The sequence below is a fragment of the Passer montanus genome, unplaced genomic scaffold (genome assembly GCF_014805655.1).
Source record: "Passer montanus isolate IOZ18808 unplaced genomic scaffold, ASM1480565v1 scaffold10, whole genome shotgun sequence".
Lineage (NCBI taxonomy): Eukaryota > Metazoa > Chordata > Aves > Passeriformes > Passeridae > Passer > Passer montanus.
In genome coordinates, this window is record NW_024356505.1 from 20,841,435 (window position 1) to 20,985,613 (window position 144,179).

The window sequence follows — 144,179 nt, forward strand, 5'->3', positions numbered from 1 at the left end:
CTGTACACATGGAACTGTTTGGGACCTTTAAATTTTACAGAGAAAATACAGGCCGTGGTGCTTCAGGTAAACCTAGAGGCCATATTTAGGAGGATGGTGGGATGCATACATGTACAACCAAATTGACATTTGGGTAAAATGAAGGTTGAGGGTGGGCAGCTGAGTCAGAAGAGAGAATGATCTGACACAATGCATCAAAAAAAAAAAAGTCTGTCTTTTGGCTGTAAGCTATTGTGAAAGCAAAAATAAAAGCAATTTGTCTGAGTAGTCCCTTTCCTTTTCAGATTATCTTACTCTTAGACACTGCAAGGGGAGGAATGAAATTCTAACTCTTCTTCCAAAGTGCATTCAGCCTTTTCATAGCACAAATATTGTGCTCACAAATATTCCTCTTCATAACACCCAATTATTTGGACCGGCCTAATTTTTACAAAGTAGGCATTCTAAACAGCAGACAATACACATACACCAAGTCTGCAAATGACTTTTCTCTGACACCCAGGCAGGTATTTAATGCACAATGAAGAACGGCTGCTTATATAAGCACAGTGTTTTCCATGCCTTCTAGAAGAAACTGTTCAAAATATTCTTTATTTTCATTCAATTGGTTTGAATACAAAATAATGATTAGAGATGAATACGAAAAGCTAGATATTAGACTGACTTAACAGATCAGAGGGGAGGAACCAGGAGGGTTACTATTCCCTCTCCATGGCAGGTGACAGAGAGGCCACTTTGCTCAGTTGTCCTATTCCTCTCCATATCTTGGGGTAGATAATGGGAGATTCTGTCAAACATGCAGCGCACTTTGCATTTCTCTGGTCCCTCATTGTTTTAGTCCTGAATCTGATCACAACAAAACCTATATATAAAGTCATCTATTTTGTAGTGGGATTTTTACCATTTATTCCTCTCTTCAGCCCAGGAACATATTGGAAATATGGTCTCTGCAAGGTGGTGACTCTGTTCAGTTTGCAGCCTGGCAACTCTTCTCACTCTACATCCTAAACCCTGCAGGTACCCTCAGTCAGCCTTTCTCCAGGACTGGCATGGAAATGTTTCTGTAGCCCGAGCCCATGATCCAGCACATGCTGAAAGGCAAGTCCCTATTGCCTCCTTGGAGCATTCCATTAAAACCAAGATTAGATTAATCCGATCTAATTGATTTCCTCCTTTGATTGTACTTGCATCTCCTCAGCTGTCCCTACCAAACAAAGGTTGGTGTTTCAGAACAATGCCCAAATTCAAACTCCACTAACACAAAGGGCAGGCAGCAGAGACTGGCTGGTGATTTCATTAGGAGGAATGTCCTCCCTGTGCACTGTGACAGAGAGCATGTGACCCCCTGAGAAAGAGGCAGCCCTCTGTGTGGTCCCCCAGGCTGCTCCCCTGCTTCAACAGCATGTGGAAGGCAGAAAAACAAGCCAGAAGATTAATTCCTCTTGGCAGTCAGGTGTCCTCTGGTCACCAGCCCCTGTATCCTTGTCAGCCAGCCTGGGGTTTTTGCCCATTTTCTCACAACCCATCTTTGGCTGGCTGGCCCCACCACTTCCAGCCCTCTTCTTGGAAAATCTACACAGCCAGGATGGGTGGCACAATTCAGGTCACAGAGGTCCCATGAAGGCATGGCTCAAGACCTCAACAATTGCAGGGCTGGATTCTGCTTTCCACTGCAAGGGCTGATGTCTCCAGCCTCGGTGACACCAGCACTAACCTGGCTCTCTTGACAGAAGATGCTCTCGGGGTCAATCTCTGGGGAGAGGGGAGGGAGGCATCTCCTCTGGGTGACTGGCACCCCTTTGGGAGGAGGGATGAGGGGGATTCTGTGCTGTGGGTAGACACAAGCCAACAGAGATTAGCCAGACTTGGCTGAAACTTGTGTTATTCTTAGATTCAAGCCCCGCTGAGGCCAAAGAATCATTAATTCCGTATTTTAACTGAAACCCCAGCAGGGTGATGATGGTGTCCATGACCAGAGCTCCCAAGTGCTGTTGGCAAGACTTATGTAAGTGGGAAGAAATGCCCATAGAAAGAGCTTTCCCCCAGACTGTAACTGACCATTGCTATGCTCTTTTTTGTCTTGCAGTGTGCAGTAGAATGCAAAAGAAAAAAAAAAATGCCCAAAATTTACCTGTCAGTTATGTGCAAAAAGAAGCTAATGCTTTAATCTCTATTCTCCTCCACACTATATAAGTAAAGCAAGGTAAACATATTAATAAAATATTTAAAGAAGTCCAGTGTTCTGCATTTTTTGTAATTTTTTTTTTCCTAAGAAGTCAATGTTTATAAAATAGCAAATATGAACACTATACCATTTTCATTAAATCATGTGAGAGTACAGAGTAGAAGAGCCCAGTCTGAAAATCCTTCACTGACCCCATGAAATAGTGAGAGCAAAAAGGTTCATCACAAAGTACCAGATAATCCCAGAGAATATTATACTTCTATTTTTCAGGTTGTGATACAGGCACAGACTGACCCCCAGAAAATTTTTTATCAACTTCATTTTTTTCTCATTCCTACAAAGAGCACAGTTCAAAATGTCCCACCTGTATGTCAATCAGTCCAATTTCCAGCTTTATTGACCATTCATTAGAGGTTAATGAATGTGTTTTAATTATTCATAAAATTCCCTCCTTTCAAATGCAGAAAACTGAAATTTAATAGAGAAATTACTCTCAACCTAAAGGCAGGAGATAGAGTTCCCAAGATAAGAGATAAGATTTCCCAACTTCCACCCAAGTTCATGGGAACTAATCATATAGAATTTTCAACAGAGCCTACCAGCTTAGAGTCTGCACATTCATCCAGGAAACCAAAGCTAATCAATTTACTGCCGCAAAAAAAAAAAGTCTCTCGAGATATTATCCCATCATTTCCCATTATTGAAGACATAAATCTTAAAAAGCATGGATAGGCATAGAAAAAAAATTCCCCTATCTCTTTACCTGATTATTTCATTTGTAAGAGTTTCAGATATGGGCTTTACAAAAAAATAGTATTTGTAAAAGAAATAAATGGCCAAGAATTTTATGTCCTAATTTTCTTGTGAGCAAGCAAGATTTTACATCTCATCTACACTCTCCTTGAACCTCCTGGTCTAGCTGTTTTTGCATATTAATTCTGGTATTTAGGTCTTAACTCAGCACCTTAAGAAATATAACTAGAGCTTCAAGGAAAATAAAAATGTGATCCATGTTGGTTGTTTGCCTATTGTTCCCCTGTGAAAAGAACCAGCTCATGTTTCAGCTTCCCTAGTGTTAAGTCCCCCAGTGGCTGCTAAAAGTACAACTTGTGCCTATGGAACCACGGCCTAACAGCACCTCACAAAATATTATAGATAGTGCCATTTCTTTTATACTTATGGGAGTAAAGAACAGGAAAATATAACAAACTTTTCTACATCAGGCACTGAGACAGAGCAGAACCCGAATCAAAGCTCAGGATGCCTCTGTGACCTGGCTGCTGTGGTATGCAGCAGTTCCAAGGTGGTCCCACAGGGACATCCTTTCTCCTGGCCAGGGCAGCCACAAACACCAAGAGCTCTCTGGCACACAAGGCAAAAGCACTCGTGCATCACCCAGAGCCCTGCATCTCACCACAGACATTTGGAGCAATCGAAGGCAGAAGTAAACACCTCACTAAAAATAAACAGAACTCAGCATAAAGGTCTGAGAAGGAAATGTCTTTTTGAATAGCAGAGACACCAGCACAGCACTGGGATGTGTCTGCAAGGGGGGAAGGAAGGGCTAATGGCATTACAACCATGACACACCACTGCAGTTCATGGCAAATATTTCCTCTAGTGAAATGTAGCATGTTATAAACCACCCCTGACCACTCAGCTGGTTGGAACATTTGGCTGCTTAAATATTCTAACTGTGCTGGAGAAAACAGCTGAACTAGCAGCTGAGGGCCGGGAATTACCCCCAGGTCAAACTCATTTACATAAATGACATTTTCCTACACTTCTGGAAATAAATGGTCCTGAAAACTCACAGATGCTTAGTACTGTGCTAATAACTGTATCCGGTATGTGAATTCCTGCATTTATTGGGGTGCGAGGTCTCAAGAGGACAGCAAGCTCTCCCAAAGCAAGCTACTTTTTCACCAGGCTGCCCTTCCACTGCATTTCAGCTCGATCCACCCATGCCCTGACCCAGAAGTGTTGTACATCCAAAACAGGTATCCTCCCCCAGCAGCCAGGACAGCAAGCATGACTATCCATGAGCTTCCCTCAAGGGCAAGAGCAACATGCTCCAGCAAGTGTCCAACCTGCTGCTTTCAATGACTTGGGCTGTGCTGGAGCTCCTCCCAGCAGGCTCACGTGTGGTGCTTCCTGCAGACCATGCATCAGCAGCACACAGGCAGTGGCAGAGGGAGCAGAATGGTAACTCAGGTGTACTCCAAACTCAGAATTCCGACTCAGATTATAACCTTGTTCTCAATGGACACCCATTACTCCCACAAGAAAACACCTCCCAGTGTCAATGACAGCAGAGAAAGCAATATCATGTGGCTTGTTCAATTTTACCATTCTTTTTTTGTAGTCCCTAATATTTCACACAAAGCTCTGTGTATATATTTACATTATAATATAAGGATGAATTTCAAGGAACACAAATTCGTGGTGCATATTCCACATGCCATCCCTACAGCTCTCAGCAGTCCCAGGATTATTTTCCTATATAAGGATCCTTTTTATTTTAAGGCTCAAGTGACATTTCTTTTTTATTGTTTACTGAAATACAATGAATGTGATGACCATCTATATATGAATAAAAATTACTAGTGATATAGGGTGGGAAATACATACAGGTATGAACTATGGATTTATTTGTAAAAAAGATCTTCAGAAATACCAGCAGTCATTTTGCACATCTGATCATTCATTTTGTGCCTAGTGACAAGAGGCATCTCTTCCCCTAGATCTTCAGCTTGCTTGTATACTTTGTTTTTCAAAGATTAACACATTTAGACAGGTATTTGACAACTTTAAATCTGACAATATGGAAATCTGTGCAAGATAATCCACAAATGTAACACAGACCTGTACATCTCTGCTCTGAAAGTAGGTTTTCTTTTCACCTATGTATCCAGAGCTACAGACCAAACCAGCACAGCTGAGGTACACTGTAGAGATTTTGTTTAGCAGAATAGCCAAGCAGACTCAAGTTAAGTTCACACACAACCATTTTTAATGTAGCTTATAATGTCTCTGTGACTGGACAGAATACTCTGCAAAATTAAGCAATGGATCCACAACACAAAAACCAAGGTTACTCGTGTCATCATTTGTTTCTCAGACATGTATTTTATCATATGGCATGTTATTGATTTATGCCTACTTTAAAAAAACCAAAACACGTGTTTGTGAAGCCCTGAGTATTACTTAAAGATGCTGTAACTTCATGATCTCATGGATGAACAGGAGATCCTTAGAAACCAAGTCTCTACTGTGATGAAAACCAGCTCTGGCAGAGTAAAAACAACACATTCACAAATATCCTTAAATAGCCATCAAGCACAGAAACCTTGCAGCTTGCAAATGGCATTATTTCCATATTTGCACCATAATCCCACTGTCGGTACAATGTTTAGCCTTTATGCTACGCTGTTTCAAACAGTGGTTAAAAACAAAATAGATAACATCAAAAATACAATAAATCTGCATTTTTTGGACATCTCCATTTGTGTAATTTACAATATAGGAGGTCTTAAACAGGAAAAGACCCCAAACAGATCAGTTTCACAGTAAGAAGAGGGGATCCTTACAGTTTTGTGCATTCTGTGACACAGTAACAAGCACAACTCACATCCACAGCTTTGCATTTAGTATCTATCACAAAACAAACCTTTATCATTCATATCTGAAAAAAAAATTAAGAGGGAGTGCAAACTTTTCACAGAAGCTTTGAGACAGCCATTGATCACTCATCCTCTTTTGTACCCCAAGGGGATAAGGGCAAAGAAGGGAGGCTGTTCTTTCAGTGAACACAAGCTATAATTTACATCCCACATCCAGGGCTCGCTAAGCAGACCTGGACAGGGCCTGGTTTTTCCCACTGAAGATCAGAAGTCAGCCAAGTTTTTATTGTACACATGGGAAGGCTCCTAGCCATGGAGAAAAACAGATCCTGGAACAGTCAATTACCTGAAAATGTAGCTACTTGCCTGAAATCATGGAACAGCCATGCTCCACCCACATGAGCATTAGAATTCACACCTCCAGGGGCTGCTCTGTGTGCTGTCCCATCAGCTGAAGCACTACTGATCCAAGATGGTCTTTCCCATCTGCTTTGAATAATTAAACCTATACCAAAGCAAGGACCTCAATCGTACATCAGGGCCACACAAGCAATCAGCTGGCTTCCTGCTACTTTTGTCCCAGTTCCTTGCTTTTTGGAAGAACAGTGTCACCATGAGATACAACTGAGAGCAGTTGACAGTAGAAAAGCCAGTTGTGTGCTGACCTGTGTGGGTACAGGCTTTGCCTAACCAGAGACTTGAAAACTGCTCATCTATGTTGCAGGTGAGTTTGACAAATATCAGAGGACTACTTATTTTCTGGGCACTAGGATTTAAAGTCTTCATCAGGCTAAAGAAGAACTGACAGATGCCTACTTCTGCACTGCTGGTGAGTGTTCTTGGAGACTGAAGGCAATTTTTTTCTATTATTAAAGTTTTGCAAAATATTCCTCTAAAACACAAAGGATATTTAAGCTATATTCTCTACTGCAGAAAAAGCAGTATAAGAGGCTGGTTGCAGAGGAGAACGAAGATGCACGATGCTCAACAATCAATTTTATAAAAAAAATCTCATATCAAAGGATGGCAATTACCAAACATACCCTAAGATAACAATTCAGCACTCAGTGAAAACTTGGCTACATTAGTCAGTCAGAACCAAGCAATATATAGAATATTCTGAGTTAGACCCACAAAGATCAATGAGTCCAACACCTGATTTCACACAGGGCTACCTAAAAACATGTATCTAAGAGTGTATGTAGGCCATTTAGCTATGTGGCTTCTTGCCACATCAATCCTGGGCAACAAGGAAAAGTTCTTGTGGAAAATATGATTTCTGAGGCATATGTGATTGAAGATCATACAGTTGTTAGGTTTAAAACTGCTTCTAGCACATTATTTTGTTTGAGGGCTTACTTAAAAATAACAAGTCAAACTACAGATATACTACAAAAAATCACTCCTGATTGTGGTTCATTGCTCACCTTGACCCTGCATTCCAATGACTACACCTCTACCTTTTGGTAAGCACTAAAATTACAATGACTTAAGTAGCGCAGGAGAAATTAAATGAGTTCAGCTCACTAAATTTCTGGCAAAGATATTTGAATTTCTTATGTCATCCAAGAGAAGAAAATGAAAAGATACTTTACACTAATAGTCCCTAATATGTTTCTGTTTCTTCCAAGAGCTCTCGCTCAGGATTTGACTCCAGGGCAGATAGGCTGACGCAAAAGTCCACACCTTCATCTGTCCCACCTTTTTAACGAGGATAAAAGTGATTCAGCTTCAACATATATGGTGACAAACCTCTAAGCAAGTTTTAAATGGAACTGGGCAAGACAGCTCGGTCAATAAAGAACAGTGTAAATTTTGTTTTAAATCTTATTTCCTTTAAAATACAGATAAACAAGGAAGCTGAATACCACACAGCCAATGTTTAAAATGTAAATTCTGTCATTCTTCTAAAACTGTATACAGGCTTTCTCTAAACTCACACAATGATGCTCAGTACACTTCTGAAGAGGAAATCAGGCCACAGAAAAGAACAATCATGATGACTCTATGAGGCAACTTTCTGTCACTGCATTACTGCTGATATACACTAACTCCAGGTTCCCTCATGTCTGAATTAATGCACAATGGCAAGTATGAATCCTAAACTGAGAATTTAGCATGCTGTACACACCAGTGGATTGCAGCCTATGTAATTTATTTTACATATTAGCTCAAAGTTTCCTTTAAAATGGTCTGAGAGCACTCCAGAAAGTCAATTGTGTAATAAAAAATAAAATTCCTCAAACTTTACATATTGAAAACCAAAGGTAAACCTGAAAATTTCAGTAAAGTCAGTGGTGCCCTGACAAATTGATTTCTAGGGCACATATGCAGCCAAGACATTTTACTTTGCTCAAGATCACTCAGGATGCCTACAGCAAAGCAGGAAATAGGAAGATTACCTTAGTATCAATCCAAAACTTCAGTCAGAAAAACATTACTCCAATTCCCTGGCATTATTGCTGACATTTTGCACTGTTGAATTGAAAAAACAAAGTCTCACCAAAAAATCATATTAGCATACAATGTTTATTATCTTCTATTAATCTGAAGTCAATAATTTTGATATGACTAAATTAATTCTGAAATAAACAGACATTTTTAAATACATATGAAGATGATGGGCTTTAACATGAGAGTACTTAGTTGATCTGCACTCTTAATCCACATGCAGGATACATAGATCAAATTATTGTACATATCCTTTCACTTTACACTGAACTATAATACAGCACAATTTCTGGAGGTGAAAGCAGGGAGGAAAGAAATAATATTTTCAAGTATCTCTTTAATTTAAAAAGAGCATCAATGATATATTAAGCCATTGTGTTTCTCTCTGATTTTGATTTTACTTATAGTATACACTTTTGTAAAACATATAGCTCATCAATGATACACAGTGGCCCTTAACTAAGGGCAAGTAACAAAAAAAAAAAAAGAAAAAAGAAATATGACAGAAAAGAATTCTACAGATTAGAAAAGTCATATTTTAGAACATCGTCACTTCACAGTGCCTCCAGTGTTGCTAAGAAAGGTCATGCACAACATTTCTAATGCTGTCATTAGTCCATGAGAGAAATGTCTGCGTGCTTCACATGAACAGAAAAAGGTACAAGTCAGAAAGAAAGCAGCTTTCTCCAGTTATCTCTTAGGCCTGTCTGTGTCATCAATGGTAGCTAACAGCTTCTGTCTTGCCTTTTTGTTGATGTAGGTGCCCAGACAAATATTCACCAGATTGGTCAGCTGCTTAGCAGAATATTCCTGGCAAATGAAAACAGATCACGTTAGGGCAGAATAAAACACCAGACAAATACAGAAAATTTTAAAATACACAGACATACTCAGTGTGGATTTCACAATTGATAGAAGCATCAGTACACAGGGGAGATTTAAAGCTATAGTTCAGTCATGTCTGGATAGTTTTCATAGTTGAGGCAGAGAACAAAAACTGTATTTTTCTACATGGTGGCTTATAATGGAAAATGCTTATGACTTTAAAAGTACTGGAAAGAGTTCACATAAACTAACTCTGTGAACATGTATATAAATCAATTTTTAATGTATTTTCCATTCTTTGCGAGGTTTGGTGGGAAAACATATGCAAATGATTAAGCTTTCAACACAAAAACTTTTTTTTTTCACTAACTGTAATAAATGTTGGTGATCTTTTTTTTATTTTGACTTCCCATTTCCAACAAGCTTCTAAATGCTTCTGTCTGCAGAGTCTCCAAATGATTTTGATTTCAGTATATGACAAAGGAGGAAAAAATGTCAAAAATGTGAAGAAAACAATTCTTAACACCTGTGGAAATACCATATTTTCCACTATTACCTTTATGTCTTAACACTATCCAAACATAGCTTCCACCAATGTGTTTTAAAAAAGTTTTTCCCTGTAGGTCATCAAACCCTGTAACTCACAATCTCTCTTGGGGTTCCAGGCAATACAAGGAAAATTCAATCAAAGACACATTTCTTTCCTCCATGTCTAGGAGGATTTAATCCCAAAATACAGATTTCAAGTACTTCACTTTAAAAGACTTTTTACTTCAAAAATGGGTATCTCCAATAGCATGTGACTGTTACTAACACAGAACTGTTGTAAGTGTTAGTTCATGGTAGAGTGAAAGCATCTGAATGTTTTCAAAACACAAATATAGACTTATCTCAGCAAGAAATGCTGATTAAGCATTATCAAATGAAGAAAAGAAAAAGCAATGACTCTTTTCCATTGTGCCTTACAACTTAGTTTAAGCAATCTACTCCAAAAGGCAATACAAAACCAAATGCTCTTATCCCAAAACGTAATTCTTGATGATCAAGTTGTGCACTTCGGCACATTCTGAAGAGCTCACAAATGTTTTCAATTTCCCTTTTCTCTAGTTATCTACACTTTTTGATACAATAGGCAGACGTGACTGGCTTAGTCATCCTCCCCACTCATCAGATGTTGAACTAGGTCAAACACATCCTAACTTCATATGATAAAAATGAACACGTACATGCACACATACACCTATATTTATACTGCTTCCATTACAAAAAATATTATTATAATAATATTTATTATAATGAAACTTGATGTAAGTTTCATTATAATAAATGCAAATATAGTTATATATTCCTATATTAATTTTTAGCATTAACATAGAAGGATTGATTATATAGTTAGCATGTTTTTATCTTCAGAGTGAATCTTCTCAATAGAGAGAAAAAGAATGCAATTTTAACTCCTACCCTATGTTCTTTTATCCAGGTTTCCATATCATTTTCTGTCAGGTAGTATGCTTTAATGTAGGTCTCCACAAATTCTTTATCTGGAATAGGCCTAATGTCTGTTAACTTTTCTAGTTTCATTAAGAACTGTTGAAAATCCAGCTGCATCAAGGCACGTCCTTCATTGCTGCACTTCTTTACATTGGCATAACTAAAAAGAGAAACAGTGCAAAGCAGAACTTAGAAGGAAATAAAATTAATTTTGCTTCTCAAAGTTAACTTAGTATTTTGAACCTTGAGGAGGAGAAAAATTATGGTTTTAAGTCAAAACAGACAAGAACTTTTCTTAGGAGCAGACAAGAACTTGTCTTAGGATTTCTGCTGCACAGCTTTATTTGCATTAGTACAACACATTTTAGCCCAGTTATCAAACAGAACCCCACTGCACCCAGTGATACTTAGAAAAATCATACCCTCCTCTCCCAAAAGCCATAAAAAATCCCACATTGAACAGCTTACTGCAAGTAAGTTAGAGGAAATTAAACCAATGCTATTTAGCACACTGGACTTTTCAAGTGATCACAACCACTGGAGTCTGAAAGGTACCACAGCAGCTTTAGGAATGGTCATCAGGAGCTTGCTGAACCAAATGAGAGCAGCAAAGCTACTTGCTCAAAAACAGCCACAGCAATGAGAGGATGAAAGGTGGCAGCACTGGCTCATCTCTGTGAGAAGTTGAGGATTTAGCAAGAACAGGCTGCCAGCCTGTTCTTGTGACAGGTTAGAAGAGACAGTAGATGAGTTTAAGAGCAGGGTAATACCAGCAAGGATCACAGTGGAGTGATAGGCAACAAACAAGGAAAACGATCTTTGCAGTTCCTCAAATGGATAAGGAACTGCCTTTGTCAAGATCAAAGGAAATGACACTGCAATGCCCTTAAGAACACCAATTTCAACTGTCTGCAGGGTCGGGGGGCACTGTGGCTTAAGAGACTTAATCCAGCTCATCCACCAGTTGCTCCCACAAGTGACAACCCTGTCTCACTCTTCCCTTCTACCAAATCTAAAATAAGCTCAGTTTTCACTGGTTCGTGAAGTTGATCCTAATTATTACACACTCCCTAGCTGATTAGGTTTGATGCAAAAGAGGCTGCAGAAACATGCAGCTGGAAGCTGGATACACCACAAGGTCAGGTTAAGAATATGAAGAAATTTCACAGAGTTGGTACACAGAAAAACTTTGCAGAATGCAAAAGGAACAGAGGCAAAACAAGAGAGAGCCAATGCAAAAGTCCTCTGGAGCTTCATAGAAGACTTGCAGATGATTTTCAGTAGGCTTAAGAAGCCAGCTAGGAAACAGGAGAGAACACAGCACTAGGAGATAGGGAAGGACTAAATTTAAAGAAAGATATAGCTGACTGCAGTGGAGGTAATTCTTCATTCAGTGATGAGCCTGATGAAAGCAATTTCAGTTGACTGGATGAGAAACATCTCCTTCATGGCTTTTAACTCCATACATTCATTGAATGCAGAGATAAAAGAAGTTACAAATTCAGAGAGCCAGCTATTCAGATCACCTTCCTTCCCTTTCCACAGTGGGAAAAGAACCTACAAGATATGTAAAAATAACAGAACTGGCTAAGAATAAGAAATTACAGGCAAATGTTTGAGACAAGATGATAATGAGTACTTTTTACACTCTCAGAAATGGTACAGGACAAATTATATCAGGAAAGTATTCCTAGTCCAACCTGCTTAGGCAAAAGTAAAGGTCAAAGTTTCATGGTAAGTCACAAACATGAACCTGAACTGCAGCAAGGAGCAAGACACATGAGCGATGATCTTCACAGATAAGGATTAAAGTGATGATCTTCACAGTTAAGGATGAACACTGAAGCCACAAAAGATGAGATGTGATGTAAGAAATGGAATCAAGTTGAAAACAAACACAAAGGCTGAGGTAGAGGAGGTTGATAGTGACTGACAGTGTTATCAACTTGAAAGGTAAGGGGAACAGAGAGAAGACAAGATAGGCTTTTGTTTCACTTCCTTACATTTGAAAGCAGAAAATAAATTTCAAAAAGGAGAGCTAGTTGTACAGGCCGTATGTTATATGAAGGAATTGAGAAGTCAGACACAGGTCATGGATAGATTTAGTTACCCTGAACATGAAACTGATCTCTCTAGAGACTGCAAAAGGATGATGGCATGAAAAAATGGGAAGGAGATAAAAAAGGATGACTTTATTGAAGCAGTGGAAGCTGATGATTCTCAATAGGCAGCTAACAGTTGCAGAAGAAGGGTGGTTTTTCTTTGAGGTCCTGATTTAGAGCAGACAGCAGGAGAGTGGGATGCAAAGAAATAAAATAGGTAGTAGGGAGTGAATAGGCTAAAGATAACCAGGAAAGAAGTATGGAAACATATAGAAGGAGTGGAAGACAGCACATATTCTATGATGCAGAAGAAGTTCTGGTAGGAGCCCAATCATATGTAGTAGGGGGACAAAACCATAAAAATAAAATGCAGGGGATAAAAAGACTACAACACTCAGGTGACAAAATTGAATCCAAAAAGACTGGGACACTGATTACAAGAGTAAGGGATGAGCAAGGTGTAGGTTCCTGACTAAGGTGCTCAAGCAAGCCAACTAAGACATCTCTCTGTTCTTGATACATTTGGCAAAACCATGTTCCATGGCTACTTTAAGAAAACTGATAGTGTTGACAACTCCATCTTTCTTCCTGGCAAAGATAAATGGCATCACCATGGAAGTAGTGACTATTATATTGTAACTTCCTTCTTTGCTTTGCTGGGAAATGATAGTTTTCATACAGAAGTTTCTTTGAAAGAATACTGTATTTTCAAATGCTTCAGTGTCATTCTTCAGAAGTATCTAGGATCAAGACCACCCTCTTTAGGCTTAATGCTGCACCAGACTGTGAAACAACTGCTAAGGTGTGTTAAGCACTGATAATTTTTAAGGTCCCCAAAAGCATATGAACGCACAAGGACACTATAAAATTAGAACTTTTAACTCTATAAAATAAACATTATCATTGTAGACATACCTACCCAGAAGCAAGACTTTAATAAATACTTACCCTTCCACAAGAGTTCTATTGGCCAAGCGTATGCAGTGCTCCCAAAGGATGTTGGAGACTGGCAATGGAATACGGACTCTCTTAGACACATCATTCAACCTCCTGTTAAACTCTTCAAATTCCTAACAGAACATAAAAGATGTTTATTCTTTAATGTAAAAATGGATCATAGTCTATACATCCAACAACAGCAACAACTAATTAGAAATGCACATGAAAGAGTATACTGAGAAGTAAGAGCAAAGAAGAGAGGCTTAATAGGCACAAACTGTAGACAACTCAATGTGTAAAGTAGAAAACATATCACTTTCTAGTATATCACTCACAACATTACCTCAGTGATTTTTTTAAAGGAACTATTGCTCTGTTCCCCAGAGCTGTAGTTCTCTGTGAATCCAACACCTCTGAAAACAAACCAAGTAGCTTATCCTTCAAATGCCATTTTCATTGCCTCACTCCCTAAACTCATATTTAACTTAAGTCAAAATATAGCCACTGAAGAAAATCCAGTGATGATCTCTTTATCCCTCTAAATACCTACCCCACCGGTTTTCAAAGCTCAGAAACATTGTAACCACTTTTCATTCTTCAACCTTTCACATAAGGTAATTCCTAAATGCTTTAGAAGGAGCTGAGAGAGGCCAAATGGAACAGTTTAGGACCACACTGCAGCACAAGATAACAATTCAGGTCAAAGGAAGGCACCTGTTTCCACATGAATCATCAATGGCCTGGATGGATTTCAGCTGGTATTTTGAGTGAGAAACTAGTCATGACTTAATGCAATTACTACTACAATGATTTTTGTGACTTAAAAGTGAAACAGAAACCCTCTGCCAATGATCAATGTCTTTATCATATAAAAAAGTATCAAATTATTTCAATATCAAGCAGAATGGTAATGAACTCCTCTGTAAAACCAGCAAAAGTCATTTGCTGTGCAGTCTTTTAAGACCATACTTGCTCAACAGAGATTTTATTTCCAAGGCTGTTAGTATAGGTTTTTTTCCCTTTTTTCTTACAGACCCTCTCAAAAATTGAGTAAGTGAAGAAAGTCAGAAGAGAACTTCAGTTAACTGGCATTTAACACATATTTTCTGAAAGATGAATTTGGCAAAAAGATGCAGGGTACCACAATGTCATGCTTTAATTGGCATACAACTCATTCTTCTAAAGATGAAGATGCCTAACGCTCCATAACCTATTTCTTCAACAGTCTTCTTTCCCCACTTAACCTGCTTCCAACATACTGTGACTGAATATAGAACTTTGTATGTGTGCACACGACTGAAAGTAGCTGATTATTACTTTCATCACTGTGCTCATATCTGATGTTCCTGGAGTCCCAGTGTACACATAAAATAACTCATTGCTTAGCAGTTATTTAAAAGCTTTTGTATCAGCTAGTACTAGCTACAGAATAGAGAGACTAAAATTGGTTTTAAATGGTATTAACTCTGATTGTCCTGAAGCAAATTCATCATCAGTTGCATACTCACAGAAGAAAAAAGTTTCGCCCCAGAGATCAACTATTTTAAGCACAAACTGGTATCAAAAATTTACAGCAGCATAAACAAGAATAATCACAACAATTCCATCAAATTCAGTGCAATGATATCCTCCGTCAAATTCTTCCTTCTTTGCCTTGATTTTTTAGCAGAGAAGAGCTACAAAGTATGAAGGTGTTATCCAAACTGTTATTTCACACAGATGTGTAGCTTTTTCTGCGATTCACACTTCACACATCTTTAAAATAAAATTTTCAGTTTCTCTAAAAATAATTAGTAATTAATATAGTATAATTAATTAGCATAATTCTACCACTGCCAGAAATTACCTCTGAAGACCTTTAGAAACATTAATTAGGCATATATAAAAGGATGACAAAGGGATTGTCCCAAGAACTAGTCCTGTATGCCATAACACATGACAATTGTATAATGACATCTACTGAATGCAATTGTTGGGTGAATAAATTCCCTTTAGCTTCCTTTTCAAATGCTAACTTCTAATATAGCAACTTCAATTAGATACTGCATGATCATCATTGGTGCTGATTCGACCTACAGCTCCTATGATACATCTCAAAGACAATCAGCAAAATTATTCAGAACAGCAGTAGTGCGGTTTGGGGATTTTTTAAAATGATATCTCAGGCCACAGAATCTTCCTCAGTGTTACTCTGTTTACTACACATTTCTCTACCAGTCAAGACTTAAACATGAGACTTATTAAACTTCTTTGGTCAATTTCATACACCATGTAGTCAAAAATCATCACTGAAAACAAGCCTTTAGAAGCAAGAATAATGACACTTCTGGACAGATCTCATAGGAAATTACTATGAGAAATTTCCCATTACAAATGGGAAATTACTATTTCCCATTTGTAAGGATGATGTATTGTCCTAGCCATGCCACTTCAACAGTTTTTGTGAAGTATTACAGCAATTCAGTGTTTATATAAACTCTAGCACACCATTTCCCATAAACTATTCACCTTTAAAAGAGCATCTACATATACATTGTGCTGTGACATGATTTCCTTCACATCCCATTTCACATTAGCCATGAGAAGAAGCATTTGTTCATAATCAATGGCTTTAGCAGCAACAATCCAATAAACTGGTTTACGTAGTTCACTGGCAGTTGACACTGTCTGAAATAGAAAATAAATAAAATTCATTTCAGTAAATATCTATGGTGTAGAAGTATTTTCACCATAATGTACAAGTTTCAAATTTTCTATATGAAAATCAGCTGTGAATGCCACAATTCTGACCTGAGAATAGAACTGCTGAAGAAAAGGCTTCTTGGCAGCTGGCATCACTGCATCAAGATGAGGCTGAAGAAATTCAAACTGCTCAGCCAGAAATACCCTTTGAAAGCAAAGAAAATTTACTGTGAACTAAGTGTAACATTTGGCATGTCTCTTTACAATTTTTACTCTACAGCTGACATATCTGGCAATAACAATATGCAACCTTGGAAAATTTTGTCCCAAGAAGAACTATCTCAGTTGCGCGCCAGCATATCAACTAGCAGTCTCAATTCTGACAATTTTAAAATGTATTTGCAAATAAGAAAATATTTAAATAAAGAGACTAAGGCTTGAATATCAAAAATTCATATTTCTATTTTTCTGAGGATACACTGCACAAGTCTGAGCCAGGGTCTAGTAAAGTCAGTGACCAAGAGTCACATAATTTACATTGCAGGACAGTCAACATCAATATTAATAAATCCATCTTAGAATTTCAAAATAACATTCCCAATTAATGTTATGCTAGTGATTCTATAAAACAGAACTTGATCTCATATTCTTCCTCAGGGGTAGAATTTGTTAATAACGACATTATAAGGAAATATATTTCTAACTAAGCATAAATGAAAAAAAATTTAATTAACTCCTAATCTTTAAGTATCATCTCATGTGAGGAAATAATAATTCCTAGCTGACTCTTACTATTATTCTTCTCAAACAAAAATCACTTTGTTACAGTTGCATTAATTCATTATTATGTCCTCTTCTCCTGTGGTATGACACAGGTATTCTTCTATCCACTGCAAAGAACATGGTGATTCAGGCCAAACTGATATGAACTAAGGAATTCTGAGGCAAGTATTTAATATAAAATCAGAACGAACCATACAGATTAAATATTCCCACTAGCATCTTTGAAATTAAACTTTTTTCCTAATAGATTTGGCCATGTACTGTCAGAAATTACTGGATCATCTGCAGTAAAATTTCATTTCTTGTGTTTACATGTTGCTAGACTAAAGAATTAGACCCCAGTACCTTCAATAAAGAATTCACCTGTATCGTTCATATTTAAGATCACATTGAGAGGTAGGAATTTTTGACCTGTCAAGAAGGCTCTGGATTATAACCACAATTCCTTAAAGAATCAATAGCTTTCAGTGATCACAAATACAGTGTGTACAGTAAACAACCTACAAGGATTCTGTGGCCACCACTCTCTCTGCCAAGCCATACAGCGAATTGCCAGATGTCAAAACTACGAGATGACTGAGATGTGGGCTTGGCACCTTCTCTTTCCTCTCTTCAGCAGCTGTGAGAGTTCCTGAAGGATCAGCAGACACCTCCTGAAACAAAGAATTAAACAAATTAAACTCACAAAACCAGCAAGGATGGCTCCAGCTGAACAGTTTCAGATGCCAGATAAGATGAAGGAATGTTTCAAATTCTAGGGTGTAATTTAAATCAAGCTTATTTCTATTTAAACAGTATAGTGAAATGGGTGAAAAAAAACCACCAGATCATACAAATCAGTAGCCAAGGGAAAAATAAGTCAAAAGAAAAAGGCAGCAAACAATCTTCTCACTACACAACACCCAAACAAGCTTTAGCCAAAATGCCTTTCGGGAGACTGACTTCTCACCCTTGGAGACAGTGTATCTTCAATCTGACAGCAATCAAATAAAGAGGCAAATCAAAGAAATGTTACTTCTGCATAGGCTTTACTGCTTATATGAGCAGTAGCTAACTTAGGTAAAAAACAACTGATGTTCTCCATCACAGAATCACTAGGTTAGAAGAAACCTTTAAGATCATCAAGTCCAACTCATACCCTCACACCTCAACTAATCCATTCCATGAAAACTTCTACCCTGAAGACATCTTGATGCTAGAAAGCAAGGAAATATTCACAGCAAAGGAGTAGAATCTGTAGCGAGAAACAGGTTATACCACTGCCTTGTTCCAAAATTAAAGGAAAAAAAAGAGGACAAATTCTACCCACACATTTAAGGAATCTAACTACAGGGTACAGTTAGAAGAGGAACCATAGAAGGAAGAAATTCCCAGAGCAGGTGTACAAAGAGACACCCTCTGAAGCCTGGCTATTTCCCAGTCTTCAGAGGGCTTCAGGGCATGAAAACATAAAGGTTGTCCTGGTTGGCTTAAATTAATTATTCACACCATGATTATACACAGGCCACAAGAAGATGAGAAATGCTACAAAAGAAAGGCACAGCACCCAGAACAGGTAAGAAGACAGTCAGGATATGGCACCAATTTTATTAAAAGGCTTTCAAGCCTTTCAAGACCCTGGGGATAGAAACACTGGCCAGCGTACAGTCTATGGATGCTACAACATATCAGCCTGTAAGTATGGAATGACAACAAATAACAATAACTGCAACAAAGTAGTGGAAAAATAACTTTTACAAAAGTAAAATCAGTGGTCCAACATGGCTGCTGTAAACAGCATAGGAACAACCAATCATTATGACAATAATAATACTTAAACATAACGTTTATGTTTGGACTCAAAAAAAACAAATTAATGTAATTCTGAAATTGCTGTTAAACAAGGGAAAAAGATAAAGACAAAAACAACATAATGAAAAAAAGCAGCTTTCAAGTTTGTGAATTGTTTGTTTGTTTGTTTCAACTAGAGACAGAAGTAAAACCAGAAAAATTGCAGTGAAGTAACTACAGAAAGAGGGAGAAAAACAGACTCAAGGTAACCACAACAGTAGCCATTAATTTCTTCTGGGGTCCACAGCAGAGAACAACTGTGAGAAGTGGCCTGAAACAGAAAGCCTTTATTCAAACAGGTTTTGTTCAGACACTTCTGCTTAAGGAGAAGAGGAAAGCAGGGAGCACCTAAAACACTTGTGGAAATCAGCAGTGGTGTCACTTATTCTATATGTCAGGATTGAGACAAAGAGGAATATTTCATTGCAGACCTTGAAACACCAAGAGAAGCATTGCACATAGATCAGAAAACTGGAAAATCAACAGGGCAGTTATTCTCATAGCAAAATATCTGACAGACCAGACCCGTTGTGGTAGTGTTGCAGCAATTAAAGGTGGGGCAGGTGAAAATTGATTATGTCAAAATGTGTAAGGACCTGGTGAGAATTTAAGTGACACAGGATGAGCAGAAAGATCAAAACTTTGCTGCTATAGACAAAGCAGCACCAGAATGTGTTTACTGCTTGGATGAAAGCCAAACCAAAAGTGACATTAAGAATATAAGACAACTGAGAAGATAATAGCAGCCAAGCTGTTAAAAGTGGTTTGAGGTGTGGAGGAACAAAAATTCACAAGTTCCACTTTAACTCTCTGAGATTTTATTTGGCAGTTTCCTCCTGTGGTGTGACGGCCCAAGGCAATAGGAGGTGGATTTGTTAAATAAGAAAGGCTCTTTCAGTTCTGCATCTCCAGAGACATCAAACACAAACATAAAAATGGGCTACAGCAGATGGAACAATGCACAGTCTGGGAAAGCAGAGTTCTCACTAACAAGGGTGAGGAAGTACTTTCAGACTTATTTTAAAAATATTGTAATTAGGTTACAGACGTAAAGAGCCAATAAAGCAGGGAACCTTGGTGGTTCCCCACAGAAATTCTGACACTAAAAACAAGGACTGCTGACTGAGAAGTTCCATCAACACGTGATTTGTAACACTAAAAAGATCTCACAGAAATACATCAATGAGCACAAGATAAAACTTCTAAAAGAAGCTTATGGCAAATGTGATCACTGAGCATAGGAACAATTATAAAGGCTTATAACAATTATAAAATGTTATGTTATTTGAAAGATTTATTTTCATTGCTCTGATTTGTGTTCACACTCAGCCAGATAAATCTGGAATTAAACTGACTAGATGCTTCACAATACTATGCAGTTTGCATTCTGCTGAGGTTATCAGAATAGATAAGCAAGCCAAAGGGCCTGGATATTTGCTAAAGATCCTGAGACCTCTTTCAGAGAGCCCTAAGGTACTTCCTGAGCACATCTACATGTTTACTGGAGATAGGCAATGACATCTAGCCACAACAATCAATTTTCTAAAAACTTTAACTAAGGAAAAGACAATATTGATTAATTACTAAAATTCCCTCTTTATCTGTCCACTCTTTTACTTTTTTCACTTCATTCCATTCTCAAAAACCCACATTAAAAAAACAACAAAAAAAAACCAGAAAAAAAAAAACCCTCCCCCCCCCCCCAAAAAAAATCAATTTTGAAGTGTTTACACATGACAAAAGTAGCCAAGCCACAGCTCACAAGCAATGCTGTATCCTTAGGAGAGATAATGAGTGACAGAGCTGGGGGAAGAGTATCAGTAGTAAATATTTAAGAAGCTTGCTTTCTTTCTTTCAAAGACTAATTAAAAATTATGTAAAAACCAAGTACTATGAAGACTTCATTTTGTATTTATCTCACTTCAAAGTTGCCTGCCACTTCAAACACATTTTAAACCTTTTTTTTCTTCCCATGAAGGTGACTAACATCTTTTAAATGCCACAGTTGTGTTGCATCTGAAGAACACAAAAGATACGTGAGAACTGGCTAAGTCAAAGGCATGACACCTTCATCTGGGGAGTCAAACTCTGGTTCAAATATCGTGGCCAAACAGCATGAGCATTTCATTCTCCTAATTTGTTCTAAAAAGCAGGCACTGCAAAAGCATGTTGACAGAAAAAAAGCAAACAGCCAGTGTGCCAATACCCCAAAGAAGCACAGGATCACTCTGAAAGGCCCTCAGTGATGCATGTGTTTTTTCCTCCTGCTTTCATTAACAGAAATGATCCAATGACTGAAAGAGGAAAATAAAGGGACAAAACACACAGGCTGGAACAAGAAAAAAGGCTACAGACTATTTAAAGAAATCAGATGTTTTTCAGTGTACTGGACTTGCTAAAGTTAACCCTTCCAGTAATGAAGAAAATCTTCAAGAAAATGTCTGTTGCCAGAGATTCTCTTTGTGTACCATGGCAAACAAGCAGAGTCCTGTAAAACTGCCAGCCTCAAGAGGAAGAGGAGTAGAAGCCAGAAAATTAAATAGCAGCCAGTCGAACTTTAATTTCAAGAAATGTCAAGTTACACTGAGAACATCTTGTAGCACCCAGCATAAAGCATGCAGAGAGCAATACTAAAGCAGAATAAACTTGTTTAGCTCCTCCCTGCATCAGAGCTGCAGGTCCTGCTGATCCAGCAGAACTGGGATATGTCAAAGACCTATCACAGCCCACACAATATCCATGTAAGAAAACTGCACAAAATAGATAAAATTATTTCAAGGTATGGAATGGAATGTTATACATGGAACTGGTGCAAACTACAAGATGCTCTTCTTCCTTGCCAAAAAAGAAAAAACCTAAGGTGTTAAAAAAAATTTAAAATAATATTAAAAGCACCAGACTCATCTGAACAATAACCAAATGAGCTGTAGTAGGCACAGCAGGACAGGCTAACCAGTATTGCCTGCAGACACCTTACAGTAGGTCTTACTCATTAAATTTTCTCTAGTCTTAGTTTAATTTCCTCATACTGTCAAAGGAAAAGAACTGCGTGTTCTAATGCTATACATGATAGGTATACCCAACTAGCAATTATTTTTAAAAGCTGCTTTGCTATAAAGACCTGAAAATATCAGGATGAAGTGTTAAAGCAGGCTTATGGCTGCTTCACCTATTTAAGGGTTGCTAATAACAGCAGTATGAGCTATAGTGTATGCTTTGGGAAGTATCTTTGCAAGAATCCAGTTGAATTTTAATTCAACTGGAACATGTTTTTACAACAAAAAGGTATGTATTAGCAAATAACAGGTATCAAATTAATGGGAGTGTGATATTGTTTAATTGTTGGGCATTTCACTTGATTATTTAATTGTTTATATGCAAGAAGAAAAATTTTTTTATGAACAGGTAGAAAAATAAAATCTACCTGTGGAACAAACTCTCATCTAAAGACGTCATCTGTAACGAGTGAACATTTTCATTTCAAGTGGCAAGCCTTTGTTAAGCCTTCCATCTCAATGGGAAGAGAAGACTCTAAACTAATTACCCAAACTGGAAGTGTAAACTACATAAGACAATTATCTAAGTTAAAAATTTGACATTCAATTTGCAAGAGACATTTTTACAGGGCTGATCTCATGAGAACAGAAACACTTTTGTTTCAGTTATCCAAAAGAACTTATGACTTAAGCAACTGATTATCTGCCAATTATGGTGAAATAGTTAATTACAATCCTCCACCTCCACTAATTTTAAGCAAAAACCAGTAAACTCCACAACCTGTCGCCAGCACACGAAGTTCTGCAATCACACTCATAACCAATAATCTTTTAAAACTGCACTTCTTCTAGCCTAATACTTTTTGCATAAGATTTCAGTTTCAGAATTGTTTTGATTTAATATACATACACAATAGCAAAAATTTTGGATTTGATTTTGCAATAACTCTAAATGTTAGTGAAGAAATCCCAATTTTAAAGGAGTAAGTGGTGTTCAAAAAGCATGGGCTAAACTGTACTATATGAAAAGGTTCTGGCAGTAGAACAGTCTACAGCTGCGACATACCAACACTTCTGGCAAGAACTTGATGTGTGCTGATGGACAAAGAAAAGCAGACTAACCCCAAATGTTTACATAAAACAGGACAGCTCCATCATCTCTGTTTTAAAAACTGTAATTAATAGTTTCTGTAATATCATGAGCATCGATTACAAGAAAACAAACTGATCAAAGAAAGCATCAGCTCTTATTGTATTCAAAACCTGACAGAAAATAGTTCAACTAACTCCAAGTTGATGCTTAATATACAAGAATTTTTTATCACAAGAAATGTACTGAAAGCAACCAATCAGGCTGTTTTTTCTCCCCTTTGAGTTTATACATCCCTAACTGTTCTTGAAGCTGAATGCTGAAAAGTACAGGCAGGGCCAATTGCAAAAGCACACTGCTTTCAAGGTAAAAGTACTTCTTGAATATGTTGCAAATGTGTTAAGGTTTTAAATGGTATTTTATAATACTCCTACTCGGTTTTAAGTTGCAAGATCCATATTTTCTTGCTGAGGGGCACAAAACTTACCAAGCAGATAATCTTGCCTCAACTTGCAAGAAAGTAAATCAAACATAAACAATGTAATCGCCACTCTACAGGCTTTAAAAAACCAGATCTTTAAAAACCAAGCTACAAATTATCTTGAGAAACCATGATATTAATTTTCCATTATTTACAATCCTTTTCATGCAAATGGTATCTTTATAGCATTATTGAAGAGCCATGAAAGGGATCTCCAAACTTCCCAACGTTTACAGTGCACACATTTCACATTGTCCTCAGAGTTGAATTGATCAGCATTGCCTCACAGCAGGCATGAGGTTCTAGTTTCAAGAGTGGGGATCCTCCATGCTCTTTGTCACAAAACAAGCATGTCCCAAACCTCATTTGGGTCAGTTGCACTGACTTCAGTAAAATAGTACAATTAAGTTTGCACTGAAACTTCTGGGATCTTTGACATTGATTTTTTTTTTGTTGTTGTTCAAAGGTAAATGGCAGAGTTTTTGCATAAAACAATTACAAGAATTAGGAAGGTTTATTTACTACTGGTTGTCTCAACCAATGCAACAATGCCTCTATGACGAACCACTGTGTGGTGACAGACAGAAAATGAGTCATGAACTGTGCCCTAAAAAAATAAATGAGACTCCACAGAAAACCATATGTACAAGCATCATTAGAACCTGAACCACTACCTCGCAAAAAAACCACATAAGCTGGTCTTGTCGTACATTTTTACTGCACGGCTTTCTTGTACACAGAAATTTTCTCAGGAATAGCTGTTGCTGGTTCCCAAGTGCTCAGCTGTGACGCTGTGGACACCTGCACCCCTCTGGAAACAGCCATTTTTGGTGTCCAGCAAGAAGAGTCTGAAGTGACAAAAATGAGATATCCTAGAGACTGCTTAAAGAGAGACTAAGCAATTGCCAAAACCCAAAGAATATATCAAATTAAATAAGCTCAAAAGCTTCAGTAAATTAATCCAGTCTACTTGGTAATACAGTCAAGTAAACAAAAAAAAAAGCTGTATGAAGAACTCTAAATTAATAACATGAGGAAGTAAAACACCTACTGAAGTCCTAGGATAATTTCAAAGCACTTGTCTTGTCAGAACTTTGTATACACAGAGTTCTCTTCCCTTGACAAGCAATTCATACAATGCCTTAAAAATTGTCATTATGTACACTTAGAAATCTCTTTTAAAGAGGCAAAAGAGAAAACTCATAAACTGTATTTTATTCTTTTTGTTTTGTTTTTTTTTGTCCTTTTAAGCAGCAGGAGACCAAGCATAGATTAGAAATGTTGCACAAGATCTTCATCTAAAGAAAACCTCACCAAGAATCACAGTTACCATTTCACTGAGGACCTTAGCTGAGCCCTTTAGGAGTTGCATCCTGTGCTAGGTACAGCCCTGTCAGGTAAACAATTCCACAGCCAAGAGCCTCCACAGTTTGCCACTAGTATTTTGCCAAACAATACACAACAGGGAACCCACCCACACTATGTAATGCAGACCCATGATGTCACATTTTAAGTAAAACTAAACTATTTGTTTCCAGCACTGGAACTAATGTCACTGAATTGTACCATTCCACAGGATAAAAGAGTCAAAGCCAAAATGGGATGAGTTAAACTATTTGTTTCCAGCACAAATGTAGTCCCTGTTTCCAGGGACTAATGTAACTGAATTGTATCATTCCACAGGATAAAAGAGTCAAAGCCAAAATGGGATGAGAAGTCAGACATGAAGAAAAAAAAATATTCCTACCAATCTTTATCTTACTTGTATATCTAAAAAATCTACATTTTCCATCTCTGCACCATCAATCTCTAACCTGACTCTGCCAAAAGACATATATTTCATGGGGAAGGAGTCCAAAAGCCAAAGTAAAGACAGATTCTAAAATACATTGACCCATACTCATTTATATTAGTAATTCCTTCCATCTACTTTACTATACATTGCATTGCAATGCTTAGATACTTTACTACAGTGATTTTCTACTGCTGTAAAACACAGTAACTTTAAGAAACTCCATTCTAAATTTTAGTTTTGCTTGAGAAAACCTGTTTGCAATTAATTATTTATGTGTATTCCATGGTTATTTGGTCCCCAAATCTTTTTGCAGCAATATCACTCAAAGCAGCTATCTACATACACGGGACATTCACAAACAAGATCAAGGCAATGGCAATATCACGATTACATTATGTTTTTTGAAGATAAGGAAGCTGCTTAAAAACAGAAAAAGCAAGGAATCAAAAGTATTTTCCTTCCAAAGCACTAATTATTCCTACCAAAACACACACAACAAACTGATTGATGCCTTGTACTCAGGGGCTTAAAGCTCTCAGTGAACTAATATGGACATCATTACTGTGTAAAAACACATTCCTGTTAGAAATTACAAACACAAGGACACAATGTGTGTAGGTACCTCTACATAGTGACTAGAAAACTGCCAGTGAGGAGGTACAAAGAACTCAAAAAAGAGGCTTGTTTTGATGTATTTAACCTAATCTAAGCCACATCTGAGTGAGGCTGAAAGAACAGCACTTCTTCATCCCCTTTTCAGTCTTCTCTTTCTGTGTTTTCTTTTTAATACAATCTGCTTACATGAATGAGCAGAGTGTTTGTAGAGTGCTACTACTGGAGGATCCAGAAGTAATTATTAAATTACTAATTCTGAAGTTGCTGCCTAGCAGAAATCTGTACAAAAGCTATTCTGTGCTAGATGTGCAAAGACCTGCTATGAAATTCAGGTACACATATGAAGTTCAGTACGGTCTGGCCAATAAATCTTTGAAAGTCATACAGTTCTCTTAACTCTCAGAAATGAAACTGGACCCTAAACTACTTTAAAACAAAGACTCACAGTGTTTTCTTTCTCATACTTTTGATTTAGCCTAAAGGTATTTCTTTAAGGCAAAGACAAGGAGGTTACATACAGAAAACAGCTTACTCAATCACTGTAAGCTGTCATCACACTTCCACAAAACTTAATGTAAGAAAGTAAATAAAGGTTTTCTAATTGGTAATCCCCTTTTATTTATTTTTAACTAAGTCTATTTATTTACCAAAAGAAATTTCAGATCATACTTAAACCAGTATCTGTATTAGCAGTACAGTGTTTTAAAAAGAGCCATAAGTGGATTTCATAATTATTAAATTTGTAACAGTCTGAGACTGGAAGCATATCTAAAGCACTAGTGTTTTAAGAACCTGCTTGCTCAATTGTAAAGAGTTAAGTCCTTTTATCATTGTCATAATGAGGACCTTCATCACTGTAATTTTGATTACATTATACAGAATATCCAAATTTTAGAAAAGTTGAAATTAAAAATGTTTTTGTATCCCAAGTATGACCAGCAGGAGCACATTTATTACCAACTGAAGTGGTTTGGTCACTGTTTATTGTTTGGGGGTTTTTGCTTACTGTAATGTGGTTTATCATTTATCAATGTAGGAGAGACATACTGACATTGAATAATATGTATCACAGCTGAGGTCACATCATTGCCTTGCAAAGAAATTAACAGGACTAAACACATGTTCACATTTCAGCTATTTCCTGTTCATTGTGTAAAACATCAATCTAAACTGCAGGAGGAATTGCTGCAGTTTATAGAGTACAGTTGGTTTTGCTATGAAGTATTAGACTGCAAAAAACAGTGGAGAATTTATTCAGCTATAGTTGAATCCTGCTCAGAGGGGCAAGGACCCCCAGCAGCAGCAGGAGGCATGTGATGCATGAGAAGGGATGCAGGGAAGAGTAGAGGAAGTGCTTCAAATTGCTGCAGCCTTTTCCACACTGGCCACAAGTCAGAAATCTGACTTAGTTGCTCAGCGGTCCAAATAAAATCCGGGATAGTACTTCTTCTCCAAGTATGGTTAATATACTGTAAGCAGAGTATATATTAAAGGACAGAAACTTCTTGCACTGTAATAATGGGAAAATAGAGCAGCTCCATAAAGAGTTACAGGGAATGCCTCCAATCAACCCCCATACTTTTCATACTGAACACACTACAAAAATGCAAGGAAGAACACTTAGTGCTTTAACTTGCCAGAAGTGGAACTCCCATTCCACATCACTTTTTCCTTAACAAAGGAAACTTAAAATTCAGTTGAATAACAACAAAAGTAGTATTATTTTTAAAAAAGGTATCTGGTATAAACTAGATAGCATTAATTCAACCCCAAACAGAAACTACCAGAATTCCACACAAAGCTGGAGGGGGCGGCCACTCAATCCTCCAATTATTCCTCTAACTCCTGACAATAAATTTGAGCAAAGAGGCCTTCATTCACTCATATCTCAAAAAAATGAATTGAGAAAGTCCAAGAGGAAAGCTAGAAATGATCCAGTCTAAATTACTGGAGTCTTGATATAGATCACGTAGCTCAAACTTCACAGACACTGACAGAGTTGTGAAATTATTCTGATCTATATGCAAGTCCGGCCAAGTTTTGGTCACAGACTCAGAATTGTCAGATTCAGGCCATCTTTATGGAAATAAAACATTGATGCTGCCATCAGGAACTGAAATGTGACAGAAATGAACCTCTTAATAAAGTTACCATGGGTAGAAGACAAGGCAACAACCCTAAATTCCCAGGCCATGAAACCAAATGCCACAACACAAACATGAATAATTTCAGAAAGCAATTTACAAAAATTTAAAATAAGATAGGAGAATCCCTTGAGCAGTTCAGAACTATCCATACAGTCTTGAGAAATATCCTTTTTATGACACAATGAAAATGATCCTTGACTTTCACAAACTCTTAAAAATAAGCAAACAATAAACAAAAATATCCAGAATACTTTTACTTCCTCATAAATAAAAAAGGGAAAAAAACTTCCATTTACAGTATAAGATTGGCGTAAATTCATAAGATATTCATAAACTTCATGAAATGTCTTTAAGCAGTTAGCTAAGATTACTTTCTTCTTTCAAATCTTACATTGAACAAAGCTACTAATTTCAACTGGCAATAACATTATATATTACAGTACTCTTAATGACTGAGGAATAAAACAAACTGCTGTTATTTTTCCATTTCACTCCTAGAATTTTGTTTTCAATTATTTTAACTGCTAAAAAAAATGAAGTCTGTAAAGTACTGTCAGGAATCATCACTACAGAGAAATTTAAAGAATTAATTCCATAACTTGACATTTTTCCATAATCCTTAACTGATTCATTTGCAAGTACTTCCTGTAATTAATTTTTCTTTCTGCATACACTGCCTTTGAGAAGAATATCAAGAAGCCTTTTTCTCCTTTACAGAGGCCTAGGGTTATTAGTTATCCTATGCTCCCTCTACTGACTGTAGAAGAAATGGCCTCCAAGCCTTTTAACACGCTTCTCTGAGAGAACAGTTTAGGATTTGATATAATGATTCAAGGAATTAAAAAAGCATAAAGTACATTTCTTGGAGTGTCAAATCCTTGTGCAAGTCAGAGCAGAATATCTTTTTCTTCTTTCTAAGATAGAAGCCTCAGAAAATAAAACTTTCCCGTAGCATCCATGCTATAAATGACTACACAAGCCATTTATGATACCCTGAGGAAATTTCTTCACAACGTTTCAAGGGTATGAAAACTTCAAACTTCCATTTCTGGTGTAGTTTTTAGCAATAGTTTCTTATAAACTCCGTTGTTTAGCTGAATCCACAAAAACTACCTACAGTTTTCTTTACCATCCTCCTGTGCAGGACAGTAATCTACTACCAGTGTGACATGAGCACCATATTTACTTTTCACACTTTGAAAATAAATCACAAAATGACCAATGAGATATAATCAAAAAAATACATTTTGGAAAGTTTCCCAAAATTAAGGAAGGTCTTCTTAGTATACAACCTCTATTATCCTGAAAGGTGAACAATCTTCAGGAGAGCTTACTCTTTTGCTATTCTTTTACTGAAGAAAAATGAGTCATCTATTTCTTTTTATAAAATGTCTCTTGGTAAGGATAATACTGAATGTCTCTCTTTATTACATGAATCATAATAGAAGATTTAAATATCGAATTTCACTGTTACATCTAGCAAAATCTATTTAATTTGTTGTGCTGTACATTGGAAACAAGTGATTTCATACAATAATGACCTCTACATCAAGAAACTAAGCCTTTGTTATTAGACAACTTATTAGATACATTCACACTGAATGTGAAAAGAGGAAAAAAATCAAAAAGCCATGATGAAATATAATTCCTGAATGTCATACAAAGACCTCTATCCCACTGAGCATTAACAACATTCAGGTACTTACCAGATCAATCAGACTCTCCTGGATTCTGTTCAGCGTGGTGCGTAATCTGCTGCTACTGAGGCCCAGTCCTGTTGATTCAAACTGGAATAAATACATTCTACTTAAGTTGGGAAAGGAAATCTCTTTGGTTTAAATTTTAGAGTTATACAGCAAAACTTGAGCTTGCAAAGACTATCTACAACTTACTTAAAATTTTAGCACAGAATCATAACCACACAAAATGAAAAGAAAATCAACAGAGCTCACAGCACTCAACTCTGCACTGGTATGAGGAATGACCTAAGTATCTTCCATGAAGATGACAGTGTATCATTCACTCCAATAAAAGATCCAGTATCTTTTATTGTTATAATTATGTATTTAATTGCAGGACTCTAGATTTTCTCATTTGGGTGATGAGCCTGGAATGGTGCCCCACAACAACATCTCTGAGCCTTGCATTCACACCACACCCAAGTCAAATGGTTTTCACTCCTCTTTCTAGCTATACAATCTCTTGTAATCATCAAATATATATCTTGCACCAATAAAAATTATAACCACTGATATTTATAAACAGTCATTACTTAATGTCTACAAAGATCTACCTCAGAAATGTGCAATCTTCATGTTAACGGCTCAGGAGTGTATGGGGCTGATGCTCAGCTGGGATATATAGTTATATATATACACACACATATATAAAGCTACACTAATTTCCTGCTAAGTGCAATGGATTATACCAGCTGAGGGTATGATTTAACATGCATAATTATTGTAACTTATCTTCCACTGTTAATAAAACCCCCCAACAAATTAATACAACAAAGAAAGTGGAAACAAACTTGGGACATGTAACAAACACAAATTTAAGTTAACAACCTGGAAGGATTTGAATACAGTTCTGGTATGTGATTCACACCAAAAGGCAATTTGCTGAACAATATTTAGGGCACTGTTGTACACTGCATTATTACACTTTTTTTCAGTGGGCTGAATCAAGGAAGGATTATTTGAATTTACGTGACCTCCTCCCCTCTGTTTGAATACAGACAGGTATAATTTAGGTCCCCATTTACTGCATCAGAAGTTTCCAATTTAAAATGTCCATCTGCCCCAGTCCTTCTATATATTAAATGAAAATTTACATCTGAGTTGAATTCCCACTGGAAGTACACTCTTGATGAAATCTAGAACCTGATCTAGGAGACATGTTCACAAGAACAGAACCTCATGGCTCCACCATGAACATTTCACTCATCAGTACAGCTGACTCAATTCATACAGTTTTTTGCTATTTCTATTTGCAGAACTATAGATTTTTAAATTCCATAAATTGATGGCCTAGTACGGCTAGTAAGCAGAGCATTAAACAATTTTCAGAGTAATTCTGTTCATCACCAATTTTATCTCTTATCATTAACCTCTTATAGAAATTACCTCTTATAATAACCTCCTATAGTTATTTTTAAAAAGTAAGTTTATAAATTAGTGCAATGTCCTGTCAAAAAAAAAATAAAACTCACCTCAATTTGTTTCTGCTAAGGAAAACTATTTTGTGGCATGTTCATGAATGTCTTAAATTTTAGTGAGTAAATTTTAAATACAGGCAATTTTTGAATTTTTTTCTTGATCCATAAGATCAAGATCCTTGAGATAAGGCAGGCTTAATTTGCAGCCCACAAATAAAAAAAAGTTTTGAAAGCAATTCTGGTTACAATAGTGTTTAATTTTTGGCAGTGAAGAAAGCTAAATGCTGATTACACAGGATAATGATTTGAATAAGGTTTGAAAGCAGTGACAGCATCATGAACAGACATAGAACTCAACATTTATATTTTAAATCCCTGGTTTTCACTGAGCTGGCAATGAACTCTGTAAAACCAATCACCCACTCTCCTTATACGTGTACTAACATATACCAAATAACCATAATATTCACAAAACTTTTTAAACATTTAAGGAAGTTATACCAGCAAACTATAAGAATCCCATTTGACATTATTTTCTGAACAAAAATAAAACAGGAACTCTCTAAGTGGTCTAAATCACATACCATCACCCATCTCTAATTTCTAAAGGTTTAGAAACACTATGGGGAGTGAGGACATTTAAGCAGCATTACAAGAGGGTTTCTTACAATCATAAACCTTTGTAAGCATTGTGTTTCCCATGGAAAACAATCTGTCAAAACAAATACTAAGCACAGTACAAAAACATCACAATTTTACCACCCATTTGCTAGAACATTTACCTGCCTAGCACTGTGCTGTTCTCTGTTAGAAGCACAGAGTGAGGAAGCTGGTATGGGCTTTAGAAACACAAAACAGAAGGTGTAAAAAAATAACAATAAATGCAACACAATGTGAATAGCAGAGCAACTAAGCCAATGGAAATCAATTATCTTAAGAAAATAAAACAAACTAGACCCCAAACAAACAAACAAACAAAAAAAACCACAAAAACCAACAAAAGGAAAAAACTCTCCACCCATCTTGTAAACACAAATTGCAAATAAAGTTGTCCTGCCAAACAGTTCAAAACGTTTTAGAACCATATGTTGAGTCTGAAAATTCATTACAATTTGCCAACAAATGATGATGGATTTGGAACCCCTCGATACTGTTACTTGTGCAGTAATTTAGGGGCCAAGATATGAGAAGTTGTTTTTACATGCAGCTATTAAGACAATTCTATTGACAGCTGATCTATGTTAGGTAAAGACATTGCCAACAAGCATTTTTTTCAACTTCAAGATCACTCAAAAAATCATTGTTTTCATTAATGCAAGTAGTTTGGCAGAAGAATGCTAGATATGAAAAAGCATCTTTCAAGTTTCTTAAACTTAAGTTACTGCTTAACTTTCACGGTCCCCTTTTCCTACATTTGCTGTTCATATGTAAACTAGAGAAATACATACAGAAAAATTCAATCACCTTATACTGTCTAGGATTAAACCACCCTCCTTCTGCAATCTCCTTTGCTACCCACTTTCTACCACTACTTCTAGGTATTTCACATTGTCTTTCCTCCTTTTCAATAGTGCTGGAAAAAAGAATAGAGAATCTATCTATTCAAATCATACTATGATTAATGTCTCACTGACAATAATGCTCCCAGTACTTCCTTCCCCTATTGCTGATCTAATCAGCCTTTTCTTACTCCTACATTCAAACCCATTTTATTGCCACTAATTTTTCTGGGAATTACGTATTTTAAGCAAACAGATCTCCTCTGTAGTTTCATTCTCTGTGTACAGTGATATTTGAAAATTAAAAGTGCTTCTACCTACCATGTCATTTCGGCCAAAAAATGTATAGACTGCATACAGATAGTAATCAAAGAGCTGGGACATGAAGTGGATCACATCAAATGCAATAGGTTTCAGAATATTCATCATCTGCATGTATTTCCCTTAAAAATCAAATAAAGAAGATCAGTTTCCTCAGCACAAGTGCTACAAAGACAATTTAGACAAATTCAAAGCCAACTTTACCAAGAGTATTATGTAGCCTTCATTGTTTATTAACAACAATTAATAATAGTTTACAGATTGGAAAGGTTTAAAAACAGAGCTAAAATGATGGCTTAAGACACCACAATTGTTCCAAGACTTCTCAAAATATAGATGTTAACCCATATCAAAATGTCTTCAACTGTTTTCAGCCTTCTGGTACCAAATTCAATGCACAACTGTCTGGATCCTCTAAATGAAGTTTCAGCTTCATTTAGGTAAAAAATAATAATCTGCTAAAGCAGTGTCTGGTAAATGCTATATAGAACCACTGAAGATTTTATGCTTGAGTGTGTTTATGCATGCACATATGGATATTTTTCAAGCAATAGAAAAACACAGTATAAAAATGATATGCCCAAGGCTGGATTTTACCCAACAACTGTAGGGATTATGTGCTTCACATCAGTGATACAGCATCTTCTGCTCTCCTTCCTTTCTATCCTATGGTAAGAATCTCAAGTAGTTTTAAGTTTGAAATGTTTCCAGGAGGAGAGACTATGAGTAAAGAAGGATGTTGGTACCCTGGCACATCCAGGAAGAAGAATAATTCCTTCACTTCCTTACTATTCTGTTATAACGTTTGACTTAGGAATTTTTTTTTTTAATAATTTAAAAACCCAACCCTCAGGATCGTCATCCATATGTTATCTGAATCAAACTGATGATAGATTTGGAGTCCAGAAGGGCTTTTTCCCTACAGACCTTGTTCACAGGGCCTATAGTTTTCACTTATTTCTGTTTCCAGCATAGGAAATGGCTCTTCATTGGGTCATAAAAGAAGCACACTTAATGAAAACCCTGATATTCCAGAGACCCATATTTCCTGCTGACTACATCAAAAATGACATCCTGCTTGCCCTTTTAGTGTTCTAAAAACATAACATATAACAAATGTTATTTTATTACCAACAAACTGTTTGGTTATTACAGTAAGAGACAGACAGCAATTTTTAAACCAAAACACAAATGTAGTCCACCCCAGCACGTAGGATACAGCAGGTCATTTCACAAATTGTCATCCTCCAGACATGCTTAGATGTGACAGGTTGGAAAAATTACAGGAAGATACTAAAACAATTTATTTTTCCTGTAATCAACACCACTCATCTTCAAGTTAATACTATGCCCAGAGAAGTAATCTACTAATAGACAGAGAAAATATTGGTTTAATCAGAGAAATTGGGTAGCAAAGAAACAAAAGCTAGCTTTTAATAAAGGGGGAAATATTTTAATTTTTCAAGCAAGTAATTGTGTAGGTCAGCAAAGATAACTAAGTAGAAACATGCATGATACAGCTACATACCTGACAAAATGGTAGAGCACTAGAGTAAGAACTATGCAGTGGCCTGACATTGCTACCTTCCAGGTTTGTATCTGATTTAGACTCCTTATTTAATACTACATGACTACGCCCCTGTTTGCTAAGACATGCAAGAATATGTTTTGTTATTTTTAGAGATTTGACACAGGTTGTAACAATTGATATTGTCACTTTAGCCCTTTTGTTAACTCTATACTACTTAATTACTAATGTTTTGACCCATAGCATTATGAACAAACTGAAAAGTGGACTTAAAAATTGTATTTGCCTTCCAAAAGGGAAAATCAAATGCACAGTCCAATGTGGAAATTTTTGCATATTTGTGAAAGGATGGTGATGGTACCCTAATTAAAGCAAGTGTCACCTGCATCCATACTTATCTGAATATTCTGGATTGGACAGGCTGACTTTTCCCACTTACTCTGTGATAAACATTTTTTAAAGTTGCCTGCAACCCAATATGAGTGATAAATCACAATCTGGACAGTTAAGATTTCCAAGTATCTGTGCAGCTGGCTTCAATATTGGAGGTAATCCCTTGGGCAGTGTCTTATACTTTTCCAAAGGGCTATGCACTACACACTGCCCAAGTACTGTACCTATAAAAATCTTCCAGCGCCAAGAACATTTCTCTATTACTACATCACTCAGCATCTTGACACAACAAGTGTTCCAAGAACATTTCCTCCTCATTGCTCTCTCCAACAGGACACCAGCTTTTAATGTCTACACATTGTTACCTACACTTGGGCTGAAGTTATTGCTCTGGGTTAAAAAGGGATACCTAAGAATATTTCCAAACAGCACAAACACAGTCCAAAGCCATATCAAAATAGAAGTTTTCAGAAATACTTGAAAAGAACACTTAAAGTTTCAGCAGCTGAAACTAGCTTGAATTTCTAGAGGCTCTAGACAGCTTAAACTGCTTAACATTTGCCATGTTTCTCTGGAAGTATTGCTTGCAGAACTCCTTCTACCCTTAAGGATAGCAAGCAGAGAGTATTTTTTATCAGACTAATCTATACAAAACTGATGCACCTCACAGATTAGCACACACACATTTTTGCCATAAATCTTTACTAAGCCAACCTGGTAAAGTGAGCTTTAAACTAGGAAAGATGGTGTAAGGGGAGAGTTACAGTGACCATGCATGCAGCAAAATAAGGTTGAAGTGGGGATACCTCCAGCAGGTACAAGCAGCCAAAGACATAAGACAATGGAACACCCCCTTGCACTCCCCCTGAGATAGTGACACACTGAAATACCTCTGGGAAGTGCCTGTACACCAATGCACACAGTAGGAACAAACAGGAGAAATCAGATGTGTATGCAGTCACGGGGCTTTGACCTCCTTGCAGCTATGGAGGTATGTTGGGATAGCTTGTGTGACTGGAATATTGTCATGAAGGGCTGCATGCTGTTTAGGAAAGGCAGACCTGGAAAGCACAGTGGTGGAGTGGTGCTGTATGTCAGGCAACACCTGGAATGTATCAAGCTCTGTCTTGGGGTGGATGATGAATCAGTCCAGAGCTCAAGTGTTAGGATAACAGGGCAGACTAGTAAGGGTGACACTGTCAGGGGTGTTTGCTACAGGCCACCTCATGAGGAGAAGGAAGTGAATGAAGTCTTTCAACAGACAAGTGGAAGCAGCCTCATGGTCATAGGCCCTGATTCTCATAGGGAATTTCAGTCATCCTTACATCTGCTATAAAAACAAAACAGCAAAGAACAAAGAGTAAAGCATTGACAACAACTTCTTGACAGAGATGGTGGAAGATATCAGGGAGGAATGGTGTGTTGCTCAACCTTAGACAAATGAACAAGGAAGGCCTTTTTAGAGGTGTGAAGGTTGGGGACAGCCTTGGCTACAGTGACCACAAAATTGTGGAGTTCAGTATCCTGCATGAAGGAAGGAAGGCAGCAAGCCAAATTGCACCCCTGTGCTTCTGGAGAGCTAACTTTAGCATCTTTGGGGATGTTTTTGGAAGAATCCCATGGGGACAGGCTCTGCAGGAAAAAAGGGTCCAAGAGAGATGGTCAATATTCAAGCACCACTTCCTCTAGGCTCAAGAATTGTGCATCCTGATGAGCAAGAAAGTGAGCAAAGGGGACAAGAGACCAGCATGGATGAACAAGGAACAGCTATCAAAACTCACTAAAGCAGGACATATACAGGAGGTAGAAGTAGAGACAGGCCACTTGGAATGAATATAGAGATATTGTTGGAGTGAGCAGACATTAAGACAGAAAAGCTAAGGCCCACCTGGAATTAAAACTGGTCAAGAATGTCAAGGACAACGAGAAGGACTTCTTCAAATACATCAATAATAAAAGGCCTGCTACTAAATGGAGAAGGAACCCTGGTGAGGGGACACAGGAAAGGCTGATATACCAAATGCCTTCTGTGCATCAGTCTTCATTGACAGGACCTTGGGAATCCCTGACCCAGGTGACTGGGAAAAAGGAATGGTGGAAGGAAGACACACATTAAGAGCTAAAATGCTGCTTTGAAGGAAGAAGTGCAAAGTCTGTTGAAAGACTGTGATTTAAGGTTTTTTAAGTCACATGAGGTTCTGTGTTATGTTATCAATTACTCATTTCAGGTAACTTCTGCTGTGAGGTTTTTCATCATTATTATTATTTTCTTGCAAGGTAATGGGGTTTAAAGCAAGCAAAATCTAAATTTTTTTCCCTCAAAATTTATTCTTAACACAAGCAAAAATAAGGCCAAAAAAGTATTAAAACCCATCAATATAATAAACATCCACTAAACTATTTCTAAGGTCAGAATTATATTAATTAAGAGATCACTGAATCAATATACACAATGACACAGTTATTATTAATTATTCTTGTTGATATATAGTGCTTAGTCAAACTATTCCACACAAATTTAACACAGGTTTATTCTTCCTTTGTATTTTAAGTCAACATGCAATGGCTTGGTAGGAAAAATTAACCTTATAAATTAGTCTAATGGCTACTTTATACTATAAAGAGAACTAATTACCTTCATTAATGTAAGAGAAATCTGATAAATTGAACTGTTCACTTGAGATTCAAACACAATTGTAACTGCTCCCACTTCAATTATACATTAGCAACTCATTTATGTAGTTTATAAATATTAAACTACTTCTTTTGTTATTCATTTAGCCTCCATACAAAGCATACAGCACATAGAAACAGTTCAAAATGGTTAACAAACACTGTCATACTCATTCAGTATGACACAATAGGCACTACTACTTTCCTAAAAGTAGTAGGGCACTACTACTTTCCTAGAAAGTAAGGCAATTATTTCTGTTATTGACTGGGCAACTTAAACCTGCATCTTCATCACTAAGACTGAAAAACAGCAAAGAAAAGCATATTAAGGAGAGAAAATAGTAATCCAAATAACTACTGATCCACTGTTTTAATTTTTAGGATGCAGAACTTCAGATTGTTTTGAAGAAATTATGGAAATAACAGAAACAGAAATATGGAGGCAAAATTAAGATAAATCACGGATCTTACAGAAGTGAACTGCACCAGACACTGCACGTGAACCAGAACTGCACACGATTTTCTACACAAAGGACACAGTACATTTCATCTATCTAGGATTTGGTAAAAGTATTAATATAACAACATTGCACAGTAAGGGCACTGCTACTTTCCTAAAAGTAGTAAGGCAATTATTTCTGTTATTGATTGGGCAACTTAAATCTGCATCTTCATCACTATGACTGAAAAACAGCAAAGAAAAGCATATTAAGGAGAGAAAATAGTAATCCAAATAACTACTGATCCACTGTTTTAATTTTTAGGATGCAGAATTTCAGATTGTTTTGAAGAAATTATGGAAATAACAGAAACAGAAATATGGAGGCAAAATTAAGATAAATCACGGATCTTACAGAAGTGAACTGCACCAGACACTGCACGTGAACCAGAACTGCACACGATTTTCTACACAAAGGACACAGTACATTTCATCTATCTAGGATTTGGTAAAAGTATTAATATAACAACATTGCACAGTAAGTAAATGAAGCTAGAGAGTGTTGAGTAGGAAAGTAACTAAGAAAAGCTATCAGTGGACTTCCCAGCAATCAGCAACCTCTTTAACATTTTTATTAATTACTCTGGCACAACAATAAGAGTGATAATAGAAAAAAGTAAAGAGGCACCATCAAAACAGAAAAGTACTGACATAATGTACAGGAGTACTTGATGACTGTAATAAAAATTGGATGAAATTCAGTAGCACAAATTGTAAATCCATGCATTTAGGGGACAATTAATTAAAAAACATGCATCTTTCTACTATTAGCTAGCAGCTTCTATCTTGGAAAAAACTGGGAAAGTGAGGGATCTGCTGGCTATACAAGGTCATTACACTCTACAAGGAAGCTGTAAGAAATCTAAAGAGGTGCAAAATGGAAGGAACTTCGGACCAGGGTGCAATGATGTAAGAATTGGACAATGCAGGAAGATCTCATCCAAATTACTGATGATTTTGGTAAGATTACAACAAGAGCAGAAAATTTAAGTTTCTGGTGGATAAATAGAGAGGACACTAGAAATCTTGGCACATTGTTTAGCAAATCAAAGACTGAAAAGAAATAGGATCACTTCCTGTGGAAACAGCAGAACAGTATGCATTGAAAAACAAAATGATCTGTTAAACCTCAAAATTTATTTTGTCATAAGATCAAGTCAGCAAAAAATAGGAGGATAATTTTTTTTTCTTCTTTAGGCTGACAAGGCTTCTGAAATAGAATTCCTGTTAGAATGAGTGCTGGGAATAGAAGTATTTTTAAGCTGGAGCTCAAAACAAGCATATTTACAGACAGTACTAAATGATATCTTCCTCCCACAGGAGGTCATTTCCAATTCCATGTTTTAAACAACACTTCTATCACTCATTACCAAAACAATATAAAACACCCCAAACAGCAGTAAATTTGAAAATTAATAATAATTCCAGGAGAAGAAAGCATACATATGAGCTTTATAATAATGTTTAATTTTGGGGTTATGAACATAATCCTCAAACAGGATTCCTTATGTAAAACTGGAAAACTAGAACTACTGCTTCTCCTACTGGTACAGTATTTTATGGCAGGAACAGAAGCTAGAGTTTGCATGAAAGTGCCATGAGTGGTTTCTATATTTAATCCTCCATTTTCTCAGAGCAAAACCTTATAGCAGAAAGGTTGGAGAGATTTGTTTGCTCTAAGTCACAGATCAATCACAGAAAACTCACAACAGAATGAACTCTCACTTCAGGTCTATATGATAAATGCTTAAGGAAAAGAAAGGTTTTAGCAAACCTGCCAAAAAGATTTAGAAAATTAATTCCTGACTTTCATGCCGCCCTCGAAGACAGCAAAAGGTGCTAACCAGGTGTTGGAGTAACCTTTTTTAAAAGGGCTTACTCTGAAGTGCAACAATCATTTTCAAACTTTGAAGACAATCCCCATTAATGCAACACATACAGAATTCCTCTATCTCCTGCCTACTCAGATATATTTAGGCAGTTACTTCACCTTCTTTACAACTAAAACAGAAGTCAGTAGCAGAAAACTGCTATTGTATCTCAGTTAGATTTAGGCAGTACTTCCCCTTCCCTACCTCTAAAACAGAAGTCAGTAGCAGAAAACTGCTATTGTAAATTTATCTAGATCATCATAAAGAAGGCATGATCACAGAAAATCAATCCCATCACTAGAATTGGAGGCCAGTGTTTTCATAGAAAAGTCTGGCAAAGAAAGACCTCAAGAAGTGGCCTAGTGCAACCTCCTGCTCAGAACAGCCCTAGACACAAGGCTGCTCAGCAGCCTGGCCAGTCACATCTCGGTGGCCCTGCAGGGATAGAGATTCCCTACACTCCCTAAGGATTGCTAGGCGGTATGAGAGCTCTTTTCTCCTAGTTGATTACTTTGTAGTAAAAACAGTTATTCTGAGTGTGAGAACTTGAATAATGAAATAGAAAAAAAACGCCACAGTTCTCAACTTCTTATTTTTGCAACTATTCTACTTTAAATCATTTCATAAAATACATCAGCAACATACAGCATTAATCTTTTTGCTTGCTATATCCACTCTTCTAACACATTCAATATTTCAAACAAATAAACTACCATTATTGGTTAAAACCAACATATGCATGCAGATTAATTTTCCAAGTAAAAATAACTCACAAGATATAAACAAATTTGTCTATTTAATTATTTAAAGAATTTTTTAGTGCTTTATTTCTATTTTATTAATATTTTCAAAGAGTAGAAATAGAGCCTAACTAGGTATATTTTTCAGGGCCTTAGATATCATTTAACATATTTGCTATAATCCATAAGTTTGCACAAAAATCAAAAACACTTATAAAAATAACAATTATTCTACATACCAACAAGCCTTATTACATTCAGTGTAGTGTTGGTTAGAATAGGTGCATTCACTTTATTGAGGTTATAATCTGATCTCTTTCTGCTCCTCAGAGTTTCTCGAGAAACACTTAAAAAAAACCAAAACAAAATACAGCAAATGTGAAAATATTCAGACATACAAAGGAAATTTAGTGGAAAATTATTAGGATTATTATTCCTCCCCCGTTCTTTCACCTGACAGTATGCCTTCCAGTGCAGAGTTTTATTTATGCCAAAGCACAACAGGGTTAGGACTCTAACATTTAAGAAAGAAGCTTGATCTAATTTACATGGAATTGTGCTAGAGAAGGAATTTTTATTTTTATTCTAATACTGGAGTTCCTCAGGCCTCTGTCTTGCCCCAACAGTCATTTTCATCACTCTGAATCAAATTCATAATTCATTAAGAGAATAAAAGCAACACAAGTCACAACAAAACAGAGGCAGATTTGTCAGCTACAGCTGAAAGTTACTACCTAGAAATAGAAGCAATTTTGAGGAAGGTGAAACTAAAAATGTCATTAACTTATTCATAAATTTTAGTCCTGAAAGAGTCAGGAAGTTGGACTCAATGATATTTATCCAACTAGACACATTTTAATTTTCTTTAAGACAAACCCTCTGTCAGCTGCCACACCTCAAAATTATATTCTTCCAAAAATTTCAATTTCACAGCACAAACCTATGGACAGCAACTCTTGTTTGTTCCAATTAAATGATTTTTAAGTATATCTCCACCACTTCTATGAAAGGAGGCAGTTTACATGGTATACCTTATAGAAAGAATCATGCCAACAATATTTGATCCTAAAGAGTTATCTTGTAACTACTCTGCTACTCTGCTTTGATCCAAGTGATGGCATTCTAGTTGTCCTGCAAACCCTACATAAAAAAATGTTAGGCTGCTTCACAAAGTCTGAATGTACACCTAAGTTTTACAGTGTCATAGACAGAAACTTGTTTTCAGACCCTTTTAGAGGATACAAAGTTGTTTTTTTTAATACGAATATATATAAATAAAATACTTTATATATATATCAAAATAGAATATGTATATTCATTTATATATGTCTATGTGTGCATTAAAGAAAAAGAGAACTTAAAATTCAAAAGTACCATCTTCAATTTACGGAATAATCTTATGTTTTTTCTTAACCTGTAAAAGTTTATTGTTCTGCAGAAGCCCAAAACTCAAAGCATTTGTCTGCAAACAAATGCTTTGACATTTGACACCACTTTTGACACAACAGAAAATACACATATACACAAGAGCTGCTATAGAAGGACCTTCAGTTAACATCTAGTCCTTACTAATAAGTTTTCCACTACCTTCTTCAGAGATCCTTTATCTGCTTTCAAAATGTTCCTTTCTTCAGGTTTTCTCTGCAATAACGATGAGTGGTTTAATGTTCCTTCCCACTCTGGAGATCTAAGTGCTGAGCCTTCTAACTGTGCAGGCAGCATAATGTTTATTTGATTATTATTCCACAGTTGTAGATTACAGAAACTGAACTAATTAGAATACTGAGATGAAAAGCATGTGAATTAGACCAAGGACCCACACAGCCTACTTACCTTTTTATTGGGGCATCTCCTGTCTGCTCATCCACATAATCTCTTTTCAACTCTTCAGGAACATCACTGTCACTATCATACTCTTGATATGCACTTTTTTCTTGTTCATCTGATTCATACTGGCAAAAGAAAAAGAAAAAAAAAATTTACTTTTTTCTTTTTCTTCTAATATTATCACTCATTTAATGCTGCACTTGGGTCACTTTTTGGCTTTTACCTTGATTGGGATACAAATAACTTTGCTGGTTGAAAGGCTGCTATTGATGTTCTTTAAAAATGGAGCAGGCAAATTATATTATGTCGATTAGTTAAATACCTGCATCATTCTATTTCAGCAACCAATAATTTGTATTGTGTGCTAGTTGATGTATAAAGTACCCACGTATTTGAGCATTTATTATTTTCTTATAATCTGAAAAAAACCCAGTAATAAATGTCAAAATTCATCCCTACAGTGGCAGTAAAAAAATTTTAAAAAAGGAAAAAACCCTGGCACTGCATAATAGCTAATTATTATTGAAAGAAGAACTAAGCTATTGCTTCACAAAAATACTTCTTTATATTGTACACATTTAATTAAGAAAATAACCCAATACCAAAAAAATAACTTGCAGTTATGCAGAATGCACCTGCACTGGAAAAGAGACTTGAAGAGAGAAACTTTTCCTTAATACATAGATTGCTTGGAAGCTACTTTAATCACATAGTGACACAGGTAACACACTCTGGCTCCAGGATCCTTAAGAAATGGCAGCCAAAACACACTAGGACATGTATTTTTTCAGTCACACGTGCCTTGGCCCCAAGTTGCTGAGAGTTTTCAAGGCTAGCACTATGTATAAAAGCAAGAACCCCACAGTACAAATTCAAAACAAAAACAGCTCAGGTGGAAAAAAAGAATGTAGTATGAGACACTCAAAAGAAATGTTCAGACCATTAGTATTCCCAGGCAAAATGTTTGCATCATGAACATTTTAGACAAAGGAAAGTTGTAAAGAAAGCAGCTCAGTTTATTTCAAAAATGAGCCGAGGTCAGCCTTAACTAAGGACAAAAAGAACCACAGTTTAACTAACTTGGCTGGAACATTAGCACAGAGTATTACCACCACTTATTATGCATTAATAACGTGCTGATGCAATTAAAACTTAGTGACAGTAAAAAGATACATTGACCACAAACTGTTAACCACAATTCATACTGGTGTAAGAATCTGTCAGTTGACATTAATTAAATGTCTTAACATCATAGAATAAGAGGGATTTTGAGAATTTTTTTTTTTTTTTTATATGGAAAAACACTTTTATTAAGTCTCCTCAATCTAATTCTATTACTGATCTGGAACAGCTATTTATGGGATAAATGCATTTGTATTTTAAAGTATGCATTAAACCACAACTATTAAATAGTGACCTCAATCTGAAGAGACCTTATAAATCTATTTTGAGTATACACAGTCTGCAGTAAAATTTTGAAGTGGTAAAATGAATTCAGGTATCTTGCAGCAATAACAAGTGTTAAGGCAATCCACTCAAACCAACCCACAGGAAGCGGTAAGATTCATCAAATTTGAAGAGTGTTACAATACTGGAAGTTAACTGTATCACAACGGACACATTTTAGGAAGCTACAGAAAAGGGGCATAAATCATCTCACCAAAGCTCAAGATACAGAGCTGAGCTAATTGGGTCCAGGGGCCTCATTTGGCAACATCTAAGCACTTAAAAAGACTTTAAAATTCTCAAAAGAAATCCTGACAGGTCTTCCCACCCTACAGATAAACTGACAAGTAAATTAAATGTTTATGTCCTTATCATGCTACTTCTTTCTATATTTGGCAACATGCCTATATTCTCTGGAAACAAAATTTTGCAACCTCCATCTGAAATAATTCCAATTTTCAGTGCTAAAAGGTGCCTCCACCTTAACTGGTCAGTCAAGACACTGAAACACAAAACCTTGGTAAAAATTTTATCCTTCATTATTTAAGCAGGTTATCTATCATTCCATGTAAAGTACAACAAAATAGGTGAACCGTCTACATTTTAAACATTTCTGTGTCAGCACTTTGGAACAGACAGTTTTGAGACTGAGACATTAAAGGTTAATGGCTCAAGCAATTGGCAATTTGCAAGAGCAGCAGGTTCTCTGCTGAGGCCAGGTTTACACAGAAAAAAAAAAAAAGTGTGCTGGCAAAACCTCTGATCTCCATAAGATAGAGGAGGTGCACAGCTACCACCAGAGGATGCCCATGAAAAAACAGCCTTTGTTTAGAAACAAGCTGGTTTTTGACCCAGATAAGGAAAAAGGTCAGTAATAAATAGTTTCTGTGAGACAGGATAATGCTTTTTATCATAACAATGTCCTTCCCATGAGGAGGTATCACATAGGCCTTAAGGTATTCACCCCTTCTGAGAATGCATAATTGGCTCATCTCAATCAGGTCAAACAGCAGTCATTTAGAAGGGGCCACAAACCATCAAAGACCCCCAAAATGCCACCAGACTCAATTCTGCAGCCTTCCACCAAAGGACTGCACATGACCCACAGTGTTGCAGCAGCCAAAAACACCCCTCCAGTGGAGGTACCTGGCTGCTCCCCCTGAACATGACTGTCTATTAATCAAATGAACTTTCATGTTTGGTGGTTTCCCTCAGCCCCAACAGATCAAGACTATGGCCATCACTTTGACCAATGGACACTGAAATTGTAAAAAACAAGTCCCATTGGATTCATGAGTTGTGTTATCTTTCCACTATCTACTCTTACCTTTTCCTTCTTTTTTCCTTTGTATATTTCAATAAGTTATATCTTGATACTTTTATATCGTTCTATTACTGTAGATAACAACACACGAGATAAAATGGCTACATACCTAATTTCCACTGAAACCAAATTGTTCTAAAATAAATCTGCCATTTATATGTATGTATAAACACCAATCATTCAGTATTGTTTTACTCTAATCCATCCCAAAGGATCTATTAACAAGTACCTCACTTAACCTGCCTCTGGGACCAGAGAAGAGACTGAAAATGTCAAAAGGGAAAGTAGGATGGTCATCTGTACAGCACTGACACCTCAGTCATAAAATACCTTCCTTCCAATACGAGCCCTGGGAGATATCCTGTACACAAGTTGTTCGACTGCCTCCATTCAGAGAGACAAACTTCTGTCTGTTTTACACTTATGTTTTGTAACTCCTGCAGGTTTCAAAGGGTGCCAGTAACACCTGCAGGACCACTACTTCTCTCATGAGCCTGCAGTCTCTGTACCAGAGGTCTCTTCGAACACTAACAATTCAGTGATTTTGTCTTACTGACAGAAGGCATCAGTGACACATCATGCTGGCAAAAGCCAACAAAGCAGTGTTCATGTTCATCAGCATTTGCTACCTCATTTTTGATCATATAATTTAATGTTCGCAAAAGCTTAGCACAGAGTAAGACAATGTCTTCCAGATTCTGAAGGGTAAAATGTTAGAAATGGAAAGACCAAAGAAGGTCTGTCCTAACTTGTATGCAGAGTTCTCATATCTCATACAAATGTGCAGAGAGAAATAAAAACACCTCAACCTATCTATAGCCAAGAAATGAAGGCAATTCTACAAACCCCTTCTACAAGTGTAAGTATGCTGCTTACTAAACAAAAAATATGGGAACAATGTAGGCTCTCATTCACTAGCAGTAACCTGCAAGGTATCAGAGGAGTTTGAAATCACTAAGCAGCGATTATTCTTTTTTGTTCTTAAGATGTTATCCAGCCTCAGTAGCACAAGTTAAGCCCAAGAAAACACCACTTATCAAAGGGATAAACAATAACAAAAGCTTAAACAAAAACAAGATAATGTAGCACTTAAGAGAATGATACAAAGTTTTACATTGAAACACATTTGATCACTGATAAATTTTGACAGACTTCTGAAAAAAACCTACACAGTTATTGTTCAGTTTTATAGAAGAACCCACAATAAAGAGAGTGTCCTGAGCATTTAAATTACAACTAAAAATGATGCAGCAAACATCAGAAAATCCATGGCAAATCACACAGGAGTGAACAAAGACAACATAAGGAGCAACCTACAACGATTCTTTCCTATGCAGCTGGAAAGCAAGTCCTAAAATGATAAAATTACCTCCTCAAAGAAAGCTAACTTAAACCCCTGGAAAAATACTAATTTAGGTGGAACATGTCTTGCTAACCTTCAGGAATACTTGACTTCAGTGGAAAAAAAATGCTGATTTAGTGCAAAACAAACCGAACTTTAAAACAGGATGCCTGCATTTCTGGCACTTTTAAAAGCAAAGCAGCACAGTACTGCAGGCAACAGAATCTTGCAGTAAGACACTTTATCATCATTGCCTCACAAAATAAATCATCATTTACTGAAAGCATTATCAGATTTTTTTTCCTGAAACACTCCATACCCCATTGGAAGCTAACACGTCTTCTGTCTCATCGTCTTTGCTGTCGGCCTGGATTTCGAAGGGGTTTCCTCCGGCGCAGTACTGCTCGAACAGCGTCACCGCCGATGCAGCTGCCGAGGCAGGCTGCTTACTCGGTGACACGGATGGGGAGCGCGACTGCTCCAGGAACTTAAACTCCTATCAACAGAAAGAAATCACATTTTTTCAGGCATTTTCAATATTATTATGACTCCAGTTCCATAAAAACAAAGGATAACAACAAACTTGTGGGCAATTAACTTATAGCCAAAGTTTGCTGCTTATTTAAACATGCTTTTCACACTGGCTCAAGTTAACCTCAAAAGTGACAACCTTATGCTGTTTGTCGTTGTACTTTTAGAAGTTTTCTGCTACAACATGCAATACATCTACATTCTGAAAGTATTTACAGGCTCAAACTAGGTGAAAACTAACTGTGTTTTTTACTTCACAGAATTAAGGAGATAAAAAAGACTAAAATTCTATCCAAAAATGCATTTCTCTTTACACAAGTTACCTAGTAATTTACTAGAGCTGAAATTTTCTTGCTGGTATTTTATTTTTTAAAAATTGTCAAGATTTTTTACTTCTCAAACCCACTGCACAGTTTCAGATCACTGGGTGAGTACACAAACTTTTGCAAGTGTATGGACCAAGTAGGATCCAAAAGGCGTATTTTTTTTTCCTAACCAAACACAACTTATCTCAGATGACATACCATTTCTATCTATTAAACCCTATCTAACAATACTCATAATGGTAAAATGTGCATTTTCATTTAACTAAAGGTGCAAAGATTAAAACACATGCAGCTAAAAGGACTACAACGTTAGATTTCTATTTGCTTAAACAAATCAGTAACTTTGTGCCATTTTCTGCTGCTCCAGTCCCTTGAGCAGTATATGTAGGGATTTAGAATCCCATTTCTTCATTAAAAATATTATTTCTTTTGCTGCTGGATGCTGCTGAGAGTCCTCCCTTCCTTTCCCTCCATACTTTTAGTGACCCAGTAGCCTACTGCTTACTTCTACAGTTAACTCCACAGAGGCTGCAAAATTATCTTGTTCAACATTGGTGTGCTAAAACATTTCTGAACTTCAGTTATAGCTTTAATCACAGGCACCATGTTTTATTTGGCAGAACAAGTTAATTTCATCCACCACATGCTAAAAATAAAAAAAAATCACTTCAGATGATTAGAAGGTAAGTACAGTAATTACTTGCTTTCAGTTGGACTTCACCACAGAAGAATATTTTTTTTCCTGTCCAAATGAGGCGGTATCACCTATTTTTTCCAGAAACAGATGCCAAGTTGGTACAAGCTAGTGAGTGCTCATGCAACTATTTTCAGGCACTCATGTTTTAGCATCTTACTGTCAGATAAATAATTTAGAAATTAAAAACAGACATATTAACAGTACATTGACACAGGAAAAATAAAGGCTAACATTATGATTACAACTCTAGCATCTTCCATAAAAACCCCTGCCTGCCTGAAACAGAAACACTACTCTTTCAAAACTCCTAATATCACGAAGTAAAACTGAGGAGCTTTTAGAAGTTAAAAACATTTGTACAGCAGTTCATGGATCTTACTACTTCTTAGAACACCTCAACTCTTAGTTATTAAAGTATTAATACATTTGTGCATTTCATCCATAGAACGTACATGAAGCTGCAAAATACTAAAGCTTGATTTAACAGGACAAAGTTCCCAGGTCTCATTCTCCAAAAACATTCTTAGCTCTTCAAGACGGGTTCTGAAACACAAATGAATATTCTTAATTGGCAGAAAGAGTAAATCACAAAATTGGCAATTACTTCACTTCTGCAGTGAAGTAATTCTAAAACTGTACAAAAAGTTACTTTAAAACAAGTATTTAAGCAATTCTTCCAACCGACAAACTACTCAAAAGCTGTGTCTACCAAAGCAGTGCATTTTTTATGACACCTCTGCAGAAAGATATTCTTTGAGACTATCTCCATAAATTTGTAAACTAGTTCTTTTAGTCAAAACCATTACAAATTATGTAATGGGACACCTACAATTATGCAGAAATACTGGATCTTTTTCCTCTGTAAACTGTAGAAAACAATACAATATACACAAACACTCTACAAGCAGCACAACAGCTTCTGAGAGCCCACAAAAGATAGATGCTTCTTTCAAACACACTGAAGCCAACAGAGAGTAAAGGCAAGTGGAAAGAAATAATATTCTACAGACACACCAGCCTTTCAAAGATAAAATTTAAATGGCTTTTAGTCTCTAATTTTCTTCATACTTCTTCAGCAATTATATTTATATATATATATATTACTGATACCAGCTATTTGGTATCAGTAATATATGCATACTGATTTGGTATCAGTAATACAGTAATAAGGAGAAGTAATCAAGCCACTGCATCTCTGCATTTCTTCTGTTGCTTTTAATCACTAGAAAAGACTCCACTCTGTCATAAGCAGAAACATCTTTGATAAAGAAAAAAAAATTGTCGCATAAATGGAACAGCAATGAATGCTTTTGGGATCATATGGCTCTATATTTTCCTCCTAATATAGGACATATTGTTTTGTTTAACAAGTAACAGTTGGTAAATTATGCATTGGGTTTCTAATTAGGCAATAAAATATTCTAGGAATACCACAATTTCAATAATAAACTACAACCATCACTACAATTAAAATTTGCTCGCCGTGATGAGATAAGCAGTATGTTGACTACAGTTTGCTGTGTCTATTTAAATTCACCAGTTAAATACAAATAGACTATAAGTGCTATTTTCAGGACATTGAGCACCCATTGAGCTTGCAGATCTTCTCACAGTAAAGCCAACAGAAACAACAGAGATGCTGTGAAAACTAGCATTAGAGATTAAAAGTCTTTGTGAGGGAGACTGATGTGAAAGTCATAGAAAAGCAAACATTAAAAAGCCATACAACAAGTTTCGTAGCATTTAGAATCTGAAACCAAAGCTCTGACAGAGTACTTGAACAAATGCTCTTAATTTTTACCAGCATATATATCTAGAAAGGGGAATGCAGGAAGACCTGATGCATTCATTCTCTGAAAAGCTTAATTGTATCAGACACACTTTTTTACAAGTGTATCAGTACAAAAAGCAAATTGCATTTCAAAAATCATCTTACTGATGCTTTTGCCAAAAGCCCATTCTGATTTATCAGAACAATCAATTGCACCAAAAAAAGGCTTCCTGTATGCTCTAGTATTATGTTGTCTTCTATGTTTTTTGAATCACACAGCCAATTCCTTTAAATATTTTCTCTATATTGGCAGTTCTCTATAACACCACACTGCTCAGGAGGCCACGTATGTCAAACTACACAAAGAACTGATTACTCCTGGATTCTAAGCATTCATTCAGCTTTCATGTACTAATGCATCCTTAAAAGCACTACTGCTTTTTTTCCCCCCCTCCAATTAAATGCCTAAGAGAAGTGAAAGCCACATTAGCTTGATCTGAAAAGGCAAGATGCATAAAGCTTTATATAAAACAACCTAGGGGATATAGCTGTGTGACAGGGCTTTTTATGTTTTTCCTTCTGAGAATGAAAACATCAACCAGTTAATCTTCACAATACCCATGCAGCATAAAACACGTATAAATTAAAAGGTTTCATATAATTTAATTAATGCCAATGAATATTTAATTTTATTTTCACAAGAATTACATTATCTTAAAAATCACAAGTTATTACAAAAAATTACTATTTCTCTACATATTCCAGCAGTGTTCCTCAACTTTTATTTTACTAAAAATAATTCAAAAAAATTGCCTATAATTACTTAAGCTGTTAAACATACACAGAACTGTAACAGTCAAAATTATATTTACTTAACCCAACAAGGTATTATGTGGTAAGTCAGTGTAGTAAAAGATGGTTAGGTAGACCAAAATCAGTTCATGAAATTCTGTCTAGGATTCAGAAAAATTTCAAGAAATAAATAGGTGGCATGTCGTGACAAGACATAATGTGGATCTGATTAAGGCTCAAGTTTTTCAGACAACTGGAACTGAGGTCTTCATCAAATGACAAGAAAGAATTCCTAGCTACCAACTACCAAGATGGAAGAAATTCCAAACCACATTCTCGCCTTCTGAATTTAGGCACTGTTTCATGCTCTCCTGCCCTAATTTTCATACTTCATGGACTTTAGGCAGAAAGTCTCTGACTTTTCAAATGGCTCTGGATGTATTACTTGTATGACAGCTCCCAAACAAGAGGACAACAGATCAAGACTAGAAAAGTAGGCATTTCCTCAAGCATGGAAGGCTGTATTTCTTCTCGTATCTTCTTAGGTTTTACACCCAGAAAGAATATAATGCTAGATGACTAGAATCAAAAAGTTGTCAATCACCCAAACCAAAACATTTCTAAAATCAAGACAACTAAAACAAACAGAAAGATAAGTCCTGATGCCGTTATAGCCATGTATCTTGTCTGAGTCCTGAGAATGCCTGTCCATGACAACACATGACTGTCCTCGTGCGATATGACATTAGAGCTGACTGAAATGTAATTCCATCCTGCCAATGATCAAGCCATGAAGACATGACTCAAAAAGATGGACTCAGTTCTAAATATCTTACTTGATTCAAAACAGAATTGCATATTGAAAAAACATTTCATAGTAATACATGAGTCTTCTTAAGCAATTGCATTGAAAAAGAAGACACAATTTTGCTACAAAGTATGGACTTCAGAGGCATTCCTTCTCAGGATGCCAGGAGACAAGAAGCAACCTAAAAAACTACTGAAACTCTACATTAAAAAGTTGTTTGTCTTTATCTGACCTGCCTGCTGCAGAACTACAGTTTTCCACAAACACAGTGGAAGCAAAGGCTTCTCTATCCTCTCCCCTTCTCCAGGGTTCAGAGACCTTATTCTCATCAGGAAATATACTCTACAGTCAACCTCAATGCAGGAACATTATGCAGTGGAATTCCTTTGGAAAGGAATCCGTTTACCCAACACCAAAAAATGTCATTAGAATCATCTACTGCACATATAATAGTCTCACCTGTGGTATGTTTTGAAATAGTTAACACTTTGCTTTCTGATAGATTCTTGCAAAACTTCAGACTTACTGCCACAAAATTCTTCTCCAACCTGCATCAGCCTAAAGTAATAAAACAAAGTTTAGACATATTTATTGATTTATTAATACTGCTGTTCTAACTGTGAGTGTAGATTTACCTTCATAAACACAGAGTACCAATGTTACATTGCAACGTTAAGGCTGCATTCCACAAAATTCAAATCCTACCATTGTGTGCCATATGCATAGAGACAAAGAGCCATAAGCAAAATAAATGTATTTTTGAGAGCCCGCTACACAGGACAAGCTGTCAGTTCACAGTCTCAATGTGCCATTTTATTGTTACAAGAGAAGGATATAATATTGTACAGGTTGGCAGTACCACAGTATTTTTCTGCTTGACTCAGACACCCTTTAAAAGCTCTTAGAAAAAAATTGCCAGGCCTGCATACCCCATACTTTAAAAGGAGACAATACTGAAATCATACCACACTTAAGCATCAAAACAGTTCATGCTACCTCTCCTAAATACATCCTCATAAACTCTCACATACAGAATTACTCTTCAAGCTATCAGCACATTTGAATGAAATTTGCATCAAAATGCAAATATCAGCCTTAATGAACAGTGGTATCTGATCAGAGCTCATCTGTGGACATGTACTTAAAGCTATTACAACCACACCAGCATACCTGCTGATAACATCAAGTACAAATATGAAGTCATCATATTTGAAGTTAGACAGATCTGTTCCCAGAAGATATGTTTTCACTTTCAACTGAACATCCTACAAAACACAAACAAGTTTTTAACAAGTATAGTTAATACACTGAAGACGAAAAGTGAAGGCTTGGATGCCTGGTTCATTAACACTTGGTTGCTTGCACTTAAAAATAAATTCTTTTTTTGAGATTTAGAACAGAATTTCACTTTTGGTAACATGGGTAATTTCTTTATAACAATTTTATAATCAGTTTCTTTAGCACTGTATAACACAGATAGAGTCAATCCTAGATGCTTTATTGTCAATGCAAAAACAGAACTCAGCTTTTTTATCAACATTTTGGGTGACACTGCACACTAAACCGATCAAGCAATCACACCAGGAATACCATGAAACCAGCCAGGTTCAAAAGGCTCCAGGTTCTCCAGAGCTATGGTTGTACCAGAAATATAAACAGTATACAGAGAAAAGCACATGAGAAGAAAATAGATTGTGTGGCAGCACACAGGTTGAAAGAAACGGGTTGAAAGTCCTATTACTATGTTTTGGTATCTTGACTGGAATTGGAAGCATTGCAACCACTGAGTCATAGAAATTAATTTCTGTGGTCACTTTAAAAAAATAACTTTAAAAAATCTGGCGACATTTCTTTAAGAAAATTAGTATAAATATAACAATAATTAATATTAGAGAGATGGAAGGAGGGAGAATAAATACCTAGGGGGAAACAAAATTCAAAACCCATACCTGCCATATTCGTGAAAGCCCATGCTCCAACTTCTTTTTTACATAGTTGCGGTCAAAACTGTTCTCTTCAGTTCCAATCACATTGTTGCCATCTGAAACTTCAGGTTAAAGGTATTGTAAGTATTTCCAAAAGCTTTAAAAGTTATCCTACACAGAATTACATTTCCTTAGATATTGACATATTATTGATTATACAAACTCCAGAAGAGCTACTTTTCTCTAAACTTCTGAACAGAAACTAATAACACACATATAAGCATATAAGCCTTATGTGCAAATGCAGACCAGGAGAGTTTCATCCCCTGCATACCAAACACCTGTCCAGCAGTGTTCCTTAGGCAGTAATGTACTGCAAGGATCACAGTGGGAGCTAATCCTGACTGATCCTTGCAGTTGTTCATTACTAGGCTTCACAGCTTTTTACAGAAAAACTCCTGGCTTAGTTCCACCTTCCTTAGAGAAAAGAGCAATTTTTCATGACTAATTTTGTTGTCTACTGAAGAAGAGTCCAGAAACATAACTGTACATATGTCATCCATCTGTCAACACCAAGAAATTTTATCAACAACGTAAGTGCTCTTGCCTTGTCATGCCTCACCCTGAATCCAGACCTTGCAGTCTAGATGGACATCATGTAAATATTGTGAGCACCTTACTAAAGAGGCCAGTAAGGAATGGGACACTGGATACAAGATTATTATCAGCCTTTTCAGATGTATGCAGAACAGACCCTGCAGCATTGTTTGAACTACCACATATTTAAGAGAACAAAAGAAAAAAACATCCACTAACAGTAATTGTTATGATTTGTATTGGACACTGACAATTCAATTAAACCAAAATAACAACAGAGCAGTCTGAACATGTTTTGATTGTATCTTCTTCAGATCATCCAGTGCTCACTGTCAAGTGAGCAATTTTCCTTCTGTAAAAATCACCAATTATAAATAGCACTTAGCAGTGCCTCATTCTCCCAATCCTAGGACAGACTCTTTGTAAGTAGAACAGTTTCATGTACATCATCCTTCTTCTCATCAACCATCTGGTTTCTGATTTGAACCTTTCCAGAGTATGTTTCTCAGAATAAGAATGTTTATATAAGCTTAACAGGAAGAACAAAAATATTATATCTTCTACATCCGTATCTCCATTTAAATTCAAAAAACAGACATGGGGAATATGAAAACTGAGAAGGATGCTGGCCTTGTTTGATTTCTTTCAGATGGAGCTATAAGGTGTGGCTCGACATTATAAAATTATGAACTTTACCTAACACTAAAAAAGCCTTATCTGTAAACTAGGGATTACAGCAGTGAACATACAAATGCTACCAAGAACTGGTGGCAAGGTAGCTGAGCTAGTGTGCCCACAAGGCTGGAACTCAAGAACACAGAACCAGCACAATAACCAGCCAGAATGTAAAAGCTCCAGTAGTGTGAATTGAATAACTCCTCATCGAAATTAAAAATATAATAAAATACAGTCCAGAACTTGGGTTTAGATTAGGGATATTCATTTGTCAAGGCTGCAAATCTGTGTTCAACTTTGTCCTGTGTTAAGACATTGGGACTGATTTTGCAAGTTAACTGAGACTCTACCCTAATAGCTCAAAATGAGATGATAAAAGGCTGTTCTATGTGCAAACAAGACATAAACATAATTCCATACTATATCTACTGTTGCAAGGCATGCAAAAAAATGTTCCTTATGATCGAAAAACCACAGAACAAATATTACCCACTGCCAACATAAATCAAAATTTACTAACTGTACCTAAATATGATCATCTTCTGAAAGTAATAATTCTGACAAATTTATTTTCCTGATCTTCCATGGAACATTAAATGAAACGCAAACAGAAAGAATCTAAGAATCTAATTTCTATGAACAGAAAACCTCTACGTGGATTTAACCTTTCCCAGACTATCAAGGAAACAAAATCAGCAATCTTAGCCACAGCACACTCTTTGTGTGTTTCTGCAACCTACTCTCTTTTGAACATCTGCAGACTGAAGGCAATGCTAAACAAGTCAGTGTCCTTGACCTGTTCTCTGGATTAAGATCATAGTCCCTGTATTCCCAAACTGCCATTCATGAAGGAATGGCTGGACAGACACTGCAATACACATGTTATTGTTCGCTTAAAAAAAAAAAAATCAATGGAATATTCTCTGTCAGTCTCCCAATGGTCTTGGTTTATGGCCACTCATGCCTAAGAGGTCTTGTTTCCAGTCCTTAATTAACTGCACTGCAGCTAATTTCACACACGCAAATGCATTAGTTTAGGATAACTTCCTTGAAAATCAAGGGCTGCAAAAGCATTTACACATTTTGTATTGAGGAAATGAACAGGCAGAGAACACATATATTCATAACTACACAGAAAAACAAGGATCAAAACCACCCAGGAGTTATTATTCTAGATGCCTGATTTAAATACAGTCATTCTTCAGGTTTTTCAGTATTTCTCAAAATTCAAAAAGGCAACTTTCAGTCATAACAAAAGGTTTTTGTTTAATCTCTGCACAGTAGACGAAAGCAAAAAAAAAAAGGACTCAATCAAATCTCTGCCTTCTAGATTCACTCTTTGAATACTAAGCAGGTCTTGCACAGAATTTACATAGAACTATAAAGGAAACATTTTGAAAATTAAAATGGTTGAAATTGAATTTACACCCTACATCATTTTCTTCTCACTTTTCTTTGAATCTTTTATAGATACTAGAGCTATTTACCAACTTTTACCCCTAGGATTACACATGTGAAATCAGAAGTTTAAATGCTATAGTGATCATTTTACCACTCATTTTCAGGTCTTCTGTTAAATCATTGTCTCATGAATACATGTAAATTACACCAACACCATAGTAAATTTCATGCTATGTGAAAATCCAGCTGAACAAGGCAAGCCCCCCCACAAAACAGTGTGACTTTGAAGATCACTTTGCTTTGAGCAGGGAAGACAAAAATTACCTGCATAGGTCCCTTTAAAATTCATTTTCTGTTTGATTTTTTACTAAAACATAAACAATGCTCTGACCACAACAAATGATGTAATGGAAAATTTTCCAGTAAGCAGTTTATTTTGAGGGATGAAACCCCATATTACAGCAATTTTCTGTTTAGCATACAAACAACAAAATCATAGACTAAGTAGTAGCTCATTAAATATGACATAGATATAGATAAACACGACATTCGTTTCATGTTATGTTGATAATTTTAGTTCACTAATTTTATCTTCAGTTTGATTAAACAAGTTCTACATCTACTTAATTCTGTCTTTCCAAGAACTTCTTTTGGATAAGTTTCACTACTAAAATATAAAGAGTTTTATAAATAATGTCTTTCAAGTCCAACTTCTCACTTCAACACTTGTACTTGGTGCCCTAAGATCAAGAGTCCCTTGACACATTTAAGGTACTTTCTAAGACTGCTGAGATGGACTGGGACAACACTGGGACAGCCATGAGTTCCCAAAACTATAAAAGCCAGACACAGTGGTACATCTACTTCTCCAGTCTGTGGAGCTTATTTAAGAAACAACTTCAGCATAATCTCCTGAACTGCCTCCCTGGTTCCCTCTGACATACATGTCCATTTTACAGGAATTTTACTCTTTGACATTACCACATATCACAGCCATCAAATCAATGTATGAAATAAGAACTCCATGTACAGTTTTAATAATTATAGCAGAATAAGCAATGAGTTTAGGAAAAAAAACAGTAGAGTCCCTCTGAAATTAAGCTGTACTTCTAAAATTCCCTTCTGTGTGCTTTATCATTACTGAGGTATTTGAAAAAGTGATTCAACAGATCACTACATATCAGCTGTACATTGTAGCTAAGCCATATGTCCAGAAAATTAAAAACTGAGTAACAGAAGGCTAGCAGTAAACATACCAAAACACTTGGGCATGCATTTAAAAGCAGTGCATCTAAAACTATGTATCTGACTGTATAGATCACTTTATCCTAATAAAGTGCTTAATAGCTCCTGTAGAAGGCTTTAGAGTGCAGATTGTCTTCCTTCCTCAGGATGTCACAAGTAACAACTCTAAGGAGAACCAGGTTTGTAAGTGCATATGTGGCTGAATTAGGAGTCTACTGTGGTCATTTTTCCATGAAGTTCTTTATGGTACCTGCTTGATTTTACATCTGCAAAAACTACAGCAAAATGGACACGAGAAGAAAATATAAATATCTTATTTAAACTGTAAATGTAAATATTATTGAGAATGGGCAATTCAGCCAAAACTCTAGAATCTTTCTTCACACCACAAAAGCAAATATTTCAACTCTGAATTTTACATCTGATACAGATATAAAAACTTTCAATTCAAGCAATAGTTCCAACACAAAAAAAAAACAACTCCAGCAATCCAAAATATTTTTTTTTACTAAAAAACAATTTATTATCTCTTTTTAAGATTCTACACAATAGGGGAAAGACATTTTCCCTAAGCACGTTTAAAATTAAATCATTTATATCTGCAAGACTGGCACATACAAATATTCATTAAAAATCAATCTTATTGAGTAAAAAAAATCCAGTGAGTGCTTTAGTCCTTACTGCACACTGTCAGCAAAAATGCTGAAGGCACTGAGTCAAGACCACAAAGATACCAACACATAAATGAATAACTTGAGCACAAGAAAAGTTATTTCCAAGTATCAGAAGTTTTGTTCCCAGAGGTTTCTTACCAGAAGACACAACTGCTGCCTCATCTGGGTCATGGTTCTCATGCCACTGCATCGTTCGGTAGTAACTGAGCATGACTTCCCAGAGGGCTTTGCAGAGATCAGCAAGGCATGGAATGTAGCTGTCTGATGTAATGTGCTACAGAACAACAAACAGCATTAGGAAACTTCAAAATGGTGTTCATTTTTTGCTGCAGCAACACAAACCATAAGAAAGTCTAAATTCATACAGCTGAGCTGACGTACATCAGTTTCATTTTCAAATGTATTTTAAGAAGTGACAAATTCCTGATTTTGGTCAACTAATCAAAAGCATAAAGTGTTTTTGTTAACATCTTCTTTTTAACTTTCTCAATTGGCCTGTATGTTAACTACCTCTTATATTTATTTTACAGTCACAGAGATGCAGAAGTAAGGCCATCTCACTATCAGAGGGATGCAGCCGCTCCTGTGTGTCAGTTCAAGCACACACTTTTGTACAAAGAAGCCTTCCTGGCAAGTACCCCATTGGGTTAAATGATCTTTAAAGTAGTAGGTAAAAAGCTCCAAAGTTGCTGATTCAGCAATTTTCTCTACTAACTTATCAAGAAATTTTATTCTTACTGTATTTCAGGGCTTTTAGTATCTAAAATCTAAAGTTTTCTTGTGCAAATCACTATACTTGAAGACGTACTGACTTTCAGGTAAACAGGAAGAAAGGATTACTTACTAAATACCAAGATAATTCAATTTAAACTAAGGAAACAACTGAATTTCTTTGAGATTATAGTAGAATAAAGAAAATCAAAACTTAAGATTGAAGCAGCAAAGCTTTGCCCTGCTCCAGAAATATTCAAAAAGAGAAAACATGTTTGTAAAACCATAGCATATTGCTAAGAAAAGAAAGACTCAAAAATGAATCAGTGACTCTGAGTAGAGAGGCACTAACTTTCACAAAGGCTTAAGAATTTCTGAAAACATTACTCTTTTTTAAAAGATTCACATTATTATAATGTCCAGCATCTGCCTTCCAAAAAGATGCAAACAAAACAAAGAAAAAAGCCACTATCGTCCCTCACTACCCATGTACAATGGAAATAAGCTATATGAGTTCATTTTGACAGATTTTTAGAAACACACAGCAGCATACCTGCCTCAAAAGGAATACTTCAATTTTATATTCCCTTGCTTTATTAAAGTACTTGATATCCCTTTACATGTTAAGGGCATCCTGGCTTAACAGCATAGGCAGCCTGAAGAGGGCTCTCACTTCAACTAAACAAAGAGAAAGAGGGCTCATATTTCAGTCTTGAACAATTTGTTCCTCAACAGCTGAATGCATGAGATGAAAACCTGCTTTTTTTTCTACAGGAAGTTACAAATTGAATTGCTATGATAGCTCATCTTATTCAGCACCCTGATTTTACAAATGCATTACAACAGGCAACAACCAACACTGAACAGCATGGTAAGAGACCAAAATTTCCCGCAGCCAAGGTAACTAATGGTTACCAAGATAGTAATGAAAAATTTTTGAAGTAAATTTCAATGCAATTGCAGCAATATTCACAGTAGAATCAAGTCCCAAAATCTGAGTACCTTCATTTATACAGAATGCCAGCTATTACAGGGTCACATTAACACATTGCATCATGTCATGAACACTTGGCATAAGTAAAGACTAACAGAAATAATGAGGTAATAATTTTGTAACCACGCAGTTAAAGCCACCCTCTTTCTGTGTATTATAAAATGTGGTATTTCCAAGTGCCTGAAAGATTCCTCCACACACTCAAGTATAAGGATAAACAGCAACATACAACCTGGATTTTAGAACTTGTCAGAAGCAGCTCAGTAGTAGTTTGTAAGTGTAAATAAGCGGGCTTAGTATCATTAGTATTAGCAAGGAATGAGAAATAAACTGAAGAATATAGAGAAGAATAAAGGAAAAAAAAAAACTGGAAGATAAGTTCATAAGAAACTAAGAAACAAAAATAAAACCACACTCTGAAGGCTTATGGCAGAAAGATGAAAGGACTGCAGTCTGGAGAACAAAGATCAGGGTTTGCTGGCTTTCTGCAACTAGAATTCACCTCAGTGAAGTGGAAATTGCAACTATCCAGAAACTTACTCATTATATTCATGAATACTTAAGTCAATTATTGCCACTAAATTTATTTTGCTCATCACACTTTCATTTATATGAAGGTTCTTAGATAATGTAAACTTTTTAAGTCAAAGAGGCACCTCTTTACAATGAAATGGTTTACAATGTGCTGATTACTAGTGGCAGCTACATGATCTCAGGAGATAAGAGAAGGGAAAGAACAGAAAATGGATCAGCATATGAACTTGAATCTCCTTGTGAGTGTATTTCAATTTAATAAATTGCAACTGATGGGGTGGGTCCTTAAGTTGATGAAGTATGATGAGGGCTTCATCTGTGACTGAAACAAACATACTAAAGAATATTCAAGATAGAAACATAATTTCAAGTTGTAATTCAACATTAGAACCACCTAAAATATCTCACATTCTTCTTCCCCATCACTGAAGTTTTAGAAAATTTCTCAGGGTGTAACAGTAAAATCCCAAGTGAAAAAATTTAAAGAGTGAATTAAAAAATGCTACATTTGTTCTAAAAACACCACAAAATATGCAAGAAACTGCACTTAAAATTTGCAGTAGAGGAAACACATGTATATTCCCAGCCCATGATTTGCCTATCATCAGGCTTTTATATCTCAATATTATAGCTGTCCCTTATCCTGGTATCAAAAGTGCAAAATTAAATGTGAGAATAAAATGTGAATGATACAAAGTCAGGAATAATGGGACGACATCAATTAAATTAGAATCTTTACAGGAATTCTTGGCAGTATCAGAGAAATTGTGAATACTACCTAAATGCACTGGAATAAAATTCAAAGATAATAGCTATTCCAGTAACAAGTATATCATACTGAAGACACACTATTTTGAAATGATGGTATTTGTTAGACACAGTGCACAAAATCTCCAAGGTGCTAAGATTTATGCAATTGAAACCAACATTAAGTTATGAGTAACAAATATTTCAAACAGTCATAAGCTGTATTAAGAAACTAGAGTAGCTACAGGGTTAACAAATTAGTCCCCACTGAGAAAAGGTACACCTACAACAGTAAATGTGAAAAAATTCAGATTAAAAACAATACATATATGCAAGAATTACATACTGTACAGAGGTCTTTGTACTGTAACTTTTGAAACTTGGTGTCTGTGTTTCCTGCACACAGCTCCACATATCCAAGGACTACTTGAAACACAGTGTTGTGAATGGCTTGGGTGAAGTGCATGTGTAACTGGTCCATTGCTGTCTGAAAGAAATAAGAGTAACATAAAACCAAACAGTAAAACTCAATTTGTCATGTGCCAAACCATCTTTCAGTCATTTTAGCCATCATCTTTTAACATAGATCTTTTTCAGTACTGAATACTTGTAACAATGTCCTCCAATCTCTGTCTCAAAAATACCTAACACAGATCTTGGTAATATTACAATATGATCACATAAAAGAGTTCAGGTATTGCAAGTAAAATCAGTTTCCTCTGCCATCTTCCCTCTTTACCTTTTTTTGTACACTGTCACCACATATTAATATAATATAGCTAATTATAGAATTTACTCACTCATTTACCCTCCTCCCAATCATTGGTAACATGTCAAAAATAAATTAATTAGGATTCATGCTCTTTCTCCCACTGGAAACACTGCCAACTAAATAAAAAATATTTCCTTCGCAGTCATTAAAATTAAAAGCACAATCACAAAATCTTCACCCACTTGCCAGAGTGAAGAACCCAAAGTACAATTAAGCATTACAGAAAGGCATGCACATCACATAAATAAATTTCCTATAAAACTCCTCTTTTTGGTAGGGAAAAAAAGGCATTTGTTTAAAAAAAAAAAAAGACTACCTTTTCCAGGAAAAAGTAACATGTACTAAGACTAATGACAATGTAACATATTTGTTTTGCCATAATCACGTCTGAGTTTCAGGTCAGAACATTTCCCTGTTCCAGAAGCGTCCCTGTTCTTAATAAATTATCTGTAACATTATTTCATTTCAGAAACTGAATTTTATCACTGTTTTCACATACATGTAATCAGCAGATTTGAAAGTACTCAGTTTCATTACTTCCTATTGGACATTTTTAGCTACCAACAAGAGCTGAAAAATCAATCACTCCACAGAAATGAAGAAGCAATTCTGCTTAAATCCTATTGACAACAGCCCATTTCCTATAGGTAGTCCTAACCGAATTAGCTAAAGAAAATAGAATGACAAATTAAATAATGAAAAGTACTGAAGATACTGAAGGACCTCGACATTTTGTTTACTGAGAAGAGGTCAATATGGGAGAGATTTGAATAAAAATGCAACTAAATTATTTTCAGAAAAAGTTCAAAATACTTATTTTACTAGTAATAAAAAGAATGCCAAAACCAAGTCACTCTATAATGGAAAAAACAAGCAAAACCATGCAGTAACAAATAACACCTTTGTTTTGTCAGAAATTTCATTCCTCTCCAATAAATATCTGCCTTTCTCAATATGTCATGTACTTGACATGCATTGTACCTATTTTTCTCCAGTAAATAAGAAACTGAATACAGTGCACTAAAAAAATGAAAAGTCTAATTAAACTTCTCCCCCGATTTTAAGTTGCAGTCTTTAGGCATTCCAATAGTTCTGCACATAAACAAAGTATGGGAAGATAAATCCATTTCTATCCTATTGCAGACCTCCACTGGTTTTACAGTCAAGCCAGGAAAAAAAGAACCCAACTTTGCTAGAAAGGTTCTAATTAGAAAGAAGCAAAACAAACAAACAAAAATTAAAACAAACCCAAGAAACGCAATCTTATATCAGATATTCTCCTGAAATCTGGAAAGAGCATTAAAAAAGCCAAGCATAATAAAAAAATTATGATTGGGGTTCTTGTCATGTCTTTGCCAAGGGCAGATGCTTTGACTTGGTCTTTAGCAACTAAAGCCTTCTGGGGGAATCACTTCTCTAAGTAAATCAATCCCTGTTACACTGGCATCACCATGCTCAGCCTGTATTATGAGCACTGATCACTGACAAAACTCACCTCCAAGACTTTCATGTCTCCTTATCCCCCTTACTTCACAGGACCTTGATATTAGCTGCCATACTTCATACCTTCTGAAGGAAACCGGCTAATTGCCTTCTCAGAGAAACAAAGTATGAAGCCTCAAGACAGTGCACCAAACAGAAGAGAACTCCATCCTATGGGAGAACCTAGGTCTACTCTTATATACACACAAAGTGCTCTAGGCACACACAGATGTAACTTTCAACACATGTCCACAGCATGTGTTGGACATGCCATGGGATGTACTTTGCTGCAAAAATCTATCTCCTCACATGTTACATTGCCATCATGTTAACAGTACAATACAAAATGGAAATACTCAAGGCAGAGGTAGTGCACAACCCCAAAAAACAGACTTAGCTATAAAAAATAGTATTCACATGACCAAACAGAATGAACAGTGCAAACAGCAGTATAAACAGAGCTGAAATATGCAACTGTTACTCTTATAACCTGTCCAAAAAATTACATGTTGCAGTAACACACAGCTCACCTTTAGCAAATACTCTTCAATTACATGGGCACTCTAAAAACCTTTGTATACATATATTTGGCAAGATCCATCAGCATTAGTGTGCTGGTTTTGGCTGGCATACAGTTAATTTTCTTCACAGTAGCTGGTAAGGGGAATGGGGCTATGCTTTTGATTTGTACTGAAAACAGTGTTCATAATTCAAGGATGCTTTAGCCATTGCTGAGCATGGCTTACACAGGGTGTGCTTCTTACCCCAACCCTCCAGAGTGGGCTGGGAGTGCACAAGGAGCTGGGAGAAGACACAGCCAGGACAGCTGATCCCAACTGAGCAAAGGGATATTCCATAACATGTGGTGTCACGCTTAGTAATAAAAGCTGAGGCAAGAAGAAAGAACAGGGGGATGTTTGGAGTGATGAAGTTTGTCTTCACAAGTCACTGTTACACATGATGGAGTCCTGCTGTGCTGGGGATGCCTGAACACCTGCCTGCCCTCTGACTTTGCCATGCACCAAGGAGGAAGAAGCAAGCAGCTGTGTGGGGCTTAGCTGCCACCTGGGATTAAACCACAACAATTGGGAAAATAAATTTCCATCACAGTTCTCAAAGCTTCATGCTGTGACACGACTATTCTTTGTGACTTCCTCAGAAAATACGTACTAACCTGTGTTTTTCCAAGCAGCCTGTAAGCCTGCTGAACCTTTGTATAATGATTGATATCAAAATTCTTGCATATTTTGGAAAGCGCTACGTCCAGTTGTTCCTATAAAAATGGAAGAAAAAAATGCATTAAACACTAAAAAAAAACAGGCCAAGTAATACATTACTTAAACAACAGCAAGTGAGGAAGATGTTTATTTAAACAGTGTGATAATTACAGTTGTAAAGTAACCAAGACTTTGTGTGACTGGACTGTTCTGAGGTGCTTAAGTGTTACTTCTTGCAGCATAAGTACTTCAGTGTCAGCCAAAGAGTTCCACCACTCCCAAGAAGAAGCAAAAACACTGCAGTCAAATTCAAAGTGATGTTTACTTTGAGAAGGCCAGGAACATCAATATGGGAGAGCTGAGATTTCCAAGCTGGTCTACTTCCACCCCTAAGAAAAACCCAGATCTGGGAGTTTCAGCTCAGTCAATTCCATTACAGACTTCTTAACCCTCTGACTGTATCTCTTAAATGGAACTAACACTGTCTGAATTAAAAGTTCATTGGCAAGACAGCCATTTACAGAATACTACATCAGTACAACAATCAGTACCTGAGAGAATCAAAAAAGAAAGGAGACACACAAATACAGGTTCTGCCAGCAGAGCTGTGTCTGAGCATACTGAATAGCTCTGCAAAAAATGAAGTTTGCCTACTATGTAAATTAAGTGGAAAAAAAACTTCAATAGGAACATGTATTTAATAACTAATAAAGCTTTCAAACATAGCTTAAAAATATAATTCTCATGTAGACACTGTAATATATTCAGATACACAACCTAACTCTAGTTTTTTCCAACCAACAATGCAAAAAAACCAGAATGAATCAATAACATTACATACACAGTTAACAATATTTTCTTTCCTTGCTAGATATTAAAACCACTTCAATCTTATTATTTAATAAAGTATTATCAGAGAAAGACTAAGGGAACAAAAAAATGCTTTGCATAAAAGCTGAAGTACAAAGACATAACTGAAGGAAATTGCCCAAAATTTTAATTTTACAGGGAATTAAATAACAAGGTATGATAAAACATGTGGTAGTCTAACTTTCTGAATAGCATGTGACAACAGGTGTAGACAGCTGCTCAAATAGCTAATTCAGGTTCCTGCTAGACATTACATGTGTATGCATTACATGCATCACATACACATTATACATACCTACATTACTAGGCTTCCTACAAAAAGCTTGCCAAGTTCCAGCTCAAAATTACCTAGTAGTGGAGTTCAAAGCATTCCCTTTTTTTCCACCAGTTTCCAGGAAGACACTTAACATTTTATATTCCTTTGCTTTTGTGATGTTATCTCTTTTGTGATACCAACTTTAGTCTCTTCCTTCACAGCTATTCAAGTCTTATTTCCGCAGCTTAGCACTGGTCCTATCCAGCAGCTTCCAGTTTGCTCACCTCTAAAATTTCCTGTGAAACTGTGATCTCTTGTACAGCTTATCCAAACCTACTGGCTTGCTATTAATTTACTTTTCACAACTCTTTAGAAGTTCAGGACTTCAAATGTTACTTGACTTTGTTAATTTGACTGCTCTACCACTTTGAGTGAGTACAACTACTGAACTGAGTAATAATATATTATAGACCATTTAGGTTGATTACAGCACTAAAGTCTACATGAATAGCAATGACTACAGCATCCAAAGAGAGTACTTGAAAGAAATGTACACATTTTAACACATTCTGTAATTGCTAACAACATTTTACTAGAAAGCTCTAGTACTTAGAGATTAAATACTAGCACACACTTAAATGTTAAATATTAACATATACTAAACATCAGTATATTAATTCTTACCTCTATTTGTTCCAAGGTGTCTTGCAGTTTTGAATTTAACTCACTATTGACGAACAACAAAAAATGTTTAGAATAAAATTACTGATTATATAAACATTCCAGACCATTTCTTAGTTCCAAAAACCCTGCTACTGAGCCACAACACAGCAATTCATCATAAACCACTAAGCTGTTGCTGCTATGTCAGACTATCACCATCACACCACTGCTATGTTGAAAAGCACATTATTCTAGGTTTATAACACAATGGTGTTAAGAGGGTCTAGACAAACCTCCATCCTGCTAGGATTTAACCAAGAATTCAAAGACATTCCCAACCCCCAAGAAACTTGCATTAAATGTTTTGGTTTGGCACTGTAGTCTACAGCAGAACATACCCAGAAGGGTCAGGGCTGTCAAGTCTTTGCAAACTACAGTAATTTTTATTTGTTACTCAGGAACCCCTTGCAGAAATGCTATTGGAAAAAGAGAATTTAAGCATTCTCAGAAAAAAAAAAATTGAAGTTGGTATGAAAAATTAATCGAAACAGCTACCATAAGAGAAACTATTTAGGACAAAGAAAGGCACCACTGCACCTTTGCAACAACCAGCTTTAAAGATTTCAGAGCAGCAGGAATAAAAAAAGAAAAAAAAGACTACTATGTTTTTGTTTGGAAGGGTCAAAGCAGCAAAGAAATAGGCAGGATATTATCTTCTTGCACGGAAAGCAGTTTTCATTAAATAATCACCATATCTGATTTTAGACAACTACCCTCTGTGCTGTGAATCTTCTCCTTAGGAGCCTGCATTAATTATCAAAAGACAGATTCTAGCATCTCTGCTTAGTTCTTTACACTTAAATGATACACCCATCACCCTCCTTTTTTGTTTCCTTTAGATAAACAGGGTACAACACCCTGCAAAAAAAGTTTAAATGGAAAAAAAGGCATCAAAAAGAACTGCCATTAAACACTAAAGAGAGTAGCAAGTATTGCTTTATTGTTTCTCCACATGCAATGAGCCTTCAAATAGAAGGGCTTCTATAATACTTACGCTTTTATAACTGCCTCAATTTTACTATTCTAAGCTGAAAATTGCTCTTCAATTAAACTTTCTTTAGAGAATGAGAATCAATGATCACAAATAAAATCAAATGAAAGCTGACATCTGCACAATATCATCCTACCTTATACAACTGTAGTGTTTGAAAGTGCTGGCAGCTTTCTGGCATTCCAAGCAGAGTTGAATAGCTCCTGGATAATCCTCTTCCTTAGGATAAAATACAATTGAAAGCTCATCTGAAGTAACAGTGCAATACCCATTTTTCTTGCATGCTTATGTACAAACATTAGGAATAAAACATTTGCCTCTCCTGTCTCTACAGTAAAGTTAAAGAGTGAGGGTCTACTGCAGCACTTGATGTGCAGGTAGTTTAGAATGAGCAACATCTGAAAACACTAGGTATTACATTACCTTATGCAAACAACTTGCTGTATCGTTTCATACATTAAAAATACATCACAAAGCTTTTATTATAGAACAACTAACATCTTCCCAGTAATCTATTCATGAGCATGGAAAGAGGTTAATTCAGGCACTGGCTACTCCCATAGTTTATAAAAGAGACAAGGAAGACACTCCCAACATTACACCCAAATAAAGACTATTTAAATTGACACACCCAGCTCATTAGAAATTAGCTTAAACACAATTGACTCACAGAAGGCCTCAGAAAACAAAGAACACACTATGGATGCATTGTCCTAATACATAAGAATCATATACAGGTAGACAGCTCAATCAGGAAATATTATGAGGATAAAACAAAAACATACACACAAAAATGTAAAACCCAAGGATCCTACCAACAAGACATGGGCATTGCTTCAGATATACCTATTATTTTTGTATTCTATTAGACATGAGACCCAGAAAGAACTTTGGAAGAAGAGAAACACTCTTTAATACTTAAGAGCTTCTGGGTTTTGTCATAATTACATCTGCTATATTACGTGCTTTAGAGAGCTCAAATGCAAAGCTGTTACTGGAATTTCAGTCATTGATTGAAGAGCAAAAACGCAAGGGTAATTTATATTCAGCTATTATCATAGAGGAGTTTCTGAAATGAAATGGGTTTTACCAGAAATGTTCTAATGCAGATCAAATTTAACTAAAAAACATTAAAAAACCCTAAATACATTATCCATTAGATGAAAACAGAACAGCATATTGGTCTAAAAGGACTGCTGCATTTTTAGCTCTTTATATTTCTCTCCACTGGAAACCTAGTATTTGCTCCATTAAGTCTAACACGGCTCAAATCAGAAAGCCTGCTTGCATAAAATATATTACTAATATATTCCAGATGCAGCTCAGCCCTGTAAGCTACCATAACTTCATTCCAGGTCTTTTTTTTAATTTGGAACCCTTTCAAAATGCTCTTCTCTGAGTGGCTACTAATACCTCTCATGCATATTCCAACCTACTAACTTCTAGGAGTAGAGAAAATAAATGGGCCAGTAGCTGGAATAACTTATTGGGAGCAGACACTAAGCACAGCTTTACAACTGCACTCTGCCAAAAGAGCAGTTCCAGCCCTTAAAAATCACTGACCAATTATGGTAATCGGACATTAGGGGCTGTGTGTGATTGTAACAACCACACTTCCTCACAGGACAATTCCTGCCAGTAGACAGTGAAGAATTAATTTCCTGGGAAGCAGAACAGCACAGAAATTAAAAGCAAATCATTGTACAGACACAGAGTAATTCTTGCCAGTAAACAGTGAAGAGTTAATTTCCTGGGAAGCAGAACACAGCACAGAAATTAAAAGCAAATCATTGTACAGGGCTTACTAAGCAAAAAGCCTTTATGCCACCTGAAAAGGAGTGCCATTTTGCTTGGTAAAGAGTAAGAAAGTTTGCTGACACAAGGTGACTTACTCAAGATGGAATTAAATTCACAGAATCTTGAAAGCTGAAACTATTAAGATTCCATTTACAAATCTAATAACTGGGGATTGTCATCATGACATTCCTTCCAGTATTAGCTGAAAATATCTGGTAAACTTGCAAGTAGAAATTGTTACACTACAAGTACTATAGCTGTTAATAAAATCCTGAGGCTTTCTTTCATACAATTCATCACCTTAAGACAAGATCCTATTTTGCTCTGTACAGTATCTACTGCATTTTTAGCCAGTATACATAACAGCATGAGAATTTTCAGTGTCACAGCCTGCATGTTGCAATGTTTTCTACAATTGAATTAAAAAGCCAACCCAATGAATAAGGACAAAAGGCTACTGCATTTACAAATAAAATGCTAAGCAAGGAACCGATCCATAAATTTGCATTGTAATATATCAATAGAAATTCTTTATCCAAACCCAGCTTATCAACAATCAGCTAAATCTCATCTTTTTTTTTCTTCCCCAAATATCAAGCTAAAGAAAACAGGTATAAGTTGAGAGCAGGGCTAAGTGAAGACCCCACAAAATTTTACTGAACTAACTCAAGCTTCAGTGCCCAGACATAAAGGCAGCAATGAGTTTTTGATAGAAAATACTGTCCCCTGGCAGCAGGGCTATCTAATTTGATATGTAGCTTTTCTCAATTTAAAAGAAGAATAAAAATATAATTTTATCCTATGCACACACCCTGTTTGCAAGACAAAAATTAAGATGACTGACAAATGTAGACTTAGAATAGCCTTAAGTTATACCAATAGCTTCAAATTATACCAGTCTGCTAGGGACTTACCTCCAACATCTCACTCAAACGCACATCAGTTCTTTGCTAAAAAAAAAAAACCAAAAAAGAAAAAAAATCCAGTCATTACTATGCAGGAATTAAGAAAAATATTTGTCACTGAACAAAAACAACTGTGCATACCAGTGTTTTTATTGTTCTCAGAGATTTCAGCAGTCCAATAAGCAATTGTCGTTTCCTCTGATTTGCAAGGAGCCCCAAACTAGTTTGTGTGAACCCTTCCTTTGCTATATTCAGGTGTCTGCAAGGTAAAAATTAACATAATCTTCAACAATTCATAAAATAAAACTTAATTCTAATCAATTCTAACAAGTCCAACAAAATACATTGTAGAAGATAAGATTGACAGCATTGTTAGGGGAACTAGGAAAATGAGATTGTACCAACAGACTACTAAGAAGGTACATCCTCCCTTCTGCAGTTGTCTGTGTATCTCCAAAGTTTTCTGTTTCAAAGAGAACTACCAATTGCAAAAGTGAAAGCTGCAAGAGTTTGCAACTGTTTTAGTATCTCTAACTACTACTGCTAATAACATTGAGCACATGAACAGGAAATGTCATCAGCAAGCAAACTTCCTGGGTTTACAGATTTCCTGTTAAATACTTCCCCACTTTCAATCTCTGTAGTTCCTTAAGCAAGATACCTTCTTCCATTTGTGCAAATAACTGCTGCTAGCTGAAGGCCAGTCTGCAGTGATGTAACACGTTCAAGTTCCTACAGAGAGACAACAGGTTAAACAAATATACAAGTTAAACAAATACACAAGTTACACACTAGTGAAGACTACTGATTAGTACATTTCTCTTGAGATATTACAATGACTTTGTGGAGTTACTTCATATATTATTTGTTCCATCATTTTATATACACTAAGTACTGCAATGTAACATTCACATAAACCTGTATTTTGAAATACAATTCCCTTTTGAAGATAAGACAGTTGAAATCTGTTTTTGTAGCAGTGGGACCCTCTACATTTATATAGTCCACATTTAGCACAAGAATTTCTATACCATTAATACATTACAACAGAATAATCAAAGCTTCAGGGATAGAAGCACAGGGCTTAATTTGTATTAATATGCAAAACAAAAAACTCAAATTATGTTTCACACAGCATTTTCTTGTTTAGAAGCACTTGTGTTTACCAATTTAATAGATGCCACATCATAATGAATGTTAATTGTATCCTGTTGACTTTCAGCTGAAAACTCTTCAGCAGAGGTGACCTGAATTTAGCTCGATCTTGACTTAGTGAAGTGAAGCATAATATCAACTCCTTGAAAAATATAAATGTTTTAATATAACTATTAGGATTTCTTTTGTTAGAACAGCTCTGCAGAAAAGTGCATTCTTTCCCCAGGCTACAGAAAAAAGAGTTTTGTTTGTTTCTTTGAGGGTTGTTATTTGGGGTTGGTTTTTTTTTGGTGGGGGAAGTTGATTTTATATTTTAATTCTGCTCATCAATTCAAAATTATCAAGTGCTTTCCATGAGAAGGGAGATTTTCGCTTTGAAAACTCATCTAACTATAATAATATGACAAACAAAAATGAATTCAAAGTTCAGTTCAGTTTTAGAACAGCTCCCAGTCAGTATCCAAATCACTAAACTGCATCTTCCACCACAACCTGCTCCTTTATGTTACCAGTGTTGCGTTCTTATAAATGACAGCCTAGTTGCAGATATGCAAAATACCCTAAGAAACAAAACTTGAAGATTACTTTCCCCAATACCTACTTCTCTCTAAAAACATACTTTGCAAATACCAGAGCTATTCAAAAAGCCATTGTTCCCTTATTCATGAGGAAACACATACAATAAGGAGCAACTCCACTCCCCTTCTTGCAAAGACTGTAAAATCTCTCCTTCGAACACAACTGGATGGAGAGGAATGGGAAGAGAGTGCAGTCTAAATGTTCCCAAAGAGGGAGTCTTCTGCCCACCATTTAGGGCTGAATACAATTTTTCTCTTCTCAAAAACAGCCTTTCATCCAAGAACAGAAAACTGTAAATCCCTTACCCCATCTCAGTGCCATGCATCTTGTGGCCACAGGAGTGCCTGTTAAACCTGTACTTCACACTAGACATGGGCTTCAAACCATGATATCCCTAAACTACATTTTGCACAGCGAAAATGTGTCCAGGACATGTGTTCAATTGCATTTTTGGTTGTTGTAATGATTTGTTACTGTAGTTGAAAACTGAACTGGAGCTGCCATTGCAAGTTCACACAACACAACACAGCAGGATGTTCATTTCATGAATCAGTGGGAAAGTGAGACCTACAATGCCCACCAGAAATCTCCACTGACTACTGACATGAATAACGCTGTGCAGGCCTGTGCCTTTAAGTAACACTGAAGGATTATTGACTTAATCATGCACAAAAGCATTTAAGAAAAGTTTTTTAAAGATTTTTACTGGCACAAGGGATTTTTAACTGTCTTTTTGGAATATCTGAAAGCACTTCTAGGTATGCAACAGGTTCACCTCCCTAAGATGTCTGCAATAAGAACATTAGCATTACACAGCAAAATGCAAGAACATTTGCTGCAGTTCCATTATGCAGTGAGAGGTTTTCAAAGTGAAGCTGCTGGATTCAGGAAAAGCAGCACTCACTCAAAACTATCAATTTCAAACCCACACAACAGTGAAATAATATCTGAATATTTTTATGCCATTTTTTTACCCTTTCTCCCCCTTCTACATGATCTTGTGAAGACTCAACCAGTAGCCCTTACTGTACAGTAGCACTTACCAGCCTCTTTCTGCAATAACCTCCCACCTCATCACCCCTTTAACTAAAACTGAAACTTTACTGTTACAGCCTTTTTCTTCCACCTGCTATCACAGGAGATGATGCAAGCAATGGTCACTTCTCCCACCCCACACTGTTCTTTAAACAGCAGCACTCCTTTCCCCAGGCAATGATGCCAGAGCACAGATGGCAACTTCACTAAGGCTGGATGCACTGGCCATAAGAACAAGAGAACAAAAAGGATGTTGTGTCCTCTGGATAAGAGGAAAATGATTGCAGCTCCATGACATCTACCACAGGTTAACAGCCAGGAAGCCATCTTTGCTCTTCCACACTCTCTCCACCTTCTTGCCCAAAGAATTGCCATAATCATCAGTACAACAATGGTGATGTAAGGTGCTGTACACAAACAAAAGTATTAACCACAGGATCATTCTTACACTAACTTACTAACAATCTCCATTTTCACTTTGCAGAATTGTTTGGACATTACTCCTGGGCACATGGTGTGACTTTAGGGGATGGTTCTCTGCAGGGACAGGAGTTAACTTGATGATCCTAGTGGGCGCCTTCCACCATGACATATTCTGTGACTCTGTGACTCTCACAACTGCCTGTGATTACTGGCAGTTAAGTGATCTTAAGAAAGATCACTACTGCTTTCTCTTATGGAATAAGATGTGACACCACTCCTAAACAGTGGAAATAAAGCAGCTTCTGCTCCAAGTCTGTTACAGGTATTAGCCAAGCCTGTGAATACCTGAATTCTAAATTCTTCAGAAGGCCTTGTAAAATGACCATATTATAAAACCTTTATCATCTTAAGGACTTTCAACTCAATACACTGTTGGTTTTCACTATAGAGGACAGAGCTTTAGCATACAAAAATAGCTGGTTATAAGCAGGCACTAGCACCCCTACTACAAATCACTATAACGACACAACTGCAGCATTATAACAGCACAAAATTGAGCAGTTTATTCTTGAAAATTGTTAGTTGTCTTACCTCAACATATGCAGGCTGTTTTTCAAGGATTAAATCTGCAACTTTCTTAGATACCTTAAAAAGAAGAACACTCCATGTGATACATAGCAATCTCAAGTATGGCCTACTACATAAGCTACATAAGCTTCTACAAGCTTATGATTCTCTACCATTACGTTCTGCATTTTTCAAATTTATTAATAAATATTCCACAACAACATATTAAAAAATTGTAAAAGTTATGATGAACTTTCCTTGGAACCAAGATAAGAGAAACATTCACAAGTCCATCTAGCAATTAGTGGGCATTTTTAGACTACTCACTTAACTCTCTACTTGTTAAGGAACATGCTAGAAAAGCAAATAGAAATAATTTGGGGCACTGCAAGTGTTTACATTTTGCTCATGCTATCGCTACAGTACAAATTTAAGTCAATGATATAGAATGGTGTGCTGGCTGGGCTGGGGTATTCAATTTTCTCCAAAATACTTCAGCTGAAACCAGTTTTGATAGCACAGAGGTGTTTCAGTTGAGCAGTGCCTGCAGAGAATCAAGGCCTTTTCTACTCCTTGAACTACCTCACCAGCAAGTGAGGTGAGGGTGAACAAACTTTGAGAGGGGACATAGCTGAGGCAGCTGACCCAACTGACCCATGGGATATCCTAAATGTACTGTGTCATGATCAGCATATGCAGTTTGGGGAGAAGAAGGAAGGGAAGGATGCTCAGAGTGATGGCATTTGTCTTCACAAATAAATGCTACCCATGATAGAGCCCTGCTCTCCTGGAGAAGCCTGAACAGCTGCCTGCCCGCGAAAAGCAACTAATTAATTCCCTGTTTTGCTTCAGCTGCTTTTGCTTTACCTATTTTTAGCTATTTCTTCTGCATTATCTACCTTTATCTCAACCCATGAGCTTTTCCACTTTTACTCCTCCCATTCTCCCCCCAACCCCACTGGCAGAGAAGCAAGTGGCTGTGTGATACTTCATTGCCATCTAGAGTTAAACCACAACACATTTAACATAAGGACACCTACCTTTGAGACTGATACTGCATTAAAGTAAAACTATGTCAAAACGAATATGCATTCTCTACATATTATACTCTTTCTTTAGAACACAGAATATGTATATTTTAAAATTTTCTCCATTCTCTGAGTATAATTCTAAGTAGAACGCTCCTGAGAGCTGCTGTCTGTATTGAATTTAAGAACTGGGCATTACTACCTTAATCAATCTCTTGTCCACAAACACAGAAGCTTAAAAAGAAATCCAACAGTAACAGTCTTATAAACACCAGCTTGAGAATAGTGTATTTAGTTTTGTTTTTCATCAGGGACTAAAAATATTTAAGAAATGGTTTCATACATGACAAAGAAATTATTGGCATTGCTCTATATCCTTTTGGGGGAACAATACTCCCAGAAGTGGAAATAAAATAAAACTGGCTATGACAGCCAGCCCACAATGCACTACTGGCAGAGAGAAACAAAGAGGTTTTTGTAAATTTGACTGCTTGACTGCTATGTTTGCCTAAACGTAGCTCAGATTTGAGCTCTTCAGGCACTTTCTTTCAAAACAAGGTCAGACATCACCAGATGTCCTCTTAAAATTAAAAAAAAAAACAACACTACCACCATCACACAAACAAACACACAAAAAAAATTACTACCTCTCACGCACTTCCAAATTCTTTCCTTATAAACCTTGGTGAGAAACATGGAATACTCATTTCCTCAACTTCTCACTACCCTTTCACAAAATTTCATAGGTATATTATGGGGAAAGCAGTTTACAGCAGCAGGCGCTTGATTTACGTATTGTTAACAATGCAAGATTCTCCTATACATTTCATTTATTTGAAGACATGAATTAGGATTATTACTTCTATTTTACTTGCAGATACTCTCCAAATGCCAAAATTAATAGATTTGTTTCCTGTAGCACGTTATTCATCTCAAAAGAGTAATGGAACAACAATTAATACATTAATAGAAAATTTAAAATTCTGTAACATAACAAGCACCTTTCAAATGCTGCAACTCCGATTTTGCCTCATACCTCGTAGTTACTACTCATTACATTTCATTTGGTTTATTACATAATAACTCTCTATCAGTGTTCACTAAAAACCCTTGTGAACAATTAACATATTGGCAAATGAAAAGTAAGAGAAAATAGCATCTTCAAGGAGGGTGTTTTTAAAACATTTTAAGTCTAACATTGCCAGAAATCCCTCAAAGAGATACTAGTCCACTATTCAGCACTGTGTCGAACATTGTAAGATAAACATTCAAAAAGTCAAGTTTCTAAAGAAATAGTTAGCACATTTGATCTTTGTTGCAATACTTAACATTAAGATTTACTTTCATCATTTCACATGATTGTATGATTTAGTGATGATTTTCCACTATAAAGGCACACAACATGATGCTAAAAAAATACTTAGTTAAAAAAATCTGATGTGTTAAGAAATTTTTTCAGTTACACTTCTTGCTAGACTTATAGACAAGACAACAAATTGTGTAAGGGTACAGAGGAAAAAACTTTTACTTACAGCAGCTTGCTGTTGTTTTAGTTTGTCTCTGTACTCTTCCAGTTCTTGAAGACTAAGTACTGGAGGAAGCCTCTGCATTTAAATAATAAATTAAAATCAGTGAGAAATTAAAGTTTGTTAACTCACACATAGCATTAGCTAGGCAATCAGTTTCATTAAAGAAACATTCTGTAATCTAATCTGGAGAATTAATCCATTTTTCCAAATGATGGATACTGCAATCAGTGTTAAAATATACAACATATGATCATAATTGCCTCATGTAGTATTATAATTACCTCCAAGTTACTCTATTTTATGTCATATATGTATGCACACAACCACCCAATCACAGAAATTATTGTCTCCGTCAGTTTGCTAAAAAAATACACAAAATATAGAGCAGATTTGTTTCCTCACCTATCTTGACTTTTTCACTTCAGTTTAAATTACAATATGCCTGTTAGCACATTCTACTACATTAAAAGAAGAGACTATATACTATATATATGCACCAATAGTCTATGCTAGAAGCTGCACACAACTGCAAGATGACGTAGGGGAGTACAGTGTTATATTCATACAAGACCTAAGAAAAAAAGTAGCTCATTGAAACAAGCATACTCCTGGCCTTCATTTTTTGTTATGTTGCCATTTTATCTTTCAAGATGACAGCTTACCTCTAACTCATACTTCACAATATCAAAGGAGTCACTGGAAAAATAAACTTCCTCAATGCTGTTAATTATTTCCTGTTGTGCCTGAGGATCAGCTGGTTCTTCATGTAGTTCTCTGAGCTCCTCCTGCATGAAATAAAAAAGAATTTCCATAATGTAATAACACATTCAAGGAAGAACGGCCTTTTAACAAAACTAACATCTTCCAAAAGGCACTTCCAATATTAGCACAAGAAGCAATGGCAAAATACACAGAAAGATCAGTACACTGTGGCTTGTACTTCCCATTAGGGAGAGCAAGACATTTAAAACTTTTCAAAAAACATAGTGTAGACTTCAACGTTGCAGTCCACTTAAACATTCACTGATTTATGGCACCAAGTGCATATTGAGTTCAGTTTTTTCCTCCTCACCTGAAAATAAGAAAAAGGTGGGGCGGTGGGGAAATAAAAAGCAACGACTCCGATACAGAGGAAAACGGGTTTCAAGCGCATCTCGCGTCCCCGAGCGGCCACACGCGAGGCCGCAGGAAGGCCGCAGGCGCGGCCGCCGGCGGTGCTCGGGCGCCCCCGCCGGGCCGCGGGCCAGGCCGCAGCCGGGAGGCTCCGAGCCGTGACGGGGCAGCGGGGAGCGGCAGAAAAACCATCGAGGAGGCAGCGGAGAAAAGCCCTCGAGCAGCCACCTTCTCCCGCCCAAGCGCCTCCGATCCCCCCCTGAAACGCCAGATGCAGTCACTGCCGCCAGCGCAGGTGAACGCAGCAACCCACGCCCAGCCAGAGAAAAGACATGGACTGCACCCACAGACCAAGAGAAACAAGGAAATAATACAGTTATATCGTTATATAGCATAATGATAGCTTTATAATGTACATCCCACTGTAAATCAGTTTCACATCTTACAGTACATTGAGTTTTAGTTATATGAAACTAAAATACTATTCAAGACAGGCAACAGGGTCCACTGAACACTGCAAATGGAAAAACTTAATTTATCATCCAATATTTGCCTACAAGTTTCTGCATGGCTGTTTCCTAAAAGAAAAAAAGATTAAACACTAACCAAAGAAGAAATGCTTAGGATCATTTGAAATTCTGGACTACTGATACCTTGTCATGTTGGCGAAAAAATATCTCAATACCATAGGTCAGTGGTGATTTACATCTGCTAAAGATGCATTAAGAAAGCCATTACGGACACATATTCTGGATTTCATGTTGGAGTGCCTAGGAAAATTGCTAAGAAACCATTTTATTCTGTCTCAGAAAGATCACTCATCTGAGTGTTTCTTGCCAAAACACTAATCAGGAAAATATTTATTAAATGACAAGGTTTTTCTTTTCCTTGTCCATTTTTTTCTAGAATAGCAGTCTAGTTATAACTCTCCAGGATAAACTTTAGCTCCCCCATAAATGGCATTATAACTGACACCAGACTTTCTGCCATGATAACCTGCAGCTTTCAGCACATCATGCTCCAGTAGCTTGAAATAACCAACATAGTGAAGGAAAATTTATTCACTCACCTCTAAAAAGGCAACTATCACTAGCTAAAGTTTATTTTCTGATATTCCATTTTCCTCATCCTTTCAATCTGATACACAAAAACAATTTTACTATGTAGAAATAAGTCCATAGTTTCAGGGGTCTTGGCAAAGGGCCAGTTTAACTCTGTGGACTTGGTACTCACACACTTAGTAGAAAGAAAGAGAGAAGCTCTATTAAATCACTCAAGGTGTTTTTCCACCCCAAAACTTGTCTAGCTATTGCCATATAAGTATCCCCCTTAAAAAGAAAAAAAGTCAACACTAAAACACATTTATAATTTTACATTTTATGTTAATTCAGCAATTCTGAGTGCTATTCTGAACAGAAAAACCTGTCAAAAATTGTGACAGCAGGGATCTCATGATAATACCCTTGCAGAGAACTTTGCCATTGCTAAACAGAATTAATTCAATACACAGGAGGTCAGGAAAAGCAGCATATTAGCAAGGTGGATTCCACAACCTTCACTTCAATCCACCTGTCCAGGTTAACACATGCATTCAGCAGCAGGAACTCTTCAATCAATAATGGGCCAACACAGCCTGGTAAGATACTGTTTCACAGGCTACTCATTTTCCCTAAGTTTTGTTCAGCAAGAGGCCTCATCTCCTACCTAAAACTTGTGTCACTATGGTTCCAATTGCACCTTTTTTTCCTCAGTACTTCAGGATCATACTTTCATGGAAAAACAATTTATCCTGTTAGGTTTCTAGTGCAACCTTCAGCAGCAGGCCTCTCTCATTATGTCACCTAAACAGATCAGTGAAAGACAGCATCTGGGAAGGAAAAGAAGGAAAAAAAAAGTCTGACAGCTCAAAGAAGCCATTGCTAAATAAAACACAGTGCTTGCATCCACACACCTCACATAATTTTGTCTTTCTGTTCTATGGAAATAGGAGTTTACAGTCTAGAAGCCTGTGGCAATTCCTTGAAATGTATTTCAGAAGAGTCATCTCATTGCAGACTCATCTGAAATGCAGTTCAGCAAGTTTTAGACATCTACCCAGCTATTTCCCAGTGCATCACACTCCCACTCTCCTTGTATGCTGTTGCCTGTAGCAGCAAAACCAATATTGCTCTGTTGAATGAAGCATTTCTTGTAAGGAGTAGAAGCAAACACTTTCTGCACTCCAGTCACTATCACCTAAAAGACTAGAAAATTAAGACATTGAAAAAAGTTAACTGACACTACTCAGAAAAAAAAATCTAAACAGTTTCTAACCTAGTTAAAAGCTGAAGTTCAGAAACAGCCTATGCTGTTTTTTTATCTGGAGATTACCAGGGGCCAAGTCTGCACTATACTGATTTGGACACAGCCTCCCTTTATGTCATGAACCAAAAACACACCAATGAATATGCTGCTGATTTATATCCCTCCATTGTGAGCATGGATAACACCTGTGCTAAAATCCAATCCTAAATATCAGGATAAGGGCCGTGCTCAACAGATTCCATCAGCAGCTATACTGTAACACTGCACCACTGTGAAATACAAGTATTAAAGCACTTATATATGTATCTGTATACACACATGCAAACACCATCTTTGAATTCTATCTATATATAAAGATATATTTAGAGATTATATTTGTCTTATAATCACAGAATACACTGAGTTTGAATGGACCCACAAGGATCATCAAAACCAGCTCCTGGCCCTGCACAGTACCATCCCCAAAAGTCACACCATGTGCCTGAGAGCATTAGCCAAATGCTTCTTGAATTCTGTCTGGCTTGGTGCTGTGACCACTTCTCTGGAGAGCTGTTCCAATGCTCAACCACCCTTGGTTGAAGAACCTCTATCTAAAATCTTATCTAATGTATATATATTATACTATAACAGTATATATTTAATATAACAATATACATGTATAACTATATATATAAATCTGATTTTCTTTGTATGTTTTATATAACAATTAATGTCTATAATACCAATACAATATATAACTATATCTATATATATATATACACACTTTGCTTTTCCTCCCTGCCTCTCCCTCTTCCCCAGCTAGGAAAGGCAGTACCAGAGAGAAGTTGGTGGTATTCCCTATCTTTCATAGAAAAAGCTCAGAGCCTTCTTTTGATTTTCCCTTGTACAGTATGTGCAGAGAGTACCTACTAAAAAGCTCTTATTCTACCAAAACAAACATTATACTTTGGAAACCACTCTCCTAATGGAGAGAACAACAAAGCCTATCCATAGAACACGTTAGCCACACTACTACTTAATGCACTCCTGAAAAGCATGCAGCTACTGCTGGGAAAATAGAAATCCACACTTCTATGCTATAGGAAAAAACATTTTTTTAAAAACTCAGTTATTTACCATGATAAAATCAAAATCAAATATTTGTATATTGCATATGAGCTGATTATCATCAAAATAGACACAACCTAATTCAAAGTCAACTCACCATTAATCCAACACACTTGAATTCAAGCATGCAAAATACCTACCTCAGACTTTTGTGACAAAACTGTTATCAGCTTGGGAAACAACAATAACAGAATGATTCAAAAGGAGTTAATTTCCCTGGGTAATCACGGTATGCCAATGAAGTGAGGTATCTCAGTCAAAATAGATGTTATGTCCTTCTACAGACTACCTTCTCTTCTAGATGTCATAGAATCATCAAAGAATCATCACAGAATGATGGAAGGGATCTTGGACATCATCTAGTTCTAACTCTCCTGTCATGGACACCTTTCACTAGACCAGGTTGCTCAGAGCTCCATCCAAGCTGGCCTTGAACACTGCCAGGAATGGGGCATCCACAACTTCTCTGGGCAACCTGTTATATCCGGCCTTGCAGTTCAGATTTGGCTTCTCCACTTTATGAGACTTTATCAGACTCAAACTATTACACACTTACTTCCTACTGAGATACTTCCCTATGTGAGTGAGTTGGCTGCATGAATCTGTATTAACAAGTTAAGCAAGTTTGCTGGTGATTTGCCTTCATATGATAAGAAATTGAACTTTTTCAAAATAGTTGCAGAACTTATTGAAGTACCAGTTAACATGAGTGAATACACTCAGGTACTCACTAAAATGTCCAAATGCCTAACAATTTCATTGCCTGAAAATAAAAAATTGAGGAGTACAGTCATCACTTCATCATGCTGGACACAGTCAGCAAACCATCAGCAAATCAACAACTTTCAGATATCCAGACCCAAAAGAATTTTGCTGGTTTTGCTTTCAGGGGATGGAATGTCAGCAGATTCTTCTTCCTGTCCTCCATATTTCCCATTTGACCTCCAAACTAGTGTGGTAGTCCCTCATCCCAAAAAACATGGGTTTGTACCTAGGGCTATCTAACAAATGGCTAGTCCTTTTACCAGTAATTCACACTGGCCCTAATTAATGCTGATCCTGCAGCCTTTCATTATGTATACTCCTGTACAGCTTTAATGCAGCTTTTGAAGTTTTCAGTATCATTTGCCCTAAATCAGTCTGGAAATACCAGACTGAATGTGGAAGTGTGACTATGAAAGTGCAGCATCATAACCATTCCGCCATCAAAACAGCTTGAGACTTTCATGATTCAAGAGTTAAATAAAAACAATTATTGCTACACAGTGTAGACTTATCAGACATATAACATCAAACCATTACAGAATGGAAATCCATCCAAGATACCCTACATCTGCTTTTATCTGGAAAGCCAACTTGGCAAAAAACTGATTGCTCAGGGAGTGGCGGGAATCTGCAATTGTGAAATTTAAACAAAGGAGATGTGACTGGTTTTTCAACATTGCTGCAACTGAATACTTTTGCTCTTTCATATCAATACATTGGCCACTGTTTCACAAAGTATAATGTGCCAATTCAGAGACTCTTACCTGATTTTTCAAATATATAGCAATGCTAATTTTCTGATCTGCCTCAGCCCAATCAACATATTACACTTATACAGAGACAAAGAAACTCAAGGGGTCTTTCGGTCTGATTTTTTATCTATTGTAAAATAGGTCATCTAAATTAAAGACAGTAATTTAAGTATCTCATTGGTTAAAGGCAAAGACCAAATTCATAGAAAATAATAGACAACAACTACAGAAGTCTTGTGAATCTTCCCCTCAGATCAACAGAGAATAAGGAACAGCCAATTATTGTGACAATTGTACGCTCACATACAGATTACTCAGCATGACTTGTGAGATGACAGTGAGCTGGCTTCATTTAAATAGTGAGATCCAAAAAAATACCAAAAACTATTGCTATTATAAAGGGCTAACTTTTAAAGCAGAACATGAAGTTAATTACATATGCTGAAGATTAAAACCATGAAATTACAAAATATATTTACACCACCCAAACCATGCAGAAACTAAATGTTAACACTAGAACTATACAGGCCATCCACACAGCCTCTACTTTCCAAAGTAAAACTCAAAAAGGCTTTTTTTTCCCACTTTTTTTTAAATTCACTCCATCAAGAAACCTAAATAATATTAAGATCAGCATCCAGTGACAACTGAAAAGTTTCAAGAAAAAGTTTTAATGCAAATTCATTTGAAGTTGGTGAACTGATTTTTCTCACAGTTCTTAATTCTTTCATTAAAACACTCTAAAAGACTTTCAGCAAGAAATAAAACTGAAAAAAGAACAACAGTAAACCTGGTGTTAAGGAAGAAAAGAAGACACAACTAAATGTCACTCAACTATAAAATGAAAAACTAAAAACAAAGGGAGTGGGAGGGGAGGAATGTTGTATCATACCTTAGTAGGAATCCGAAAGTTTTCAATAGGACTGAGGTCATTAACACTCTCCTGAGGACTTCTTAGACCCTTTAAAAGAATTTTAATAATCAGTTAAGTTTGATTCCTTTATGTATCTTGTAATCAAGTCTTACCTGATATTGAATAGGTATCTACAGGTCCCTTAATAAATATTCTGACATGTTGCTGGAAGGCTAAGACCTCATTCTAGAAACATTAAAGCAAGACCATTGGTATATAAATTATGCTCCACAAACATCTAAGCATTTCCAGTTTTATGCTGCAATATGTACCTTTTCAATACAGTTCACTAACATTTTCTTTATAAAACTTACTCACATCCTCCTGTCAATGTCCAGATGTTATCCTAAATTTCAGAATGAGCACGTGTCAAAAAAACATAGCATACTTTGTTCCACTAACTTAATGACTTAATGGAATCAAATTACTGAATTCAAGGTAGGTGCCACCTACTCTATTGCAAGATTATTTCTGATTGATGGCATATTTTTCTACTTACCATATTCCACTACATGTATGTTTGCTGAATATCAAACATATTCACAATTTTTATAGAAAGGTTTGGGTTAGAAGGAATCTAAAGGTCATGTAGTTCCAAACCCCCTGCCATGGGCAGGGACACCTTCCACTAGATCAGGTTGCTCAGGACCCCATCCAACCTGGCCTTTAACACTTCCAGGGATGGGGAATCCACAACTTCTCCTGACAACCTGAAACAGCATCTCACCATTTCAAACTGCAATACCACAGAACAGGCTGCACAGTATATTTTTTGCCAGCTCCCTAGGCAGAAATTAATCTACAAGTTCAGATTTCAGATATGGTTCTGGCTCCAGCTTCCCCTGAGACTTCAGTGTGTTCCTGTGAGTCAGAAGTTTCAGGCAGATTTTCTTCCTTCTCTTGTGATCAATGTTAACAGTATTTTTTCTAAGGCCCCTTCTGGTCCTGGGTACCTATATTTCTAAAAGGACCTGTGCAAGTACTATATTAGTTTATGGTGAGAAAGTTTGTATTTATTCTTTGAAACTGACAAAGTGTTGTACAGAATTTCAGTGCTAACTACTACATTTTACAACTGTTTCATCCTCCCAAGATGCAAAACCTCTCCATTTTGGTTTTGATTCTCAGATTTTGTCACACATCACTTCAAAACATCCTCCCTCTGCAGTTGTCACCATCAAAGATGACTCACCTCTGCACATCAGAAATTCAAAGTAAGAAACAAGCACAGCAACTGCTGCAGTTTCTCATACTTCACACAAATTCTTCCCTAAGTCCTCTCCAAAATATGCAGTTCTAGTGACTTACCTCCAGAAGAAATAAAATGGTTCACTTATCAAAATGTAAATGGAACCTAATCCTTCCAAATGACTGAAAATTGCCAAAGTTGTTATCATTTGCAAAAAAACATCATCTCCACGCTGGGCAGGTTTCCCAGCACTCCGCCTAGTCAAGCCGAAAACGAATCATGTAACCCTCTACTGAAGCGGAACAGAACATTAGTTTGGCAATTCCACTTTCACACAAGTGTCCATTTTTAAGCCCTGCCTCCTGCATAAGGATCACAACTCTGAGGGCATAGTTTTAGGGGAAAAAGAAACTTCTGACTTTTCCATTATTTTCTATCACTATTTAGAATAGCTAATGTGGGCAACACAAGTGATTTTTTTTAAGTTCTCCAATTAGACACAAATAAAGAGGCTTTTTTTCAGGGGTATCTTATATATGTGAATAGCTGGAATGTTCTGCTGATACACTTCCTTAAAAGGACTCTCAATCTTAGAAATATTGGTCCAAAAGTAGGCTTAGATCTACATAATCCTGGAGACAACCAGTACAAGTGGCCCACAGCAGTGAGCTGACAGACACACACCGAGTGCTCTGGTACACACTCACTATGTGCCCACCCAGATACGCCCCTGGCACCTTCTCTGCCTCACTTCCCTGTAGACCAAAGGCATTTGCTGCCAGACAAAGCCGTGTTACAGAACCACAGCCCAGCGCTCAAAAATTACATGTCAAAAAAAGCAAACTGACACGGGCCCGCCCTGTCATCTTCAACAACGATTTCTCTGTTGTGACATGAGCTACGCGGTGCCACCTGCGCACGCTTCCATTTCTCGGAAGAGAGAAACAAGGTGGATGCGTGTGCAGCAGGAGCTCGCACGCCCCAAGCCTCCCGTCCCTCCCCGGCAGCACAGAGGGCGATGCCCGCGCACCGGCGGCTCTGCGGAGTGCCGGGGCACGGCGGCCCCGAGGAGAGCCGGGCACGGCCGTCGCGGTACCCCGCCGCATCCCGAGAAGAGCCGCTCACCTGGCGGGTCATCAGCGACTTGATCTTCTGCATGATGGCCCCGCCGCCGCCCCGAGTGCGCTCAGCGGCCGCGCAGGGCGCCGGGGCACGGCGCAGCCATGTTGGGCGCCACCTGACCGCGCCCGCCCGCGGCTCCCCGGGAGCGGTAGTTCCCGGCGGCCGCCCCGACTACAAGTCCCGGCAGCGCGGCCGGCAGGGCGGGCCTGGAGCTGCGGCGTTTGTTTGTGTCGGTTTGGGTGTGATTAGCTCCGAGGATAAAACGGGGCTCTGTGTATAGAGACAAGCTGGTGCGTACACCAAGACGAGGGGAATTTCCTGGTTGTTTCGGGTTCTTTCGAGCTGTGAAAAGTGCATATTATACGGATCTACGCAGCTATTTACTATACACATTAAGTTGTATTGAGTAGAGCTGTATTAACATTTTAATACTCTGGTAAATGTAGTTTCATAGCAAAAAGGTAGCTTTTGTAGTTAAAATAGGAACTATGTGTGTGGAATGTTTTCTTTTAGAAAGGAATGAGGGGCCCTCACCGGATGGAGGCTGCAGGACACCTAAATCTTTCAGAAAAAGGGAATTTATTGCTCACTTATCAGCAGAAAACTAACTTCTTCCCACCTCGCTCAGACAGGAAGACGGCATGAGGATTAAGAGGAAGAAGTTGACAGTGACCAGACAGAATTCTGTGTTTGAATGGAATTTATGCATCATGTATGAGATGTATGAATATGCAGCAGATGATTGTTTTTAAGGATTAATCCTCTGTTAACGGGGGTCCTTTTTCGGGCTTGTGTTGCCCAGAAAAAGGTAGCCAGACGTCTGTATCTCTTTGTTTTTATTGTCTCATATTTTCCTAATCGCAAATGTTCAAATTTTATTATCCTAATTGTATTACTATTTTTATAACCATTTTATTACTATTAAACTTTTAAAATTTCAAAAACAAGTGATTGGTGTTTTTCACAGGACGTTACGCACAGCGCGTCTGGCCTGTTCACGGGTGATGGATGTAGTTTTGCATCGGTAAAACAGGCTTGTGTCACTCTTATTTAGTTGTATTGATAGCAGCTTAAAAAAACCACACACACTAAGACCCACCAGATAGCTTTTTAAGTCTAATTCATATAAGTACAAGGAAAGAAAGAATTTATCCTACAGTCTTTGCTTAAGTGGAGGCACTTTGGAGGGCGAGAGCACCTGCACATCCGCTATGGAATGGCTGTGCCTGTAGAAAAGTGGGTTTTTTTTCCTTGTCGAGGGCACTCCGCGTGTTTCCTGGTCCTGCTGTTACTCAGCGCCCAGCTGCTGCCGAGTTGTCCAGGGCAGGGCAGGTGAGAGCAGGTGCCTTTGGAATGGCCCTCTGGCAAAGGGAGGGTCAGGAGCCACGCTCCCTCCCTGCTCTCTGTGCCAGGAGCTCATTACTTCTGGCTGCCTTTGGGAATATCGTGTAATTGTTTAGTAGAAAGCCTCTAACAATTTTAGCACATAACAAAGTTACTTCTCATTAATAAAATAATTAAATTTTGCAGATTGTTGGTGCTGCAAATAGTATTGCTTTAATTTAGTTGCTTCTATTGAAAACAAGGGAGGTTTGATTTAAGTCTAAATTTAACATTTAACAACTAGTGCAAGCTACAAGTGTACTGAAAAGAAAATCCATTTTTCACATGCACAATATTTGTGTGGGTTCATGTAAAAACCTGCAGTATGTTAATAACACCAACAATATGTTAAAATGCTGAAAATAACAGGACAATAGAAAAACATAACTCTGCTTATCTGTTCCTTTTTTATTATTATTTTCTTAGCCCGTATGGGGCATTTGAAGTGCCAACACAAGTTTTATTCCAATGCTAAAGGTCCCATCATTTCAGTTAGAACTTAGTTAGAATCTATGACCAATATTTTGTTACATGGTGAAATCAAGTAGATAATAATTTCTAACCTAGGTTTTATGAAAGGTTGCAATTTGATATATCAAGCCTACAGTTAGGTGGATTAAGCAGCTTCCAGACAACAACATTCAGGTGGGCAGGACAATAGAGTCAGAAAGCTTTTGGGACTATGTGAAATACCCTCTTCATCTCCTGACATATGTCAGGTGGTGATATTATTTCTGGTGGGATCACTGTACTTCTGCTTTATTAATCTGTAATAACTCTTGTGTTTCTTATATTGGACCTGGAAGCATCTGGGTGTTTTCACCTCTCTTTAACTAAGGTAAAACTTGAGTGCTCATTGCTCCTGATGGGGGCTTAGCACCTTGCTGGACCCCTGCTCCTAGCACACAGTGAGAGGGAGGCAATTCCTTCCTACAAGTTGCTCCTGCACAAAGCAGAATAAAATCTAGCCTAATGTTTGTTAATCCATAATAGTCTGTCTAAGTCTGTTTACTGAAAAATACTGTGTGGTTTTGTATGGACAAACCATCTCTGTCACTGCTAATATTTGCTGTTGCAAACTGTTACTGCACAGCTCTGGGAGGGTTTGTCCAGTTTGATGCTGATTTGTATGGTGAATGACAGCTTTGGACAAAATCCAAATCCTACATTAATATTAATTTAAAACTGATGTAAGTTAATGGAGAAGAAACAATAATCAGCAGTTAACAACTGTAGTAAGCTCTCCACTCTAGCCATAGGATTTTCATTTCAAAGATGTGTCATAGGCACTCGACATCACATGTTGTTTAAAGAAAGGGAGTTAATTCTTTGCTGAGTTATACTTATGTTAAGGAAAAAATACAGAAAAGTTATGGGCTTGAAAGTGCTAAGAAAAAAATAGAAAGGCTGTTTAACAGCTGTTTTATGGGGTTTTTTTGCAACAGAAAATGAGAGGCTGTCAGAAAAGTTCTGAAAAAATATTCTGAATACTAATTTTAGTTTGAAATATGCATGTAACATCACAGTATTTTTATGAAACTGTAGCTAAAGGAAGTTAATGACTGTATAACCTGTTCACTTGGTGCGTTTACTTACTTCTATTAATTAAATGTACTTTGTATTGTGTGCCCCATTTATTACATTCTGTGTCATATTTGCTGTGACTGCTGGGGATGGGTTATGATAAAGTCAGAGGCAATGAAGATGGGTCCTCATCTAACAGGTGCTCCACTCCCTTTGTTCTTTGTATACACATATTCAAATCACATAAGGCAGGGGACAGGATAGGACCTGTTAACTCATTGCTGATTTCCCTAGCAAATAAACCAGCAGCTGCAGGTCCAAGCCCTGGCTTAGTGCTGAGAAGGTGGCCTTTGTGTGGGACAGGATGCTTTCATGGAGCCCTTTAGCCAACTTCTTTTGGGACTTACAGTGCAAAATATATTTTCTACTTGTAGGTAAGAGACAGTATGAATTATATTTGATTGTCATTGTGGAAATGTGAATTGGTTCTATAAGATTTATCTTTATAAATTGAAAGGTATTTCTGTTGCATTGTTAGGTGTTTCATTTCAAGAAGGTAGCCTAAAAGCTTTTCATCAGGTAGTGGCACCTTGTTTTATAAGTGAAACTAAAGTTTTAGCAGCTGAACAAAAATGGGTGCTATATACAATCTCTGTAAAACTTGGCATTGATTAAATATGCATAATCTACATGTAAAACGTAGTTATTGATAAAATAAATACTATTACATTTTATTGAGTAACATACACATTGTGCATTCTTTTTAACCAGTAAGGCTGGATGAGTTCTAAACCAAAGATTATACAGAAGCTGTTTCGCACTTGTTTAAAAATTTGAGACAGCACTGATACATTATTTTTCACTTCTTTATTATTAATTAGTTTATTATTTATTAGTTTTTATAACATCTAAATGTAATTGGTATTGAAACTAAATTAAGCTTTTAGTCAGCTGAAGAATATCTCCCAATTAATACTGAATTTGTTTGGTGTCTGGGTGCAGTTTTTGTAAGTCTGTTTTATTTTTTTATCCATGCAATGAATAAAAAATAGATGTTCTATGTACTTTGACAGAAATATCCTGTGATCAAATGTTAGATAAGCTTATTTCTACAAACTACTGTAATTACCTTCTCTATATTTAATTGTTTTTGTAAATGTCAACAGAGGAAATGTATAATATTACAAACATAGTGCATCCTCTAATCCTTCATGTATAGAAACAACTTTACTTTTATCTTTGTGAACCTCGTAGTTCTAGCTTATTATAGGGTCACCTAGTTTCCTTGATTTTGAGCTCAATACTTTTTCAAGACTTTTGGCTCATAATGATTGATGTTATATATGATGATGATTGGATCTCTTCTTTAAAAATGAAAAATATTTGATTGATAAAGAGTAGTGATTTTGTGCTTTATCTGCTTTACCACTTTATTGGATATTTTTCATTAAAATCCTACAAGAGTTATTGTCATGCAAGCAGAGTGCTTAGAGTACAGGTTTATTCACCATGAAGTCTTATATCCTTACCCAGATATACACATTTTCTAGTAAAGGAAGTGTGCTGCCCATACTTCATATCATGATGATAATCAGCTACAATGGAGACATGACACAAAGGCCACTAAAGGCATTGACCTCAGCAAATAAAATTAAATCCTGTAACAAAGCTCAGTGGGACTTTTTCTTGGGCAAAAAAATCCCAATCCAGGGAAGATTACTCCCAAGTTTTCCGTTATATAAATGGAAGTATAGAAATTGCAGCTTTCCTGGACCATTACATCTGGGTTGTTTGGGGTTTTTTGTTCCATAAATGATCATACTTGTAAAAAAGGAAAAAAAATTCAGTGATCTAGTGACATTTTGCATCAAGTTCAGGAGAGTTGAATGGCTAAATGAACAGACTGGTGAAAAGCAGTTGAGAATCCAAACTCACTTTGACAAGGAGATGTGCATGTTAAACTCAGAGAATGCTAAAATCTTGCTAAGCAGGTTTCAGTTTATGCCATAAACTCAAAAATTATGTCATAGTTTTTTATTTAAACTAAAACTGCAGCCCTTGTTTTATGTCAACAACAATTCTGTTGTGCTTGCTAATACTGGTGATAGCAATGTGAAATGGAAGCAAAGCACAGATCACTGAGCTCCAAATGGAGGTCGTTGTGGTACAGCCCTTAGAATCATTATACAAAAGTTAGGTCTTGGAATTTCATCATCTTGGGAAAAAAGTGTATTATATTTGTGAAGCAGTAGGGATAGGCTTGAATTTTATGGAATTTGGGCCTGAAAAATATGAATTTAGTTTGACACATTGGCTTGATTTTGCTATTAACTTTAATTCAAGGATTAGTGATAACAGCCTCCAGTTTAAATTAAATATCAAGATTAGTCTAATAGAAGTGAATCATGGAACCCTTTAGGCTGGGGAAGACCCTAAAGAGCATCAAGTCCAGCCATAAACCTAACACTGCAAATTCCTCCATTAAAGCATGGTCCTGAGTGCCACATCTACACATCTTGGAAGTATCCCTAGGGACGATGACTCTGCCACCTCCCTGGGTGCCCCATTCTAATGCCTGACAACACTTCTGATGAAGAGGATAGCCCTCTCGATAAAGGATATTCCAGACTGTAAAAGACATGATCTCTGCTAAGACTGGAATATTTCCATCACTGCTCCTGTAAACCCCTAGCCTTTGGTAGAACACTGTTGTCTAATAACTTGCCCCAGTCTCAATCTGCCTTCTCCCTTGCCATACCAGCCATGGGGAAACTCCTATGGAATGTTTGCACTCCACAAAATCACCCCAGCAAACCCACAGAGAGCAACAAGAACTGGAGTTATCCAAAGCCACTCCTGAAGAGGCTGAGGGGAAAATGGCGTTTCTGCCCTCACCACCTCTAGTCGCAGCTAGAATAATTTCCTCAATTGCAGATCAAAATGTCTTTCCAAGACACTACGCAGAGCCAATTTTCCCTGTAAATCAAGTGGAACAAAGTTTATTTGCAGTTTCTATTCCAACAGTTTTTAGCTGCTACTGAAGTATGTTTTCCAGCCCTGATTCTGTTTTCATTACTCTGTTAGGCTGTTACCTTCCATACTGGTGGTCCCAGTCATCCTGGTGCTCACAAGACCTGCTTAGTTGTGCTAAGTTTTTGCACAAACAGATGTGTGAGAAATATTATTTGTTTTCCATATTTTGTTTTCCCTATTTTATGATTGCACTGCTTCTGTTACTGGCGTGTTGTCCAACAGCACAATCATCTATTGACAGCTAAATAAACTCAAAAATTGAACAGCATCCTACATAAAGAATAAGTATATGGACAGATCTTTTAATTACAGATCTCTCTGTGTTTGAGAGATGTTTGACTTTAGTCCAGTTGATCTAAAAATTGAAATGGGTGGTTATGTAATTAGTAGGTTATATTAAACCTATATAGATCTCTAACATTAGATATTTCATGAAGGATTCTACTGAGGAGTTACTCTCTTTTTCAAGTGGACAACAGGACTTTAAATCTGATTTGTACTGTAATGTTGTCAGGGAGTATATTAACATCTGAGAAGTGTTAGAATAACCAAAAAAATATTTAATGTCCTGTTAACCAGAGTCTATCAAGACTTGAAGAGTTGTGTTGGAAAATTGCAAGAATAGCAGGCTACAAATACTGTTAAAAAGGGGAGCAGGTTTCAATTTGATGTGCGTCATCAGATTTAGCTTTTTCATCTAGAAAGTTAAGCATGTAAACATCTCTTTAGTATGTGTCCTCCAATTAAGCCATTCCACATTTTTTCTACACTCTTCCTTTTTTTTTTTACCCTGTTCTCCTTCTATCTCATCTGAACCCCAGCCACTCCTTTGCAAATTAAAGTTCATGCAGCCTGAAGTCTGCAGTCTGGTTCCTCCTTAGCCCCATTAATGGGGGTGTGCCAGACTTTCTGTCAAAGGATTTCACTGTCTTTTTGTATATTTCCCCGTTAGTATTCTGCAGTGTTTTCCTTTGGCTTCCTTGCCATGCCCTCAGAAAAGCTGTAAGCTATCTTTAGCTGAGTGCAATATTGCTCAGCTTTATGAAGAGGGAAGCCAGCCACAAAATTACTTTTTTGGGGTAGATTCTGTACAGCCCTGCTGGTTACACATGAGACAGTCCACTCACACTCCAGTGTACCTCTGACATTAATTACTGCTGCATCTGTAACCACCACTCCCTTTTTGTGTCCCCACCCTCATCTCCAACAAGTTTACTTTGCCATTACCTCATGGCAAACAACTGTGCACTGAAATTTGATGATTCTAACCCAAAAGACATGTACAGACACCACATTATGCTACTGAATTGTTCTTGGGGTTTTTTTGTTGTTTTTTTTTTTGTCACATAACCTAGGAAATTGGACATAAATGAATCTTTAACAATTTCTGTCATAAAGAATAATTATATGAAAGTAGGACATTTAAGAAATAAAGTTAACTCTGCATTATAATAATGAGCAGAGTCACATATTTTTCATACATTGCTCCTTCTGCTCTTCCCTACCCACCCAGCTTCTCCAGGTAGAAACACATTCCATGTACATCAGCTGGGAAGTTACTTTTTCATTGCAGGTATTTGGAAGCCTGTCAAGAACCACAGAATCTCATGTTTGAGGGACCTCAAGCATCATCAAGTCCAGCCAGAAATGATCATTAGCACGAAAAGGATAGATGGTGCATGGTGACAGCGTTGTGTGTTATCCAGGGCAGTGCGTTCTCAGTCCCAGTGTGTTCTTATCCAGTAGCAGATGGACTACTTACATCAGTTTTTACATTTCTTACTTATAAGAGGTTGCTTTTTTCCTAGGTTTTTTTTACCACTTGCAGTGTACTTTTTAGCAGTTTTGAACACAAATCTGAGCAATCAAACCTGCAGCTAGTGTCAATTGGAGTTACATCTTTAACATACCAAAATGTTTTTATATGTATTTTGAAAAATCGTATCCTTCATATTTCAAATTGATCATCCAAAATGAGTCATTATTTTTGCTGTTAATTTTCTCTGGGCTTAAATTTTTCATCTCTAAAGTCCTATCAGTAAAAATAGTGTTGTGAGATCAGTTCATTAATGTTAATTCTTTACATCATTGCCGTTCTCATGAGTGCTATGGAAAAGTTAATGTGAAAATCAATCACTTAGTTCCAAGACTAAAGTTTTAGTAGTGTTCTATAAATATGTCTTAGGCCAGCACAAGGAAAAATTATTTTTAAAAATGCATGAGAAGGACAATGATTAACCAAGGAGTGGCCTTTTTGCATTGTAATGGAGACAGAATTCTTGGAAAACAGAATTAATCATGTAGCTGAAAATTTCACTTTTGTGCATATCAACAGCAAGGCTTAATTCTGGCAATCTCCTAAAACTGGAATTAAACAAAGTTTAATTTAAATACTTGCATTTTGCAAGCTTTGTAATGTTTCCTGAATTTAGTCTTACAGGTACAGAGCAGTCAGCAGCAATAATTATATATAGTTTTAGTCAAAATTCATGATAGTGCTTGTCAGATTTTTAGTCAATTTCTTAGTATAACTGGCAGAGTACCTAAGAAGTCCTCTGCAGCTGAGCAACCCAGAAAAAATCCTAAAAACTGAGTTTATAATCCAAGATTCTTAGACAGTGTAAGACATAGAAATACAAAATATTTTAAAAGGCAGATATTTTATACATTAAGGTAAATGTACATTATCTCATTTTTGTCAAACTTTCAACAGTGAAAGATCCTTCCTTTGGCTTTTTTGTATAATATGAGTCTAGAGCTCTGTAGTTAGATGCAGCACCAAGGTCAATGAGCTCTTGCCCCTTTCGTACTTAAAATCTGAGTTATAACCATGTAAAAAAAATGTGGTTTTTTCACTCTAAGAATTTCTCATTTGAGTTTCCTGGGGTTTGCATTTGTGTTTTGAGTTTGTTAATTTGTTTGTTCTTTCATTTTTATGCAGGGATTTGTTCTGCCTTAAAGTTGACAGTACCATCTCATACCATCCATGGTATTGAGGGGCAACCACTTCATCTTTCTGTTGACTACAATTTCAGTGCTACAGCTTCTGAAATCCAGATAATTTGGCTTTTTGAGAGGTCTCAAAGTAATCCAAAATACTTGCTTGGCTCTGTAAATCAAAGAGTAGTTCCAGACTTGGAATACCAGCACAAGTTTACCCTTATGCCACCAAATGCATCTTTGAGGATTAACCCATTGCATCTCAGTGATGAGGGCAATTACATTGTAAAAGTAAATGTCCGTGGAAATGGGACCATAACTGCAAGTCAAAAGATTCAAGTAGCTGTTGATGGTAAGTAAGTAAAAGATAGTATCTTCATTTTGAAAATAGAATTACAATAGTTTTGAAGTCCTGGTTCTTAGTATCCTTTTACAGTGGTGTCTCATTTAATGCAACCATACATGAATAAATGCAAACAACTAAGTTATGTTTTTTCTACTGCTGCTGGAGGGAGTACTAAAATATGTAATCTTTAAAGAAAATTAATATATTGATTGGTGTTTCTATATCATAAATACTGAAGAGGCATAGAAACATTTAATATTATATTAGACATTTGACAAAAAATAAGATTTCATAAGTTTCTGCTGTGCTGTCATGAGGATGCATTGAATTTCAAATAGGCTTTTTCCCTGAATAACTTTATCTCCTGTAGCAAAGAGGAGCCATTTAACTCCCAAGCCCATCCCAATCTGCAGACATCCTCATGACAGGTTGCCCAGATTTCAGTGGTGCCCAGTGTGGGCAAAGCTGTGGGCAGTCATGCTGAGAGGTCACACACAGTGGGCAGTGTCATGCTTTGTGCTCTTTTCTTTTCTGTGATTTGTATATGAGGCAAGAGGCCATGGTACACATGACTGCTGCCTTTATCCTAATACCAGTAATATAAGCAGTCTGGTTTTATTTATGTCCCATAACAATTTTTACAGTCACCACCTGAGAATATGGCCTTCTTTTTTAACCTTTAAGTGCATTTAAGAGAAAAAATTTGAAATATTAGTAATTTCCAGAAAGAATGATGATTTGAATCATCTTGGCCATGAAGACTGTAATAGAATGGCTTGTCACTTTAACAACTCTTCATATCTCTTTATTTTACAGTTCCAGTCACAAAGCCAACTGTACACACTGAACCATCTTCAGGAGTAGTGGAATATGTAGGGAATATTACCCTAAAATGTACTGTGGATAGAGGTACAAGGGTAGCTTACCAGTGGATGAAAAATGGGAAGCGTCTTCATGCTGGCCCTAATTATATCTTTTCATCAAACAATGCTACACTTCTAATTGTTCCTGCAGTAAAAGAAGATATTGGGAATTACAGCTGTCTGGTATCTAATCCTGTCAGTGCAATGGAAAGTGAGATAATTGCACCAACCATATATTGTGAGTATATGAAATATTCATTATTATCTTTGTATGAATTATTTTGCTGGAAGGAGTGCCTCCAAATATGAAAACAGGCAGAAAACAGTGGAGTCAACATTGTATGTGAGCTTGCATTAAAAATGAGCTTGTTTGTAATAGCTCTAACTTAAGACAGGATAATAAAATTGTTCAGTGTTGTGTAGTTCTGAAGAGCAGTCTCAACTGCAGAATTCAAATAGAAACTTCAAAATTTCCACAGATATCTTCAGATGTGACTCAAAGGAAAGAATAATGAGATCATTATACATGAAAATGTTGTTATAAATGAAGACACAAATAGTATCAAAAAGCTAAGCACCAGGAAGTACCAGGCTGAACAACTCATCGTAGTGGGTTTCCTCAAGATCGTTTGAAGTCCAGTCCTTTTTAATACTTCCATTAATGACACCAGAAAGAAGATAGGGAGTACCTCAATGAAGTTCATTCATTACATTAAACAGGAGGATTGAATGACTTTGACAGAGTAATAGAGCTGAGATGAGATTTGCCAGTAAAAAAAGTAAATGGGCATGCCCTTTCAGAGAACAAAAAACATGAACTTCTGCTGATAAGATCAAGATTTATTAGAAAAGGCAGTGACCCTAGGGTGATTGAGCTATCACAAGATATCTATGAACTGACAGCATACTTCAGGCATGAGAAAGACATATTAATTCTAGGGGAGTGGGAAATGGATTTCCAACAAGGAAACAAGGGGAATACCAATGGCACACAGAAGATAACATGTGCAATACTTCATGCAGTCCCTGCAGATCCCAGAATGCTGATTTTGAACTGGAAAGAAAGAAAGACAGAATGAAGAAGAGACCCAAAGACCTCAGTCAGGCTTGGCAAAATTAGAGCTGAAAGTTATTGCATTCCACATCAAACGGGAAACATGAGGGAGCAAGAAGAGTTGCATAAAGACCATTTTTGACAGAAGAATAAACCATAAGGTGGCCAGATATTTTGACTGGAAATGAAGGCACCTGAGAAACTGATTGAGTTGGAGGAAACAAAAGATTGATTTAATCACCATCAACAATTATACAATAAATCTTAGAGCCTTCTCATTTTGGTCCATGTCAGGAATTCCCAGTGCCTCCTCAGTTTTCAAGTAGCACATGCTACACATATATCACCTGCTATGCTCTAATCCTCCTGTCCTCAGGGGTCTAATTATCCTTCTCAGAGGAAAGCTGAAATTTGAAAAGCCAGGACCTACTTTGCTACCAGTCCTATTCAGATATAGCCAGTTTATCCAGTGGCCTGATATGGAAGGGAACACTGCAAGGACTGGAACTGAATTCCTGTCAGCCAAGGGCTGGTGCTCATTCCTGCTTTCCCCAGGCTCTGGCAGCTGGTAGGCAGCCCATGCTCAACTTGTTATTTTTGCACTACCAACATATTCAGGACCTACATCTCTTATGTCTCTACCTCCTATATTTCCTCCTCCTTTCATCTCCTTTCATTTCTGATTGTCTATTCTGCTAGTTGTTCAGAGATTTTTATTATAACTTGGAAGAATTCATTGGATAAGGGGATGACTTGCATCTAAAGTATTGGGGGAGGGTCTCTACACTGCAGCAGGAGAAGAGAAAAAGACTGCCTCAATTAGCAAAGATTAATAAAGACATTGTTAAATATAAGCTGATATAAGCTTATGTGTAGCTTGTAAAATTGACAGCAGTGCAGACTTGAAGATAAAGAAGCAATTGCAGAGTTCTAAGCGGGGCAAATATTAATTGAGCTTCCATCTCATTAGACAGAGGAATCATTATAAACAAGGAAATAACCAGCACTGATAGAGCTTTAACTTATCATTACTGTAATTTAAAAAAAAAAAATCAATCACATTCTTTCCTCAAGGTAGCGCATTTTTATATGCCTGTCACAATCTCAGCTCACTTATGTGCTTGAAGTGCTAAGAATGAGACCTGAAGGTATATGAATGCAGCTCCTCTACTGCGTTTCTCACTTTAATGAGTTGTGAATTGGCCTTGTACAAGTCTGTCTTCAAAGAATACCTACAGAACTTGGGACACTGTATCCAGCCTGACACCCCTTCCCATGCAATGAAGTCGGGTCAGGCTAGAAAAACATCTGCCACCCTTGCTACCTTTCAGACATCTCTGGTTGTTGCACAGCCATGTGAGATTTGAATTTCTGACCTGTTATTTCAAAAACACCTTGCTACCTTTCAGACATCTCTGTTTGTTGCACAGCCATGTGAGATTTGAATTTCTGACCTGTTACACATGGGTTTGTCTCCAAAGCACTGATGGCACTCAGGTGTCTGGGATGTCCCAGGTGTCTGGGACACTTGCTCTGACAACATGTGTGCCCTTCAGTCCCAGCTCTGCTACTGCTTCCCCCCTTCTACCCCACTCAACTACATGCATTTTTCAGTAAATTTGAAAAATATTTCTAAGTTCTAAACTAGAAACCTGTTTTTGACCAACTGTTTACCAGAATTTTAAAATCTCAAAGTTACTTAAGTGTTCACATTTCTTGAATCTTTTGCTGTTTAAATGGTTGTGATATACAGCTTTATCAAAAATTGAGATCCACTTTTTCTCCATGTGGATAAATATTATTGTATATGCATTTTATGAATGTCCTTCATCAGAACTGAGGGTTTGCTTTGTGTATAATACAAAATCTGAAAAAAGGTATTAAGAGCAAACAACAACTGCTGAAAGACTGCAAATACCTGTGGTATTCTCTATATCCAAGTCAGTGATGAGAGTTGGGGTCTTACTTCCTGAGCTATATGAAGTCACCTAATTTGGTTCAGCCTCTGCCTGCAGAAATACTTTGTTTCCTAGCTCCCAGTTGTCAATAACAATCCAGGCCAGGCCCCGGGATCTCTCTCTGCCATATGTCATTGCTGTGGGGGAGTTACTGGAGGTGATAAAGAAAAGGTCGCTCACGGTAAATACCTGCCATCTGCTTGGAAACTGTAACAGTCTCGTAGTGATGGGAGCAATTGGAAATATTCCCATGGAGCAGTAAATTGTTACCCAGAAAGATTGATTTATTATTTTACACATCATTTAGTTAACGGGTTTTACTGAGACAAGAGGCAGTCTTCTGTAGAGAACAATACTGGAAAGGGAAAATAGAGCTGAGGGATCCATGAAGGCTGTCATTGTGAGTTGTTACTGAGTATGAAAAGTGGTTTTTAATTCATGTCTTATTAATATTATCCTGCTTCTCCATTAATTATTATGCTAATGCAGCCTGGAATATGGCTATTGCAGTTGTGTGACTCAGAAACAAATTATTTCAAGACTGGAAGAAGCTGCTGTCCTGTAGGCTGCAACAGACACTGTTGTACTTATTCAGCAGACTAAGTGGGCTTTTCTTCCTCAAGTCTTCAAAAGATAGAATATACTTAGTTCCAATGAGAAAATGGTTAATTGCCTACTTTTCAGAATCACCCTTGAGGCTGTGTATAACTGTCAGTTACCCGTTGTTTAGGGACCTTGATGTACACTATGCCGGGAGAGGCAAAATACTACTCCAGGCAAAGCAGAAGGGTTAACCAATCCTTGTGTTGACTTCAGCAGGAGTGCCACTTTTCCAATTTTGCCAAGATTTGGCTATTTCTTAAGATAAGCCCTCTGGTTTTATCCAACTTACTTCCCCAGCCAGTGTATGTTAGTGTTTGTATAATGATTTCTTTCAACTTGCAGCTTCCATCAAAATATAGTTTTCAGTGTTATCTCTTTATGCTGCACAGTTCTGATGCTGATAGAAAAGCAGAACTCAGTTCTGATTCTTTTGCAGGCTGTGGCAAATCACCCACTACAGTGGAGCATGGAAACCAGTCAGCTATTCTTACCAATAATTTCTGTTAACACATATCAAAGTCATATTACCTGTAAAAATAAAAGCTAATTCTCCTTAGAAGGAAGAACCACTGAATTGCTCTGAAAAGTGAAAAAAATATGTTCCTGCATATACATAGTTTGTAAGGGGCTTTAATTCATTTAGGAAAAATGTCAAAGGCCAGTACATCCCTTCTTCTTTCAGATCTGAAAACAGGGGAAGTAAAGACCTATAAGAGGTGAGCCCCTGTGAAAAGTTCCCCTTTCACAGAAACATGCAGCCCAAGTGAGGCTAGCCAAGCCAAAACATAAAAAAGGCAAACAGTAAATAGAAGTGTATATTAGAGAGTGTTCTAACATGGTCCTGAATTTCCTGGTGGGATATAAAGTCTGAAATATACAAATGTACAGTTTCATGTAGCAGGGATTTTCCCCTTCACACCCAGCTACATTATCTTAATTCTTCCAGACAACCACAGAAAGGTGGAAATATTGTTAGATTCCACTGTCTGGAGTGGGCACAGCACTGTGCCTGTTTTGTGCTACACCATTCTGTATGAGGCAGCTTTACTGATCTTCAGGGATCCTACCAAAAGGACACTCTGCATATTTTCTACTTTTGCTCTGTCATATTAGGTCTGTGCATTTTTGATTATTCATGCAAGTCTTCAGGTAATTAACAACATTAAAATGATTAGGGGTTTTTTGGTTTTGGGGTTTTTGGTTTGTTTTTTTTTTTTTTAACTAGAAAAGTTATTTAATAAGGCACACTTCAATTTTTATATTCTCTATGTAAATTTCTATACTTAAATAACTGTAACAATACTTTTAACATGTAAAGATATAAAAGCCCCAATGATCTGAAATGTTCTAGTAAAACCAGCATGAGAAATATTCTTATAATATTTAAGTATATTGTTTCCCTTCTCATTTTCCTGTGCAGGTTGCACCAAAAATACTCATCTGCTCAATTTTTTGAGTAATGAACACATGACTATAGAACAACATATGCTTCTTCTAATTATATTCAGAAAAACAACCTTCAGCACAAGAACTTGCTTTTGAAAAAAGCGTAATTACAGTAGTAATTATTTAAGTATTTCAGATTTTTAATAATTGAAAGTATTATTTAGTAATACAAATCCACTAAAATAGGGGAAAATTTCAAACTTATTCTAGTAGTCATTTATGGAAAAATTTTTCTGAATTCATCTAAGGCACACCCCACTCAATATTATACCTGTAAGTTAGTTCCCTGAATAATTTTTATATTGTAAATTATTGCAGTGAAGATAACGTTATGAGGCCAATTTGTTCACTTTTAAATTTGTAGGGAAATTACTTATGCCAGTAAGTTTGGCATTGAAATAGAAATCAAGTATGCCTCTGAAGAAGACATGCTCCTTTACTTCATAGAAATCAAAAAGATTTCAGTTTTTATTCTTTTTATCATATTGAGAAATACATAGACCCATGCTTTTTCTTTAAACAGCAATTAGACCAGTATTAAGTGGGTGTAGCCTGAGCTAAGCCTAGCACAGATCCAGTTATTGAGCTGAAAGCCTTTTCACTGAAATGACTGAATGCCAGCCATTCTAAAGGATAGTCTAACTTAAATATTCTGACTTTAGATATACACTTCTGATTAATTTTTAATTATATACTTTGATTTTCATTTTCTCACTGTATTTCCCTTTTTTCCCCAATGCAGATGGACCTTATGGACTTAGAGTCAAATCAGACAAAGGTCTGAACATAGGGGCAGTGTTTACAGTGGATGTGGGGGAAGTTGTACTGTTTGACTGCTCAGCAGATTCAAATCCACCAAATACTTATTCATGGATTCAAAGGGATGACAATAGCACTCAAGTAATCAAATATGGACCCCATCTGGAAGTTGTATCTGATAAAGTGTCCCAGAAGACAATGGATTACATGTGCTGTGCTTTCAACAATGTGACTGGAAAACAAGATGAAACTCACTTCACAGTTGTGGTTATGTCTGTAGGTAAGAAAGTAGCATTATTGTTGTAAAGTGTAACATCTACATGGATGCCTCAGAAAAAGGAAGTCATTCTCAGAATATGTATTGAAATTTAGGTCTTGCTAAGAATATAGTAAAGGGGCTTTTGGATATTCTGTGGGATACAGGTTTTACTTGCTGTATGACAGCTTGGAACACAACCCACCAAGACACTGAAGTTTTGTGTGATTTTATTACAATTTTCATGTAAATTATTTCCCTGTCATATTTATGAATCTCTGTATTGGTTGGTGGGTTCTGAAGAACACATACCTTCATTGCTCCTACAGTATAACCTCAGCTCCTACAGTATAACCTCAGCTCCTGCATGATTGTGTTTAATAGCAACAAAGCAGTTTTTCAGAAAATCTCCAGAAGCATAGAGCAAAGAACAAGATATCAATGAAGTCTGATGTCTCTTCTCAATGCAGATGGGTACAAGTATTTCTAGATAAGGAATATATGCTATTAATGTTCAACGAGAATGACTAGATTGCCTGTTAGAAAATCTAAAAAGGCAATTTCACGTAGGCTGAGCAAAGAGCTAACAAATTTGTTAGTCTGGTAAACAAGAAGATATGTCCACGATTCAGGCTACTTACTGATTCATCATGAATCCAGGGCTTTCAGTATGCTGGGAAGAATATGGATTGCAATTTCATAGTAAGAATATTGCACTCAAAAACTAAATATTGTGGTTACTAGTGAAAGAAAATGCAACCAGAACTATGTGTTTATAGAAATAAACATGACCTTTCTCCAGGAAGTTCATGTAAAATATTATATTCAACTGGGATTTCCTTTGAAAGGCCAAAAAGGAGGGAAGACTCCACAGCTTCGTAGTTGGTTTCACTTAAAATAATAGATTTCCTAATTACAAATATTTTACTTACGTCTTATTAAAACATTTTATCCTGTGTATTTAAAAATAGAAAAATATATTTTCTCCCCTCTGGAGCCATATTCTTTTTGATGAGTGTTTATTCAAATAGCACTAAATGGAGATGTCAAGGCTACACTTTGCAGAGCAGCACTGACTGTTTCTAAGAGGTATAAATTCACACACAATTCATTCTCAGCAATGCTGCTCAGGCTAAATTCTCACTGCAGGTGAATAAACATACTAAGCAAAGACTATGAAAATTGTACATATTCCTTTTCCTTACTCCTATAATCCTAGATACTGAGGATAGACTATGGCATTCAAAATACTGCAAACCCCATTTGCAGTAGCAACAGGAACTCTGATGTTTCAGAAGACCTTACACAACTTCCCCATGGGACAGAAACTACCTATATGGCGCTATAGACAACTGCCTAATTAATCCTAAAAATTATCTAGAAAACCGTTTTTTATAAAAGTTACAATTATATCAATAGTTGCACTAAGTTGTTACCCATTTTCAGCCAAGATTCTAAGATGAGGTATCTCATGTACACCAGTCATTGGTCAGTTCTCAAGGTTAGTCAGTTTGAATATGTTGAATGCATGCAAAGAGCATGTCTTTGTTTTCTGCACTGATACATCTATGGAAATGTGATTTATTGAGTCTACATTTGAATTAGTCACTTTAAGGAACAATTTTAAGGACTCATCTGATTCTCCAGCATTTGGGCTTTTTCTTCCTAAGGAAAGCAGTACACTGAAGGACTATTTAAAAAATTTGTGCAGTTGCAGTGATTTATTTTCCCGTATCTTTAAGACACATCTGTCTAGAAATCCTCATATTTAATCTTCATGAAAACCACTGCATATGTAGCCAGTGCAATGCCAGTGAATTGCATGGAGCTGTAAGTAGATATAAGCAGGCCTCTGCACAGGAGTTCATTGATTACTGGAAACACATCCAGCTAAATAATACACATTTTAATTGTACTAGTAAATCTGGCACTAGCAAATATGCAACATTAATTTACCTGTATGGATTGTGACTTATCCTTTAATGACATGAATTCTGCAGAATTCAGAGCAAAAGAAGGAAAGAGTGCACAAGCAAATATGTCTGGCATTTCCTAACTTTCACGTTCTTGTTCTTTGCAACATTTTCCATGTGCTTCTGGGTATGTAATTATATGCAATTTGTGTATGTGTTGTATCAGAAAATCCTGCTGGAAAAGTCCTGCTAATGCATATCCCAGCAAAAGACTCGAACAAAGGAAAGAAATATTTTGAATATATTTAGATATGAATACAAACAACGTGGTGGGGTTCCATCCTTGGAGGTGTTTAAGGAAAGACTGGGCATAGAACTTAGTGCCATGTTGATCTTTGGTCACAGGTTATACTTAATGGTCTTAGAGGTCTTCTCCAGCCTAACTGACTCTGTGATTCTGTGAAGATGTATTAGTTTCAGATGTGGTTTGATAAATAACCAGACTGTCAGTCAGTTATTTATCAGTTATCTAAAAATCTTTACAAAAAGTCAAATTGATGTTTTGTCTTCTCCTGCTTTATATCCCAACTACTAGGAGGATTTCCCTCCAATCTAGCACAAGTTGCTCTCTCATCCTCTTTTTTGGTAGTTCAGAGTCTCTATACCACAAGTTATAATATGCATTTTCTTTTTTTGATGCTCTAATTTGTGGCTTACATTTACTAAATTCCATTTAGCTCTAGGCACTAATCTGCTTTGAAGTCTTTTCTGATATGCATATCATTGCTTTTTCAGTTCGGGATATCTGTGGGGAAAAATAAATGTTACCCATTCAGACGACCCAAATTTTGCATCTGTTTTGTATCTCTGTGCAGGTTTACTGGTTTCAGAATAATTTTTAAAGATGCATTTTTCAGTATTACTGTAGCACATTGTAAAGAACAAGGAACTAAATACAGTACTCATCTTCTTTGTCACAGGGTTGGAAAAGCTGGCCCAGAAAGGAAAATCTTTGTCTTCTCTTGCAGTAATAACAGGAATTTCATTATTTTTGATCCTAGCTATGGCCTTTTTATTCCTATGGAAAATATATCAGCCTCATAAAGGTAAGTAAAAGTTAAACACAGTCCAGCTCTTCTTTTGGACCCTTGGAGCAAAAAGAATAATTTTTTTTTCCTTCTTTTCAGTGATACAACAGAAGCTACAGAGCAGGTAGAAAAACAATTCATCTTACATCTAAAAGTACTTTCCATCCAGAGAATTGCATTTTATCATATTAATTTTCTTTCCTTGGCTTATGGCGTCAAACTGAGAAATATGTTTATGTTTTCTAGGGCAGAGGCTGATTACAGAAAGGCACAGGCATTTTCAGGTAATGCTAATGAAATAAGTGTTAGCATAAGGTCAAAATCCATTCCTGAAAAAGAAAAATAGCATCACAAAATACAGGAAAAAAATAAAAGGAAAGTAAGAAAGGTGTGTTTTTATGTTGGGTTGCACACCTCTATGATAGCTTAATTAAGATAAGACCTAAATAAGAAGTCAGCATGTGTTTAGCTCATGTCTGGAGCTCATAGCAGTATGTACTGTTGTCTTGAATTCTACCTATTAATCCCAGTATTTTGGGATTGGAATACCTGTATTCCACTGTTGTGACCAATATGACTTAAATCAGTGTTGTTTTGGGACAGCAGTAAGAGGTGATACACCGTGAGAGAATTACAACTGAAAATGTTCATGGCATTAGTTGTTATCAAAATCATGGGTTAATGACATTGCAGTATACATATATACTGCATATATATATATACACACATATATATACATATATATACACATATATAACGTTCTGTCATATTCTGTACTGCCTTTCTCTGTGTTATCAGGCACAGAGTGAGTTCCCGGTGCCCAGAGTGGGTTTTTTTACTGCCTCTTTTCCCTCCACAATACTTCCCAGCTGATCCTGTGCAGGAGATGCTAGAGACCAGCCATCCTTTGGAAGGATATCATTTTTATTCCCATTCCTTTCTGCCAAAGCATCAGAGCAGACCAGAAACTGCTACATGCACAAGTAGAGGGAGGTATATGAAGCTTAGGAAGGTAGGACATTCACCTGAGCACAGAGGGTCCATCAAAGTGATATCAAAGGATAGAAATTCATCATTGCTTTTAGTGCTGCAACCTTTGATGTGGAATGGTGCCCAGGTGACAACCAAGAGCCTCACACCTCCTGGATAGTGGGAGGGTAGACTAACTACACCTAAATACAAGCTGTATCTGAAGTCCCAAATAATAATGTGGCATCTATATGTACCATGTTCCCTTTTATTTTTCTCAGAATTGTAAAACATTCAGGTGATACTGCTTCACTACACTGTGGATGTGTTGAGTTTATTTATTCAGCCTTTTTTTCTATGGGAAATGAAAGTAAATTGGTCATTTTAGCCTTCCAAAATAGAGAGTATGAATGTCTCTATCAAAATTGTTGCTGAGGTTAGCAAGAGGCTCCTCACTTGGTATAAGGCATGGGAAATCACCAGGTACCGTGCACACCATCTCTGTAGCTGTCCTACCTTGCTCCACACCAGTTTAGGAGCTCGGTAGAGAAGTGGTCTAAAGCAGGTCACACAAGCAGTATTCAGGTGTTTTAAAAATTAGGGCAAAATACTTTGCCAGTCATTATTTTCCAGGTCCATATTACATCTCTTTTTAAATCTTTGTTCTAATTTTAGGACATGAAAGTGCTTTGGATGATTTTGGGATATATGAGTTCATCACATTTCCAGATCTTACCAGTGGCTCCAGGGTATGTGATTTTATATCATAAACATCCAATTTCTCTTCTATTTCTCTAGATATACTAAATATCTGTACCAGAATCCTTCTGTAGGTTTGCTTCTGTTGCTTTTTACAGATGTGTGCATGACATCATATTCATGGCTATTGTTCACCCAGTACTTGCTCTTTCTTTCCTGTGTTACTAGTTCATTACTTCGTAATCAACATAGTGAAGTAAGGAAAAACCAAGCTCTAAAGACAGCAATCTCCATTCAACTACCCTACATTAAAAGAATATTAGTCATGTTGGGTAGTTGAGTAGCACTGAGCTACTTGTGTCACACAGGCAAGCCTACTATTGCTTGATGCCATTTTCTCCCTTGACCCTAATATTTCTGCTCATGCAACATTCAGCCCTGGCAGTGCAGAAAAGTCTCAGAGGTTATTTAAAGTGTAAATAAAAGGAAAGTCTCAGCTGTATGTCACAAAAAGTATTTGGTTGGTTTTGTGCATTGTAGGGTAGGAGTTAAGCATAGGAATTTTGCTAGCAGAAAAGAAATCCTGCAACATTTACTGCTTCCTTGCATTGTCTTTGCTGACATTACTGCATAGCAGCTGGAGACCATGCTGATATGACGTAAAAGGACAAAAAAAAAAAGATTAGACAGGGCCACAAAATTTAGGGACAATGGTAAACCTGAGAGGAAAGAAAATAAAGATTTGCCTTTGCTAGGGAAAGTTGCCAGCAATGTAATCTTGTAACTTTGGAGAGCATCAGTCTGGTCAGGTAAGGGAGAGCTATTAAAGCATGGTCACAGGGTCACATTGTCATAACCTAATTTGTTCTTATGATTAGTACTCATAATACATGATGTCAAAAAACAGTCATAGATTAATTTATCTTCTCTGATGGAGTTAGATGTTTGAAATACACATTTATAGTGCTAAAGTGCTACTGCAAATGTTAGTGGAGAGGACAGACTTTTACAGCAGCAGAGATAAAAGACTTTTAGAAAACAGAGCAGCTGAACTGCTTCTTTTACAGTTTGTGCCAGTAAGAGCCTTGTTAAGTTTAAAGATAGGGCCCTAGATCATTACAGCCTTAAGCTTACTTAAGCTTACTATGATATTGTACGAAAGAGGATATATTTATATTAAATAAATTCTTTCCTTGTGAGGATGGCGAGGCAAGTGCAAGTTGCCTCAGTTGCAGATGCCCCATCACTGGAAGTGCTCAGAGTCAGACTGGACTGTGAGCAACCTGCTCTAGTGAAAGATGTCCCTGACTATGGCAGAGGGGTTGGAACTGGATGATCTTCCAACCCAAACCTTCTATATCCCTTAAGCTGATCATATCACAATATCACAATCTTGCAGGATCAGGGCCTTAGTAGGTCAGGAGGGATAAAGCAGTGACGAGAATGACAGGATGGATGTACAAGCAATGAAATCTACTATAATTTCCAGTAAATTTTCAAGGAACAGGAGAAACTCCACTCGTTTATGTTCAGCTACTCAAATGTATAGCATTGCAGGTAAAGTCGGCATTTGATCCACTGATTCATTGTAGTCAGCAGAGAAAGGGGAAAATAAGAAAGTGGAGATAACAAAGAATTAGAGGTTGGGTATAGGCAGAAAGACTGGTAATTCCTTATGGATGTAGAGTCTAGGTAAATCTGTTGTCATGACATAAGAGGAAATTAATACACTTAACATGCTGAACAATCAACATTACTTGATTTATGGAAATTCCATGCATCTCTCTTTCTTTGACAGGCTGGTGGGAATATTATGCTGAACCCATGCACTGAATATTTACTGCTTTTTTACTGTCTGTTCTCCTGCTTTTCTCTTTATTAATTGTTTCTTTCTTGACTTGTGGTACCTTAATATAAAGAATTTGCTGTATTAAATGCAAAAGCTGCATCCTAAATCTTTTAAGGGGCTAAATGAATTTAATACTTGCCTTACTATTAATGTGACAAGAACTTACTCAAAATGAAATCTAAACTAGCAGAGATTATGCATTCAATCCACAAAAATAGTTTTGATGAAAAGTTTAAAAAATAACAAGTTACATTAACAGTTTAATTTCTGTTGAAACTTTTCATATTTGTACTTACAGTAGGAATACACTTTGTTGGTTTTAGGTTTCAAGCCACTCTGTTCCTGGCCCTGACTTTGTCGCAGGCCAGGATATGCTAAGTACGGTTTATGAAGTTATTCAGCACATTCCTGAGCAGCCAGAGCAAGACCACCAACAGTAAGTTACAGACTGTGTTCACTCACATGGTAGCTTGAAGACAAATACTTTTCATCCAGAACAATTTGCCTTTTTTGATTCCACTGAGAGGATTATGCAAGGAAAGATAAAAGCTATCTCAATTCCTCCACCATTTCCTATCCAATCCCCTACTTTTCCTCAAGGCTGCAGTCTGTTGTTTCATTACATCAGTTTTGTTAAAGTGTAAAAAACAAAAGGTGAGATCTTCAAACTCAGCTTCAAATTAAAATTCCCACTTAATTTAATAGGGCACTGAAACATCAGCACTTCCTACTGAATAGGTTAAATATTCAATCCAAGCAGTTTAATTGGTAGCACGGCCTCCAGACCACTCAGCCATGTGCCAAGTAGAGTTAGAGTCGGGGTTTTTACAATGTTGAAACTGGTCGGTTGAATAATAATCAGTGGTTGTTAAAATAGTCACTGAAATACTAACAGAGTACTACTTAAGAAAGCAGTGTCTCTAGAGCAAAAGAATTCTTGTTGTGTGGTACCCTGGCTGGGAACTCCACAGAAACACTTTTGCTGTGCTCAATACCAGGAAGGCCACAGAAAGGAAGGCAGCGTTGTGCTTATGTCTTGTAGACCTGGTTATGTTCAAATCACCTCCTGTATCTCACTTCCTAGCATAAGAAGGGTGAATACACTAAAGTTTTTGTAATTGTGGTATGGCTACCTTAAATCTATTGTGAATATAGTCTTTCTTACAAATTAAGAACAGCACACAAGACTTTATTTGGTAACAAGTGTATTATATCTCATTTTCCATGGTTTTTTAATGTGTTTGGTTTCTTATATAGTTGAAAAGAAAAACACACACCCTTAACAATATGCTAATCAGTTGGCTGAGTAATCACAATGTTTATGTGACTGTATTAGCATGCAGTACTTACACTACAAAAAATGTCATTATATCTTAGTTTATGTCTTCAACTGTGTGTCCAAGTTATGTATGTAAACATGCAGCCATGCTTGTCAAAACAAGCTGGTCAGTGAGAAAGCAACACTGAATTGCTAATGATGTTTTTGTTCTGCTCAGAATTTTTCACTTTGAACCTTAAGATTTTTAAAGCCAGATGTAAAAAATACCATTCATAAAGTACTTATTTTCTTACTCTTCCTCTTATATGTCTTCCTTCTCAACTTTCTCACTGATACATGACCCCTCTGAAAAAAAGCAATAAATACAACAAAAAGGTAACTTGAACTCTGTAGCAGTTCAGATTTCAACTTCAACTTTGCAAAACATATTCTGTAGTTGTAAAGGACTCTTTTGCATAAACCAATTTTGCTGCTCTTTTCATATTTTATATTTTGAAAAGGAAACAGGAAAAAATTTTCACTAATAGCACAAAAACGGCTAAGCATGATACTGGGCAAACTACTCAGATTAGAAAGACCACATTCATGAATTTTCCAATTCCTGACCTGCTGAGAAGGAGCACTCTGAGTGATAAATAAATAAGGATGACTAATACTGGTGCTTACAGCAGGATGCTTCCATTTCAGTATAAGGAAGAAACAAAACACCACAGAACAGAGAATGAAGCTGGGAAAGTGATTGCAAACTCCTGTAGAGCAAAGTAATGATTACTTGTGGTTGAATCCCACAGACTCAGTATGCAGTCATCTGTAGAGCAATGAGCAATATTCACAGGAAAAATGATACAAAACTTGCCTGCACTCTGTGGCAGGAATCTCTCTTTGTACAAAGCAAAAGAACAGATATTACGGGAGCCAAACAAATTTGTTAGTTAAGTGATCATTTTATTCTTATTCCCAGTTCTTCTAAATGGAACTGCTGTGATTTCACAAATTTATTAAAATAAATATGTAAAGAAAAATCAGTCAAAAGCAATGCTTAATTCTCAGATTTACAGTTTGAGAATCTTTCAAATCCTGTCTTTGAATGTATCTTCACCAGAATTAGCTGGTGTTCTCTCTCTTGCTCTCAGAAATCCCAGTGACAGTACCAGCAGATTTGCAGACTAGCCAGTGCCTAACACCTGGCATAGCTGGTATAGCTTTTTCCACTTTTCAGCATGTTTTTATCAGCCTTTTTATCCTTTCATCCACACATGCACATACACCTTTGACAATCTAAACAATTACAAAATGTTTATGTGCCCCAGCTCTTAAAAGGTAGAAAGACTACTGAAAATAATTAAATTCTTTAAATTTCTTGGGTTTGGACTGACAGGCTTATAACTTAATTGCAGTCAAAACATAAGGTGAGATGATAGCTGGCTTTGCACTTTGACATTCATATGCTTCCAATAGTTGCTTTTCACAGCAGTCTTTTGCAGACTCGCCTCTTCTGCACTTCCAAAGAATCAAACGGAAAACACAAATTCAGATTTTGAGGCAACTGTTCTGCTCCATCTCTGGGATCCACAGTTACAGGCAGTTACAGGATTGTCACATACTCCAGTATTTCATTAAACAAATTCTTCTAAGCCATTTTGGTTTGATTATTTTCCCACCCTTGGACTTTTTTTTAACTAAATATAAATTCTCTGACAAACTGAACAGGAAGGTTCTTCCATGTATGGGAGAAATCCAATGATGTCTGTCAAAGCTAATGAGCGAGAGGTTTAGTCAGCTTTTACAGATAAATATGGACAGTTCATAACTGTTCCACTAAAAACTGTTTGTAACTTAGGTTTCATTTTCACTCCAAATGAAGATAATCTTGCATCACCTTCCTCTCCTCTCATCCATACTGTTTCTCTCATATCAGTAGTTAACCATTTCACAGATTTCTGCTCTGCCAGCTGTTAAAGCAGAAAGGGTACAAAGCCCTGCCAGGCATTTCCGCAGAGGGTTGTACTGTGGACAGCACTGTCTCAGTCCATGGCTACCACCACCCTTTAGCAGGTACATTATTGTTATACAATATGAACAGCTATATACATCACCATATTGTATGATATTGTATCATACAATATGATACAGAAATATCTGTACAGAAAGAGCAGCAATGCAGGATGCCATACTAGCCGTTATGTTATTTATGGCTCAAACCTGTGCTGTCTTTTAAAAACTAGACACACTATGCATACTAAAAATTCAGTCAAAAATTAGTGTTGCACAGATCTTATTCAGGCTGAAGAATTGTGTTTAGAACTTCTGTTTTGCTTACATGTTTGCAACAGTTCTTTTAAAGAAAAAAAAACAGCATTGTGGACAAGTGTTAGATGTATCTATGTGTATGTTCTTTCCTAGATGTATATGAAGATACAGGAAGAGGAAATCAAAGCATCTGAAAATGACAAAGTTACTTCTTCTTTATAATGTATTGAAGGAAATGCCAACAACTTCAAGTGTAGCAAAGGCTTATGCCATCTTGTCTTGAAATAGCAATTTTTCTTCAGACTGAAAAACTCTTCTCTTGGAGTGGTCCAAATTGCCCATTTTTTAATTTTTTCTTTCTTTTTTTAAGTAATAATTCCTCAGAAAATAGGGATATTTAAATTCTTTTTTTTTCCTTATCAGTGAATACAAAAGACAAAGGGCTATCTTAAAAATGCACTATAAAACCTACAACTTTTTTTAAAAACAATCAGCAGAAGCACAAGAAGGAACCAGGCCCAAGATGCCATCCATGCTTGTTTTATTTTAAAAATAGCAAAAAAATATCAAACAGAAGGGTTTTCTTATTTGGGTTGACTTTCACAACAGAAGACCTCCATACTGGAATGGAAAGTAATAAATGCAGTATGTCCGATTGCAAAATACATTTGGGGTTAAGAATAAAGTAATTCTTTTAATTCATTTAATGTAACATAATTTTCAAGCATAGAAATGGATTTGTCAGGCAGTTACAAAAATGTACATATGTATATTATTCAGAATAATGTGTTCTCATTAAATTCTGTTTCCTTTGCATTTGAAATGGTTTTCTATTTGCTGCTGAAGAGCCTGTTTCTTGTTGACTAGGAGAGTAAGTAATATTCAAGTTATTTCCAAAAGCTGCAGGAAGTTCAGGCTATTTGTACATTAAAATAATTCTCCAGTGCAAATGAAACTGATCTTACTCTGTTTAAACAGTGTGCTACAAGCAAGTCCCTTTGGAAATAGAAGAATACTCTTCCAGAAGTTTCTGTTATCTGGCTGCTGAATCCTGCAGGAAAATTCACTATTATTTCCACAGGGTCAGCTATTAGTTGGTGTCAGTTAATTGCAATCAGGGAAAAGAGGAAATATGAACTGAATTAATCTACAGGGGGAAAAAAGTTACTTCAGGGACAGTTAATTATGCATAAAATCTTATGTGAGTAATGAGAATGCAGACAGTGAGCCCACCCTTTAAGACAGGCTGTATGATATTATTTAAAGCACTCTGTATTAAGAAAAATAATTTACACTTATTTAAAATACCACCCTAATCCATATTTACTAAATATTCTTCCTGTCTCCATCTTTCAAAGATGAGGAAAAAAATAGCATGGTTTTCAGTCAGCACTCATTTCCACAGGGTCAGCTATTAGTTGGTGTCAGTTAATTGCAATCAGGGAAAAGAGGAAATATGAACTGAATTAATCTACAGGGGGAAAAAAGTTACTTTAGGGACAGTTAATTATGCATAAAATCATTACTGTGACTAATGAGAATGCAGACAGTGAGTCCACCCTTTAAGACAGGCTGTATGATATTATTTAAAGCACTCTGTATTAAGAAAAATAATTTACACTTATTTAAAATACCACCCTAATCCATATTTACTAAACATTCTTCCTGTCTCCATCTTTCAAAGATGAGGAAAAAAATAGCATGGTTTTCAGTCAGCATTCTGATCTTGTGAGGCTGAAAAAAAAAGGAATAAAACAACTGCACCACTGCATATGAGGAAAATAAGACTTGGTATTACACAGAGGCAGCATGTGAAGCCCAAATATGCAAGTAGTAGTGACATGATCTCAAAAATAACATAGTCACCAGATTTGCTCCCTAAGAAATAGCCATCTGACATGAAGGCATCAGGCGGAGGCTCTAAGTAGAAACATTTGTGCAGAACTCTGAAAGACTGAGAAGCTTAGAGAGTTCCCCATAAATTCCTCCATTGTTCAGTCAAAACTGACTTCATGTGTGTTTCAAATCAGGACAGCTCTGTGGGATTTGCAAAGCCTGATTTTCACCCTCTTTTCTCCTCCTCTTCTTGCTGGAGCAATAATTTTAATTGCTCTGGAGGGAGTATGCTGATTAGTGAAGTGCTTGAGACCATTCCATCTTACCCTGTTGGATGTCACTGCAGGCCACAGGGCAGGAAATGCAGACAAATTAAGAGAAATTTTCTCCACCTCTGGACCCTCTGTATTTAAAGCTGCCAATTGTTTACATTTTTTAAGCTTTTGTGGGGAAAGAAAAAAATAATTCAGGTCAATATCAGTTCCATTCTACATTCTTTTAAGCTCACTTAAGCCCATGCTTAAGTGCATTTTAAAGGTCCCAAAACATTTTGTTTCAGAATCTGTGCTCATGTCTCAATAACAGGGGAAAACTGTTTTGGATGAAGCCATTTATCAATAATGTGAGATGACTTCAGTAGTCTAATACTTAAGTCCACCTTAACAGTCTTTTGAACTTCTGCAAAGAGCCTGTAAAAATAACTGTAAATTTAATAAAACAATTTTGTTTATGCATCACATAATGCCTAAAAGCTCTGTGGGTATATGCATTTTCACTGGAAAGGACACCTATCATCAGGTTTGTAAATAAGAAACAAAAACCTACCTGTTGCAAGTAGAATGTCCCATAGAGGCCCTATATGCAAGTCGTGGCTGTCCCATTCCTACTCTCCACTTACAACAAAAATTTACAGAAAAAAACCTCAACTGGAAGGGAAATATATTTTACTATAGAAAGAAAAACAATTGCATAAATAATTCTTTTAGTTATGGCAGCAGAACCAGCTCTGCAAATAGGAATATGTTATTGAAACAGACAGAGGGCAAACACAGGCAAGTCATCTTCTGTTTATAATATATTGTTCTCATCTGTTTTTGTTTCATTGTGTCTTGTGTATTACTGACTGTTAACCAAAAATACACTGGCATAAATTCCTATTCAAACTGTGCTCATTCTTTACTGTTGTTCCAGAACTTGCACAGTGTGTTGAGCTACTTATGGTGGGGAAATCCATTTGGTGGAGGTATAAAAACAATAAACTACATGGGAAAAACAATTCTGAAATGTCACAGGAGCTTAATGGATGACAAAGAAAACCTTTGCATAATGTACTCTTGCCTCTTTCTCACTGTTACCACAAATTTCAAGAGATTGATAAGCTTTTATTTATTCATGGAAAATCTATTTCAAATTTTGCCAAAACCAATGGAGTGTGTGTCCATTTAACTTGATGGTGTATACACTGGGCAGTTGAAATATAAGATGGGGATAATGAGAAAGCAGTATGAAATGGGACAGGGAGAAATTTTTAAAATCCTGTCTCATTTTTTTCTTTCATTCCTGTTGGTGGAGGCTTTAGCCATTTCATTTGCCTGCTGATGAGGGTCAAGAATGGCTTTCTTTGATGAAGTGAGGCTGTGGACCTGAGATCAAAGGTAGGGAAGATAAGCCATAACTCTGTAATCTGAAGTGTAGGAGCAGTAACAGCAGTCACAGCAGCTTCAGGCACTTGTACCATATCACAAGGTGGTGTGTAGTACTTAGTCTTTCTTACTACATATCTTAAAAGCAATTCATAAGAACACTGAAGAGTATCAGCTTTCACCACTGCTCGTATGGGAATGCTCCAACTCACACTTCATTATGGCTTTGAAATATTAACCCCTTCTTACAGGCCATCAGGCTATATTCCACACTCCTTTGAAGACTGCAGCAAGATCAAGGAGGGCAGCAGTATCCTTAGCAGCATTAGGACAAGCACTGCTAGCAGGCTGAGGGAGATGACTCTGCCCCTCAGCACTGCTGAAGCCACACCTGGAGTGCTGAGTCCAGTCAGTGCTGGGTTCTCCAGCAGAAGACATGGACACACCAGTGCAATCCAGCAAAGACCCACAATGATGATGAGAATCATCTGATATACAATGGTAAGTTGAGAGAGCTGGGACCCAAAGAAGAAATGCCTCAGGGAGATGTTACCAATGTTCATAATACAAGAAAAACCTTTTACACTGTCAAGGTGGTCACAGACTTTTGCCCAGAGAAGCTGTGCAGTCTCCATCGTTGAAGATACAATAAAACCAACTGGATGCAGTCCTGGCCAATCTGCTGTAGTTGACATTGTACTAAGTTTTGCACTGGACCATGCCATATAAGGAGACAAGCTGGAATGCAAAGCATAGAATTACAAGCGTAGTTCTTTTATTCATGCACATGAGATGTCTCCTTCAAAGCAGGGCAGGCATTCAGGTGCACATTTCACTTACTGCTGCCTAACAAACACACACTAATATTTACTAATCATAGTGAAACTTTGCAAAGCAGCTGCATTTCTATGATGTCATCATCCACCTGCTTCTCTATTGATCAGATGCACCCAGAGTCAGTCTTGCTATACTTACTTATCTATAGTGACAGACGATGGGAGGGTTTCAAACATATGTTACAGGGGCTAGAATGCTGGCATTATCTTGGTCACCCAGGAGTATCTTTTATTCTTCATGGACAGTGATTAAAATTCCAAGAAGCAGAGTCCTTATCTTGGGAACCAGGTTGTCCTTCTCCTTAGTTTCTTTAGCTTGCTTGCTTAAGCATGACTGTTCAGCATCCAATGTAAACTATATATATGTTTAAAGAAAGTGACTACCATTTTATATTACAAAGATTAATTGGTATAATAGATAGGGAGTGAGATTTTCCTAAGACCCCACTGTGAGCAGGAGTTGGACCAGATGATCTCTAGAGGTGCTTTCCAGCCTCAGACATGCTATGATTCTGGGAACTCAGGGCAGGAGATGATCAGTAGGTAGATCTTAGCAACAATGACACTGGTAGTTGAAACAAAATGAGGTCCTGTTATTGTAAAGGGAATATATGCTTCCACTAAACACCTCCTTAAACATGCATGGCCAGCTAAGCAAGAGAAGATGGCAAATTACAAGCACAATACTGTGCAGGTACTTCCATGCTTTACCTGTAGAAAGCTGAGCCTTGAAAAGGAGATGTTCCATTGTTTTATGATCTCAGGTTAAAGCACTTTTTAAAGTAGCTTTATTCTTTTTATTACTTTCTGCCTTACTCAGATAAAATACGATCAGATATTTTCTGTGGACTTTCTTCAGTGTTAGCACAATTCGTTTGGAAATCTGGCTCCAGTATGGTCCTATCAATGCTTTTATATCATACTTCATTCTGGGAGCTAGAGGGCAATGGCTTCCCACAGGACATAGCAGGAGTTTCTGGGAACTGTGCTTGAGGCAGTGAGAAGGAGAAAGGGAAATGACACAATACTAGTAAATATTAACTTTCTGACAGGTGTGCAAATTGATCATGTCCATTTGAAGGGGGACTGCTTCCTCAGTGCTGCGTCCTGCAAGAGACTTCCTGATTGATAGAAGTTACTTTCTAGCTATATAAATGGCAGTATTGAGAATACTTTTGCATCCAACCAAGTATTTTTTAATGCCTTTGAACAGTCAATCATGATGGTTTTTTGAGTATATTCTCTACTCACACACAAAAAACTTCAGAAGGTTGTTCATAATTATCTCTTAAAAACTTCAATGTTCAGGCTGACAATACAAAAGGCCATATCAGTTTGGACAGAAATGCTTTTCTCAACGAGTAGCTCTTCATAAAGACTCCTAAGTGTATGAAATGAGCCCAGCTCTTCCAAAGGAGCCCAGCTCTGTCACTGCCTTTCTGTGGAGATGATAAAGCTTTTGTAGAAAGAGACAGAACTTTGGCAAAAGTTTCCAAACATTTCATAGACAGATTTAAAAGGATCCCATTGTAAGAAATGAAACTGATGCAGACTTGCAATGGAAAGTGACAGTTGTGCTGGGTCGTTAAATAATAAGGAAAAAAAGCGGAGGATCATTTCTTGATTAGAATCTGAGGTAAATATACAACAGACAAGGAGCAAAGAAGATAAATAAAGGATTAGACATCTAAGGAGTCCTTTCAGATATAAACCTCTATCACAGTTCAGTTAAACATGAAATGCAAATACCAGCATGTTGGAAATCCTGCTCCACCTAAAAAGATAATATGTATGTATCTCCTCAGGCTGTGCTGTGTTCCAGGGCAAAGTACAAACTGCTGGTCAGAGGGGATGTCGTGACTCAGATACAATTAAATGTACAATTATTAGGGCAGAACTTCTGAACTAGAGTACTTCACCAAAATACAACCCAACCAAATGTAACATATGTTCTTATTTAGGAAAGAACTGTCCAATGTCAACATCGATATCTTCGTCAAGCTACAACTTTTTTATTGTAGGGCTAAAAAAGTAGCTTCTCTATAACTTGTTTTAATTTTAATAATAATTGAGTAAGGATGTCTTGCAAAGTCAAGACTAGTGCTTATCTGGGAGAAAACAAAAATTGTATTGGGCATGATTCATGTGTTTTCCTTAGAGAGACACTTTCTTCTTTAACTTTAGCATGCTGATGTTATGTATGCTGATTTATCAAATCATATTAAATTCAAAACTTGGCTTTCAATCATTTTTCAAGTCCTTTTAAGTCTAACATACTTAGTCACCCACACAAGTATCTGACATGTACATTTGAATATTCTGCAGCTCTATTCTAAACAGCAGGCTGGGACACTGAAAAAAACTAGATTCCACTGGAAACTCTTCTCAAGTGTGTCTGAAAGATACAGTCAAATGTGGAAATGAGGGAAAAAAGTTTAGAACAGGCCTAAAAGATATTTTATGTTTCAGACAGATTCAGCACTGGGGTGAGAACCCTGTCTCCCACCAACCTCTGCCATTCAGGAGAGCCCAAGGAAATCCAGCAAGTCTGAGAAAGTGCAGCAGCTGTGATGGGAAGGAGGAACGGTGGGAAGAAAGGCATTTCCCAGTGTTTGCTTAGTTGTTTGTCTTCTTGGTTTCTTAACACCCCAATCAGTAGTTAAAGGTTGCAATTGACAATAAACTAAGTCAAACTCTCCAAGTCAAGACTGTTTTGCCTGCAGTACTTGTACATTTACTAATAACCCGTGGGATCTGGCACAGTGTATTATGTGCTAAACACTATGCCTATCTTAGTGTATACTGCACTCTATGCCTATATTAGTTTAGAGAAATAGAGATTTTATTATTTGTGTACAGTAGTTTGCTTGTTATAAAACTGTATTTTTAGCAGTAGTCCAATAGTAAACGCAGATGTTTAATAACAATCACAATTGCACTGTTTGCAACTGTATTTAATTATATATCACAGAAAAAGACTGACAGAATGACTTTTTACAAGAATTTCCTATTTCCACTACTTTGTAAAACAGTTTTACATGGCTCGTAATTTTTTTTTTTTTTTTTTTTTAACTAAGCTGTCCCACACCTCCAATGTGTTTGGTGGTAATTAAAGCCAAAAGGCTCAGTAGCCTCCAAATGTGAGGTCAAGGAAAAAAATATATTGTATTGACTATGCTAAACAACTCTACCAGCTTTTCCCAGCATGCTCAGGAATTTTTTGCAGCATGTTCAAATAAGGCTTCACTCTGCTAGAAGAAAAAGAGGATATGTGAGGGGAAATTTGTCTGCACAGGCCTAATTTTGTCAAGTTTCAGGGCCAGAAAATACTGCCATTCATATGCAGGCTAGGTGGGCATATGCAAACTCAGGATTTAACAGCAGGGTCTGCACACAGGTGACAACCCCAGAAGTCACAGGTCTGGGCTGTGATGGGCCAGGTGAGTGCCAAGAGCTCAGCCCTGCACTGTCAGTCCTGAGTCTAGAAACCTGGAGGAGACAACCTTACACAACCTGGTTGTAGAGGAGCCAAAGGCAGGTCTGCAGGAAGGAGCAGAGACAGGGAGCTGTGTGGCTTTCCCAAAACCACTGTGGTGCTCTGTCAGCAGCTCCCTCCACTGTGCTGGTGGAGCAGTCAGGGTCCCCATCGTGCCCAAGTAGCCTTTAGGGACTGTGAACTGCACAGGAACAGGGACTGAGGAATCCTCTCTTGGAAGAGTGCATTGGGAGGACGGAAGTTAAAAGTCCTGGGAAATCTTCCCAGTCTAAAAAGAGTTAGAAATACAGAACATGGTGGGGTCTTCACATGCAGTAACAGAAAGGGAAATTTTCACTAAGAAGAACTTAGGGGAAACAGACTGGAGCATGGCTGGTAAGACTTAGGATGGGAACTGTGGCAGGGTCTAGACTGGGCAAGAAGGAAAATGAGCTGAGAAATAGATGCCAGAAAGTGATGAAACAAGAGGCAGATATGGAGAGCTGTGATGTTCAAGGGAAAGAAGAATGGAGGGGAGGGGAGGGGAGGAAGGGAAGGGAAGGGAATACTTCTTGTGCTGAAGACTCTCAAGATTGCAGCCAGAGCAGGGACAATAGCACTCATGATGTAAGACAGAACAAAGAGATTTTCAAGAAAAGATAAAATGGAGGAGCATACAGTGTCTTCTAACAGATAAAGGGCTTCTGTAAAGAAGTGGATAAAAAGTAAGGTAGAAAAATATTCTCCATGCCTAAGGTGGCCATGGTCTGAGAGTAAAAACTCACTATAGGAAAGATTCAAGCTATACCACAATAACTAAAAAAAAAGGTATCAGTAAAAGTGATAGACTGGGATAGGCTGGGTATTCCTAGGGAAAGCATCCACAAAGGACATCTCCTAGCTGTTCAACACCACAGGATAATCTCTTAGAGGCAGAGATGAAACTTGTGCAAAGAATGTGCCTATGAAAATGTTAGTTAATTCAATGTTCAAGTACATAGCAAGAGCATGTCTTTTCTTTTCAGAAGCTGTTGTGATTACAGACTGTGACAGTCTTGTTACCAGAACCTCTAAAACTCCAGCTGTCCACTTAAAGATTTGAGCATATCTCTGCAAGAGTATAAGATTTGAGTAACACATATTAATATTTTTTGTGGATATTTCTTTACAGTGACTATTTACACAACCCTCTTTTCATACACTTTAGGTGGGTAGCCATACGTACCACATGTGTTATCTGGTAATGCCTGAACTGAAATCCCAGGTCTGTCATTTAGTCTCCATGTAGGGGAGCATAAAGTAAGTGATTTTATGCCAATATTTCCATCTGTGAAATGAAACACATTCCTATTTACTCATACTACAGACGCAACAATAGTTTAGTATTTGTATGTGAAAATTTTACACACTGCTGCTGCCTAGTCCTCCCCTCACCTCTGCCTGGTGCAATGAGCAGTGTTTCTAGTACTCACACTTCACACTTCCATTTCAAACCAAAATTGTGTGGCCCAAGTTTTTCTACAGAACAAATGTGCTTCTGCTTATTTCTGGGTTCTCGGGGCTTTTTCTCACACAAATGTGTACAGGACCCAAAAATATTCGGGGGCTGAAATAACCTGATACATCCGTGAAAGGAGAAAATAAGGCAGGAGGAATTTGATGGGAAAGGAGCGCTGGGTTTCCCGCAGGAGGAACCTGATGGGAAAGGAGCGCTGGGTTTCCCCAGCAGGAGGAATTTGATTTTTCCCTCAGGCGCAGCTCCAAGGCCCGGGCCGGCAGGGGGCGCTGCTGCTCCGCGCCATGGCGGGGCTGAGGCGGCGGGCGGGGACAGCGGGCGCTGCGGTCAGTGCAGCCTGTACAAAGAAACACCAGTTAAACGAGCAATGTGTTTTACCCAGGTCTTACATTTTTACAGAGATATGATCCAGCTGTATGGCTGAAGGGGTGCTGATGGCGAGACTGCCACAGTCTGTAATCACAATGGCCTCTGGAAAGACGCGCTCTTGCCACGTACCCTGGTCGCTGCAGCAAGAGAGCCCCTGGCCCTGCGGGGACATGTGGAAAACGCCATCCCCACGGGAGAGTCCCACAGCCGTGCGGAAATCGCTCCAGAAGCTGCGCAAGGGCAACCGAGACAGGGCGGGACAGGGCCCTCCCCTTCTCCCCTTCTCCCCTTCCCGACAGCGTCGTGAGCCCATGTACGAGTAAGCGGCGGTGGTACCGAGAGGGGTCTGGGTGTGGACCAGTGTGTCACCTGTGCCAGGGCCGGGGCAGATGTCCCTCTCCATCGCTGCCACCGTTTGGGCAAATGCTGAACAGGAGCACCAGAGGCCGACAGGGCTGCAATGACATGGATTTTGTTCAACCACAAACACCCGTGCTGGGAAGATTCACACGGGCCCGATCCGGGTGTCAGTGTGGCAAGAGTTAATGCATCTCGAGCGGTGAGAGTGCCTGGGCTCAGCTGGAGGGACTTACCTGGTCCAAAGAGAACGAGGAGAGCCAGCACACCACAAGAAGTTTCTCACTGGGCTGATTCCAGCTAGAAGCATCAACCCACCCTTCCGTGAAAGGAGTGTTGGCTGTGACAAATCCATATTGCTTATTTGATGAGTCTGCTGCAGAAAGCTTTTTCTGGTTTCCCTTTGGCTATTAGAACCACAAATCTTCACTTTATGTAACATGTCACAAGACAACTTTTGACTTCCCCTTTGTAGGCCCTTGCTTGTTCCTTGCTGTTGCTTAAGAGCTCAGAATAAAAACCATTCTTTTTCCTACTCAGCAGCTGTGTTCCCTGAGAGCAGTTCAGGGCTCCACCACTTCTTGCTGAGCCAAATTGTAGCACCAGCTTCCATCCAGCTATGGTTGCATTGGGAGAGGTGTGGTTTCACAGCACATGAAGACTAACAGAGAAAGTTACAATTGCAAAGAATATAGTAATGAATTAATAATGGTAATGAGAAATGAGGAAGGAGGGAAGAAGGGAGACCTGGTTTTGTGCTAACTTCGCAGTCTTCAATTATAACTCCTGTGTGGAAATCTTTTAACTAAGGGAAATGAGAAAAGAACACAAACTGACTGGTTTAGTACAAGCAGTCAAGATGAATCCAGTTTATGCATGCAATGGGATGTGTGTGCTGTAATGAAACAAAACCTAGGAAGAGTTACGTACCTCAGACATGAGTTACCACCTCATGATAGACTGCCCAGTGGACAGTGCAGAACAGAAACAAGAAAAAACCGCTCAGATCCTTCATGAAACTCCTATTGGCATCAGATACAGATTTCAAGATGATGATCAGTGATGATGATTATTTGTGCGTTACATGTTAGTATATGGACCTGCTCTCCCAAAATGCCAAGCAGAAGGCAAAGATAGAGCAAGAATGACAGTCTTGTTAAAGGGAGGGTGTTTTAAAATCCTGCCTACTGAAGCTGTTTATAATTGGTTTTACAAGTAGGGCTTTTACATTGTAACAACTAATCTTTCTGGCTAAATTTCTTCAATTTGCAGTTGCCATGAAAAGGGCAGTAGCAAAAGAAATAAAATAAATATAATAGCAAAGAGAAATAATCTTTATTGAGATCAAGCTGAAATGTCAAAGACTTAGGGTCTATAGTGTTCTGATAAGATACACCGTTATGTGAACTTTCCCTCCCAGAGCCATCCATCCCTATTATCACAGCCTGGAGATGGTTCTGTGTCAACTTTGCATCTGCATCAGTAACTCATTCTGTTCAGCCATCTGTTCCACAGACATCAAACTGTTAAGAAGCCCCAGTATGGCACAATCTAGTCCAGTAACACAGAAACAGAAAAGAAAAGATCTCATTACCATTTGAATTCACAGGCTCTCCTGTGATACACATACAATATTTTCTTATATTGACATGAACATGGTAATTTGGTAAGTAAATTCTCAGTTATAACACAGAAATTAAAATCAAACACTTAACATGCAACAGCTTTATTCAGAGGCAAAATAGTTATTAAGTTAAACTAAGATTTGAGGTAGTTGTTTCTCATTTTGCAGACTTCAACAGAATTAGAAAACATTCATTTTAACTAGGATGACTATTACATATTGCCCATTTCAACTTCTGAAGATTTCACCACTAATTTGTAGTCAAAATGAAATAGGCATTTAAAAGCTAAGGTCTCAGAAGAAAATTATGATAAGAGAATGCTGACAGTGCAATTTGAGATTTCTTGTTTTGTTTCTATTTATTCCAGCCCATATATGATTGAAACTTAGTATTTTAATTTCAATTTGCCATGTTGTCTTTCTAAATTAATGTGTCCCAAGAGCTTGTAAAGTTATATCTGCCTAATTCAGTGGCTTTTGATACTTTTTTCCTAGGATTTTTTGTACTATAGAGCTAGGATAATTAAAGGCCAGAGAGCTGGATTCCATTCTGGCCTGTAAATCTTCAACAGAACTGGTGCTGGAGTTTCAATAACAAAATCATTATTGTGAATGATTACTGAGCCAGAGAAAACCATTGATTGACATTCAGATTCTTAACTGAATTTGCAGATGCTGCGAAGTGAGATTTGGTGGGAGGTCTGTGACTCATTGAGAGGGGATCTTAGTCTCACAGTTTTAGAGAGCTCTCCTTCAGAGACACACTGCACTCCAGCATTGCTTTTGGGTTTGGGGAGACAGGGACTGAAGAATCACGCACTAGCAGTGTGCTCTAGCCTCGTTCAAAGGAACATGAATGCTGTGTTTAAAACAGTAATCCCTTTTGCTAATTAACGTGTGATCTGATTGGTAAATTAGCCTCTATGAAGTTTTTGCTACCACAGCTCAAGTATTTTGAGAACCTAAGGGCTTTTATTTTTAAAAGAAGCTCTCCCAGGAGAAAGGCAAAGATACATTTGACCCTCTTTTAACTTTTAACAAATTATGAAATGTAATCATCTGTTGTGACATAGTCTCCACTGAAGAGCTGGATATACATCCTGATGCAGCTTGGGACTGTGCAGCATGCATGCCATTAGATATACTATACTCTAAGCCATGTGTTAAATTCTATTATGTTCTAAAGGTTTAATACAACCTTTTTGTTTTTACATGACACTTTGATCTACTCACATATTTTTAGTGCACAGACCCTGTCTTTAGAGCTGAAACTTGCTCAGCCTTGTGCTATAGCTTTCATTTCACCTCTATCTTTGTTTTATATAACTCTCCCTACACTGTCTCTGGGGAAGAAATACACCAGACTTGTGTCCCCCAACAGAGCCGTGGTCTCTAAGGAAACTCGTGCATTAATTAAGGAATAGTATAATGGGTATGGTTTTGTTTTGTTAACCAGTGCCCCAAGGAGCATCGTTTCACTTACATGAGTATTTTACCCCCTCCCCCCACTAGCAAATATCAGCATATTTCTGTTAACTGTTCTGTGGCTATGTTCAAAACAATACTTATGAGCTAAAATTTTGTCTTTTGAAATAGCAAGGAAACTGGCACATGAATTTAATTTCTGTAGTAATTTGGCGCTGTCTTCTCTGGTTACTGGTGTTGGCCTCCCCCTCAAAATGTTCTAGTATTGAAGCCAACACCCATGGCCACACACTGGGTGTGCTTGGCAGCTGCAAAGCCCAGATGCCAACCGCTGGAATGCATTTTACGTACCAGTGTCTCTGCCTGTGGCTTGGTTTCTTGGCCAGCCTTTAGTAAAGTCTCTTCTCTGGACTCATCTGACTCCAGCGCCTGCTGCTCTTGCAGCTGTGGAACTGAAGCAAAAGCAGTTTACAGAAGATCTGTCTCACCATTCCAGGAACCTCTGGCCTGCACCATCTCCCAGCAAGATACATACACTGAGTCCTTTTAGCATGTGAAAGAAATATATCCCATTTGCCTGTACTTATTGTGGAGGACCAAGTGTATGGATTGACAGGGGTCTGAAAGGACACAGCACCCTGGTAAACCTGACAGACACCACTGAAAGCTACTTTTTAATGTCTCCCAATTTCGGAAGGAAGGAAGGAAGGAAGGAAGGAAGGAAGGAAGGAAGGAAGGAAGGAAGGAAGGACCACCTGTCAAGCAAGAGTAAGTTGTTCTGTTGTCTGGATATATTTAGCAAGTAACAGAGAAAATGATATTTCCACAGAAGATCAGTTAGTGTAGTAAAAATTAAAAATATGGCTTATTTCCATAAGTTATTTACTGAGTAGCTGTTTGTAGAATAGTTATTAATATTTTATATTTTGTAGTATTTCCAATCTTAATGCTTTCACTGTAGCATTCCGCTGTGGTTTCTTTGCTACCCTCTAAACTTCCAGACTTGCCTGGAAAGCTGGCAGCTCTCTAAAGACCTGCCAGGCTGAACACTGGAGGTGTCTTGCTACACACCCACAATGCAGAAATTGCCTTAGCTGGATTACATGCCTCTGACTGCACCAGAGGAACACAGCTTCTGGTAAGAAGCTGCAGTAAGCAAATGTGGATTCATCAAATACTGAAACACTCACCAAGCTAATACTGAATTGCAACCATTGACTCAATAACTATCTGCAACACTACAGAAATTAATTTTACACCCCTAATTTGTACTTGCTTTGGTGTGTACAAGGGTAATTGAAGGATAATCTCAACTCCCCACGTTGTATTTAAGCATGGCTGTAGCTTGAGAAAGTGGATGTTTAGTCCCACTTTTGAATTGTATTTAAAAGCAATTATTTTGACAGTTGATGCTACTGGAATACTACTTTTAGCTATCTGCAACACTACAGAAATTAATTTTACTCCCCTAATTTGTACTTGCTTTGGTGTGTACAAGGGTAATTGAAGGATAATCTCAACTCCCCACGTTGTATTTAAGCATGGCTGTAGCTTGAGAAAGTGGATGTTTAGTCCCACTTTTGAATTGTATTTAAAAGCAATTATTTTGACAGTTGATGCTACTGGAATACCTGCTGAGTCAGATAGCCTTGCAGTATTTTTTGTAGAATTGTTCAAACATTTATTTGTTTCATATAGATGTTTTATATGAGGTCAGTTAGGACAAAATCCATCAGAGGTGTCCACCTTTGTAAGAAACACAGCAGGTAGTTATGGGGTATATTAGTGAGAAAGGTCTGTTATGACACATCTCTCAGTCACCAGCATTCTCCTTCTATAGAATTTCATTTTCACTATATTTAAGTATTTTGCCAATACTGTGAGCCTGTTTATCAAGATTCACGTTACACACTTTCTCTTGATTTTAATGCCTGTAGAAGAAAATATAGATCTATATGAACATAAGCTTCTTTCCACCAGATAAAAATGAGCTCAATATAAAATTACTTGAGGGGGCATTAAGTCTGCTTGAAGCTAGTGCCAATTGCAGGCCCAATCCCTTTGACAAGAAGAATAAAATAATTAAAACCTGAACAGTGAATAATCTCAGGGAACTTTTTTTAATAACTCCCCAGTAACAGAAGAGTCAGACCTTTCATTATATAAGTTTGTGGTGGTTTGACGACATAGTTCATAGGTTCCCTCTCATTTTGGTATTTCAGCTTTCTTTTGAGCTCAGTTGCATCTTCTCATGCACAGAGGCATTTGACACATGGTCCAGAGTGCTTTAAGCAGCAGGAGGGAAATGGAGAACTTATAGAGATATTATAAATGTTACAGAGAAAGGTAAGGTTAGATTGCAGGTTGATTTCTGATAATAAGAGAGCTTAACTCATGAGCAGACCTACTTAATATTTTAAACATAAACCTGTGAGGAACTGATATTCATGTTTCAGTGAGTAGTACCCTGACATCATGCCAAGAGTGAGTTTGAAAACAGTTTCCTTGCTGATGAGAGTGACTGTAATGCTCATGATGACATTTTCTGACCTGCATATAGAATGGAAACCTAGACTTAGATAGAAATTTAATAATACAGTATTTCAAGCTGTTCAAAAAAGCTGATCTTCACTTACAGTAGCATCTTGACACTTCCTTTCTTACAGTTTTGTTTCATTTTTAGTAATGTGAAGCCATCTTCCCATTCACACATTTGAAGGAATAAAAACAAAATGCTATTAGCATTTAATGGTAGAATGAAGATTTCAGTATCTCCTTGCACTATATTTACGTCTATGAAGGTGCATTATTTCAGTGGAAGAAATCCTGGTTTCATGCTAGTTTTCATCCTTTGAATTAGATAGACTAGAAAAAAAACAGGCAGTGCATTTTAACTATATTTAATAAAAATTAAAGTGGATATATCTTTATTTTTCATAAAAATTATTGAGGTATATAGTACTGTTCATATTTGAAGGTGAACATTCTTGTTTCTTCTGAATTAACATGAAGGATCCCCGGTGACCTATTACAGGAAAGTTTTCTTGTGACCCCTAGACAAATTCTCCTTCCCCAGTAAACTGCACAAGTATCCATAAGCAGTTGCATATACATGCAATGTAGCTGTAAATATTCATAGATATTGTATATGTGATGTAGCTTCATATACAGTTTCCCATTATGAGGATAGATACTGTGTATACATATATATTATCTTCACTGATGCGTGTACAGTATCTCGGTACTATCAGCTAGTATGGACAGAACATAGGCTGTAAGTTGTGTAATGAAGGGATGGTATTACATGGCAAATATGAAATTTGTTGGACTTACAGCACAGTCTGTTGCAGCAGGACAGCTTGGATCCATCTCCTGTTTCTTGGAGGCAGCAACAGCAGTGGGAGTAAATCTTCTGACAAGTCTCAATAGACGAAGATTTTTCCCATTCCTCCTGCCTCATCCCTGCCCATTTTCCTCCATAGTACTTAGACAAATTATTAGTTTTTCACCTTGTCACTTTATCTATTCCTGCCCTGAACCTTAACTGGTTTTTCATCTACTCTATGTGTAAGCATTTGTGGGCACATGTGCAACTGCTAAAAGTGTTCCTTTATATTTATTACATTATTGGACCTTTGAGAAAAAATGCCTGTTAAAATTAAGGGGCCTCGTCTAAGTGCACTCTTTTAGAGCCCAGCATGGGTTTTACAGCTCACAGAAGTATGCAGTCTGATCCTCTTTTTCTTCTTTCATGGAGTAACATTGCCTAGCAATTGGTGGTTTTGTTTACTGGAGTTCACATCTCACAAAGCAGTTCAAGAAAGAATGCAAAGGAAATGAATGTGCTAGTTGAGAAAAGAATTTGAAGAAGTTAAATAGTTAATTTTTAGTAAGCACAAATCACATTTCCATCAAGTGCAAGCAGTCAGCTGTTATTGTAGGTCACTAAGATACAATGAATTATTTTCTGCAGTTCGTGGAAAACATTAGGCAGCTGTAATAAAGTCAATGGTATTTCCTTCCTTACTGAAACATTACTTCAGCAAATCCCTCTGTTTTGTTAAAACACCATTTCATGCTTGATAATGTTTCATTGATTTCTTCTTTTATATATTTTTTTTAAATTTCTTTTATTGATTGCTTCAGATTGAGAAAACACTGAGAGAAAAATATAGAAAATGACTTTTCATGTTCTGGTGGGTGACAACTGATCTAAAAGAAGATTGTAAATGAAAGGGGGAAGGGAGCACTTCAGTGGCCTTTATATAACATAGATATGCAGTCCAGGAAACATACCACAACATAAATGTCTTTTTAAGACATAGAAGTTTAGCTTAAGCAACAGCTAGAGTATTTATACCATAGTTCACCACACTTTTTCCCCCTTATATATTTATCCATGGTTTATCTGTAGTAAAATAGAAAATTATATTTTCAAATTTTATCTTGCTTTAAAAACATTTATTTAAATCCTGAATGAAGTATCTTTAATAAATCCCTTTTGACCGGATAGTAATACATCTTTTATTCTTATTTTCTTTTAAGATCTGATGAACATGAACAATTGAAAGGTTCCTTGGAATTCTGAATGAATAGAATAAGTGATGGTAAGTTTTCTTCTGGGACATAATCAGTGGCGAACATCTCACAACTTGTGAAATGAAGAGTAGACCTTGACTGTACATATGCAAAAATTGTTCAGCCAGCTGGTTGCACGTTATCAGGAAACACTTTTACTTTCTACAGGGAAACAGCAGCTTCAGTGTTTTAAAAATATGCACTGTCCTATGCATTGGCTCACAAACAGTAGCAGCTGGACCTCAAGTTAGGTACCCACACTTTAGTAAGGAAACTAACACTACAGCAGAGGAATGGGAAAAATGTAGGAATTAGTAAGGGTTAGAGCAGCATGTTTGGACAGGAGGTTATAGCATTTTCACTAGCTGGATAAGGACACAGCTTGGATAAAACCTGCAAAAACGTCTGTAAAATGTTGTATTAACAATTTCATACTTTTCTTCACACCACTGTATTAATAAGATGGAGTTTAATTCCCCTCTTCTCTTTCAAACTATTTTATCTACCTCAAATATATGTCCAACTGAATATGATTTTAAATACCAGATCACATAGCAAGTCCTCCTGAAAATTCAGGAACAGTATCCTTGATTCTGGAGAACTAGTGATGTTTTATAAAAGTTTTAAAACTAACATTTCTGAAGTGGATAGATGCTGGCCCTCTCTTTAGAGGAATTGGCTAATTTAGAAGAAATTTAAAAAATGGTGAATCATGCTGTGAATTCTGGACTAGGCATGCATCAGGAGCTAAACTGAATTAAGGGTATATCAGTGTAGGCGTCATATTCAGATATGTTTTCTTCTGGTCTTTGTACTCACTGCTGAAATATTCATTCCCTGACACCAGAGTTTGTTCATGGTTATTGGAAGTGATAGTGGTAAGTGGCTCACTCTATGTTAGTGCTACTTTCTGTGTGCAGTCCCTAATTTGTTGCATATTTTACAGGGCCTTGAAAGTATATGTGATGAAGTTAGCATAACCAAACATACTTCTGCAAATCTTTTCTACTCTTTTCTTCTATACACCATTCAATTTCTTACTACCTCATTGATGATTGTATATATGAATACACCTTGCTGCAGTTTCTTAAAAAGAGCTGATCATTGGGAAGTTCATCTGCCAGTAAGGCAACCAACTCAATTGAATTGACCAGTTTTAAGGCTGGAGAACTAATAGGAGCAGACTTGAGTCTAGTAGGGGGTCTGCATGGACATACACATACTGTGCTGTACCCTAAAGCAAGCTGAAGAGGTACACCTGTAGGTCTCAAGGTGCAATTGACAAAGCTGTGCCTTGGTAATACATTAATGCATTAACAATACAAAAGACTGCTTATCTTTACCAATCATTTCCAGAATATAGGCAAGGGGTTACTAGTCAAGTACTTAGTTAAGTCAAGCCAACATAGGAATTATCTGACCTTTATTACCACTTGCCTTTCACTTACGTTCTAGAAATTATTTTTCTTATTCTCTATGGTCCCCTACCCCATAATAAAACAGTTTGTGCCATTGCTTTAGCACCAAGAAAACCCACAAAAAGCTGACAAATTTACCTCTATAGAAAAAAAAAAGTTATTAAGTAATATATAGTAAACTTTAAATAACAGGTTTACAGCTTGTTTGAACAAACTTTATTTGCCAATAAGCATGCCTCTATTCTTATGCTGAGAGCATTTTGATGTCAGAGCCTTATCTTTCCTGCATTCATTGTCCTATTAAGATCACTAGAGGTCATTGAAACATACAGTCTAATCAGTATTTCACTGACATAAGAAGGCCAAAGGCCATTGCTTTTCACTCCTTCACCAGTGTCCTCTGTCTTGTCTTCAGCTAAGATATCTGACTGTTCTTCAGGCAGATTTCTCAGTTTCCCTCAGTAGTTTCCTCCCTGTTTAGCTACCACCAATACATATTTTTGTTATTCTTTTTCTTCATTCAAAGAAGTAATTCTTCAGCTAATCTAATCTTCTACATCTGATTTTTTTTCCTGTTTGCCAGTCAGAAGGTGGTGTTGTCATGCATTTTTCTTCTATGTATATTTTCTGTGGCATGTAACTGAGCTCTAATCTGGGAACTACAGAGGACATGCATTCTTTTACTAGCTGTCTATAGATGTTTTCATATTAAATGTCTTTATGACTAGTCTTGATTGTAGGGGTAAGCAAATGGTGAAAGTTAATTTATGCTGCTTTAAAAAATAGCCTCCATCAAATACTGTGTTTAGTACAATGAATATGAAATGAGCCTTTGTATAGATATGTATGGATGTATGTGGGATACCTAATTTTATTTTTTTGCTTTGAGAAAAAAAACCAAATCTAAACATACACACACACACTTCATTGTGCTTCAACAAAATGCAAAATTCAAAATGTTCCACTCTTGCTTACTCAGGGGTCAGCTGAAATGGTTTCTTCTTTGGTCACCCTTGCCTAAAGGATACTGATATTACTGTAGTGTTCTTTCAGTAATGGTTAGCTCCAGCTGCACAAAACACCTTTAAAATGGTTTTTATATAGAACTTTATCATACAAGATCATCATACACAGTGAAAAACAGTAGTAATTTTTCAGGAGTTCACCCATAAAAATCAGCTGTTAGACTGGAGATCCCAATACTTCACCTCACTTGTGTTGTGGAGGTTGGGTTTTAAATTCTCCAGTTTCAGTTTCTTAGGTACCTGGACAGTGTCCTAAGGCTTCCTAGCAGCTAGTGGTGAGACAGCCCTCTCAGAGGAGTCAAAGCATGTATTGCAGTCACCGTTCTGCTGTGATCAGCTTCTAAATCCTCCCCTCTCATCCAGTTCTTTCTTTCAACAAGAAAAACACAAATCTGTGGTGAGCACTGGCTTTGGCAAGGTCATCCTTGGCCTGTGAGTGAGTCAGTCACAGCCCCGCTCAGTCACATCAGTGCAGATCTGATATTGGAGTAGCAGGAAGTGGAATGTGCTCTGAAAAGTTCCACAAAGAGAGAGTGACAAATACCAGGGTCGGTATTTGTGTTCAATACTCCTTCAGGCAGTTTGTCATCAGCACTATAAGGTCGTTTGGTCTAACGGGTCATTGTGAAGCTTACTTAAACAAAAGAGAGAAAACATCAAGTCCCCCGTGTGGGGACAGATCATGCAAGCAAGTTTAGAACCATCCAAGTTTTGTTAGAACCAGTGCACGCTCCCCCTCACACACAGCCCTGCAGTCAACTCTAAAGGTATCAGAAGGCCTGTCAGCCAGGATAAATGCATTCAGCAAATCTAAACAGAGGGTGACCATTATCCAAATGCAATAATAATAACCTAAGGACTTCTAGAGAACCAGAAAGTCTTTATTATTTCAATTGTTCCTAGAATCGGCTGTTGACTATTCAGCAGAAAACAAAAGAATACTATATCTCCCCACCCCACACCCCCCCCCCCAAAAAAAAAAAAAAAAGGGCAATGCAAATTAGAAATATGCCTGGTTGGGAAGCAGAATTTTTTAATATTCCTAAAACAAAAAAGTTTACTGTGGCAATCTTTAATAGGAATGTAATAGTTCAGGTGTGTGCATGTTAGTCACACTGCCTGAAAAGTATTTGTTTGCACTTGAAAAGAAGCAAACTCAGAATTGTCTGTTCCATCTTCTGTACAAACACTTTTTTCTACTGTTTTTCCTTTTTTTTCTCCTTACAGTTTCTTTCTGAGCATACAGGGGGAAAATAGTCTCATATACCAACAGGTAGAAGAGGTACTTCAGTATAACAAACCATGTTGATGTTATTAGTCTTGAGAGGGTTTAGGTTAAAATGTTCACAAAGAGCATAACAAATACATATATATATATATAGAGAGAGAGAGAGAGAGAGAGAGAGAGAGAGAATGAACATTTAACATTTTTGGGTTGTAAAACCAGGAATCAATCATGTCTCTTGGCTGATAGGCTGAGTGCTTAATCTTGAATATAGGCCCCAGCAGACAGTTTAACTTTTGGATACTCTCCATTTGAGAGAAAGGCAGGCTTAGACTGTTACCACATGAGATCCTCCACAAACACAGGGAGTTATTTTCTTTGCAGCATTCCTACTGGAATTTTACACACATCCTTTCACTGCAGCTGTACTGAGTAAGGCTTGTTCAAAGTGAAGTGAAAACCATACAGCTACTTCAGCTCACATGTAACTGCAAAAACATACTTCTTTTTTTGCCTCTGCCCATGACTTCAACGTAACTCTCATCACCACTATTGCAACTGTTCAGGAAGCACATGGATTCCATGCAACATCATAACACAGATGTGTCTTATCTCCTTTGTATGTGACCATTCTGTTCAGTTGCATAAATTGTGTCACTGCTCACAATGTACTGTGGGAGGAAAACTGGGAAAAGCCCCCTTCATCACAGAGCTGCTCCAAATATGTGACAGTATTTGGGAAATAGGGGAAAAAGTCTTGCATGTAGAGGTGAGAATCCCACAGCTGCAGCACTGACATGCTGCAAAGAGATGGACTATCTTGAACTAAGGGTGTGCACTGAAATATGCTTATGCCAGCTGCAATCTGGTACTAAGACTCTTGAACAAAGCATGGAAACTCCCTCCCTTCTGCTCCATATTAAGACATGTTGCAAGGGTTCTCATGGGTGTTTTTTTCTTATTCATACCTGTAAAGAGAAGCTTAGACCTAAGCTGTCCTTGTGCAACTTGGCTAACTCACCAGATACTGTCTCAGATGGGGTGTTCAGAAATCACCCTAAGTCAGGGGAATTTGCCAAAACATCCATTTGCATTCCTTATGGCCAGTGACAAGCAACTAAAGCCTCCACTCACCTCCAACTCATCTGTGCCTTCCAGTTTATTCCTACAGAAACCAGTTAAGCATTCAGGTCCTGAAGGCATTATCAGAGCTGTAAACATAAAATGCAACACCTTAAACTGAAGTTCTCCAGATGTGGTTACCACAGCTTATGCTTTCTGTGGACTACGTTAAAAGATTTTCATTTTGCCACTGTAGAAGTATTTAAGCAACTAGAAATAAAGGGCTTTTGCACATGCTTTTTCACAGTTGTGTACATTGCACAACTGTGTACATTGCTGAAATCTTAGTTATATGTGGGAGATATAAAATTCTCAGCAGATGCAATAAAAAAAATAGAGAAATTGTACAGAGATCACAGTTCCTGTACTCCAATGAGGGAACATCTTATAGTGTCAAAACAAAGATCAATCAGATATTCTTATGTTCAAAGCTCATACCAACAGTGAATATTTTAAGGAATTGCTCATTTTCTTTAACCATGGCAATTCAAAAGAATTTTCACAAATATTTATCATCCTTCCAATATGAATCTTGGAAATAACTGCTGCAAACAAACTTGTTGTTACCAAGTCTGCAGTATTAGGATTATTTTGCCTCTTTTTATGTCATCTCATCAATCCATATGGTTCATCAAATATGCCAGCCTGTTATTTCCAGTTATCTGCTGCTCTCCAATCTGTTTTCCATGCTTTCCTCCCTGGTGTTTCCTATGTGTAATCTTCATAGGCTTTGTTCCTCAGCTGGGTCACAGAACATTTATTTTCTGCACTGTAACTCTGCAAGACCTGTTTCCAGAACCTTTTCTATATCTGCAATAAACTAAATGGTTGAAAGTAGCAAACCTGAGGAACACATTCTTGAAATTGACATTGTCAAGATGTATCTGTTTGCTGTTATGGTTGGTTTGTTCTTTTTCTCCTGTCTCTTGAATCTGTACAGGCAGTCTTTAAAATAGGATACCTTCTCTGGTGTTTGTTTGGTATCCATGAAAAAAAAATGTTGTTTGTTCTAGTAAATATGGAAAATAAATTAATAGTTATTATAAATAAATATGCTTCTCTAACAACCCTATAAAATGCAAACTCAGTCATTTATATGGAAGTCATAGAAAGAATAGTAATTCAGAGCCTTCAGATCCAAACGTGGTTTTACAGACTTCCCATATTACATTTTATTCTGAAAGAAACATGAGCACCACACAGGATCTGACCTTTACATTAAATCAATACGACAAATTTATGTTTGGCCAAATTTTGTGAGGCCAGATACAGAGTTGGCTCTGTGTCTCTAGTCCTAGCCTGCCTGGAACAAAAGTTAGAAACCATAACAATTTCTGTTAAAGGTCTTGGATTTGTCTTACACATGTTCAAAAGCATCAAGAGGCAGCTATTTCTCTGAAATAAAAAATAAATTATGTCACCATTAACATTTCTTCCTTCCAAATATAGTCCTAGTGTAAGGATTTTGTTGACTTTATGCCAGTTAATTCTGTTGACTTCTATAAATGACATGATTTTAAAAATCATTACTCTATTAGAGGGAAGTTATACTAAACACTCTACTATATTAAAATTTTTTTGAGACACATATATTACTAGCTTACTTACTCTCTACGTTATTTGATGCTAAGTGTTAACATTTATTTCAGCAAATTTCATTATTTTGCATATGATCATATTTGAAAATGTGCATGTTTTCTGTGTCCATAACTCTTAAACCATTTTCGTTTGCTGCCATAAAATCAATGTTTTGTCTATGTGTTGCAATGCTAGTTTTTCGTACTTGAGGTTTTTTAACATAAAAATTAATTGCACTGCTGAAGAAAAAAATCTTCCTTTTATATTACACTTTAGGAAAGAAGCTGTAATATGGCTGTAGCCAGATCTCTCTTACATTGTTAACTGTTTTTTGATTTGATAATGCAAAGGAAATTGAGAAAACTCTCAAAAAATCTCACATCATAACAGTTGGTAGTTGAATTTAAGGAATCATTCTTTAATTAACTATAGCAAAACCCATATCCCTAAAGTTCTATGGACATCATTCTTCTAGATGTAGCCAAATAAATGAAAATGGTCCCTGTTTTATTCTCATGGGAAAACTGAACTGAAAGCAAATACATGCCTATTGTAGCTGCTGTTGAGTTGTATACATTAGAATTGAGTTTGGATTATATTTTTTATTAGCATTCATTCACAAGAGCTTTCCTGTTGCTGTTTGCTGTCAGAAATATGCAATCAGATTTCTGACAAAGCTGTCAAGACTTGCAGTTGAGTTTTCTGGGCAGAGCTATGTGGTTTCAAAGAGAGAGCAAGCTACATGAGTTTCTTCTACGTTGGCCTGTTTTGTAAAAATCTGGTGTTTTAATTTGGTTTTGAACCAGCATTCAGCCAACATGTCTGTCGATACATGAATCTCCTAGAACAGCATTTAGGAGCAGATACTTGGCACATATACAGCTCATGTTTAGAGACCATTCAGTTTAGCAGTACTTTGATCTTGGTACCCTGACACAGGTTTTTCTGCCTACATATGCTTCATAGGGACTTGCATCTTTTCCAGACCATTTTTAGGCAAAACTGTTCTATATGATAAACTGAACTTGAAGCATGTAGTCAAATGTTGAGCTGAGCCACAGTTCTGATGTAATCTCTTGTCACATTTTTGGCTTCAAATGTCACCATGATTATAGAGGATGAAAAAGTGTGATAGGAACCTGGTGACACATATGAGTATTTTAAACAACTGATCAACTGCTGAGACGTTAAGCATGTCTGTCCTACTTCATTGGATGATCTTCAGAGTAATTTGTATTCTTAGTCACCATTGACAATAGCTACCTCCTCACACTATTACAGAACTACTGTGTGTCTTTGTCTTTTTGGTGCTGTGTAATTGTATGTAATGGCAAACTATCTAAAACACAAATACTGCTCAGCTCTATGTGAGCAGGGAGGTTGGACCAGACAACCACTGTGGTCCTTTCCAACCTTACCCACTCTGTGATTCTGTGATTCTGCATAACCTTCTACCATTTTTCTCATACAGGAAATCACACAGGTCTAAAAAATCATGGTCACCTTAGGCAAGAGTGAAACTTTGTCAAACAAAACTGACTTTGGGTCTGGCAAAGAACAAAGCAATTGCTAAAATGAACGGAGCAGACGCAAGGTGGGATGGTATATACCTTTTTCCACTGAGCTCCACTGTGTTTAGAGGCAGAGGAGAGATGTTCAGCTCAGCTCCAGATATGGTAGGGAAGTGTGAACACACCAGTACCCCTGTGTGCCTACACTGCCTGAGCCTGCACAGCATTCCTCATCTCAATCACTAGCCCATCTCCTCTCTTTCTCAGTTCATTGTCTTTCCCCATCATTCCTGGTATGACTCCCAGCTGTCAGCCCCTACTTGCTCATCTGGTCCCAGTTTTTCATTATGCTTCTAACCTTCCTGATTCCCAGTCTTGGTCTTATAATTTCCTTCAAAGGCTACTCCTATAAGCCATGAATATTTTATTTTTTTTCCCACTATGGTCACCTCTTCCAGGATGTTCCCTGAACAGTATAGGCAGAACCCTGGGAGGCTGCTTGCCTTGGTACATAGATACAGCAGTGAAAGCTTGAATCTGGATATTGTCTGCAGCTGTGGTCTAATTAGCATCCAGGTAGAAGATGCCCACAATCATTATCATGGGCATGATTTCAAGCATGAGATGGTGAGACAGATTATTTCAAAATTTAAACAAACAGGCTCCAGGTTGTTCAAGTTCTTACAAATTGGCATCATTTGGTATGTTTTTTCTGGATTCTAAAATTTGCGTTCCTCACACATCCCTGGTACAAAATGTGACACTTGGATCTGTTAATAAAGTCACTTTGAGGTATTTATAATGCAAGGATAATATACTGCTGGTGAATTATTTCTTGGAAATATCTGAAATGTTTATGCCACAGCATAGACTAACCAGACTGAAACAGAGGATACGGATAGTTTCATTCCAGAAGTCATATTTTAATGAAATTGTACACCACTAGTAGTAGTCTTATAAAGCATCAGAATAATTCAGCTGTAGGTGGTGTTGTTAGTTTTGCCTGCAGGACTGATACATCTTGCTGTAGTTTAGTTCCCATTAAATATCAGCTAGACCACATGATGTAGTGCCAATAAAAATTAAAATACTGCCTCAGAATTATGATTTTCAATTGCAATTACTTGGTTACAGAGATGATGAAACTTTAGATCTTTGACAATTTTTAGTACATTGAAGCTGAATTGCAAAACCAAGTAAGCTTCTAATAAAGAAATTGAGGTTTATGGTATTTCTTCTAACTGTGTATAACATTTCTACTGCTATACTTTAATCCAGGTGTAGCACATATCATTCAAGTCTGTAGTATGCATATAATAGTCATTATTCATTTGTTAGTCTTTATAATCCCTTTATGAATGTTACCTATTATGCAATATGTGGAGAAACTGAAGGCTAGATCATGAGAAAGTTTACATTGCTTCCCCGTCATGGGTTGTGTTTGAAGAATTGGAAGTGACATGACATTTTTAAGATCTTTTTAGAAGATTTTTGCGGTTATTCTCTCTATCTCTTTACTTTCATCTTCTGCTTTTCTATGTCCATTTTCACTTCCCTTCCTTTTCATTTCTGTCTCCATATCTCCTTCCCACTCTATTCTAAATTATGCTAGACAGAGGGATAGTGAAGGAGTCTGAAAAGATTCATGTCAATAGACAACTGAGTTTTTGTTTACTTATAAAATACTTGGGCCATTCTTAAGAAGTTGATCTTGCAGAGTCTTAGACATTCTCTCCCAGACAGGAATTTGTTATTAAATTGATTTTCAATATGAACTAGAGTGCATTTTTTTTTAACTCAAGTTAAAAATAGGACTCTGTTGTGTTCTCTGATAATGACAGTCACCCTGGAGACAGGAAGCCAGGTGGAATTGAATGGGCACCATCCCTGGCCCCTTTTCATTTGCTGCATCCTCTCTGTTCCCTTCATAGACCTGTGTCCATTTGCATCTCTTTCCCTAATCTCTCTGAAATCAGATCAGGTAAAGCAAAATAAGGCAGAAATGTCAGGCTGAGTGCCACCTGCTAGTTTCTCAGCAGAAAGCTCTCACGTGATGAAAATCACAAGAGCACTCTCAGAATGGCCCCTGTAGAAAAAAAAGTCAAATTATATTCTTCTGCCTATCCATTCAGAGAAACTTGAGAGGATCATGTTTAGGATTTGCATCAGGATGGCCAAGGTCAGAATCAGGGTTTTACTGCACTCTTTGTAGTAATCACTGTCGTAGATTTGCTTTCAGTTTCTTGAGGGTAAATAATTTCCTGTCCAAAAGCAGTTCTTTCTGTAACAACCCAGTCAGCTGCAGAAGGAGATATGAGTGTTGAAATTCACAGATTTTACTCATATGTGAAACAGAGGAATTGTGAACTCAGTTGAGGGATTGGGCCTGTGGTTTAAAATTGGTAATAAACAAGTAATAGCATACGAGTCTATTACCATTGAGACTGGGACTGGGGGGGTTGGGGGGTGGGAAACCAACCAAAAAAAACACTGATAACATTTAAATATAACTCCAAACCACAAAATGGGAGGTGGCATCTTTCTCCTCTTCCACATAGTCCAACATCTAGTTTTCAGATTCTGGCCTCTGAAACGTCTAACTCTAATTCTTTGATTTGTTTTGAAAAGCAGGAAAAGAGAAAGAAAGAATACAAGTTCATGGATACAATTTAATTTACACTCAAATATACATTTATTATCTGTGTCTAGACTTTGAGCCAAAAAGCCCAAATTGAAACGTATTGCCACCATATGCAGTCTGGGTCAATTGATTCTTTTCAGATCATGGAGAATAAAAATAAGTGGTTATTGTTGGATTCTCTGCAGTACAATATGTCCAACACTGCACTGAGATGATGTCAGAAAATCTGCATTTTTTCCCAATTATGAAATGAATTATGGGGAGCTAGCTTACCACAGGCAGAATTGTTAAACCAGCTATTTTGGCTGATACACTGTTGTCCAGACAGAAACACAGGTGCTTTGGTTTTAATTTTTTTTAAATGCTTCAAGGTTACATTGACCATCTCTGCCTCACTCTCTTCAGAATTTAAACAGTAAAAATCCCAAATGTTGAGAAATATCTGAAGAATTCAATCATCTATTATTTTCTAAAAATAGATCAAAGGAAAAGTAACAATGCATAAGTAGCTGATAATACCTGTGATGGCCAGAGTAAATTTCTCTGTGTTTGAATGAGTTGTCAGTGTTATATAATAGATTTTAACTATTATTTTTAGTGGGAAATATGATGTGTGTTTCCTCCAGTTTGACTCACAAACTCCTTAAGTTTGTCTAAACACCCTCAGCCATGTTGAGGCCGCTGTAATTTCAGAGAGTGAGAGCTTTTGCTGGAGTTACAGCAGAGAAACTCCAAACTCAGTGCTCATTCAGATGGTTTCAGATCAGCAACTTCAACTAGTTTCCAGGAGTGAGAGCTTTTTCTGGAGTTACAGCAGAGAAACTCCAAACAGTGCTCATTCAGATGGTTTCAGATCAGCAACTTCAACTAGTTTCCAAAGAACTGGTGTGCATGTTCATTGAGTTATTCTTTTGTTTTAAGCTTTTTAAAAGTGGAATTTTTATTTTTCATTAGCTTTAAATCATCCTTAAATGAAACAGATGGGTAGGGTTAATCCATTGTAGGAATTTGCTTAGCTCATCCAGCTATGTTATTCTGAATCACATATTAGTAGAATATTCAGGGAATTTAAATATTTTGTTTTCATCAAGGAGGTAAGTATGTCCTGGTGTCTCCCTAGGCAGGGAGCTCTGTTCCAAGTCCTCTGATGCTTTAAATCAGCACTGATCAGGATCTAGTCTACATCTCTGATTTGTAGTACTATCTCCTTCTTATCATTATCAATCATGCCAAATGCTACAAAAAGCACAAAAAGATCACAGAAAGGGGAGTGGTTGTCTCTACTAGCAGATGGTGACTGCTGAGGATGTAGGCTACAGTCTGAGACACCGTTCTGCTGCCTCACAGTGAATGAGAGACTGCACATACAGATACTATAAAAGAAAGACAAACTCCAGTTTCAGCACTCTTCTGTCTTTCTTTAGTCTCTATTTATGATATGTGAAGATCTCTCAGAAAAAAAAAAATTCTATGGCCCACAAGTGCTCCTCCAAAGAAAATCACATCCTTCTTGTTGAGTAATGCATAGGATTGAATTCCACTGCTCCTGGGGAGAAGACCAGTGTCCTGGTCAATTAAGAGACACCGGGCTGAGCTGAGGCTGCTTTTGGTTGCTGTCTCCTGCAGTGTTGTTTTTAAAAATAGTGAATTGTCTTGTTCTTTTTTACCCTTATTTTCTTTCTTTTTTATTTGGCTGTGAGTTTTTTAGTTGTTGGTGGGTTTTTTACGTTGAGTATTGTTTGTGTGTTTGATTGATTGATTGATTGATTGATTTGGGTTTTTTAATTTGTTTTCATCATTCTGTGTTTCCAAATGGGCTGTATATTTTCTAAAACTGTGCCATTTGTAGAAATGACATGTAAAACATTTTGTTGGTCCATCTTCACCAGCTCAGACCTTCCTGATTCACGTTTTACTCTGTGTAAGGAGCACACCCCCTTGTACTTACCCCAGCTTCCATTACAGTGAGAAATACAATGAGTCCAGCACCAGCCATAGGATCAAAAAAAATATATGTTTGGAGATAAGGAGTTTTCTCTAAACTGCACATTAACTCAAAATACCAATCTCAGTAATATCTGTGAGAATTGGAAGATTGAAATCGATGTAAAGCTCCAAATTTGCACCAGCAATGAACACATTTGATGTCTGCTTGTAGATACATACAGGATATGTTTTCTGACCTGCCCCAAAGAGAAAAACAGTTTGCTCTCCTTGTGAAATAGGGAACTAGGTATCTGAATCCTATCTCCTTATGTTTTCCATGTCTGAACAGATATCTTGTTCTAACTGACTAATACAGCAGTCAGTTGTGGAATGAACTAAAACGGGAGATTTCTCAGATCCTATCCCTGAAAAGATGGTGGCTGAAAGAGATGGCAATTGCCAATGTTCCTGCAGGGGGCATTGTAATACATTATTTATACTTTCCATGTAGGATAAAAGAAAGCTGTGAGGATTTCTGGTTTATAAATGAAAGTCATAAGGATTTCTCATTTAAACCAGAAATTTAAACTCAAAATAACTTATTTTTCTACTGACAGTGTAAATTAGTAAGAAGGAAAAAACCCTGAAAAATTTAAATCTTTCAATAAAATTAATTTAAGTATACAAACCACACAATCAAACCCCAGATATTGAAATTCTGTTAGCAGAATTAGACTATTTTCACACTTTGTCAAAAAACAACCCAACTCTGTGACTTCCTGGATTATAGATAAACCCCTAGTAAGACTGAGTTGTTCAAAGTTAAGGAAACAAATGGACACTTAATACGTTGTCTGTGGAGCCTACAGAAGAATATTGCTAAAATGCAAAAGATTACGATTTATTTACTTTAATTTAGTAGAATTTCCATGCTTAAAATGAGATGAAAAATACCTTTTGAATGAAGACATAGGAGAAAAGGAATTAAACTAAATTCAATAAAATCAGGAACACTTCAGACTATATGGGATGCCAGTAATTTTTATTGGAGTTACAAATTGATGATAATGGCTGTTCTCAGACAAATAAGCAAATCAAGGTTGGATGACGAACCTTTACAATCTAAAATAAGAAAAATCCTGAAATAATTATAAATACTGGAGAAACAGGACAAGTATTTGCTTAAGAAAATATTGAGTGTGATTAATAAATGTATACCCCAATCTACTGGCAGATAATTTCACTGTTTTTAAATATTCCCCATTAGCTTTATTCATCTTAACCATGTGGAATTAATTTATAACAAGCTGGTTTTTAATGCTGTAAAACAAATGTAAAAAAATAAAGTATAACTCATAAGTGTTGTTCCTTGATCCTAAAGAGGCATTTGAAGGAATCAGCCTAAAGTTTGTCTTCTACATTTTGAAGTGGATACACATCTTCTGGTGCCTAGTTTCTCACAAGAGCTTCTTTTATAGGATTAGGCTCCTGTATAACAAGCATGTCCATATGTATCTGTAAAGGGGCTAACACTGAACCCTTTAGCCCTTATAGAAGAACGTGCCAAAAATGTCAGCCCTTCATTATCTTGCTCTACATAGCCATCTTTTATATGTGAATAAAATTATTGACTACAGGAAATTACTGATATACTTACAGCTTTGATATTAAAAAGTGAATGTAATAAAGGCAAAATGTAGGCCAACAACACTTAAGAAAGTAGAACAAATTCCTGGTTCCAGATAACCAGATGTTTACAAATTAATTGGACTGTATTAGGCATTTTAGCAGTCTCCAGTACTTAAAGATAGATTCCAGCTCAGTTTGAAGCAGTTTAAGATATCCAGTTTCTCAAAAATTATAAATATTTACTAAACTAAGTTGTTTTTAGAGGATTGCAATAAAAAAATGCAAGGATCTGCTACCGCAAAAGTTATTATGATGTAAATAATTCTTAGAAAGCTGAATTTTTTCCATTTTATGGCACTGGTTCCATTTTGCACTAGATCTGCACCTGGCTAACTTATATAATCCCAAGTAAGCTGAAACCAAATCTCCTTTCATATCTCTTTTAAAATTATGCATTATTACATGAGGAACCTTACAGTGGAGAAAAATGGACTAGAAACATTGGATGTGGCAACTCCACTGAATAATGTGATTATAAAATGATCACATGCTAATT

At 37.0% G+C, this 144,179-nt stretch overlaps 2 protein-coding genes across 3 annotated transcripts; one reads left to right on the plus strand and one right to left on the minus strand.

The window, feature by feature from the left end:
* Positions 1 to 7,621: 7,621 nt before the first annotated feature.
* On the minus strand, positions 7,622 to 85,820 carry VPS50 (VPS50 subunit of EARP/GARPII complex). Its single transcript, XM_039707349.1, has 28 exons — positions 85,681 to 85,820; positions 83,346 to 83,414; positions 77,075 to 77,197; positions 76,416 to 76,487; positions 73,880 to 73,933; positions 70,758 to 70,828; positions 70,238 to 70,355; positions 70,106 to 70,141; positions 67,531 to 67,613; positions 66,365 to 66,407; positions 64,512 to 64,610; positions 61,430 to 61,570; positions 58,236 to 58,371; positions 53,530 to 53,627; positions 52,751 to 52,845; positions 52,040 to 52,138; positions 48,662 to 48,752; positions 46,975 to 47,151; positions 42,550 to 42,668; positions 40,956 to 41,062; positions 33,013 to 33,134; positions 29,742 to 29,822; positions 17,586 to 17,734; positions 16,407 to 16,503; positions 16,125 to 16,283; positions 13,626 to 13,747; positions 10,546 to 10,735; positions 7,622 to 9,069 (listed from the first exon to the last, which is right to left on the minus strand). The coding sequence occupies exons 1-28, from the start codon at positions 85,711 to 85,713 to the stop codon at positions 8,950 to 8,952; spliced, it is 2,904 nt and encodes a 967-aa protein (XP_039563283.1). The 5' UTR covers positions 85,714 to 85,820; the 3' UTR covers positions 7,622 to 8,949.
* A 3,065-nt stretch (positions 85,821 to 88,885) lies between these two features.
* On the plus strand, positions 88,886 to 112,837 carry HEPACAM2 (HEPACAM family member 2). 2 transcript variants are annotated; one of them, XM_039710203.1, is made up of 10 exons: positions 88,886 to 89,018; positions 94,559 to 94,909; positions 95,720 to 96,004; positions 101,570 to 101,866; positions 104,736 to 104,861; positions 104,943 to 104,967; positions 105,090 to 105,127; positions 106,488 to 106,561; positions 108,684 to 108,796; positions 112,043 to 112,837. In XM_039710203.1, the coding sequence occupies exons 1-10, from the start codon at positions 88,949 to 88,951 to the stop codon at positions 112,050 to 112,052; spliced, it is 1,389 nt and encodes a 462-aa protein (XP_039566137.1). In that variant the 5' UTR covers positions 88,886 to 88,948; the 3' UTR covers positions 112,053 to 112,837. The 2 variants fall into 2 exon arrangements, with proteins under 2 accessions (XP_039566137.1, XP_039566144.1); XM_039710210.1 differs by lacking the exon at positions 112,043 to 112,837 and having other exon boundaries at positions 108,684 to 108,800.
* The last annotated feature ends 31,342 nt before the right edge of the window (positions 112,838 to 144,179 follow it).

Excerpts from the sequence above, each read along its gene's own strand:
- HEPACAM2 (XM_039710203.1), top strand. The coding sequence starts at position 88,949 with ATGCTTTCATGGAGCCCTTTAGCCAACTTCTTTTGGGACTTACAGTGC. Across the intron at positions 89,019-94,558 it reads AATATATTTTCTACTTGTAG|GGATTTGTTCTGCCTTAAAG; the intron begins GTAAGAGACAGT and ends ATTTTTATGCAG. Across the intron at positions 105,128-106,487 it reads AAAGGCACAGGCATTTTCAG|GACATGAAAGTGCTTTGGAT; the intron begins GTAATGCTAATG and ends TTCTAATTTTAG.
- VPS50 (XM_039707349.1), bottom strand. The coding sequence starts at position 85,713 with ATGCAGAAGATCAAGTCGCTGATGACCCGCCAG. Across the intron at positions 53,628-58,235 it reads GGCAGCAGTTGTGTCTTCTG|TTTCAGATGGCAACAATGTG; the intron begins GTAAGAAACCTC and ends TTTAACCTGAAG. Across the intron at positions 33,135-40,955 it reads GAATGTAATAAGGCTTGTTG|GGAAATACATGCAGATGATG; the intron begins GTATGTAGAATA and ends TTGATTTTTAAG.